At 36.0% G+C, this 144,179-nt stretch overlaps 7 protein-coding genes, 1 long non-coding RNA gene and 1 pseudogene across 15 annotated transcripts; 5 read left to right on the plus strand and 4 right to left on the minus strand.

Moving 5' to 3' along the window:
• Positions 1-11,816: 11,816 nt before the first annotated feature.
• On the minus strand, positions 11,817-19,136 carry LOC109105240 (annotated as a pseudogene).
• A 1,988-nt stretch (positions 19,137-21,124) lies between these two features.
• On the minus strand, positions 21,125-30,431 carry LOC109104640 (tyrosine-protein phosphatase non-receptor type 2-like). 4 transcript variants are annotated; one of them, XM_042772039.1, is made up of 9 exons: positions 30,413-30,431; positions 26,596-26,686; positions 26,111-26,211; positions 25,737-25,835; positions 24,788-24,925; positions 24,496-24,705; positions 24,169-24,330; positions 23,843-24,027; positions 21,125-21,876 (listed from the first exon to the last, which is right to left on the minus strand). In XM_042772039.1, exons 3-9 carry the CDS (start codon positions 26,144-26,146, stop codon positions 21,684-21,686), a joined length of 1,023 nt encoding a protein of 340 aa, XP_042627973.1. In that variant the 5' UTR covers positions 26,147-26,211; positions 26,596-26,686; positions 30,413-30,431; the 3' UTR covers positions 21,125-21,683. The 4 variants fall into 4 exon arrangements, with proteins under 4 accessions (XP_042627973.1, XP_042627974.1, XP_042627971.1 ...); XM_042772040.1 differs by lacking the exon at positions 30,413-30,431 and adding an exon at positions 29,030-29,048; XM_042772037.1 differs by lacking the exon at positions 30,413-30,431 and adding an exon at positions 28,824-28,973.
• On the plus strand, positions 29,726-30,917 carry LOC109105548 (sperm acrosome membrane-associated protein 4-like). The gene is made up of 3 exons (XM_019118832.2): positions 29,726-29,958; positions 30,256-30,366; positions 30,455-30,917. Exons 1-3 carry the CDS (start codon positions 29,748-29,750, stop codon positions 30,667-30,669), a joined length of 537 nt encoding a protein of 178 aa, XP_018974377.2. The 5' UTR covers positions 29,726-29,747; the 3' UTR covers positions 30,670-30,917.
• Positions 30,918-31,054: 137 nt separating this feature from the next.
• Positions 31,055-35,191, plus strand: LOC109104639 (nucleoporin SEH1-like). The gene is made up of 8 exons (XM_042772041.1): positions 31,055-31,315; positions 31,444-31,494; positions 32,262-32,408; positions 32,803-33,014; positions 33,376-33,474; positions 33,703-33,843; positions 34,097-34,251; positions 34,325-35,191. Exons 1-8 carry the CDS (start codon positions 31,205-31,207, stop codon positions 34,462-34,464), a joined length of 1,056 nt encoding a protein of 351 aa, XP_042627975.1. The 5' UTR covers positions 31,055-31,204; the 3' UTR covers positions 34,465-35,191.
• A 631-nt stretch (positions 35,192-35,822) lies between these two features.
• LOC109104634 (centrosomal protein of 192 kDa-like) lies at positions 35,823-63,901 on the plus strand. 2 transcript variants are annotated; one of them, XM_042772033.1, is made up of 48 exons: positions 35,824-36,033; positions 36,839-37,054; positions 39,765-39,875; positions 40,176-40,330; positions 40,494-40,555; positions 40,978-41,122; positions 41,231-41,343; positions 41,421-41,498; positions 41,680-41,829; positions 41,959-42,112; positions 42,219-42,427; positions 42,745-42,864; positions 42,937-43,333; positions 43,466-43,618; positions 44,268-44,332; positions 44,436-44,654; positions 45,186-45,327; positions 45,418-45,509; positions 45,601-46,717; positions 48,395-48,512; positions 48,637-48,796; positions 49,292-50,015; positions 50,099-50,247; positions 50,437-50,667; positions 50,861-50,986; positions 51,110-51,253; positions 51,342-51,405; positions 51,638-51,777; positions 51,925-52,017; positions 52,159-52,277; positions 52,505-52,690; positions 52,765-52,855; positions 52,957-53,136; positions 53,215-53,475; positions 53,562-53,683; positions 54,230-54,339; positions 54,425-54,587; positions 54,684-54,838; positions 54,993-55,116; positions 55,261-55,366; positions 55,691-55,898; positions 56,065-56,141; positions 56,225-56,320; positions 56,414-56,533; positions 56,775-56,884; positions 56,987-57,116; positions 62,659-62,717; positions 63,241-63,901. In XM_042772033.1, the coding sequence occupies exons 2-48, from the start codon at positions 36,885-36,887 to the stop codon at positions 63,371-63,373; spliced, it is 8,151 nt and encodes a 2,716-aa protein (XP_042627967.1). In that variant the 5' UTR covers positions 35,824-36,033; positions 36,839-36,884; the 3' UTR covers positions 63,374-63,901. The 2 variants fall into 2 exon arrangements, 1 of the variants encoding a protein (XP_042627967.1); XR_006161926.1 differs by lacking the exons at positions 54,684-54,838; positions 55,691-55,898; positions 56,065-56,141; ... (4 more) ...; positions 62,659-62,717; positions 63,241-63,901 and having other exon boundaries at positions 35,823-36,033; positions 41,680-41,841.
• LOC122147949 (prostate stem cell antigen-like) lies at positions 59,410-69,901 on the minus strand. Of its 2 annotated transcripts, none has more exons than XM_042772043.1 (3): positions 69,746-69,901; positions 69,141-69,257; positions 59,410-59,996 (listed from the first exon to the last, which is right to left on the minus strand). In XM_042772043.1, the coding sequence occupies exons 1-3, from the start codon at positions 69,792-69,794 to the stop codon at positions 59,779-59,781; spliced, it is 384 nt and encodes a 127-aa protein (XP_042627977.1). In that variant the 5' UTR covers positions 69,795-69,901; the 3' UTR covers positions 59,410-59,778. The 2 variants fall into 2 exon arrangements, with proteins under 2 accessions (XP_042627977.1, XP_042627976.1); XM_042772042.1 differs by lacking the exon at positions 59,410-59,996 and adding an exon at positions 63,978-64,687.
• A 3,340-nt stretch (positions 69,902-73,241) lies between these two features.
• LOC122147950 lies at positions 73,242-74,279 on the minus strand. The gene is made up of 3 exons (XR_006161927.1): positions 73,820-74,279; positions 73,378-73,412; positions 73,242-73,265 (listed from the first exon to the last, which is right to left on the minus strand). It is a non-coding gene; the product is annotated as an uncharacterized LOC122147950 (long non-coding RNA).
• A 2,570-nt stretch (positions 74,280-76,849) lies between these two features.
• LOC109104635 (magnesium transporter MRS2 homolog, mitochondrial-like) lies at positions 76,850-86,636 on the plus strand. 3 transcript variants are annotated; one of them, XM_042772035.1, is made up of 12 exons: positions 76,850-77,145; positions 77,232-77,479; positions 77,558-77,631; positions 77,744-77,780; positions 80,873-80,985; positions 81,184-81,357; positions 82,749-82,879; positions 84,391-84,507; positions 84,678-84,830; positions 85,751-85,868; positions 86,014-86,127; positions 86,206-86,636. In XM_042772035.1, exons 2-12 carry the CDS (start codon positions 77,311-77,313, stop codon positions 86,275-86,277), a joined length of 1,272 nt encoding a protein of 423 aa, XP_042627969.1. In that variant the 5' UTR covers positions 76,850-77,145; positions 77,232-77,310; the 3' UTR covers positions 86,278-86,636. The 3 variants fall into 3 exon arrangements, with proteins under 3 accessions (XP_042627969.1, XP_042627968.1, XP_042627970.1); XM_042772034.1 differs by having other exon boundaries at positions 76,851-77,145; positions 77,243-77,479; XM_042772036.1 differs by having other exon boundaries at positions 76,860-76,957; positions 77,243-77,479.
• A 1,261-nt stretch (positions 86,637-87,897) lies between these two features.
• Positions 87,898-112,070, plus strand: LOC109104631 (syndecan-2-A-like). Its single transcript, XM_019117906.2, has 5 exons — positions 87,898-88,224; positions 105,895-106,006; positions 108,652-108,812; positions 109,113-109,245; positions 110,223-112,070. The coding sequence occupies exons 1-5, from the start codon at positions 88,165-88,167 to the stop codon at positions 110,384-110,386; spliced, it is 630 nt and encodes a 209-aa protein (XP_018973451.1). The 5' UTR covers positions 87,898-88,164; the 3' UTR covers positions 110,387-112,070.
• The last annotated feature ends 32,109 nt before the right edge of the window (positions 112,071-144,179 follow it).

The raw sequence follows: 144,179 nt of genomic DNA on the forward strand, positions 1-144,179 counted from the left end.
TACAATAGACAACTTAAAACTCTATATAAAGCAATATCTATCAATCTGCACATGAGGTAGAAAAAAATAAAAATAAACCAATAAAAATACCGTATAAAAATAGGAATGTGCTACCAATTCACTCTGATGGGCTGAACCATGAGCAAATGTTGGAAAGGTTTCTAGTCCTTGTATTGAATACATCTGTGGTCAAAAACGTTATAAGTCATCCTCCATTGTCTCCTCAGGCGGGAAGTTTAAAGATCTGCAAGCAGTAGGAGTCACCGTTCCATCAAGACCTTCGAGATATTTTCAGAAGGGTGGCACTTCTGCCAAGCCCGCACTGAGGCGAGCTCCACAGCAGATTTCTACCCGACAATCAAAGCGGCATTACTTCATGAAAGTGTGGACTCAGAGGTAGACTGCTAGGGTTTAGGGTGTGATTTGGGACAGGGCCATACACTGCTTGAGAGTGTTTAGTGTTCCATAATGTACACATCGCCTCATTTTGGAAATGAATAACTTGTCGGGTCATACATAGACTATCTTGTCTCTTTACATTTAAATCTAGATTTATTCACACTGGCCCTTGTTACCTCCACATGAACACAGTTGCCTGAAAAAAGTTTGGGGGACGAAATTACGTTTTATTAAAATTAAGGGGGACACATCCCCCAAGTCCCCAACATATTCTACGCCCATGGAGAGCGGCTCCCTGAGGTGCGGAAATTATATGTTTATAATTATATGTTATATGTTAAATGTTTGTGGGAACTGGCGGGACTGTTTCAAAAGCCAAATGGGGCAGAATTTGCCTGCTTTTCACTGCTGTATTAATATTAAAACACAGTTTTCATAATGTTAAAAAACACACACACAAATGAACACTAAGATAAAAAAAGTAAATAAAAACAAAAAAACACAAAAAAACATTAAAACACTACAAAAAAAAAAAAAATATATATATATATATATATATATATATATATATATATATATATATATATATATATATATATATATATATATATATATATATATTATCATTTTACCTATTTCTAGATTTCAATAATATTTCAATAATACAACAACATTATTTTATGTGTGATCTTCAGGGACTTACAAGTTAAAAACAGATGGAACACTGGACAGCATCAACCAGTGAGCATCCAGTACCAGAACTTTAGATTTAATAATTGGTCTTCAGTATCACAAGTGTTGATTTATTATAATGACAATACCTCTAATCTCCACAAAATATAACAAATCAAGTGTCCCAGTAACCAGAGATGATATTTATCTTCCTTTAACATGCCTAAAACTGTTAAACCATAAACATGTTTTGAAAATTCTGCTACAACATCAAACTAACTGGAGAACAGTGAATCCTGCATTGTTTCCATCAAGCTCGGCTTAATTTTCTCTCAGCGTTTCTAAGTCAGTCAGTAATTGAGTGCATTGCAGTGCACAAATAAGCCCTTTCTTCATTTACAGACTCTGCTGCTTATTTCCCCTCTCCTCATCCTCAGCAGCATCTGAGGGTGATAAATTATTTACACAGGGTATGGATCTACAAGCACTCAATCCACTGCAGTCACTCAGCCATATTGCCCCAGGGAGAAGAGTGTTGCCATGCATTTTACGAAAGAGCAAGCAAGCTTGGCGATAATGCACCGGCCCGATAAAGGTCAGCAGCCCCCCTCTGGGTCTCCTGTGATATTTTCATTATTGAAGGGAAGAGGCTGCTGTACGCCAGCATTCACTGCACCGCGCTAAGAACGAGGGATGGAGAGAACCGTGAAAAGAGACAACTTTAGAAAAACAGATCATATGGAAAGTGACTCAGTATTATATATTATAGTAAAGCTTAAACTAAGAAAAAAAATAGCCAATTACAATGTCCAAACATTCCACCAAGCAACAAGATGAACTCCAAAAATACTATACTAAAACAGAAGCTCTCTGAGGTCATTTTCAGTAAATCGAATGCAGTAAATGAGAGTATTTCAAAAAGCAGTGTAAAAATTGTCAAGTAACCTTAAAAAAGTGTGCTTAATTGTATTAAATGTGCACATATAGTGTTCTTCAAATCTTTAAATATAATATATAATAATATAATATATAATATAATAATACAAATAAAATAAAAAAATATGATTTAAAATATTATTATTAATATTATATTAAAATGTAACATTAATATTAAATAAAAGGTGATATTTTAAATCATTCTTTTGTCATGCTTATTGAATAATTTATATGCCATTACAATTACACTGTAGCCACATTTAAATAAAAATAGTATTAATCATTTCAACTTCAATCGTTATGAAATTACAAATAAAGATTTAATTTTTTAAGATTTAAAGTGGGTCAAAAAATTAAGTTAATTGCATTTAATATAAATTTAAATTATAATAAACTTTTATTTAACTGCAATTGACTTGTAATTAAGTGTCCAAAATGTTACATTCAGTTTGCAATGAATATATGAAATATAAAAGTATTTAAAGTGTACTTTTTTACACAAGAGAATGGTTCACACCTAAAAATGAAAGTTTACTCATCCTCGTATAGTTTCAAACCAGTCTGTAATATTTTGCATATAACACAAAAGGAGAACTTTTGAAGAATCTTTCTGCAGCTCTTTTCCATACTATTTTCCCTAACAGACAAACTGATCAAGGAACTATTTAAAAAAAAAAAAATAATCTCTTTCAAATCATTTCAAGTGCTGATGGAATACACATATAAAATTACATTTTGTCATTTTTTAAAAACACTTTAAGTTAGTGTGTTTTTTCTACCTTTCTGTGGCCTGGCCCCTGTGCTGTCACTGCTAAATGATGGATGTTTAGATGTAATTTGCTTTCTTAAATTTCAAGAAACTGATTTTTTGCTTCTTAATATCAATGCTTACCTCACAAAACCTCAAAGGGGGGTTATGCTTCCTGAGAGGATCTCTCAAGTCTATTTTCGTGACACAAGGACCCTCTTACATTGCAAGGTGAGATGTGTTTACCAGAATGTGCACCAGTGTGCCAACAAACAGTCTGGACAGAATATCTCTGTTTCCCAGTGTTTTCTCTATTGTAAAACATAATATGGAGCAGTGCATTATTTATTTCATTATTTATTTACAATAATATTTTGCTTTAAATTAAATGACAGTAATATTAATCAGTCTACAGTATATACAAGTATTTTACTAAACAATAAACTATATAAAGCAAACAACAGAGCATTGTTTTATTTAGTGGAGTTTTCTTATGCAGGTCTGGTAGTTAGATCTGCTGGGAAGTGCAGTGCTGAAATGTGTGCGGAATGTCAGTCAACTCAAAATACAAACCAGCAGAGACCTCCGCCTTCATTGCTAATTCAACAGATAACATTCTTTTAATGGAATTTTTCACTCTTTCGAAATTACTTCCTTACCCAAGTGTGATCACCATCCCATAACTATTAAACATTAAATGGAATTATCACTCTGCAGCCACTAAATGACTAATGTTCAATTCGTCTGTAGCCGCATTACATAAATGCAGAAGTCTGATGTCAAATTAGATTAACTCCCCAGTTTTCTGCCATTTTTAAAGTACAATCACAAAGTTACACACACTCTGTGGATATGAAAATGCAGTGGGCTATTAGGACTTGACTTGCGCCTGAAGCGAACATGGCACTCTTGCTTCCCTCCTGAGATGTACACAATGGAACACAATGCAGGCGGAATTGAAGTTGTGCAAGGTCCTGTGAGAGGCATATCAATAGTGCTGCTAGTCAGAGAAGACAAGTGCAGAAAAGCCAGTTTAAGGTGCTCAACACAAAGCCAAATCAAACCATCCCTTGACTGGAAAACTAAAAATAATACCTCTCCATTATATCTGTATTTTCAAGTGTGAGAAGTCTTTATCATTATAAAATGATTTTAAAAAAACAAGCAATTTGTTTTAATAATAATAATAATAATAAAAACACAGAATTAATCCCAGATGTAATAGGCTAATCACATACTAGAAAAATTTCATTGTGGTCAAGAAAATACATGAGCAATGCAGAGTATTAATACAATTGGGTAGTATTTTTCTCCTATCAGACCAAATCAGTTATTCTAGTTTTCATTTCAGTGAGCAGCCAGTTATTAATGTGAAACAAAACATTGGTGTACCACTCAGTAGTCATAGTTCACTTTTTTGTGTCATTGTAATTTGGTATGTGGCCCATTATTTTGTTATGCACTTCTTAATTTGACAGTTGCTCTTAAGCTGAAGTCATGCATGCTTTGATTTGAGCTACTTAATTGGGATTGTTGCAATTTTCGCATAATGCAGTAAATGCTTACCAACACAACACTTAAAAACAAGCAATATTACTAGCTCTTCTTTTTTGGTGGGGGGGGCTCATTGTTGCGGGGAGAAATAGCTCAAACAGAGTGTGAGCAACTCCAAGGTCATGGGTTCGATTCCCAGGGAAATGCATGAACAAATAAAATGTATACCTCGAATGCAATGTAAGTTTCTTTGGATAAAAGCATCTGCCAAATGCAGGAATGTATTGAAGACTGAAGACTGGTTTCAGGAACTTTAAACACTGTAAAACCCAAAAAGTGACATTTACTTAACAAATCCATTTAAATAAATTCCATTCCAATCATTTAAATATGACTGAAAGTTCATTGCACATAACAGTAAACAAAGTTATGTGGACTTTCTTACATTTTACATTATATCTTTTCAATGTAATATTGATCTTTCAAATTCAAAGGGTTCATTAATTTAGTTACGTATCTGAATAGAGTTTAGAGTTATTTAATAGATTTTTTTTTTCCTGGAATCAAATTAAATAAGTTTATGGTACTCGTAAATGATGAATTTTAAAATTATTTAAGGCAAGTGGCCTTCTCAAATGAAATGTGGTAAATCATTGGGTTTAACAGGGAAAGTGATGTAAAATTACATCATTTATACTTTTATATGTTTATTAAGTCATGTGTTCTTTTTATATAGAGAGTATTTCTGCTCATTATAATTATAGAGTTATTAGTTTTATTAATAATATTAAATTAATTTATAATTTCATCAAAATGAACTCTCTGTCAGGTTTTAATACGCAGCTCTGGCAATGTTTTTGTCACTGAATTTTAAGCAGCTTAAATTAAAGCAATAAGGAAGCCCATGTCAAGCAAGCAGCACATTCTGTTCGGTGTGACCACCATCTCTGCTCGCTGAATTCTCATGATCGACAGGTCCAGATTGCCGTTCCCTGTCAGTCAACATGACGCACCTGTAAAATCTCTACGCCGCTGTCACTCAAAACAAGAGCTCTGGACGCGCTCACAAAAGATCGGGAGGCAGGATGAAGGACACAGCTACCAGACCTATCTGTTGTCATCCGCAGTCCTCTGACTTTGCCATTGAGGGAAAGAGAGCTCCCTGACCTTGTCCTCTGAGAGAAAATGGCATGAAGCAATCTTCCACAAAGCCCTCTCGAGAGATCCAGGTTGCCTCTATTAAATGGGGAAATAAAGCAAAGCCTGTGGCAATTTGAGTCTTCAAGCAAAGCATGATGGGTCAGCCATGTCGGTGTTTTTCACTGTAATTTTCTTTCCCTCGCCATGCTCGCCTTTCACAACAAGCTCATTAAAACCATGCATCAAATGACATTTTACCACACTTGCTCTTGCTCTAGTTGCGGATCATTAGTTAGCATCGTGCGGCTCTGAGGAAGCACACATCTTTGTGTGTGTGTGTGTGTGTGTGTGTGTGTGTGTGTGGTTTGATGAGCGTGTCACCCCCTCACCCCCAAAGATGTCTCATTAAGAGTTCAGTAGAAGCACCTCTCTGTCCCCCCAATCTGTCGTTTTCCCTCTCTTTTCGTCTGCTAATTAGCTGGTATTTTCACCTCTTCTATGCATCCACAGTTACATCTGAGAAGAAGACAGATATGATTTTTCTTTAACCCAAAGGCCAACTTAATCAGCTGAATTAATGACTTTATTATCCGTACTGCCCTGGGCAATGCAGCATGTTTCTCCTGTAACCCACGTTCTTTCTTTTTCTGTCACATCCTTTTTTTTTCTGCACACCCATACACATCACAGAATCTTTATGCATTTAAAACAAAAATGCACACAGATGAAAGATGGACATGAAAAATTATTTAAAAATCCAAGGGTGATGTGGAAGATAACTTGGTACAGAGACTTCTTTGACCTGCTTTGGTTGTAAAAATCATTCATCACTATTATATGTGACCCTGGAGCACAAAACCAGTCTTAAGTCGCTGGGGTATATTTGTAGCAATAGCCAAAAATACATTGTATGGGTCAAATTTTTCTTTTATACCAAAAATCATTAGAACATTAAGTAAATATCATGTTCCATGAAGATATTTTGTAAATTTCCTACTGTAAATATATCAAAACTTAATTTTTGATTAGCAATATGCTTTGCTAAAAACTTCATTTGGACAACTTTAAAGGTGATTTTCTCAATATTTAGATTTTTTGCACCCTCAGATTCCAGATTTTCAAATAGTTGTATCTCAGCCAAATATCGTCCAAACAAACCATACATCTATGGAAAGCTTATTTATTAACTTACTTATTAAATCTCAATTTCGAAAAATTGACCCTTATGGCTGGTTTTGTTGTCCAGGGTCACATATATTATTTCTGCACTATCAATTATATCCAATAAATTTTTAATCAGGATTGTTTGATGGACAGAAATGGCAAAATAATTTTTTTTTTTTTTTTTTTGCAACAATGCAAAAATATTTATAGTCACTTTTTTACTTCTTTAAAAAAGTCTTACTGATCCCAAACTGTAGTGTATATTGTATTTATACTTATTATATTTATTATATTATTATATTTATATCCTTTTTAAGCTATTTCTCACATTATGCATAATAAACATCTTTAACTGATGTAGTCTCTGAAAATACCACTTTTTTTTTCAAAGAATATTTGTGTACAGTCTATAATATTGCTGCAAATAATTAGCCTATGTAACTATAAAAAAACAAAAAAAAAACAAATCAAAACATGAATAATACTCTTGATGGCTAAATAACTGTAAATTTCCATTGTCTGGTATCGGAAAACATTAACCAGATAGAGGGCACTGGGTGGGGGGGGGGTTAATTGCTTCCACTGTTTTTGTGGAACAGGTGTTGACAGAAATTACATTGATTTGAGTGTTTAATATCTTTAAACATTGTTTTCACATGTTTGTTCTATAATTGCCTTTGTTCCATTAATGTGAAAAAAAGTGTTACAGGTATTTGTTTCATTACAAAAGTGGCAGATCTTTCTTGCATTAGATAATTGAAGCCATTTTACCTTTTATGCTTTTTCAATCTGAAGTATCTCATTTGCAATTTACAGTGTATGTACTTGGATAAATGCATGCTGTGTAATTACAACCTGGCACGATTTTTTACTCTGTTGTAAATATTCATGTTTCATCATGATATTTTTGAACATTGTTCAAATTTGTAAATGATCTGTGGATGAGCTCAAGTAATTAATAAAAGTATCAATATAACATTTGTAATATAGCATTAAAAAAAACCTCAAAACAAAACAGAGGGCATAATAATTAAAAAAAAAAATGCACTATTAATCACATAAAGAATCAAGCTAAGTCATAAGTAAATAGTGTTGTTATTTATTTTATTTAAGTCATTTTTTTCTCTTTAAATTAAGAAAACTTTAAATAGTAGGTGCCTGCCATATAACAATAAAAGTCTGCAGCAGTCTAGATTTGATACATTTGATCAATTAAGTCTGGAAGAAAAATTCCAAAACAAATCAAAATTCTATTCTGATCAACAGGCACTTTTGTCAGTGTTAGCAGAGTGTGTTTTGTCACTGGTCTGGAGAGAAGATGTTTTTGTCCCTACAGACCTATTAGAAAATTGCACCTGCAGTTCAAGACATTTCATATGCAGTGAAGACAATACTTGTTCGGCTGCATCAAACACTTCCTCTCCCAGACAGGAAATGTGATTAGAAGTGAAGGTGAGATTCAGTCAAAAAGAAAATATTCATTAACCCAAATCACCTTTTCCACAACTCCAACCCCCAATGCCATACACACTCCGTCTTGTCCTCGACATGTTCGGTAGCTGAACGCACAACTGTCAACAAGAGATGGCAGAGTCGGATATAATTGGACGTCACTGTTTCCACACAGTTCACAGGTTATTTGTAATGTGCAAGTGGAATAAACAGCAGACGGAAATGAAATGGGAGCAAACTGATTCCATACATTTTAAGACCCTAATGTGCTGGAATGCACTACTTCTTGTCAAGTACTTATACTGAACTTCACAGAGTCGCACTGTAACCTTATGAAATGTAGACTTGTGCAAGAAAACCTGGAAAACAGTATGATCTTATGTTGGCATGTAGGCTTTCAATTCAGCAATGCATGATACCTCCAGTGAAAAAAGTGACATCATGCAATCACTAATTTTAAAATGTTTAAAATATCTATTGTGTAATCTTTAAACCATCGTCTTTAGGTTTACAGTTGAAGGTCTAGTGTTGTTTGTATTTTGTCTCACTCTAGTGGACAAATATATATGTATTATATATAAATATACATGTGCGACATTGCAAGATTAAGGATTAAGCTCCTTTAAGCTTTAACTCATTGAAATGGATTTAAATATTTGAGAACTTATACATAAATAAGATCACACTGCAGTCTTCTTCAATCATGTAATAGAGCACGACAACATATCAATTTATTGGCGACTAGAAGTACGTAGGTGTATTTAATACATCTAAATGTCATTTTTTAAATAAGTTATTAATAATATAATATAAATTGTTATATTTAAAGTGCTAAACTTTAATATAGCTAAATCTGATAAAATACGCATCATCATTCCGAGTATGATATTCTAACAGTTCTATTTTATGTTCTATTTCATAAACAACACTTCAACAAGTAAGAAGTTAATATTTAACTTACATTTTGGATTCCCATTTAGTTTGTTTTATATTCCGACATTGAAAACAGTTCCAAACAAAGTCAAGCAGAATCCGTTGCATCATGGCCACAAACCACAATCATGAATCATTCGTGAATGAATCAGTTTTCCAACGAATCGACTGAGTGAATGATTCAATGACTCACTCAAAGTGATGTACCTGTCTCCACCTATTGGCGCAACCATGTAATATACAGAAAGAATGACTGAAAAATCTCAACCACTAATATGTTTGTTGTTGCAAACTGTATTTAGAATACTATTTTAACGTATTATCATAATCATAAACACTGTTTTTAAAGTAAACTATTGCAGTTTCCTGAAACTTGTTATCCTTCTAGTTATTTACCTAAAGAATCTGAAATCTTACACATTCACAGAAAATAGCCTAAGTCCACGCTGCAAAATAAGGTTGAAATTTTCTGTGGAACACAAAAAAGGTGGACAATATTCATATATGCAATGTGCTTCAAGCAGCTAACTTACTTAAAAATGCTTGTTCTGATTTCATGTCCACTTTGCACATTGTGCTCTTTTTATTTGCAAAACTGTATTTCATTTTCTTTGTACAGTGAACCTTAAATTTATCTTGATCAGCATGAATGAATTCTAATAAGTAGCACTATAATGACTCACAAGATCACATTTCAAGATTTAAACAAAAATAGCATCAGTAAAAGCATATTTGTTTCAGTGTAAAACAAATATTTGCATGAACTATAAGTGGAACTGGGTGGCAGCCATGGCAACTGGAACCTGTTAATTAGAAGCTTATGGAGGAGACAATGATGCAACCTTGAAGAGATAAATAATGAATTGATAATGTGCACTTGTGGTCTAGTGCGGGTTCTCTGAATACTTGGCCAGATTTGCTAATGACTCTTAATACCACAAAAGGAACATGATCACAAAGGTCATGTGAAAGAGATTGCAGGCTCATCGCTGCTTTATTTTCAGTAAATGTGCTGTAGAATGAGGACTGATCAGGATATATTTCCAGGACTTTCCAACAGGATCGTCTACAATTGTGCAATTATTTTTTTGTAAGAGTATGTTGCCATCTTCTGGCCAAAATAAAACATTGCTAATATTTGGTCAACTGCATAGGCATACTGTATTTGTTGTATTCACTAAGCTGCTGTTTGTTACTTGTTTTTTCCTATATAAAAAAAGCCTTGACAGTTTTATTTACTACTTTTCATTAAACTGCCTATTTACATTGTCAAGTGTCATTCAGAAATTTTTATATATATTTTTATATTCTATATATAAAATTTTGAGGTTAGTAAGATTTAAAAGTAAAAAGAAGAAATTAATAGTTTCATTCAGCAAGGATGCATTAAATTGATCAAAAGTGGCAGTAAATACATTTATTATGTTGCAAAGGATTTCTAGTTCAAATTAATTATACTGTTTTGAACTTTCTATCTATCAAAGAAACAAAAATGTATCACAAATTACAAAAAAATATTAAGCAGCAAAAGCTGTTTTCATTCAACATTGGCAATAATAGTAATTATTATTAATAATTGAGCAACAAATCAGTGAAAATGGCAACCTTTACTGTAACCCAGGTAGTGGTAAATTAAATGGCAAAAGCCAATAATGGCATCTTAAAAGTGATTTATTAAAAAAAAAAAAATTTCAAAATACACATTCTGTATTTTGAAAAAAAAAAAATATAAAAATATATATATATATTATATATATATATATATATTATATATATATATATATATATATATATATATATATATATATATATATCCATAAATACCATTTTAACAGTCTCCAAATGACACACACATACTGTACATGTAAAACAATTATAATGGTACTGCACATAAATGAGCAGCATAAATATAAATGGCATGTATGTAATTCCAAAACTCATAATAATACTCCAAACCCATTAGAGAGTTTAAGGAGTTAGAAAACTTGTGAATTCTGTAAACCTGAGGTGAATGGTCGTACTGCTTTCTGTCACAGAACTGATCTGTACTTGCAAGCAAACATAATCCAAACAGCACAAGCCGACTCTGGATAAGCAAACACACGAACCCTCACCGCTAGTCGCACATGATCCCCTCGGGGGCAAACAATCGCTTCACAGAATGATGACCTGAGTCATACATAAGTAAACAAGTCAGTAGATGCAGTGGCTGTTCTAGACTGAATTACAGCCTGGGCGAGACCCCCTTCGAGCGCACCCCTTCAATATTGAAATTGAATGGGAACTAAGTATTTTAAGTTTCAAATTGACAAAACGCATAATATAAGTAGTCCACGATATTCCAAATCTTCTAAAGTAATACAATACTTTTTTCTAGGAGGAATAGACTTAAATTTATGTTTAGTTCAACAAGAATTTATGTTGAAATTGACTACAAAAGTTGTATGGACTACAAAAATGGTGCATCGACACCATTTATCACCATTGCTGTTAACTGAATTATGCTGGTGTTTAAAACTTTGGAGTCAGTCAATTTGAGAAAGAAAAAAAAATAAATTCTGTTCAGCAAGGAAGCATTAAATTGATCAAGACAGTAAAAACTTACTTTACAAACTTTCTATACATCAACGATTCTTAAAAAAAAAAAAAAACAACAACAACAACAAAAAAACATCAGGGTGTTCATAAAAAATATTAAACAACACAACTGTTTTCAACACTGATAATAATAAAAAAAATGTTTCTTAAACACCAAATCAACATAGAATGATTTCTGAAGGATCTTGTGATACTGAAGCCTCGGTTAAAAATTTCAGCTTTGCCATCACAGGAATAACTTAAACTGTATTAAAATAGATGAGTTATTTTAAATTGTAACAATATTTTATTGTATTTTTGATCAAATAAATGCAGCCTTGGTGTGCATAAAAGACTTCTTTCAAACATAATAAAAAACTTGAAACTTTTGAACAATAGCTTAAGAAGACTTAGAATATATCACACTAGTTGTATGGACACTTTTCCGGTGCTTTTTTGTGATTGTGGACTGACACGTGAGTAAAGGATGGTTCATTTTGGGGTAAACGTTCCCTTTACATAAGTTGGTTTTAGGTGGGAGGTTGCTTGTGCATGTGTGTATTTTTTACCTTCCTATGCTCTGCTGGCCTCATTAGGCACTACAGAAGGGGAACAGAGAGGAGGAGTTGTGGGGAGAGAGGAGGAGGAGCCGGGTGCACATACAGATCTCACAGCCTCCTCGCTCATGGCCTTCCAGCAGGAGCCATCTGTGAAATCAAACACACACAGCTCCACAGCATCTGACTGCTGACAGTTCACCAGGAACATCTTGTGGTTGAAGACACAGCCGAGTGTCCGGTAAGGGTGGGTGGGTTTTGGTTGGGGAACTATGTGAGGAGCATCTGGGTCTATTGGACGGTGGAGGTATCTAGTACAGAAAATAAAACAGGAAGGCTGGTCTTAAAGAAATATATAAACATTATTAACAGAATAGAATCAGTGTGATGTCATATTTGTACAAAAAATACTCATATATATTTCTCTTTTTAAATAAACAAGAAAAAAATTAATTAAAAAAACAACCTCTAACTCATTATTTTATTTGTTTAAATCAGACTCACTTACAATTAAACTCACTGTCAGTGTGTCATGCTGAGCTGTTACTGAGCTTGCGACTGACTTTCTAAACGAACTGTGAATCACCTTCCGTTTACGTCAGATTCCAAAAGAACAAGGAACAGTTACTTGTAATTACAGATACAAATACACAACCAGTTTTGCTATTGGTAACAAAAAAAATAAAAAACTACTAAAAAACTCATTTTTGTTAAGTAAAATAACTCCAAAATAAAATATAAATATTGGATCAACAACAGAAATTAGAAACGTTGCCGTGTCACCTTAATGAAAGTAAATAAGCTGATATACTAAAATGACTAAAACTTAAATAAAAATAAAAGCCAGAGAGAAAAGTACATATTATACAAGCACAAGCACATTTACTAAAACTTAAACTAAAATAAAATGAAAACTGAAAATATAAAATTAAAAGCTCATTCTTAGTATGTAAATACTTATATCACACTGTTTACAACAGAGTTAGAATATATTCTAAAAACATTAAAATATTTCACAAAGACAAACTGGTTGGCATAGTGCAATCCAATTTTAATCTTTAATCAATTGTAAACTTTTTTTTGTGAGTAGAACTATAAAGTGGGTGATATTTCAGAATCATAATCAATACTGACTTCTTTTTTTTTTTAAAAAACAGACAGAAATATTTACAAAACCACTGATCAATTTTGTAATTTGTCAGCTAAAATGCCATGTGGTTTCTAAATGTATACTTTTATTGAAAACTCATGAAAAAAAAATCATTTTCTTTTAGTCTGGAATTTAGGAGTAGTTTAAAAGATAACTAAGAACAATTCAAATCTATGAATTTTTACCTGTGTGCAGTCAAACTTGATGGTGAGTGATGGAGCCATGACCCAGGTGTATAGAATGTTTTGGCTTTTGTGCCCACATACATAAGCATACATAAGCATCCAGTCCAAATCCCAACAGAAGACTAACACAGCAGTGGGGCATGATCCTCACAGTCACTCTGACAACAACAAAAAATAATATTTTAATACATGAAAATCAGATCTACTTGTTCATCGGTATTCATAAAAACAGCACATACTGTATGAATTCTAATATTTTACTCTAGTTTAAGGTTATTCAGGTTCAGTGCTTAGTGTTAAATCAGCATTTAACAGGATGTCTTACCTTGTTCCTGCACAGAAAACCCCATCATAGAGCACCACTGCTCCTGCCGGACTCCTCCCCCTACCACAGGTGCCCTCTGCTGAGCTAACAGGCAAACGAAACGCGCCGCCTGCCGCGGACTCTCAAGCAACCTACCGGCACGCAATACACGCACATATGAGCACACAGGCCGGTTCACACCAATTTTCATCCTGAAAACACACACACATTTTATAAGACATCTGAAGCAAATACTGTTCTGGACAAGCATAAATCACCAATATGTACATATAGTATCATTCACGAGTACATTGCTCAGGAACATCAGGTCACCTGTGCAAAGATCTTCACCAGTTTGGACTGGTGCGAGGGTCGAATTTCCAAGAACTCCTGCCACCACTGTTTGGCACATACTAAGAACAGCCTCTCCTTCTCTGCTGTTTTCAGCCTTTCCAGGGATTGCTTGAAAAAGTAAGATCATGAGTTTTTGTTTTAGGCAAACTGTTTCTAAAATTGCAGTGGTACTGAGGAGTTATGAGAATGAGGAAGCTTTGTTAAAGACATAGCATCCTCTTTTTGTAACAAATGATGTTTAGAGAACACAAACTCCTTGAAGGAATGTTCTGGGTTCAAAGTTAAGATAAAAACGGCTAACTGGAAAAGTGTATAGGTATGTTTAGTTCAGCTGCTCATTAGATTGGTTGGATTGAAAACAACGATCAACACATATACACAAAGAACATCAAATATAGTAAGCAGAATCTTAAATTCTCAAAATCTCAAAGTCAGGTTTGTTTAATTGTGTCACTCAAGCACGTTTGATCTTCTGCGAGAACCAATGAGGTTTGTTCTCATGCATTGTGCAAGTACATTTCAGCTTCCGTTTATCATATTTGATGCACTGTTTTTATATGCATTGATCAATGTTTAAATGTGAATAACAGCCTAAATTAAATCTGTTCATCATATAAAGTGATGCTGTCTCTTCAGAAGACCACTTGATGGATTACGTTTACAATGTCTTTATGTAGCCTACTTTTTAAAGCTTTGTTGAAGTTTTTGGTTAAATGGACTTTCACTGAGAACTCTCCGCCAGTCAAGAAAATAGGAGGAAATGAGTGTTGTGTCCCTAGTTGTGTCTGTTTTAATCAGCACCATATGCACTTGATCACAGATGGACAGTACAGTGGTAGCATCAGCCATCTTGCTAGCATCTCCTGTGCCATAATAAAAACACACGACAGGTTCTTGAAATGTAATGGAGTATATTATCGACTGCTAGAAAAAGCAGGGTTGTTTAAGACACCTGGGCCATCTCTGTGGACTTCCAGAAGAAAGCCCTCCTGTAGGTCAAGTTCACAAGCGCATGGGACTGGTTTGGAGTGGAAGCACTGGTTGTGGAAGTGGAGATGAAGGGTGAACGTAGAGCACGCCTGACCAGGTAAAGGTTCTGGCTCCTGTAAGTGTTCCAGGAAGGCCTTACCACCCAGAACTTGCAGGTAGAGGTACCTTCTTAATGGAAAGATGCTAGCTGGTGAAATGTTTTGGAAGGGTCAGCTCACTCAAAAAAGGAAATTTCATCCTTTACTTGGGACACAAAGGATGTAAGGCAGTAGGTTTTATCTTGCTCTTTTTACTATCATGAAAGTGACATCATTTACTCACCCTCATGTTGTTCTAAACCCATAAGACTAGTTAATCTACAAAAGAAGATATTTTTATTGAAATCTGATTTTTATTTAAATCTACCACTCCGTTGAAAGTCCAATCCACTAAATCTCTGACACTTCAAATAATCCACATCACATTAAATTTCATGTAAAATGTGTGATATCTAAGCCACAACTGTCATTTTCTAAATCTGCTGTCCTATAGGATGAACTTTTACTGCGTTACTGATGTAATTCCATGTAAGTCAATGGAAGCTCAAATGTGCTTGCGAGAGCCAGTGAGGTTTGTTATTTGATTTGCTTTATATATGTGCATCGATCATTGTTTATATGTGAATAATCTCTTCAGAAGACTTGTATCGAAACTCTGGATTCGTTTGGATTTCTTTTAAAATGTCTTCATTTGCCTTATGAGACTTTCAATGGAGGGACAATGTTTTGGTGAACTGCGCTTTCAGTGAAGGGACAGGAATCTCATTAAAAATGTCTTCATTTGTGTTTTAAAGATGAATAAAATTATTGGTTTAGCATGACACAAGGATGAAAACTTATGACCCTTCACTTACAATCACTTACCTGTCTTCAGCTGTGATGTTCTTGTTCACAGTATCAGGTTAAGTGTGAGAAACATCCTGATGGGTAACAAAGCAACTAGTCATTTAAAAAGATATAAAATATCTGTGCTTTGATAAGAAGATGCACTCATTTTACAATCCCAGTATATGTATAACATGCATTGCATACATCCCACAGTTGTGAAGTGGAGATCTTTCATCACATCATGCATGATTCCCCTCCGCTGGAGAGCATGTATGAAGTCCTCCTCAGAGAGGGAGCGCTGTCCATGGTGCCCCATCACCTCTTACTGTCTCCATATAAACATCACGAATTTTACCATGGATATCCATCTGAAAATGGGTTAGTTGTTAAATAACAACATTAAGACATTTTCAATATCAAGATGTAGGTTTATAATAGGTTTAGGTTTTATTAAAATTTTTGTTTTTCATTTTTCATAAGTCTCTTATGCTCACAAGGCTGCATTTATTTGCAGGAAAAAAGTCTGAAAAAAAGCACTGTTTTCGATTTTAATACATTTTAACATGCAATTTATGTAAACTATAAAAACTATGACGTTACTCCAATGTTCAGTGTCACATGATCCGACCTTCAGAAATCATTCTAATACGCTGAATAGATTAAGAACAAAATATAATTTAATGAATCAGTCAAAAAGATTTATGAAACAACCTCTAACTCATTATTTTATTTGTTTAAATCAGACTCACTTACAATTAAACTCACTGTCAGTGTGTCATGCTGAGCTGTTACTGAGCTTGCGACTGACTTTCTAAACGAACTGTGAATCACCTTCCGTTTACGTCAGATTCCAAAAGAACAAGGAACAGTTACTTGTAATTACAGATACAAATACACAACCAGTTTTGCTATTGGTAACAAAAAAAATAAAACTACTAAAACTCATTTTTGTTAAGTAAAATAACTCCAAAATAAAATATAAATATTGGATCAACAACAGAAATTAGAAACGTTGCCGTGTCACCTTAATGAAAGTAAATAAGCTGATATACTAAAATGACTAAAACTTAAATAAAAATAAAAGCCAGAGAGAAAAGTACATATTATACAAGCACATTTACTAAAACTTAAACTAAAATAAAAAAAAAAAATAAAAAATGAAAATATAAAATTAAAAGCTCATTCTTAGTATGTAAATACTTATATCACACTGTTTACAACAGAGTTAGAATATATTCTAAAAACATTAAAATATTTCACAAAGACAAACTGGTTGGCATAGTGCAATCCAATTTTAATCTTTAATCAATTGTAAACTTTTTTTTGTGAGTAGAACTATAAAGTGGGTGATATTTCAGAATCATAATCAATACTGACTTCTTTTTTTAAAAAAACAGACAGAAATATTTACAAAACCACTGATCAATTTTGTAATTTTTCAGCTAAAAAGCCATGTGGCTCGTAAATGTATACTTTTATTGAAAGAAAATGAAAAAGCGTAATTTTCTATTAGTCTAGAATTTAGGGGTAGTTTAAAAGATAACTAAGAACAATTCAAATCTATGAATTTTTACCTGTGTGCAGTCAAACTTGTGATGGAGCCATCTGTACCGCAGGTCATGAATGTTTTTGGCTTTTGTGCCCACACATACATAAGCATCTAGTCCAAATCCCAACAGCAGACTACACAGTAGTGTGGCAGGTTCCTCACAGTCACCCTGACAACAACAAAAAATAATATTTTAATACATGAAAATCAGATCTACTTGTTCATCAGTATTCATAAAAACAGCACATACTGTATGAATTCTAATATTTTACTCTAGTTTAAGGTTATTCAGGTTCAGTGCTTAGTGATAAATCAGCATTTAACAGGATGTCTTACCTTGTTCCTGCACAGAAACCCCATCATAGAGCACCACTGCTCCTGCCGGACTCCTCCCCCTACCACAGGTGCCCTCTGCTGAGCTAACAGGCTAACGAACGCGCCGCCTGCCGCGGACTCTCAAGCAACCTACCGGCACGCAATACACGCACATATGAGCACACAGGCCGGTTCACACCATTTTCATCCTGAAAACACACACACATTTTATAAGACATCTGAAGCAAATACTGTTCTGGACAAGCATAAATCACCAATATGTACATATAGTATCATTCACGAGTACATTGCTCGGGAACATCAGGTCACCTGTGCAAAGATCTTCACCAGTTTGGACTGGTGCGAGGGTCGAATTTCCAAGAACTCCTGCCACCACTGTTTGGCACATACTAAGAACAGCCTCTCCTTCTCTGCTGTTTTCAGCCTTTCCAGGGATTGCTTGAAAAAGTAAGATCATGAGTTTTTGTTTTAGGCAAACTGTTTCTAAAATTGCAGTGGTACTGAGGAGTTATGAGAATGAGGAAGCTTTGTTAAAGACAAAGCATCCTCTTTTTGTAACAAATGATGTTTAGAGAACAAAAACTCCTTGAAGGAATGTTCTGGGTTCAAAGTTAAGATAAAAACGGCTAACTGGAAAAGTGTATAGGTATGTTTAATGTTCACATCACATTAAATTTCATGTAAAATGTGTGATATCTAAGCCACAACTGTTATTTTCTAAATCTGCTGTCCTATAGGATGAACTTTTACTCATTGACTAATGGAACTTTTACTTCCATTAGTCAATGGAAGCTCAAATGTGCTTGCGAGAGCCAGTGAGGTTTGTTATTTGATTTGCTTTATATATGTGCATCGATCATTGTTTATATGTGAATAATCTCTTCAGAAGACTTGTATCGAAACTCTGGATTCGTTTGGATTTCTTTTAAAATGTCTTCATTTGCCTTATGAGACTTTCAATGGAGGGACAATGTTTTGGTGAACTGCGCTTTCAGTGAAGGGACAGGAATCTCATTAAAAAAAAATGTCTTCATTTGTGTTTTAAAGATGAATAAAATTATTGGTTTAGCATGACACAAGGATGAAAACTTATGACCCTTCACTTACAATCACTTACTTGTCTTCAGCTGTGATGTTCTTGTTCACAGTATCAGGTTAAGTGTGAGAAACATCCTGATGGGTAACAAAGCAACTAGTCATTTAAAAAGATATAAAATAATCTGTGCTTTGATAAGGAGATGCACTCATTTGCAATCCCAGTGTATGGTAAAAACATGCATTGCATACATCCCACAGTTGTGAAGTGGAGATCTTTCATCACATCATCCATGATTCCCCATGTATGAGCATGTATGAAGTCCTCAGAGAGGGAGCGCTGTCCATGGTGCCCATCACCTCTTACTGTCTCCATATAAACATCACAAATTTTACCATGGATATCCATCTGAAAATGGGTTAGTTGTTAAATAACAACATTAAGACATTTTCAATATCAAGATGTAGGTTTATAATAGGTTTAGGTTTTATTAAAATTTTTGTTTTTCATTTTTCATAAGTCTCTTATGCTCACAAGGCTGCATTTATTTGCAGGAAAAAAGTCTGAAAAAAAGCACTGTTTTCGATTTTAATACATTTTAACATGCAATTTATGTAAACTATAAAAACTATGACGTTACTCCAATGTTCAGTGTCACATGATCCGACCTTCAGAAATCATTCTAATACGCTGAATAGATTAAGAACAAAATATAATAATAAGCCTCCTGCAACTGACATTTTAAATCCTGGCGGAAAGGCAAGCAGGAGTCTGTGTACAGTTGCGGTTTTAAAATACACTAAAATCTGTAAAACAAAAACCTAACTACATTACGTTTAACGAACGATAGTGTTCATGAGCTTTGATACTTTACGAATTCGGAGATTCTTGAAAATATTAAACTCTAAGGTTTAAATCAGGCACGGTGTCTCCATACTTAGGAAATGACGTCATGGAATTTCAGCCCCTGGATCTTGTAGTTCTCTCGTTTATTATAAACATAAACTGTACTTTCTCTGTAATAACAATAATGATACCATTGTACTTATTTATACTGTGGTGTACGATACAGAGATTTATCCACGTGGTTGAGGAACTAATGTATGCGATTTATTTTCTACTCTTAAATCCAAACTGCTATTATAAAAAAGAATTTCCCGAAGTAACAAAGGCTTGCAAATATACATTCTCTTCAGTTTGGATTGACTTAAATGGACGCGACAAAACAAAAGCTTTACATTTAGAACGGTACAATAATAAATGTAAATGCAATCCAAACTTCTCTGAAAATTTTTGCATTCACAAGAATAAAGAATAAACTAACAAAAAACAAAAATATTACCCTTTGTATCATCGATCTACTGTAATGTACTTTTTAAAAAATGAGAACACGAACTAAGAAATGTAAACAATAGAAATTCTTGCTTTAAAAAAAGCTTTTCAAATTCATGTAACTGCATGAATGTTAAATTTATGTTTATTCTGTGTTCTTTATCTCTCATTCTTTGAACTGTTAAATAATACTTTTTGTTCTGTATTTGACTGTTATTACTGAACTAAATGCAATTTAAATATATATATATATTTTAAATATTTAATACAATTAAAAGAGATCTTTTCAGAGCTTTTGAACTATAGTGTATCAGGAGGATTGAGTTCAACAGCCTTTGTATATTAAATTATGCTCAAACCAGATGTCAATTAAATGTTGGGAAAAATTTCTCTTATCTTTGAAAAATGTTATTAGCTCTTAAAAGGTCATCCCTTAAGGAAGGCTTGGATCCAAAAATACATTTTCCCGTATTTGTGACAACAGCCTGCTGAGAGGAAAAAGGATTGTTCTTTCCCGGCTGGAATGAAATTACCACTCCACCATTAGCCACTTCTGGAAATATTGGATCAATTCCTGGAACCATGGGGAGGAAGAGACATCTAATTTGACTCCCATTGATTCTGCTAAGTAATTGGCATTAAACCCACAATGAAATCTTACAGTGTGAGGTAACGGGGACTGGAAACAAACTTTGATCCTTGGAGACAAAAATAAATTGTCAGTGTTTAGCGTCCATTGTCTAAAAATTAAACAACAGGCCTGACACTGCACTGATGTAGCCATCTGTAAACATGCAATCTATCACAATCTGCATTTATTTGCACTCATACATTAGTTTTACCCCACGTGCATCAATGAAATGAAAGATATCATTTTATGAATGCAAATCGGCTTTAGAAACCAGAAAACCATATGCACAGAAGATTCCTGAGACAAGGAATAATGCAAATAAACAACAATTTTTCTTCTTTAGTAAAGAGTTTACTATGTACATTTTTGAAAGTGGAAAACAGACCACTTATTACATTTGGCTGAATCTACAGTCAGTTTATTACTAGAAGATCCTGAGATGTGCATGTACGGAAACTCACTGGGCTTTGACCTACTGAAACAAATGAGTCACCCTATGAATATCCATGTGGAAAAACTTAGCAAACAGACACATTTAATAAACTGACTCAGTGGGACCGGTGGGGGTCTAATTAACACTGCTCCGCATATAAACTCAAACAAAACACTGTACAGTGAAAGTTGTTAGGCCTCGAGAATGGATTTACAATAGTTGTTACAATGTAACTACATGATTCGTTACATTGTAATAACCACATATGACACAAACATTCATTAAATCATGAAGAACATCTGGGTATGAATGCTTGTAAACACGATCATTCTACATTTTTTTGTCCTTTTTCTAGAAACATCCAAGCACCTACTTATGAGTACCATCATTTGGCTCCCTGTGCAAGATAAAAAACAGGAAGTGGAACCTGTGGGACAAAACAGCATTACTGGGACAGAAAGGCCCAGCACATGCACAGTCCCAGTGCTACAGCTGCACCAGCGCCGACATTCAGGAGAATTGGTTTCCAGAAAAGCCACTTCTCTTTCTTCTTCTCCGAATCGCTTAGTTTCAGCTTTATGTGCTGCACCCTCTGTGCTGTGCTGGCTATCCGCTCCTCACGGTTCCGCTTGCGTAGACTGGAAGTAATGACAACACATTTGTCTGATTACTTCAGATTTTTTAATAAGCAAAAAGAAAAAAAAAAAGTGGGCTATTTTTCTGGTTTTAGCATTAATGCATCAGTTAACGCGTGTCCTTTTTCTAGGTGGCGTATCGGTACGGGTCTTTCGGTTCAGTACGCATGTGTCTCAAACAAATACAGCATTGTTTTAACCACTGCACAAGTGTGGAACTTCATTTGAAACTTCCAGTTTTATATACTTTTACTTTTAGTAACAAAAAGTTTCATCTAGCCCATTTTATTCTGAAAATTCAAACAATAAATGCTGTTTTGACGCTCTTTGATGTGCCGCGACAGATTGTTGAATAAACACCTCAGTTCAAACGGCAGCGCGATCATCCCTTCCTCTTTTATTACTATTTTTAACACGAAATAAACATGAATGAACATATCATGTATCATGGCATCGCTTAATCAGTGTTTCACTTGCGGAAAGACTCATGTGGCATTTCATTTAATGTATGTTTAAATAAATCTGTTACAAAACAAGTTATTAAAGGCACTGTGTAAATTAATATATTACAACAACAAATTAGGGTCGCACGATTATGACAAAAATAATTGTTGATTATTCCCTTGAAATTGCGATTATTAATTACGATTATCACAATTTACAATGATTGATGTTTCTATTTTGTATTATATGTTTATATCGTTGTTTGATGCAACTGCATTCTGTATTTTTATATGAAAATAAACATGCAGAAAAAACTGTGATTTTCTATAGTATTAAGCCTCAAAAGTCAACTATACATCAGATTGGTTTCTTCTTTAAATTATAAAAAAGTAAAAATATGAATGGTATTATAATGTTAAACTAAAACTAAAATTAAAATAATAGGAAAAACCCTTAAGATAAAATGTAGAAAGAAAATGCATCTTAAGCACGCAGAATAACATAAGTGGACTTTGAACGATTAATTGCTGCTTTGAACGATTACATAATTGTGGCATCCATAATTGTAATCACGATTAGAAATTCGATTAATTGTATAGCCCTACAACAAGTAGAATTTTTTTTAATTTAGAAGTTGATATAAAAACTATATTACGTGTGATTTACATGTTCACATACATGTTTTTTTAAGTTGAGTGTTGATTATTATGTTTAAAAATAAATAATAGCCTAATTAAAGTTAAGTTTGGGGTCTGTTGTTAATTGTAACCTTATAGTAATGTAAAAGGGCTCCCTATAGTTTAGAGCATAAGCCAAGGTAGATTTTTATCCCTGAGAAAATTGTAATTATAATTGAATTTATTTAAAGAAAGAGCAATTTGTTCAGTAAACCACTGTTTAATAAAAAAAAAAAAAAAAGTTTTGTTTTCCCCCTGCTGTACCAAACCGTGACGTCAAAAACCAAGGTACGTACTGAACCAGCATGTTTGTGTACCGTTACGCCCCTACCTTTTTCTAAATATATTTTCAAAAAATTTGTTATAAAAAAATAATTATATTATGAAATATTAATGCAATTTAAAATAACAGTTTTTTAATATATATATATATATATATATATATATATATATATAAATACAATTCTAAAAAAAATACAAAATAATAATATTATATTGTATATGTATATATATATATATATATATATATATATATATATATATATATATATATAGAGGATTTTCAAATGGAAATCATTTTTTTTTCAACTGTCATTTTGATCAATTTAATGCATCCTAAATAAATAATAATGAATAAAGCATAGTATATATAAAAATAATTACATTTTACAGACACTAAACCTTTGAACCGTAATGGATGCATTACATACAGATCTTGATCAACTCAGTCCAGTACTGCTGTTACAATCATGGTTGACTGAACTAGATCTAGAACAAATGAATGACAGTTTTATGATCAGCTATCAGTTTACAATATGAAACAGGCATTTTTTTTTCTTTTCTCTTACCTTAATGTTTTTAACTCTGTATGCTCTTCCTGTGGTGAATGTATGCTGTCGTGTTCTCTTTCTAGATCATGTGGCTCAGAACAAGAGTCAGACTGTCCGTTGAGTTTCTCTGAACTCAAGATAGAGCTCTGAGAAGACGAAACCAAATAAGCTTCTGGTTCCTGCCATTCTGTAGGCTGCTTCTGCTGTCAGTGCAAAAGGCTTAGGGTTAGACACATACACAGTACCTGTCTTTTTTGTTTGTTTGCTTTTTTTAAATGCAACACTGATTATTACTATACTACTCAAAATCAAATGTATTGATGCAATCACACCATGCTTGGTACCTGTAGAGCCGAGTCTTCGAGGATGCTCTTTGCTCCCTCCATGACTGCCATATATGAAAATCGAAGCTGATCTGGGGTTTGGATAAGACCCATTCGATACTCTCTCATATCTAACAAAACCTTTTGTATGTCCACAGACGAAGGGTCTTTCCTCTTGTCCATCTACAAATACAAAACACTGAAATTTCAGTTCCACAGTACATTATATTGTACCTGATAATGGGAATCTTCTTTAAAATTAGTACGGTCTCACATAATGAATGTTATAAATGATGATGTGCTATAAAACCTTTAGAATCATTCAATATTTTGCAACTCCAGTCTTACCAATACAAGGCAGGTGTCAACCAATGAGAAAGTCCCAGATCTCCCTATTCCTGCACTGCAGTGGACCACTGCAGGTCCGTTCTCCGGCCCCAATGAGCCAGACTCTCGAACCTTGAAAAGGAAGTTGAGGAATGATGCCGGGGACTCTGGTACACCAAAATCAGGCCACGTTGTGTAATGAAAATGGTAGATCTCTCTGGTTTCTCCTGTCTATGAATACAGGACAAAATTCAAACAACATGTCTTGTTTAGAGAAGCATTTAATGATGTAATAATTTAATATTACATTCACCTTGCCATTTAGAAGTTCTAATAGTCTGATTGTGTAATTCGGTTTGGCATCCTCAGACACCAGCGTCACCGTAAACCCAGTGTCAATGAAATCCATGTCCCGCTCCTCCTTTGATGGCCAATACTTTGCACATTTCTCCTGTTCAGGTTGAACAAAAACAGCAAAAAGCATTTCAAAATGACTTATCACTGTTGTAATGTATTTTTTTTTCTTCTAAGCAAGCAAATCCATATTACTATTTATCAACATAATACACAATAATTGTGTGTGTGGGCAGATCTCAAGAAATAGTAATGCTTAAGAACTACCATTCAAAAGTTTGGGTTCAGAATTTATTATACAATTAAACATAGTAATATTGGAAAATATTATTAAATAAATAAAAAAATAAAAAAAAAACTTTTGTATTTAAATACATTTTAAAACTAATTTCTATTGATGGCATTGATGGTGTTCCTGTGGCTCAGTGGTAGAGCATTGCGTTAGCAGCACAAAAGGTTGTGGGTTCGATTCCCAGGGAACACATGTTAGGTAAAAAATGTAATACCCTTAATACAAAATAATCCACTAAATACAAAAACGTAAACTAAAAACATAAACAAAAATGTAAAGCTGAACTTTCAGCAAACATTACTCCACTCTTCAGAAATCATTCTAATATGCTGATTTGGTGCTCAAGAAATATTGCTTATTATCAGTGTTGGAAAGAGTTGTGCTGCTTAATATTTTAAAGGAAAAATAAAAATATTAAATTTTTTTCAGGATCCTTTGATGAATAGAAAGATTTATTTGAAATGTATTTTGTGTGTGTGTGTGTGTAAAGCAAAAGCCATTACTGTCAGTTTTGATCAACTTAATGCATCCTCGCTGAATATGACCACAAACGGTTTTTCTTTTAAATGAAAATGTCACATAAATGTAAAAACAAAGCAAGGCTAAGAACACTCACCGAGCCTTTCTCTATAACTCTGTTAAGCATAATAACTGCTTTGCAGCGTTGTTCCCAAATCATTTGCCAGAAGTGACCACAAGTGTTCCTCAGTGGGCCCTACAGAAAGAGAAAAGTATCTGCAATTACATTAGAGAATGCACAAACAAGCTGGTCAATGCAAAAGAAATGTAGGTCACATTCAATTACAATCTATGAGACATTCTTCTTTGTTAACAAGGATGTTAAAAAGGTTTCATGATGCTAAACACAAATTCAATAAAAACAGGGGAAACGTGTAAATCAAAGTGTTTTGTATATAAGAACCACAAGAGACATCAGTGCAAGTCAGCTAAATGCAAACAGTGGACTTACTTTTTCCATTACTGCCATACCTGTGTCAATATGTACCTTCTCTGGGCCTCCTCCATGGTAATTAGGCTCGCATTTATGTAGTCATTCTCTGAATTTTCTAATCTCACCCGACTGTGATCATCTTAACACAAAAATTCAGGTTATTCAGGGAGAGTTGAAACAAATATTTTGGCATCATGTGTTAAACTGAATCTGAAATCAAGATTAAGCTTACAGGAGAAAAAAAAAATCATGGTAATTCAACTCTGTGTGGCTGTCTTTCCTCCATGGAACATATTAGGTCCCTACATTTTTCTTTCATATAATAAAAGTGAATGGTGACTGAGCCGGTTATTCTAAGGCTATTACATCTTCTTTTTTGGTTCACAGACAAAACGTAATACAGATGTGGAACAACACAGTGCTGACTAAGTGATAATACAAATTTTGGTGAACTGTTCCTTTAAGGGCAAGGTTACAAAATGAGTGAAACATTGTTAAAATGGTTTACATGGAAGAAACTTACAGGGACTGACATCTCTATATCTATTCCTATTGCAATTTTCTGGGAACTTTGCCACTTTGTAGGCACACTCCTGAGACTGGTTACGGATTTCCTAGAAAGAGATTACAAAATAACAAACATCAGTGTGAAAACCGTAGACTGTATAAAAACAGGTGAAAACCCTTAGAGCAATCTGTGACCTGTAAGACCTGTATATAAACTTTGCTTTATATTTTTAAAATGGCAAAAGAAGGAGGAAGTGTTATTAAAATAGAAATAAAGAACATAAAATATATCCAGACAAATAAGGGGGGTTGTATATGTAGGACTGTTCTGGCTGAGTTATAAAGAACTGACAGCTTCGGTTCTTCACTTCTTGGGAAGTGCTCGTCAGTTCTCAGAAACCATATCAGTGCATGGCTGTGTGTCAAAACCTAGCGAGCTCCCTTACTTTGAATATCCTAGGTGCATGCCGGGGGGGTTAAATGCAGCTGAAATCAGATGGCATTTATGGTGATAACACTTAGAATGCATGTGGTGCCCCAAAAAAACCCTAACACGAAACTGTGCTGTCTTGAAATGCTATCTAGGTAGACAGCTCACAAGGTATTGAGACACAGTCCATGTGTTCACAGGAAGCTGCTCTAATGCACCGCACTGTGACCACTCATGCACTTCACATTGCTTGAATTAACTCAGTGTAAACCAGTCTATGGTGTAAACAAGTTATTTTAACGCATGACAATTCGCTGAATGGTTTTAGTCGTTCTGCTTGTTGACAAGAATTAAAAATACAAGCCGATTCAGTTTAAAAGCATTTCCACTGACGTTCAGCTTTACCGAGCTGAAATGATTCACAATGGAAGATTATTTCAGATGCAGGCAGTAAATTAATGTGGACCGTATTTCTCGGTATTACGCGCATGCGCTGTAGAGAAAAGTTGAATTACCCATTCGTTCTCACGGCCCGAGTACTTGCATAGGACTATTAGATACACATTACAAATCTATCAGGGTACAATGAAGCAGGTGTCCCAGGCGTTCACCCGAAGAACGGCTCATATTTAATCATTTTAGAAAAACAGTAGGACTTACATTATAAAGGTTTTGCCACTGTCCAGATGAATCGATGTTCTCAAACTCCTGATCCATTTTTATTTATTTTTTTCCCGAAGCGGTGTTATTCAAATGGGAATTGGTTAGATCAAATGTCGTCGGAGCTTAAATGAGGGGTCACTGTTCCATTGTTAAAAATTGTCATGATCCCGTGAAAACGGCAAGAGGAACGGTGCGGTGCGATGTTAACCCTCATCAAAGAGGATAAAATTACCAGCACTTTCAGCACCCCATCGGCTACTTCCGTGAATCAGTGGAGAGCGAGAAACAGCGCCCTCTGTCGACACGAGTCGACATGGCTTGCTTGATATCGCCAGGTAGTGGTGGAGATTCATTCAAGTGACTCGACTCTTTTGAATCATTTCACCAAAAAGGTTAATTCACTGACTCTTTGTTAAGGTTACAAAAAACAAAACAAACAAATATATATATATTTTAATTAATTAAATTACAAAAAATATAAATAATTGTGTCTGGCAGCTTGAAAATGTGTTTTACTGGGGTCTAAAAAAGTTTTAAAACATTTACTGATCTATAAGCATTTTTCAGATTTACTCTCAGTACACTATAGTTATATAAATTAAGTAAATACATTTATTTCAGTTCAAATGGATGGAAACGGATAGAAAGGGATTGGGCTTAAAATAATAATCCTTATCCTTTGGCTCCATCTAATGGGCAACGTTAATATCAAAGCTTGAACCCCTATTTATAGGATCATCCAATGGATCAAGATAATAATTAAGTTAAAGCGGTAAACATTTATGACACAACTACAGTACAGTTTAAATTTATGAAATATAAGTGTACTATAAGGTTAAAGGTTAGATATAATAGTTCAATATACAATATATGGCAGCTTTTTTCTATAGCATATTATTATTATTATTATGAATAGCCTAAAAATAAAAGTACGAGTATGAGTATAAAATAGTAGTAATATAATAACTATGAATACATTAGCATAATGTATGTAGGCTATACACACACACACACACACATACAGTCATACAGTCTCAGTTTACATAGCTTTTATCGTTAGCTATCAATAGTCTGACTTTGGTGGCTAATAATGTCATTCAACATAATGTTATAACGACCAAATAAAACCAAAAACAACTATTCAGACTTACAAAAGTGATTCCCAGAGAAATAACTGGGATTTGTAAAAACTCAAAATAGTCAGTGAATCAGGGATCTTTTCTGCAGACCACTTAATTAGAGTTACGGCCAGTTGCCCGGACCAATATGGCGGCGCCAGTGACGTACGGTCCAGCGGCCAATGAGACGCCTAAAGCTTGTTTTTATACAGTCTATGGCAGGGTTCCTCAAATCTTACCCTGGAGGGCCAATGCACTGCAGTGTTTAGCTCCAACCCTGATCAAACTCACCTACCTGTGATTTTCTAATGATCCTGAAGACACTGATTAGCATGTTCAGGTGTGTTTGATTAGGGTTACAGCTAAACTCTGCAGGAAAGTGGATCTCGTGGGCCAGATTTGAGGATCCCTGGTCTATGGTCTCTAAAGTCTTTCCTACTTTTAATATGGCCAATTTGATCGCTCAAAACACCAAAAGACCTACGACTGAAATTAGTAATTCGGAAGGAAATACATTCAGAAAGAAAGAAAGTAGCCTATACTTAAAACTTTAGAAGGCAGGAATAAGCGAGTCAGAGTGGAAGTGAACAAAAATCATTTGTTCGATTTAAAGATTCTTCTTAATTTAATTGGCCTGAATCGTTCACAAATGAAACGCTACTTCCAAGAAAATAACTGAGAAGATCTCCACGTCCTTTTGATTTATTGATCATTCTCTCTTTAAACTTGTCGTCTTTAGGTGTCATGAAGTAGCTAAATGGAACGTAGGCAATAGTTTACATTATACTGACAGCTTAAATTGTTTAATTAAAACCTCTACCTTGAATTACGATAGAAAGGATGTGTTTGAACGTGCACGTGATACGTTTAGGTTTTTATCTTGCGCTGCACGTGCTAAACAGCTGCTTCTTATAAATGGCTAATAAGATAATGTCTTTATCTTCCTCACACCTTACCATGCATTATGCAACACAATCCCTATTGTCACATAGGATTGTGCAGACTAGCTGTCCCTTTGGTAGTATTCGTTTAGTTTGTAAAGACCATCCAGGTCAAGGTGTTGCTTTCACATTTGTGATCTTATATCTACTTTTTAAAAAAATGCACTTAAACATGAGAGGAGCTGTTTTTATCGCGTCTGTGATGGTGATATCTTTGTTTTGTTTGGGTAAGTCAATAATTTGTCTGTCTGAATGAATTCTATATTGTAACAAATGTTTTTGTTTCAAACCACTGATGAATGGATTCTGTAAACCACTTATTTCCATACTACATCTTAAATCGGATCATTCCAATGTGATTAAATCCTGTGTATCTTCAGTAGGAGTGTTTAATAGCTTTAATGGCATTTGAAAGTACCGTTAACAACATAAATTGCGACCATGCACGAATGCAAAGCACAAATCTGTTTGTTCCATTATAACTAATTAGAAAATAATTCACTTTAATTTCCCTTTGCTTGCAGGACAAACACTTGAGTGCTTTCGGTGTGAACTCGGATTCTGGGATGTGTGTTACACTACCAAGACAAACTGCAGTGATGATGAACTGTGTTATGTGGGAATTGGTAAAGCAGGTAAATGTAATGCTAAAGTTCAGTTTTCAGGATATCTTTTACAAACCTTTCTCTCTTACTTTGGAATGTTTTCCGTTTGATTTTTCAGTTTCTGTCCTGGATATAAAGGTGATGGGGTGTCTTCCCATGGAGGCATGCAACAAGACAACAGTTGTAGAGTTCCTTGAAAAAAAGACCTTGTACACATTGAAGACCACCTGCTGTGAGGAAGACTTCTGCAACGCCAGCCCTTCAATTCAGTTGTCCCTTTCTCCTCTTTTGCTTGTCATACTTCTCATTACTGAGATGATGGGTGTGTTTTGATAATTTCCACATTCTAGTTGTCATAAGGGATTGAAAGCTTTGTTTCATGTTTACACCGTTCACATTATGTTACTGTTTTGATCTAAAACGGCTGCTTTCATGCCAGAGCACATTTGTGATGTTCTTTTCCAGCTAGTTGATTTGTTAATCCAAACGAGCAAAGCTTATAAATACAATGTGAAGTACGCTACCTATTATTTTCATAACACAAACATGTTTTATTATTAAATAAACCCAAATGTCAAATATTCGTAGTCTCCTGTTTTAGTATACGGTCATATACATGCAATAGAGGGCGCTGTTTGATTAATGCGAGGCGGCGTTACTGCGCATGCTCAGAGTTCCGCTGATCTATACGTCACCTCTAGATTATTTCACGTGATCTTTTATTATAAAGATCTGGCACACATGCTTTCCTAGTCCAACGTGATTGGACCGCTTTCAACCTCGCGTTTTAAAATAGAAGGGAAGTGCGAAAGTTCGTGTTTACTTCCCGCGTGCTATTACCAGGTGGAGTGAATATAAAAGAAAAAAAATGTTTGTCGCGCGCAGTATCGCAGCCGATCATAAAGATCTGATCCACGATGTTTCTTATGACTTTCACGGGCGGAGAATGGCGACGTGCTCCAGCGACCAAAGCATTAAGGTAAATGATTGCTTATCCCATGGCCTGAGAGTTTGTTTGCAATGCAACACATGTGGTTAACGAGCCTGCAGTGTAAATTTAAAAGTACATGAATATAATATAAAGTGTGCAATTTTTCCCCCCCTTAGGTGTGGGATAGGGGGGATAACGGAGAATGGACCTGCACAGCCAGCTGGAAAGTAGGTCTTGCCACAAACCAGTGGTTCTCAACTAGAAGTCCTGGGCTCACAAGAGGGCATCAGCAGACGTCCAAGGGGGCCGGAGGATAAAATATTTAAATCAATTATTAATTTATTGATGCATGTAATTTTAATTCGAATGAAAATACTAAAAACACACAAAATCAAGTTTGGAATTGCGTTTCTTCCCCAAACTCTATGTAAGGATGCTGGATGAAGTGTTTAAATGGAATGGAATCTGAATTGAAATGCTAACACACACAAAATCAAGACTGGATTCACTGTAGTTCATACTGAAGAGCTTTCAGTTCTTAACGTTTGGAATCACAAAACAAATTGTGCTTGATTTAATATCAACACTGTCAGTTTCTGTTAATAAACTGTTAACTTTGGCATAATTACAGCTATACTGAAAACATTTATAATATGGGAGGGTCCTTCGAAATATTGTGTGGGAGGACCATGAGGGGGCTTTTGGGTCAAAAAAGTTGGGAACCACTGCCGTAAGAGGCTAATCCTAAATCCTCATTAAACAGACATGTTCTATAACGAGCCCTAACGAGAGAAAAAATGAGGTGGGTGGAAAATTCAATGTAAAAGTATTGCAAGAGAAATTTTTCCTCCCATACCAACTTGTAGTTCTCATTTCGACAGTCTACCAGTTTGACTTGGACTATCATAAGTTGATGTAGACTCACGGTATTGGTCATTATTATGAATTGAATTGGGTTTTGGGCTGTAATTTGACAGAAACTTGTGCGTTATAGACTCACAGTGGCTCAGTTTGGAGAGTGACCTGGGCCCATCCAGAGTTTGGACAGGTGTTGGCGTCCTGCTCCTTTGATCGTACTGCGATAGTATGGGAGGAGATTGTTGGAGAGTCCAATGACAAACAACGAGGACAAAGCCACTGGGTAAGAGATACCTTCTAGTATGAGCATTTGCCTTAAATCACTTCCCCTAAATTGTTTCTCAGAATAAGTTGGATTTGAGTATGGTTCATGCATGGTTTTGGAAGGAGGCTTCCTAAATAAGGGCTGCTACATAGCATGCTACCCTACTAAGTGTACTCTTCTGTGTCTAGTGCAATAAATTAATTGGAAGTATTATCTGCCATGACATTTTTATAGTCTAATCTTTGACTCCATTTGCTTGTACTGCTATGAGTTTTGACATGCTTATGTTGTAATGCATATATTTGGCAGCATACTGTATTGCACAGAAAAGTTATTCTGTGCCAAACATAGCCTGTGTATAAGTTTGTTACACTACAGCAGTCAGCATTTGTCTCCTCTGTTCTCACATCAGATAAAGAGAACCACACTTGTGGACAGTCGGACATCTGTGACCGATGTGAAGTTTGCCCCAAAGCACATGGGCTTGATGCTGACCACATGCTCTGCAGACGGTGTGGTGCGAATCTACGAGGCCCCTGACGTGATGAACCTGAGCCAGTGGTCCCTGCAGCACGAGATCTCATCCAAACTCTCGTGCTCCTGCATCTCCTGGAACCCTTCCAGGTGACAATTCACAAATGATAGTTGTTGAACACATTTACATGTGAGTAGATGTGTACAATTTGTAACTTTATATATCCTACATCTGAAAGTCTCAGATAATTGAGATACAGTTTGACATAGACTTTTTGCAGAAGGGTGAAACCTTTATTCTCATTAGACCTGTGACTCCAGATAGCACAGATATTTTACATGCTTGTCACCACTGAACAGTGAGGTCAAACTTGATGGTAGTTAGAAAACATTTCCAAGTTTCTTTTGGCTTTCAAGACATCTCAGACCATTTTTGAGATTATATTGTCTTGGTAAACTGAATCAATGGATGCACCTGCTTGATTAATTATATATATTTTTGTCTTCACAGTTCTCGAGCTCATGCACCTATGATTGCAGTGGGTAGTGATGACAGCAATGTGACGTATGGCGGCAAGGTTCAGATATACGAGTATAACGAAGTTACAAGGTATGCCTTCAGTTCCCTTTATCCTTTTATAGGTTAGTTCACACACATATATACAGACATATATATATGCATGCAAGGACCATCGTCACACTGACCAAAGAAATGCCATCAGTTAGCACAAACCTTCCACACATCTTTTATACACATTTTGATTGTTTTAACCTTCACAAGTTTAATTGTTTTTTTTTTTTTTTTTTTTTTTTTTTTACATTATTTTCATGGTTGTAGGAAATATGCCAAAGCAGAGACACTGATGACCGTTACAGATGCTGTACATGATATTGCATTTGCTCCCAATCTGGGCCGGTCTTTCCATGTCCTTGCTATTGCCACCAAAGATGTGCGCATCTTCAAACTGGTTCCACTTCGGTGAGCAAAATGAAACCAAGTAATTGTTACAGTAGAATGGGATCAATATGTTGTGTGGTCATGCCATGTGTTTGTCTTTACTGTTTAACCTAGTACATCACTGCATCTATACTTTGAATTATAATCCGTTTATTATAATATTAAAAAATGTTAGGGTTTTTCCCCAAAGCTTACAATTCAGAGATGTTTGGTTAAATTCTAGTTGGATGCCAGTAGATTTACCTCATTTAGCATGCCTCTTTTTGACTGACAGAAAGGACAGCTCTTCTTCAGCGCCCACTAAATTTGAGGTGCAGGTGCTGGCCCAGTTTGACAGTCATAACTCTCAGGTGTGGCGTGTCAGTTGGAACATCACCAGTACACTTCTGGCTTCCTCTGGTGACGATGGTTGTGTGAGACTCTGGAAAGGTGAGTTTGAAATAACAAACAGCGAATATATGCTACTACTGGAGTGATGTTAATTTTTTGACTGTTTCACCAGCAAACTACATGGACAATTGGAAATGCACAGGTGTTCTAAAGGGAAATGGTAGTCCAGTATCTGGTCAGCCTGGTGCTCTGAGCGGCTTCCTGGGTTCTGCTACTGCACACAGTGCTCTAAATGGGGCCACTGGAAGATAGATGCTATATGACAGGACCACCTGGAGGAAACCTGGAGCTGAGCACTTCTATGATACTGGACTTCACACTGAGACCAACTGATTGTGCTTGCTGGATATGCAACAATACTGGCACTTAACATGGGTCCATTGTTAATATTATTTGAACTACCTTCAAGGAACGTTCTTTAAGTTGACTTTTCTTTCAGCTTATAGAATTGTTTTACTCTGAATACAGACAGTTAAACACACATGGCTCCCCCCCCATTTCAGAGTTTTGTAATGAGTTATATTTAATTGGAAGTCCTGATAACGAAAATACACCATATCTGTATAGGATCAAAAGTTTTATTTCGATTGTTTTGTTGATGTGATTTAAAAAAAAAAAAAAAATGCTGCCATTACAACGTTGCAAAATATTGGTCTCAGTGACTTCAATTTCTTGTTATTGTACGAGAATCAGAAAGATTATTGTTTAAGCAACTGGGATGTATGAAGTAATCATAAATATTTGAGCTTGGTTTATTTGAATCATTAGTAACAGTACAGTAATCATTGCTAGATTACTTTTGATAGATGATTTGATTTACATGTATGATCCAAAGTTTATGCGAAGAAAAGGGGGAAGTTGTATTAAATACCATAGTGTTAAACACTTCAACAGAATTGTTTTCATGTATTATTTACAAAATAGTGGATTGAATACAAAAATCTGACTGGGACTTAATAAAAGCTAAAAATGTATTTAATAGAGTTGCAGTCAGTCTAATAATGAATCTTGTTCATATTTTAAAGTAGTGACATTCAAACATTTTCTGTATAATTTATTTATTTTTGTTCAATAAGTAATATTTTCTACAACTCTTGTAATTGTGCATGAGTGTACACATCTTGTGCCGCACTCTGTATTTTTGTGTATGGTCTTTAAATCAGAATAATTATTTATAGTCTATATTTATAATACAGTCCAAACGTGCCGTTTGGTGAATTGCAATGAACGTGTTTAGTACGCAACTGTCGTGTAGGGCTCCACAGCTGCTCTGTGGATCACATTTCGCGATCTCGTAGTTTATAAGGAACGTCATTTGTGATTGCGAAAATATAATTATATAATCATTAAAGGTGGGGGGGGTTAAAATGTTTGAAATTAAGATCTATATGAAGTGCCTCATGCATTCCGAATTTTTCTGCTGTATTATAAATTACTAATTGTAAAGTATACATAAAGCAAAACTATTTAGAACCAGTTTATGAATTAAAAATGTTTTGAACAAACAGTCTCTTCATTCAAAACACACAGCAACATGATTGACACATGATCTCGCCACTCTTTGAAAGTAGTCAGAAAGGATTGTCCAATGAAATTCGCCGTTAGGTCGAAGCCCCGCCCATGCGAAGAGAAACCCAGAGGCGGGATTCTCGCGTAATGGCTTCGCTTCATCTTTACGCTCCGACAAACTGTTCTCTAAAAGCGGGGAGGCCGCTGTAACGGCAACGTTATTTTAGCATATGGATTATCGGTGCTGTATTTGAATGAAGTAGCTGAATGAACTACGTTTGTGAAGGCACAAGTGCCGTTTTCCCCCTTCTGGTAAGTTGTCTTCGAAACGGATTTCTCTCAGCTGTTGCAAATCTTGTTCAGAGTTGTTGTCACAGTTTAGTTTTCAGCCAACGACAGGCCAAAAAAGTAGGTCTAAGCCAGGAAAAGGGTAGTTTCTTGTTTAAATGATGTTTTAAGTGTTATTTTTTTGTCTTTGTTAAACTGTTTAAGTTACTGTTAAGTGGTTGAAGTGTTTGTATCCTGGCCTTGATTAAGTCTCCATTGCACGGCGTTTAGTTGAGTTTAAACAGTCCATTATCCTTATTTGTCCTTTATTTATTAAATCCATCCAAAAATATTCTTATCCTGCTTTCAGAAACACCACAGAGGTTAATGTGCAGTTAAAGTTGTTGGTTATTGAACTGATAAAGCTAGTCTACTAACTACAAACGACTGATGAAAGACGCAAATTCTGGAGAAAGAGACATTCAAGTTCACGAGGTTGATGTAAATTTAATTACTATTCGATTTAAAGTGTTAAAATGTACTTTGGCATTTTCTGGTAATGATAAAGCTAAATGCAACAGGGGCTAGCTGCCATATTAACGTACTTCAGCTCTACCTGTGTAACAATATGAGTTATTAAACATCCCGTTATGTCTGGTTTGACACTGTGCGAGAAAAATAACATCCTCCAGCTTTGTATTAAGTTGACTCAATGCAGTCGTTTCAGATTCATGGCAGTCTTGTCCCATGAACACCCAAGTACAGTATAATTTATCCCCAGTTTCCTACATGAGTTCATGATGTGGCCAGTTCACTGTGTGCTCTTCTGTTGTTGTTGTTTTTTTGGTAGGTCACTCCTCATGTGGTGAAGCCCTGTGTCAGTGAGTCTCACAGACATGGAGAACGTCCAAAACATTGAGGATGAGCCGTTTCCCAGCTTTCTTTCAAACGCCTCGCTGGGCAGTAGTGGCCGCACCACTCTCGGCAACGTGACACTGGGCTATACGCTCGGGATCCCCGTGGCCGCTTCTACCATGGCTAAAATTAGACCTCCAGTAGACAACAGGTGGGAGACTCCTGCATGTAATCTCATGAATATTGTGACCGTGTATCTGTCCGAGAATGTTGACTTCCTCGGTGTCCTGTTCGGTGAATGTTAGAAGGGGGTCATTCTCATTTGGTCCAAAAAATTCTAAAGTTCATTGCTTGCCAATTTTTATTTTCCTCCCTTTAGTGAAACACCAAAGTTTTCATTCTTATTTTACTTGGTTTAACCACAGCCACTATCTTTGTGTCATGGCCCCCGAACAAAGTTTCAGTATATAGACTTTTTACGAAAACCTCAATATCTCATCTCAGGATGGTCTGAGCTCCTTGGAACAAGAACTGATCTCTAATACACATTTACTGGAACATATTTACTATAAATTACTGTTATAATTCTAATAGTGATGCACCAAAATATTTTTTTTACAGAAACACTGGAACCGAAATGAAATTGTTCATAAAACAAAAATGTTCCTTTTTTAGAGTTTTTTTTTTCTTCTTTCTTGCTGACTAATGAGCTGTGAACATTGACTGGCTTTCCTGAGTTAAATGTAACATTTAAAAGCTGTTTTATTGACATCTTCAATTAAAATGCTAATTGAGAAATTACTTGAGGCATGAAACACTTAAGTAACTTTTTCTTTGATATTTGATAATATTCACTTAATGAGGGTGTGTGCAATTTTTTGTATTTTGCCTATGATTTATTATTATTATTATTATTATGTTTTTTTGTTTTGTTTTGAGTGTCACATATAATACGTAAGGCTTATATGGTTCATATTGGTTTAAATCGGAGAATGTGGAGCTCACACTCAAATGTAATTATAAAATTGACAAATTGAAAACTAATACTGTTTCATATTAAAAGTAAAAAAAAAAATGCCTCTCAAAGCTTTTGTAATTTCGAAAGGCATGCTGCAAATAATATTTAGTGAAGTTTTGTTCACACATCAACTGAAAACAGCCTAAAAGATCTCGGTTCATCAAAACAAAGATTGACCCTAATCTGACCCTAAAATTGTATCCTTGATCATTGCATTTGGACATAAGTTGTAACTTGTAAGTCTAAGGAACAAGAATGTGCAAAATCACAATGTAGGAAAATCAAAAATGGTCAAGCAACCTCCATTGCACCATTTGAGGCAGACCCAAAGTTGTTCTTTCAAAGAGGGAGAACATTTATTTGCTATGTGAGTTGTTGGTCAAAATACTCGTGCTTTGTTTTATTTTATTACACGGCTCTGTGGAATACTTGATTCTGATTGTTCAGTCACAACATTCCGAGGTTTGTTATCCCTTTATAACAACCGGTAAAAACCAATAACACAAGCTCATCTGGGTAACTGAAGTCAACGCATTACTCTTGCTAGGAACAGTTTTTTTCTTGGTGGAAGCTTTACATTTGTTTAGCTAATAAAATATTAAATCTCAATTCAAAATTGTGTAGTTATTTAATTATGTCATCCTGGTATCGCAGACTCGCGAGTCGGTCTCTCGTTTCATACAAACGCAGCTGCTGCCATTTTGCTACGATTGTTTTGTACTCTGTAATGGATTATAAGATAAAGTTCTAACAAACTGGTAAGATTTTAAAACAGTTTTGTCTTAAATCTTTTATTGCCATAATTATTTATGTGGTGAAGTGTTGTGTGATAAGTGGTTTGACTGCACTGTTTCCCTTGAAGGGGTCCTATTATGCTCTTTTACAAAGTCTTGATTTTGTTTTGGGGGTGTACTAGAACAGGCTCTGATACTAGGTTGTTCGAAAAACACATTATTTTTCACACATTTTACATTATTACAACACCTCGCTCCCCAGTCTGGCATGAACGGTATCAAATGAAGGCCCGCATTCTGGAATACGAGATGTGCTGTGATTGGTTAGCTGGGCCAGTGTGTGTTGTGATTGGCTCCACTCGGCGCCTGGTCTGGAAATGTCCTGCCTCTCACCATAGCTGCCTGCTGTCAGCTTCAGTGTTAATATTGCGTCAAAATCAAATCAATTTGAGCGCGATTTAAACTCGGATAATTGTAACCACTCTAAGCTCGTCTGTTTTGAGAACACTAGCATAACACTCGTTGCCTTCTCTAGTGCAGCTCAACCAGGTCTCGTCGCATTCGTCGATCTTTGTGATATCACAAAGCCCGGAAAATATTCGTTGTAGTCCAAACGAGTCGTTCGTTGTAGTTTTTGAAAAGTGATTTCTGTTAAATAAAATATCTCCTTTTGAATTGGACTGAGCTTGCAGATCTTTTTTGCTCAAACAGCAACATTACAGACTAACTAAAGCTGAAAAAGTGAAAAAGCATAATAGCACCCCTTTAAATGTCCATCTAGTTTGAACTTGCCGCTTGCTCGCAACTGCTGTGCTCACGGAAGATTTGCTTTCAAATATTTCAACTCAAATCAATATTTTGTGTCTTATTATTTACTTATGTGGTAAGTAGCCATGTTCTAAGCGGGATAATGTACATCCAGCCATTTGTTATCACAGATTATCCCCCGACAGGGTGATCAGGACCCCGACACGTAGCAGAAGGCTGGATGTACATTATCCCTTACTTATTGATTGATTGGTTGGTTAGAAATTTTGAGATTGAAATGGTTCGCAAGACTAGCTCATGTAAGTTCAGGGCACACATGCTTTACTTTTATTGCTGCTAACTTAATACATTTTGTGTCTTTATTTGACATTGTGTTATTGAATCCATTTTGTCTTTTCCAGAGTAACTGATGTCCAAGCATCATATTTAGAGGATGGACAGTTTTCACTCATGCATTCCCAGGGGTCAAGTGGAGGCAGGGAAAAATTTGTTCTTAGCCTCAAAGAGGATTTGTAAGTGTTCAGCTATTGTTTACTATTATTTCCATCTGTGCCAGTAAGTGAGTGACAAATCAGTGTGACCATCAGCTCTTTTCTGGTTTATTTTATTGAACATGTACTACCTAGTTATTGTGCTTGCACTTGTTTCCTCTAGTGCAAATAATCTGCGAGTAGTACTGTAAATTGACTGTGCCTACTTGAGAATTGACAGAACCGCTAGTTTCCTATTTTGTCAACAAACAACCTTATCATTGGGTCTTTCATTAGTGTTTTGTTTTTTCCTTTTTTTCTTTTCCCTGTGTGTTTGTGTAGAGACAATGTAGATGAATTCATTGCTGCGAATCGGTTCTCTAATCTGTTGGTGAATGTTAATTTGGATGAGACAGAATCTGCTTCTGTTTGCAAAACATCATCCGGAAGAATGGCTGCTCCTCTTCTATCAGGTTCTGTTTCTCTTCGGACTACTGGTTTGTAATCTGTTTTCTTTTTAGTTTTATTTAAGGTTGGTTGTCTTTACTTTTATGGTAAAACTGTGTCTTATTGATAGTGCATAATTTACAATTATTTACAAAATAGTGAATATGTATAAGCTGAAAGATATATTTTGAAATGTATATTTTCTTTCATTAGAGCTCTCATCTGGTCTTTTGTCATTCTCTCACATTGGAGACAAAGATACATTGGCAGCTCAGGTACCTTAATTTTTTGTACTCATTGACACTTGTTTTGTCCTGTTGAGTGGTTTGTCAATGCTATTTAACCCTGTAAAGCCTGATATAAAATAATAGTCAGAAACTTTTTTTAATGTAATATAAAGCAGGGGTGGACGATAAATATCGGCCGATAATTAATGCGCATCTCATCAGTAAAGCCGGTTCTCGTATATCCCGGATATTTATTGTGCACCCCTAATATAAAATATATAAATACTAGGCCTTTGACTTGCTAAAAAAGTTAAAACTATCAATGAGTTGACAGAAGGCATGTAGTACACTGTGTACAGGGTTTTCAGCAACGTTTTAATCATGTTTATAATTTAGAGGCCTTTAAAATTTACCTGTAAAATATCATATCGTAGGCATCTTGAGGTTAAGCTGTCTTCTGTTCTTCTTAGGCTACTGTGCTCCCAGTGATGGAGGAGGAAGAGGAGGGCTCTGCCAGTGAAGGGACAGACAGTGAAAGGTGCAGTGGCAGCATCGCCAGCTTCCTGGCCAATGAAAAACTGGTGTCTCTGGACAGCATGAACAGTGACATCACAGGTTAGTTAATTGATTTTTTATTATATTATATGTTCCGAAGAGCTCTTAAGCTCAAAAGAACCAAAATAAGCCAGACAGTATGATTTAAATGAACTTTTTGTCCTCTAGATGAGGACATTGATGTGAACCAGCTCTGTGATGAGGAACTAGAGCTGTATTTCAACAAGCTGATGCCACCTGCAATGCAGAGAGGGCGAGTAGAAGGACAAGAAATCCCTGTTGTGAGTTCTCTCTTGCTGTTTGTTTACCAAAGCTTACCCTATTTCCTTTTTAATAATATGATCTGTTCCTGTTGTAGGAGTTACCTTCCAGTTCATCTCAACCCCCCTCCACTGAACCAGAAAGGAACAGACACCATGATGATGACTATGACCAAGTATGACTTAATGATCCTGAAATCAGAATCGCTTGCAAGTTTTACATATGCATATTATTCCAAAGAAAAAAAGAATTCTAATCTTATGTGTGTGTGTGAGATAGAGATAGAGAGAGAGAGGTGTGTGTCTGTGTTCTGAAACCTTTCGGGTAATGTTTGCTCTTGCTGTGTCACACCACAGAGGGACTTTCACATGCCTGATGTGCGTCTGGCTGCCACAGGTATGGATTCTTGTCCTGCAAGTGATGAAGAGGACACAGAGGATGAACTAGAAGCATCACAGAACCAGGGCAGAGCAAGATTCCTCCTACCCAGCACCTCCAGACAACCGGTTAGTCTTACAGTAGGCTACTTTCTGCCCTTATTGTTGTCTGTGCTTTTTATTTTTGCCAGATTCAAACATCACAAATCATTATTTTGTAATGCGGTAATTAAATTTCAAATATTTGTACATGATCAGGTTGGTGAGAGTCATCGGCCCCATTTTCGACCAGGGTTGGAAGGAGGGAGCTCTGATGATGAGCTACAGTCAGGAGGGAGGAACCCTGACACCCGAACAGGCATTGAGCACCGCCGCTCTGCAGAGGGACAGGTCATCAACTCACCTATTACTGGTAAATGGTGTTTATTAAATAACATACATTTTTTATGTAATTAGGGTTTTTGGTTTAAAAATTTAGACTGACAGGAAGTCTTATCACTGTTTCTCTGTGCCATCAGGTGATGGAGGAGGGGGAGATGGGAGTAGTGGGAGTGATGAGGAGGGAAATGATGGAGGCGTATCTACCATTCCTTTGCCTCCCACCACAGTCCAGAGCACCTATGATGTGCTTCGTGGTCTTGGCATCATGGGTGGAAGTGGACAGATGGGAAATGATGATCAGCTTCAATCTTTGCTCAGCAGATCGGGCATGATCACACATGGCCAGGTAATGTTAGTGGCATTTGAGCAGTTAATAATGATCAGTGTGAAATTTTATCTTTTTAAAAAACAAGAACATGCCATTCAGTTTTGGGGAAGTTACTTTAAAATGGGAAGGTTAGAAAGAAAGCGCTTCAAAAAAAGTTGCATTACAAACTAACTAAAAAATAGATAACAGCATTCATATGATAATCCCTTAAAAAGCTTTAAGGATAATTCAAAAAGTGTACATGTATAATAGTTTATTTTTGCATATCCTAGCATAATTATACAAGGCACCACACAATTATGGATTGTATTTGAATTCTGTTTTAATCTTTTCAGATGGGTGATCGTGTTGGTCCAGTTGGCACAGGGGAGGCTGGTCATTCTTCTGTGGCATCTGGACCTGCCGGTCGATGCCCAGTTAATTGGAGCATGAGTCTGGATCGACAGGAGGCTCTTGTAAGTCTTTGTCCATATTTTTGCTGTAGCAAAAATTGTTGATGATATCCTTGACACTTTTCCACTTAACAGGATGCAATGGATAACACAGCAGAAGTTCACCTGGACTCTGTATACTTGAGGGCAGGTGCTGGTTCCAACCCACAGCACACTTCTTCCACAATCAGCCCCTTCCTTCAGGGCACCCAGAGCAGTTTCCACCTCTCTCAGGTACTTCAGGAATCACATAATAAAACAGATCAAGGGATCGATCGGGGCCATACTGTGGATCTCGGTGCCCTGGGCTTGCGTGGTGGCCCTTGTGGGGATTCTCCAGTTCTCAATGAGCAGCAGAGCACTAGCAGTAAAGATGATCAACCTGGAGAGTCCCTGGATGCTAGGTACCTTTCCCAGAGCTTTAATGAGAATCATGAAGAACATGATGTTTGGAATCACCAGCCAGACAATGTGGGGCTTGAGGGACAGCAAGGTAACAGTCTTTTTCTTCCATTTCTAATGTACTGATGTCAGTGGTTTTTCTGACATTTGTAGTATTACATGAAGTATTCAAAATAGTATTTGTATTTTATGATCTACAAATTAATGTTCAGTATGTCCCTAGGCACAAATGCCACTCATAGTGTGGTCTACCAGAATGAAGAGGGAAAGTGGGTCACTGAATTGGCCTATTACTCTTCCTTCGAGAAGGAAATGAAAGCCAATATGCCTGAGGAAGTTGCTATGCCGTTTCAGTCTGAAGATTTTCTTGCCGGAAGTAAGTGAAATGCAGTGATATTCTCATTCTTAATGAAAATCAGGGTTTTCGGGTTAACCATTCCTCAACTGACTCAACCTCGTGTTGACTTTCTTCTGCAAAAAAGGTGCATTTTTGAAGAATGTCACTTTTCAATTTAATGAAAGTGAATGCATACTAAATGCATTCCCCCTAGCTCAATCGGCAGAGCATGTCACAAGCAATACCAAGGTCATTGGTTGATCTCCAGGGAATGCATAAACTAATAAAATGGATTCCTTTAAATGTAAAAGAATTTCCCAAGAAATTGATTCCCAATTATAGATTTGTGTGAGGATTGGATACAAATTTATTCACAAAAAATCTTGAAATTTAGCTTTACTTGACCTTTTAATTAAAGAAATAGCAATGTCCAATTTGTTCTTTTGAGTCAAATCTTATTGATTCAATTCACAAATCCGAATGGTCTGAATGACACTTTGAAGCTTAAGCTCCAGTCCCCATACATTGTAATTGTCTGGCAAGTAGTAAGTTTCTCCTCTTGTGTTTGACTGGTGAAAGGCAGTCATGAGTGATTGTAGCAACATTAAGGTGAGTAAATTGACACATTGGATGAGTTAATACTTAATTCTGTCATTGCTTTCCATTGCATAATGTTGTCTTCCCTTAGGCCAGGCCATGGACAAGATAATTGAGGATCAGAAGGAGTTTGAAAAGGAGCACCAGTTTATGCAGGTACCAATGGTTCCCTGCAGGATTTTGAGTTCAACCAACCTAGATCTTAAATGTATTGTACACAAATGCTCCAAAAATGTGTTTTTCTTTTGCCTTCTGGTAGGAAGAGCAGATTCAAGCTGTAAATATGAGTGAAGTGCTGGGAGATACCTCATGGAAAATGCTGAGTAGTAGCAACATCCTCATGAGGGCCTCCCAGGTCTCCTCTGAACTCAAGCCTGGGAACCAAAGTTATCTACGTATTTCACTTGGGGAGTTTTTTCAGAGGCGCTCTGAAGCTCTGGGGTGCCTTGGGAGCAGTGAAGAGGACAATGTTAAAAGGGTGAGGACTCTATCTTTAAGCAAATATCTTTTAAGATAACTTCCTCACTGAAATGTAACCTCAAAGTTGACTCATTTGGAACACTCTCTGTGTGCCATACAAATGACTCTCACCATGTGAATCGCACAATTGCCAAACCCTCCTGTAGGTCAGATGGTATCACACTAGGAACCCAAAGATCCTGAGATAACATCCATGATATGCATGAACTCGATAATGTGTATCTTGAATGCAATGTAATTCAATACTGCTGTCAGATTTGACTATATGTTAACAACCTTCCCATCAGGAATGTGCCTGGAATGCCGTAGAGCAGAGGTGTACAATCTTGTTCCTGTATGGTCAATGTCCAGCAGAGTTTAGCTCAGTCCTGCCCAAACACACCTGCCTGGCTGTTTCTAGTAATTCTAGAGACATTGATAAGCTGTTTCAGATGTTTAATTAGTACTGTAGCTAAACTCTGATGGAAGGTGGGACTTTAGAACCAAGCTTAAAAGACAGTTATTCAACCATTTGATATGTGTTTTTCAGCCATCTTTTGGATACTTAATTACTTCTCCTGAGAAGAGGGAACCTTTTGCGTTACTTCGCCCCTCAGATTTGTTCTCCAGAGGAGGCTCCATCAACATTGAGACGGTTCCGCAAAGTGATGCTGATGAGACACTTAATCCAGGTGCATTCAACATACTTTGCTCATATTAGTTATCTATTTAATAATTATTTTTGCTTAAGTCCTTTGTGATGTCCTTTATGTGAACTACAGATGATCTAGACAAGACTCTTGAGCCCAACACCGCTGAAGCCACGCATGAGAATAATGTGCAACCACAAAGAACTGAGGGACAGGGTTACCAGGTATTGACAACCATTTAGCTTTGCACTGCTGCCATATAGTCTTTTAAAAATTAACCAAATTGTTGATACTTTATGTCTGATTTTGGATTAGATCTCTGCACAATATGAAAATAAGGAGAGTTCTGGCCATAGTTCAGAATCACCCAACTCCAGTAGCAACCTTATGCTCAGCATCAGTACAATAGCCTCTGCAATTGCTGATGCCTCCATCAGCTCAGATCCAGCCCAGCTTGCTGCCATGATCATGGAGCTGTCTAAACGGAGTCGCTCTAAAAGCCGCCAGCAAGTAGCAGAGGAGTCGATTATGAATCCTGATCCTGTAGCAGCCTCAAATCAGAATGGTCTGCTAGAGGACCTGCAGAAGACCACATCAGTGGGTGACCTTAGTACTCCCGAAATGGAGAAATATCTGAAGATGGCTGAGGTCTCAAGTAGCGACAGTGATGGATCCACCTCACAGTCCTGCTTGGACATCCTCACTTTGGCTGATAGTTTGGCCATTTCTAACAAGCAGACTCAACAGCAGTTGGTGCCTCTGGAATACAGAACCATCCATGAAGAGTGTTCAGTTGTGGAAGAGCAAGCAGTAGGCAAAAAATGCCAGGATCTGGCAGGTTATACATCTAAACAAACAGAGGGTACTTATGTTGTGTCACCAAATCCAAGGTCAGATGTCAAACGAAGTGCAATTCCTCGACCCAAGTCAAGCAGTTTACCAACTGCCACTGCCACTGCACATCCAGCCAAAAGATCTTTAGGTTCCGGACAGCCATCATCATCTTCCACATCCTTCAAATCAAAACCTGTTGATTTCAAATCTGGCATTGAGAAAAACAAGAATGACTATCGTGCCGCACCTTCTACCAATAAAACTGTCCCTGAATCTAAGATCAAAATAGGAACGGCTCGACCACAAGTGGCCAGCACTTCCACCACAGGTAACCGCTGTTCTCTGAAAGGTGACGGGTCCGTGTCATCTCATTTTGCCCCAAAGACCTCACCTGGCCTTCGAAGTGGTAGCCGCTCAGAAGTACCGTCGTTGAAGACCTCACCTCACAAACCCAGGACAACAGGAGGACGGACAGACAAACCCACCATTAACCAGGCACGATCACCCAGAAGCCCTAAAGCCACTCAGTCAGTTTTAAAGGAGAAAATTGCAGCTGTTGATCATCAGGATTCACTGCCAGCAACACAGGAGAAATTTGGTATGTTTTTTTTTTTAAACACATACAAATCCAGCAATATGACATTTAGCATGTTAAAATCAGCATGAAATATTTTCTAAATGCACGTTGTTTCTTATTGTGAATGTTTATCTTATAAAAAAAGATTTACCTTAGGGCTGCGTGATTGACAAAAACCATAATTCTCTATTATTCCCTTTAATGGGGTCATATGATGTTGCTAAAAAGAACATTATTTTATATATTTTGTGTAATGCAATTTGTTAATGTGGTTTAAGGTTCAAAAAACACATTATTTTCCACCTACTGTACATTATTGTTACTTCTCTATGCCCTGCCTTTCTGAAACGTGTTGTTTTTTACAAAGATCATCGTTCTGAAAAGCAAGGTGTGCATTGTGATTGGCCGAATGCCTCAAGCATATGATGGAAATGTTACGCCCCTTACCATACTGTGATGCCTTGTCCTGGCTGGCGCGATGAGACAAAACCAATGAAACCTATCACAAACGAGGCATTTGTTGCATCCAGTGGGGCCATAATTACTGATTATAATGATTTGTACTGTCTTTTTACGAATGTTGCATATCGCCTCATAAACAAAAAACCATGTCTGCATTTGTGATCAGAGAAACGACAAACCACAAGCGCTACTCTACACTGCTCAAAACTCTCATTTGAATCATGAGTGGCAAATTCTCTGAATATAAAAACATACTTACAGGCTGTGAGTAAGAAGTGCCAGACTGTCCTTGCAAAGTTGGAATTGCCCCGCTTTATAGAAACAGCCTTTGTGCCACAGCCGGCATTGTAGGCTACTCTCCCATGAAACAGTTCTCCATAAAATGCGCTGCACACACTCGAATATTGGGATTGAACTGTTCTGGAACAGTGTTGTAAATACAACTTAACCCCTGATTTTGTTATGTCCTCTTTTGAAAGGCCAAACAAAGTAGTTTCACTTTCACAACGAAACAAACAGTGTCTCCACAACAGGGCGGAGACGGCGGCAGCAACAATACTACAGCAAGAATAAAAGTTATGCCGCCTTTGCGTGAACATTTGGGTGGTGTTATACAGATCTTCCCAAACATTGACGTAGACATGTGGGGGAGTGTTTAATCGAGGTGTTTTAGGAGGGCGTGGACCAGTCTAACTTTTATAAAGAACATAACTTTGGGGTGAGACTTTAGTCTTTGCAACTTCAGGGGTTTTATCTATGCATGAACAGCTTGTAACGCTCCAAAGAGAAAGGAAAACTTGAAATTGCATCATATGACCCCTTTAAATAATAGTAATTGTGACTTACACATCATATAATCACAATTTACATTGAATGATGTTTATACCATTGTTTGAAGCAATCGCATGCCATATTTTAGATGGAAAAATTTGTATTGCTTTTCTATAGTATTAATCTTCAAATGTGAACTATACATTACATACAAGTATAAATATGCATGGTATTATAATGTTATACTAAATATAAAATTAAAACAATGGAAAAACCCTAAGATAACGTGTAAGGAAAAAAACACATAACTTGCTTTATTTGACAGTCCTAGTTTATTATGCTTATTTTTGTGTTTTCGTTTACTGCATCTGTTTGATCTCTTGTCTGTGCTTAAATATGCCTGAACATCATGCAAGTTTCTGAAAATTTGGGACATCAACTTTATTTACTACTTTTTTATTGAAGGCTCACCTGAGAGCAGTGCCCCTGGTATTGTGGAGGTCACCCATTGTAATTTCAGACCATCCACCTCTCCTCTTACCCACTCCAGTCCAAGCCAGACCTCCATTCCAAGTGGAAATGGGTAATAATTGATTATTATTGATCAACCGTATGTTATTGTGTAACGTGTTTTAAATATATTTGTGGTTCAGAGCATGGATAAATAATGGCCTGATTTGACTCTTAACCATGTGTTTTGTAAATAGGGAGACGTCTCCGTGCTCACCTGGTAGCGGGAAGGATCAGAGTAGTCCTGCTGGAGATTCTGGTTCCCCTCAGTCTCATTGTTCAAGCCCATCTCTCAGCAGACTGACTTATCTCTCCATTAATGAGAACACTTTCATGCCCACCCCTGATCACCATAAGGTGAGTGTTTAACCTGCTTTATAGTTTTATGTGAATTACAATATAAGCTAATTAAATATTTAGGAAGTGAAGGTGTTGCTGAAAAGCTTGATGTATCGTATTTGTTACATTTTCAAAAAATAAATAAATAAAAGCTATTCTTTTTTACTTTATAAAAATCACTAAACATTTTCACAGGAAAAATCCATGTGTACCACAACCTGGAGGAAGAGTTTTAAGTATAAAGTACAAAGCTGAAGTGATCTTTGTTTTTCTTTTTTCGTTTAGTTAGAATATGCAAAACTCAATATTTTAACTAATTGCAAAAGCTGAATCTTTTAAAGCCTACTGATTAATTGTTTAAATAATAATGTTGAATAAGCGTTCTGGTTAAAATTTTGTTTGTTTTGGCCCTATTGGAAGCCTATGTTGCTTGACCATTATTTGATATTGATACCAATGCTGCTGATGTACTTTATGGTTTAATTAACAGAAGAATCTTTTCTGCTTCTCCAGAAAAACACCTCGATGGCTCTAAGCACCACTATAATCAGAGCCAGTCCAACTCCTCCAGTGGAGCCGTTTGATAATGGAAATGTTCTGAGTTCTTCAAAGAGTCCAGAGCCTCTTTGCCACTCTGAAATTCCAGGCCTCAACAAAAAGACCTCTGAACTGGGCTCAGGCAGCCAAAGTGACTTCCATAAAGACTACAGAAATAGATACTCTAAGGGCCACCACCAATCTGAGCCTGGGCCGAGGTTGTACCCTCAAGGGGATTCTGGATACTCGAGCAAGCTGAACATTCAGCATTCATCTGGAACAGCCACAGAACAGGCACACCAAGTGTTGCCTCATGTCTTGGGGTCTGGGTCTAGTTTTGGCGCTGCGGATGACTTGACATATGGGCCAGTACCAAGCTACACCTCTCAGGGTGCCTTGCCAAATCTTCCCAACCACCTAACAGGGCGTTCCCTCTTCAGTTCCCAACTGGCACAGCAGTATCTGAGCTCAGAGGGGCCTCTACATGCTCCTCCTTATCAGATTGGAGGACCATCTGGTTTGTATGGCGTATCAGCTGCAAACCCATCTATGGGACATATGCATGTACCTGGGCATACAAGTCTTCAGTCTGGATACCTGAACTCCGGTCAACAGCATCCTCCTCAGTATCCAGTCAGCAAGACCTATGGACAGCCAAGTGTTAGGTCATGGGGTGTACGGGATCTTGCAGACCTTAGAAGTGAGTTGAAAATAATTCATATATTTTAAAGACATTGGTGTTACAATTTGTTAAAAGAAGAAAACAAAAATGTTTTTCTTCAGCTCCAGTGATGGTTCCAAATGAGCTGAAGTTTCCCAGTTCTTGCTGTGTGGGAATTGCTTCTCAGACGTCCCTCAACATCTTCAACCCCTCTGAGCGCTGGCAGCAAGTTTCAATCTCCATCACAAGCCTATCCATTGATGGAGAGAAGGTTCAGAAATCTGTCGGATGTAGTCTAGACCAGTGGTTCTCAACTATCTGGCTGAGGCACACTAGGCGGGAGGGAGGCTTTAAATATTATCTTTCAGTCAGAAAGAATGAGAACCACTGGTCTTATGGAGATGTCTTATTCATTCAGTCAACATCTGTATGCAGTATTATAATTGTCATTTTATCACAGGTGGAGTCTCTCCAGTTCCAGTGGCTGATAATAAAAAATAAGATCATAATTGGACCCAAATGTACAGAAGAACAGAAGGTTTTGTTTATAGCACCAAGGGCTGGACTGTATCAGTTTACTCTCAGTGTGTCATCCTGGCCTGCATCTGCAGAGTCGGAGACTGTGGCGCACGCAGAAGTCTTTGCAAAGAAAGTGGTGCTGATCGCTGTGGCTGAGAACCCTGCAATAGAGGTTAGCGTTTACCTTTGTCTTTGTTGCGAGTTTCAGAGCACTAAAATTGCAAGTCATTTTATTTTTTGTAGCCAGGATTAATAGTATGGCAGTTTGACCCTTGAAATTGGTTTCTCTTTTTTTTTTCCTGTAGGTGTAATCCATGTGAAACGTGCACAAATAACAAATGTTTTTTACACCTTTAAATAAATAGGTTGACGTTGGAAAGACAGGCTGTCTGGACTTTGGGGACCTGCCTGGGGGCAGTACCAAGGCCCTGCCGCTCAAAGTTGTCAACGGTAGTCATGCCACTGTGCCTGTTCGACTCGTTATCAGTGCGGTCAGTAAAATCTGTCAGCGTTTGGTTTTGAAAAATGTGTATGAGACATCGGACTGATTAAGCTCAGATCTCATTCAAAGGCATGTTGATTAAATTCAAGGACAAAGGTTTTGTCTCTTACAGAATGCATCAGCATGGCATTGTTTCGGCTTCTCTAAGAGCCCAGTTGCCATGACCACGGACGGTTACCTTCATACTGGCTCAAATCTGCCCTCGCTTTCAACTTCATCAGTCATAAACCATGTGCTGCATGCCAGTTATGCAGAGGTGAATATCTTTTTTTTTTTTTTAATTGCTTTCTGGTTTGATGGCATATTTGACTGTTTAAATACGTTTCTTATTTTTTTTTCTTCAGAATCAACAAAGCTTCTTGGTGTGGGTTCATTTCAGTCCACCTCAGAAATACATTTCAAGTTCAGGTATGCATGTAAACCTAAAAACTAGACACAAGTTGAGAAATGTTTATCAGTGTTATTTGATGATACTATTATAGTATCTGTGAGGTATTATCATAGTTTTAGAGATTTAGATTTTTAATACTTTTTTTTTTATTTTATTTTTTTATACATTTAGTTAACTGTAATGACCCGCCCTGTATAGAGTAAAATAGATCACAGACTGAACATGAGATGCTGTCTCTTTTTGATGCAGGTGAGTTGGGGCCAGCTGATGAATATAGTGCAAGGGTGGATATTGAGGTGGACAGTCCAGGCCCCAGTCATGTGATTCAGAGTGTAGCCCTGAGGGCGAGGTCTGGCACTCCCAGAGTGCATGCACCCAAAGACTTACAGGTAATGGATAAAGCAATGTCACTACATGCTACAAGACACACTTAGCTTTTTGAAGTTATGAAATGGCTTCAGTTTTATCTTTTAATTAACTTATTTGATTATTTATTTGCTTGTTGTCACTTATTTACTACATGGATATCTGTACAGACGGTGTGTTTTCAGGCTTCTTTGGGGCAGACAGCCAAACAGACACTTCCCTTAAAGAATGCAGGCAACATTGATGTTCTACTCAGACTCAAGGTACCTGATCATGAGCTTTACTTTTCAATTTCATACATTGACAAAATCCTATAAATACACTAGAATGTGCTTTGCATTAACACCGCAGTGTTAAAACTACATAGCTTAGACTTTGCTGTGGATTCACTCTGTGTTTTTCAGGGTACTGATGGGGACAGCTGCTTTACTGTGAAGCCAGAGGAACTGATTCTGAAAGCTGGAGAGGAGAAGGGCGTAGTGGTTTCCTTTACTGCCCAGGACACACAGAAATTCAGGGAGAGGCATGTTCACTCATATAGATTGATTTGATGTATTGTATATTTTATGTATTATGCCTTTTGTCTGCTTTTGAGTGTTTTATTTTTTTTTTTACCTCTTATATTAAATGCTATACAGTTCAGATTGTCTGAAATATAGTTGAACTATTTAGGGGCAAAGTGTATTTTTAAAATCTACTTGCTACTTCATATTGTTGTAGTTTGGAGTAATATTTATTTTCTTTTCTCAGCATGCTGACGATTCTGGTTCTACCCAGCGGACCTCAGTATGAGGTGATGCTGAAAGGAGAGATGGTTCAGGGAGTTTCTGGGAAAGTAGTATCCCCACCTGCTGTATTATCACAGGCTGAGGTCCCACCCATCCTCTCCAACAAACAGTTCATGGCATGGGGAGGGGTTACCCTGGGAAGAGCCGTGTAAGTATACGTAACAATAGAAACTGCCAATCAAAATAGTGAATTGGATGTAAATGATGCTTGTGTGTTCGTAGGCAACAGAAACTGGTTCTAAGGAACAATTCACCCACTACATCACAGCAACTCCGACTTCTCATCAGGGGTCAAGACCAAGACTGTTTCCAGGTAAGCTAACTCACTGAGAAATTTAGTTTTAGGTGTGGAGGTCTAGAAAATACGGAGCTCCTGGTTATTACTAAGTGCCTATTTCTATCTCAACCCTGCAGCTGCAGAGCTCATTTGGCCCGGATGAGCGACTGACACATAACAGGGAGCTGTCAATCAAACCCAAAGAGGATGTGACTGTTCATCTGCTCTTTGCTCCCACCCGTGTTGCATCCATGCTGGCTAAACTGGAGATCAAGCAGTCTGCTGCACGTGCCTCCCAGCCTGGGGTTAAATTCACTGTGAGTTTATTAATAATCTCTCATAAACAGTAACTGCATTACAAATAGGTGTGTTACATTTTATCTCGGTGTTCTCAGATCCCTCTGTCAGGCTATGGCGGCACGAGTAACGTGATCCTGGAGGAGTTGAGGAAGCGTTCTGATGGCTATGTGGCCACGCTAAGTGGAGTGCAGGCTGGCCGTGTCAGTAAGCTCTGTGTGTGCGTGAGAAATACGGGTTCACGTGCTGCCTTCGTAAAAGCGGTACCCTACAGCAGTCTTCAGAATCGAGCTGTCATGGACTCAGCCATTATGAGCTTGTCCCCATCACAGTTTGTCCTGAAAGAGCGAACACAGGAGGTGAGCCAAGTGCATGTTGTTTTTTTTTGTTTTTTTTTTTTTGTGTCTTTATTTGCTTGGAAGATTTATCAGTGCTGTTACTACAGGTGATCACAATAGCGATGAAGACTACACGCAGAGAGCAGGTTCTCTGTCAGTCTGGTGCAGCTCTCCTTGCCACTGTCTGCCTCTTCTGTGGGGACGAGGTCTCTCGACAACAGTTCAGAAAGTCAGTGGCAGTTCTCATTTGACTTGAATACTCAGCTTAGATGAGGAACATTTTAGAAACCTTTTAGTCTTTAAAAGGAATAATATTTCATACATTTCTCAACAAAAATCTGTTAAATCTATTTTATATAACATCTGACAAGTAGTTTATTTGGGAAAAAAAAACGATCTTTTAACTTGATGTTTGAATAAAAAATAAGCAGATGCCACATTTGAGCAATTTGTGTAATTTTGCAGTTAAATGTTTTTTTTTGTTTTGTTTTTTTGAAAACTAACCAAATAAAAAAAAAAAATGTATACTTAGTGCCCTCTATCTTTTCAACTGAACAAAGTAGGTTACCTCAGAATCAAAACAAAGTGTTAAACAAAAGGAAAGTTTTGAATGCAGCCATACATAGTTGCTAATATATGATTCACGCTTGCCAGCTGAGGATACAAGTTCCCTGATATCCTTATTAAATGTGAACTTGATCTGTTCAGTTTAATTTTCCGTATTCTGTGATGTGAAAACATGTTTTGTGATTTTGTTGTTTTTAATGTTTTCAAGGTTACTACAAATCAAACCAGAAGCAGGGAATAAAGTACTGTCTGAGAACAGCTTGTTAAAAAGTATCTACTTTGATGAAATGTTCCTTGGAGAGGAGCAGGTTCAGGAGGGTAAGATGACAAGGATTTGCTCAAAATGAATTCTTTTTTAATCAGTTAACTGACCCTGGTTGTGATTGTGGCTGTTTATTTTCAGCCTATGATCTGCCTCAAAGGCCAAATGAAGCTCAGATTTTCTTTGGCAACATGAGCAAAGTGATGCTGTCACTATTTGGCACTATGGAAATGTCAGACTCTGGAGAGAGTGACCATATGGAGTCCGTCAGACCTTCGCAACGGCACACTTGTGAATCAGACAGGTAAACATCCTCAACGAACGGCATACTGAACATGAATGAATGAATGCTTTCAGATTTCACTGTGCTGATGAAGTTAATGTGTAGTTCTCCACGCAGCGGCCGCTACATCAGTAATGTTTCCCTGGACGTGCTACCAGTCAAAGGCCCTCCATTAAGTCCATCAGAACCTGTGCTGAAACAACCAGAGCTGAAGCTAGAGAACACCTGGAGCATCAAGCCTGAACAGCTGGTTCTCACAGCACCCACTTTCAGTAAGAATCATTTGAGTTTAAGAATGTGATATTGAAAATGACCACAGATGGTGTAATAAATGTTGTTAATAATAATTGTTTGACTCAAAGAAAATGCACTTAGCAAGTGTATGCTTCCCTCTCCAAATGTTGTCTTCTGCTGAATTAATTGCAGACAGTTCGGCTGACACCAGGCATGTACAGATACTAAACCGCTCAAACAGAGAGCTGAGCTTTGAGCTGTCCTGGCCTGCTCACTGCCTTACCATCACCCCACAGCACGGAGTCATTGAACCTCAGTACGAGACTCGCATATAAACAAACACCAGGAAAATCAATTACTTGAAAAATGAGAACAAAGCTCTAAGTACATAGCTGATATAAATGTTTGCCATTTAAAAAATAAAATAGTCTATAGTCATTTTTTTGTTTTGTTTTTTTAGGAGCCACTTGCAAATCCTCATCAGTCCCAATCCTTCTTTAGCAACCAAATCCTCCATGCTGCCCTGGAGTGGACAGATCTATGTACAGTGTGATAATCAACAGAAGGTAGTCATTTCCTGCAGCATTTGTTATCCGACTTAAGAGGGAGTGTACAAGTTTTCAAGTGTTCTTTCAAGTTCAAGTTTTTATATCAACAGCATACTGTGTCATATTGTTGATTTTACCAAAGAAAATCATTTTGATTTTACAGTCATGCACTTGGAAGCCAAAGCATAAGGAGCATTACATTCCATAGAGTTTTAAAACAGAGTATTAAAAAAAACTAAGCTTAAGTAAATTCTGTACTGAATGCATATAGACAATAGGTGAAAATTAAACATCATGGTGCTGCTCTTTCTGTAACACCCATCCTTATGTCTCTCTCTTAAGTCCATTAAAGTTCAGATCCGGCAGGATCTGGCCATGGATGTCTCTGCCACTAGCTGTGCCATGGACCGCTCTTTATGCCCACTGCCCCCTCAGGCTGAGACCCCTACCCTACCAGGACAGAAACCTGAGGGCAGCAGCACCCAGCCTCAGGCAGAGATCAAGAACCGAACACTAGTCTTCCCTTCCACCGCCTCTGGAGAGTCATCAGGTGAGGATAGAACCTGTCATCTATTATAACTATCGCAATCACTTTCATTACTTTGATTTGTACAATAATAAAACTGTGATTGATTAGAGACAAAAACTTTCAATAAGATTCTGAAATCTTGGCCTATTAAAATATATGAAAGGAACACATTTTTATCTTTGTGCAGAATGTTTTCTGGAGGTGGAGAATCATGGAGAGGAGGTCCGATGGTACCTGTCTTCATTTGCTCCTCCATATGTGAAGGTGTGTGTGACGTTAGAATTTTTGAATGCTTTCATTCTGGAGTAATTCATTGATTTTGATGGTGCTGTTGTCTGTTGGATCAGGGTGTGGATAGCAGTGGAGACGTTTATCGTGCCACATACTCTGCCTTCAGATGTGAGAAGGTATCTGGGACTCTGGGGATTCAAGAGAGGATGAAGGTAGGAGTGTGGAAGTATCAAACTTCCATCATCTAGTCTCTGATCATTTTTATTTAAAATGATTTAACTGTTTTTGTTTGTTTTTGTTAAAAGGTTCCAATCACTTTCCTTCCACGTGATCAGGGAGATTATGCCCAGTTTTGGGATTTGGAATGCCACCCAGCAGCCAAACCTCAACACAAGAGCCGTGCTCGCTTCCAGTTGTGCGGCACTGTAAGTTTAATGAATGCATAGTTCTGCAGTTTATTTTTTTTGTGTGTGTGTGCGTTTTATAGTTAGACTAAACTAATGAAACTCCCAGTGAATTTGCCTGCTAAAGCATTGGCTATTAGCTAAAAGTGCCTTTTTAGTCATAAATTACTTAAAGCAAGGAAAAGGAAACTAATGCAGAAGGAGTAATGCTAATTGGGAATGGTAGTACTTGGCTGTTGAGTGTATTAATTCATGTGTGCAGGGCATAAGAGCAGGAGAAGCATGCAGTGTTAAAGAAAATTGCTCATTGGTGAAAACAGAAACCACTGTGAAGAACAGGAAGAGACTGGATTCTGCAGACTCAAAGACTGGGTAAGGGTTGTATTCATGTTAGAAATCTGAACCATTTGAGGAAGTTTTTTTTTTCTAAAACGTCATAGAGCATATTTTGCTGTTTCTCTCTAATTCATTCAGATCTTCAACTGAGACCCAAAAGAGAGGTGTGTATGCACCCCAAAGTCTGTACACATTTCCTGCTACACAAGTGGGTGCCACCAGCACACTAAAGGTTAACTTCAGAAATAACTCCTCCAACACACATGAGGTGAGAATGTAGGGCTGCACTAATCACAACACACTAAAAACAGATGACATTTGTAAAGTGGCTAACAACTAATCAGTGTCACTTTCCAGTTGTTTAAAATAGGTTTTTATGTGAAAAATAACAAATCAAAACAACACCCAAAAAAAAAATAAATATAATGTGCTGAAAATTTACTCTGAAATCATCCATGCAAAATGTAGATGAGTTTGTTTCTTGCATCGGAACAGATGTGGAGAAATTTAGCATGACATCACTTGCACACCAATAGATCCTCTGCAGTGAATGGGTGCCGTCAGAATGAGTCCAAACAGCTAATTCACTGTAATGTAGTGTTAAATTCATTATTTATAAGTATCTAACAAGTCCTCAATATTATTGATTTATCCTGTAAAAAGTCATTTAGTCTGATTCAGGAGAGAAATATGCGGATTTCAAGCAGTTGACACGTGAAAACAATCCAAAACTGATGTAAACACAGATTGTGAAAACATTTTGACTTGAGAGGACAACAGGGGATGGACTTTTTCCACTGGAGCTAGTTTTATTATTAAATAAGTACTGGTATTTTTAACGTTAACTGATGGACTGGAGTCGTGTGGATTATTGTGAAGTTTTTATCAGCTGTTTGAACTTCTCATTCTGACGGCACCCATTCACTGCAAAGGATCCATTAGTGAGCAAGTGATGTCATGCTAAATTTCTCCATCTAGTGAGTTCACAGAGCAACCATTTAAATTTAAATACATTGAAGTCTAACAAATTCAGTCACTAAATGGTCATTGCATGTTGATGGGTGGAGTGTTGTTGCTACTGCTCCTAAATGTCTGGCATGAAACATAATTTGAGGTTTTCTAATTGACTTGCAGCTAAAATTCATAAGTCCTAAAGAGCCTTTCCCCACATCAAGCATTCAAATTATTATCTAAGGTGAGTTACATTCTCTCTTGCTTACACTATCTGTAGTAGTAGAAAGTCTTAATGTTTGCACAAGCCAGTAAGTGTAGAGATTTTATTGAAGCATTGCATGTCACTTCCTGCTGCCGATGCCTGATGTGAAGGCTCTGATTCAGAGCTCAGCCACAGGTCAGCTTTTTGTGTGTGTGTTTTGTAGGCAGCACTATATGCGTTTTACTAAATGCATGTATTTGTGTACTAAATATGTGTGGTGTCACAGATCACTTTTAGTTAAAATTTTAATTTTAAACTTCCAAACTTCTTCCAATATTTTATTTATATTATATTAGTTGGCTACAGGTTGTGAAACCCATCTGTTTTAAAACATCATCGGTTTTTGCAGGTTCTTGTATTAATGTGAAATTCACTTTCTTTTTACCATTCACTTTTTTTTTTGCTCCTTAGCATTACAAGGTAGTTTACTTTATCTACATATTTTATTGCCTTTGATCTTTTTTTCTTTTCCCCATGTGCCTTCCTAGATCACAACACTACATCAACCTTCCTGTTCAGTTCGTGCCGGCCGCTGCAGGCCAGTTTTCCGGCACGCTGCTCGTACAGACACACACAAAGATGGAGCTAATAATGAAGAGTCATTGTAAAACATACTTGAAAATAACCTGCTCAACAGAGCCGCTCACCGCCAGCAGAGGACACTGCAAGATGGAGCTAATAATGAAGAGTCATTGTAAAACATACTTGAACTTTTTTTTCATCTAAATGCTTCGCAAGAGAATGTTTAACTTCATGTTTTCCACTACCCTTCTATATTTTTTATTTTTTATTTTTTTTTACAGCTATCATCGTATAGTTATGGCCTTTTGGATAAGTACTATACAATATGGATATTATATATCCAGAATCGCAACTTTGTCATCATTTTTGGTATTTTGCCACGGATTATCACCTTTGTATCACTGATGTAAAGTCTTTGAGTTTTCCTGTCGTTTTCTAGGATTTGTTTCCTTTACTGTAACTGTTAATATGAGATGTAGATTGTGATATAGAAGTGATATCACATAATGAAGCTGGATGAATATTTTAAAGATCTACATCATCATTAGTTGAAAATTGCACCTTTTTGTGTGTGTCCTGTGTATTTATTTTGAATCAATTCTTGATAAATAAAATTTCTTAATTTTATTTATTGGTAAGTTGTCTTTATTTTCCACTAATGTGTATCCTACCTTTACTATTTAATATATGTCCTTTTTTATTCCAAATGAAAATCATCTTGTTTTTTTATAATTTTATTAGGTAGTCAACATGTTTAAAACATACCTTTTTTTTTATAATCCATTAATATTTTGCTTTCAAGACATTAGATTTTAGAATTGTATCTGTTAGAACTATAATTTTTATTTTCATTAAAAGTAAAAGAGGAAAAAGGCTTTTAAACCCATATTAAATATGTCCATAGATGCACATGTCTAGGGCCTGAATTCATGTGCAACACGGTTATGTTATCATTTGATTATATTCATTCTCTAGTTTACACAGGCCATCATTTTGTGCAATTCTTCCTTTCTAAAGTTTTCATACAACTACTTTATATGATCGGATGTCTGGAAAACGTGATCCATTTAACAGACTCTGCATCCTTCTTTTCAACCAAATGACCAAACAGGTAATGAAGCAGGGAAAGTTAGCTCAGTAGGATTTTCAACGTGAAGATGCGTTTAGTCCATGATGGGATGTGTTTAACATTTCAGGTGTGCTGTCTCAAGAGGAGGGTGATGAGGAGCAGTGGCAGGACCAGCAGCCATCGGTGCAGTGTGACACTAGCAGCTCCGCTGTAGTTGCACAGGTAACTGTTACAGCACGTCACCTGCACACCATTTCCATTATTGTCCACAGAGGCGATGGCTGCAGCGCTTGTGCAGAGTTTTGAATTGGAGCACGTCTTGGAAATGGCAGTAAAACCTCCTAAAAAGACAAAATTTAAAGTTTATCAAGTTCTCCCTCTGCTATATTGAGTAGTTTTAGCTTTATGACTGATGCAGCAGCTTTTGGGAGCTGAATATCTGACCTTGTGATGTTTTAAAAAGGCTCACATATGCGAATATCAGTTGTCATTCTGTTTTATTAGGTAAACCCCTATACTGTGACATACTGTTGATTTTACCAAAGAAAATCATTTTGATTTTACAGTCATGAACTTGGAAGCCAAAGCACAAAGAGGATTACATTCCATAGAGTTTTAAAACAGAGTATTAAAAAAAACTAAGCTTAAGTAAATTCTGTACTGAATGCATATAGACAATAGGTGAAAATTAAACATCATGGTGCTGCTCTTTCTGTAACACCCATCCTTATGTCTCTCTCTAAAGTCCATTAAAGTTCAGATCCGGCAGGATCTGGCCATGGATGTCTCTGCCACTAGCTGTGCCATGGACCGCTCTTTATGCCCACTGCCCCCTCAGGCTGAGACCCCTACCGTACCAGGACAGAAACCTGAGGGCAGCAGCACCCAGCCTCAGGTAGAGATCAAGAACCGAACACTAGTCTTCCCTTCCACCGTCTCTGGAGAGTCATCAGGTGAGGATAGAACCTGTCATCTATTATAACTATCGCAATCACTTTCATTACTTTGATTTGTACAACAATAAAACTTTCAATAAGATTCTGAAATCTTAGCCTATTAAAATATATGAAAGGAACACATTTTTATCTTTGTGCAGAATGTTTTCTGGAGGTGGAGAATCATGGAGAGGAGGTCCGATGGTACCTGTCTTCATTTGCTCCTCCATATGTGAAGGTGTGTGTGACGTTAGAATTTTGAATGCTTTCATTCTGGAGTAATTCATTGATTTTGATGGTGCTGTTGCCTGTTGGATCAGGGCGTTGATAGCAGTGGAGATGTTTATCGTGCCACATACTCTGCCTTCAGATGTGAGAAGGTATCTGGGACTCTTGGGATTCAAGAGAGGATGAAGGTAGGAGTGTGGAAGTATCAAACTTCCATCATCTAGTCTCTGATCATTTTTATTTAAAATGATTTAACTGTTTTTGTTTGTATTTGTTTAAAGGTTCCAATCACTTTCCTTCCACGTGATCAGGGAGATTATGCCCAGTTTTGGGATTTGGAATGCCACCCAGCAGCCAAACCTCAACACAAGAGCCGTGCTCGCTTCCAGTTGTGCGGCACTGTAAGTCTAATGAATGCAGAGTTCTGCAGTTTATTTTGTGTGTGTGTGTGTGTTTTATAGTTAGACTAAACTAATGAAACTCCCAGTGAATTTGCCTGCTAAAGCATTGGCTATTAGCTAAAAGTGCCTTTTCAGTCATAAATTACTTAAAGCAAGGAAAAGGAAACTAATGCAGGAGGAGTAATGCTATTTGGGAATGGTAGTACTTGGCTGTTGAGTGTATTAATTCATGTGTGCAGGGCATAAGAGCAGGAGAAGCATGCAGTGTTAAAGAAAATTGCTCATTGGTGAAAACAGAAACCACTGTGAAGAACAGGAAGAGACCCTACACTTCATTCTCAAAAAATTAGCAAATTTTGAAAAACTTCAATAAATTCCAACCATTTGAGGAAGTTTTTTTTTTCTAAAACGTCATAGAGCACATTTTGCTGTTTCTCTCTAATTCATGCAGATCTTCAACTGAGACCCAAAAGAGAGGTGTGTATGCACCCCAAAGTCTGTACACATTTCCTGCTACACAAGTGGGTGCCACCAGCACACTAAAGGTTAACTTCAGAAATAACTCCTCCAACACACATGAGGTGAGAATGTAGGGCTGCACTAATCACAACACACTAAATTCAGATGACATTTGTAAAGTGCTTAGCAACTAATCAGTGTCACTTTCCAGTTGTTTAAAATAGGTTTTTATGTGAAAAACGCATATTAAAGCAATAGTTCACCCATAAATATAATGTGCTGAAAATTTACTCTGAAATCATCCATGCAAAATGTAGATGAGTTCGTTTCTTGCATCGGAACAGATGTGGAGAAATTTAGCATGACATCACTTGCACACCAATGGATCCTCTGCAGTGAATGGGTGCTGTCAGAATGAGTCCAAACAGCTAATTCACTGTAATGTAGTGTTAAATTCATCATTTATAAGTATCTAACAAGTCCTCAATATTATTGATTTATCCTGTAAAAAGTCATTAAGTCTGATTCAGGAGAGAAATATGCGGATTTCAAGCAGTTGACACGTGAAAACAATCCAAAACTGATGTAAACACAGATTGTGAAAACATTTTGATTTGAGAGGACAACAGGGGATGGACTTTTTCCACTGGAGCCAGTTTTATTATTAAATAAGTACTGGTATTTTTAACATTAACTGATGGACTGGAGTCTGGATTATTGTGAAGTTTTTATCAGCTGTTTGAACTTCTCATTCTGACGGCACCCATTCACTGCAGAGTATCCATTAGTGAGCAAGTGATGTAATGCTAAATTTCTCCATCTAGTGAGTTCACAGAGCAACCATTTAAATTTAAATACATTGAAGTCTAACAAATTCAGTCACTAAATGGTCATTGCATGTTGATGGGTGGAGTGTTGTTGCTACTGCTCCTAAATGTCTGGCATGAAACATAATTTGAGGTTTTCTAATTGACTTGCAGCTAAAATTCATAAGTCCTAAAGAGCCTTTCCACATCAAGCATTCAAATTATTCTCTAAGGTGAGTTACATTCTCTCTTGCTTACACTATCTGTAGTAGTAGAAAGTCTTAATGTTTGCACAAGCCTGTAAGTGTAGAGATTTTATTGAAGCATTCCATGTCACTTCCTGCTGCCGATGCCTGATGTGAAGGCTCTGATTCAGAGCTCAGCCACAGGTCAGCTTTTTGTGTGTGTTTTGTAGGCAGCAATATATGCATTTTACTAAATGCATGTATTTGTGTACTAAATATGTGTGGTGTCACAGATCACTTTTAGTTAAAATTTTAATTTTAAACTTCCAAACTTCTTCCAATATTTTATTTATATTATATTAGTTGGCTACAGGTTGTGAAACCCATCTGTTTTAAAACATCATCGGTTTTTGCAGGTTCTTTTATTAATGTGAAATTCACTTTCTTTTTACCATTCACTTTTTTTTTTTTTTTTTTTTTGCTCCTTAGCGTTACAAGGTAGTTTACTATATATCTACATATTTTATTGCCTTTGATTTTTTTTTTTTTTTTTTTCCATGTGCCTTCCTAGATCACAACACTACATCAACCTTCCTGTTCAGTTCGTGCCGGCCGCTGCAGGCCAGTTTTCCGGCACGCTGCTCGTACAGACGGACACAGACGCTAATCTGGCCGTAGAGCTGAGTGGAGAAGCCTTGCCATAAAGACCTGCTCAACAGAGCCGCTCACCGCCAGCAGAGGACACTGCAAGACGGAGCTAATAATGAAGAATCATTGTAAAACATACTTGAACTTTTTTTCATCTAAATGCTTCGCAAAAGAATGTTTAACTTCGTGGTTTCCACTACCCTTCGATATTATTATTATTATATTTTTTTATTATTATTATTTTTTTTTTTTTATTGTTGACAGCTATCATCGTATAGTTATGGCCTTTTGGATAAGTACTATACAATATGGATATTATATATCCAGAATAACAACTTTGTCATCATTTTTGGTATTTCGCCACAGATTATCACCTTTGTATCACTGATTTTCTAGGATTTGTTTCCTTTACTGTAACTGTTAATATGAGATGTAGATTGTGATATAGAAGTGATATCACATAATGAAGCTGAATGAATATTTTAAAGATCTACATCATCATTAGTTGAAAATTGCACCTTTTTGTGTGTGTCCTGTGTATTTATTTTGAATCAATTCTTGATAAATAAAATTTCTTAATTTTATTTATTGGTAAGTTGTCTTTGTTTTCCACTAATGTGTATCCTACCTTTACTATTTAATATATGTCCCTTTTTTTTGTTCCAAATGAAAATCATCTTGTTTTTTTTATAATTTTATTAGGTAGTCAACATGTTTAAAACATACCTTTGTTTTATAATCCATTAATATTTTGCTTTCAAGACATTAGATTTTAGAATTGTATCTGTTAGAACTATAATTTTTATTTTCATTAAAAATAAAAGAGGAAAAAGGCTTTAAAACCCATATTAAATATGTCCATAGATGCACATGTCTAGGGCCTGAATTCATGTGCAACACGGTTATGTTATCATTTGATTATATTCATTCTCTAGTTTACACAGGCCATCATTTTGTGCAATTCTTCCTTTCTAAAGTTTTCATACAACTACTTTATATGATCGGATGTCTGGAAAACGTGATCCATTTAACAGACTCTGCATCCTTCTTTTCAACCAAATGACCAAACAGGTAATGAAGCAGGGAAAGTTAGCTCAGTAGGATTTTCAATATGAAGATGCGTTTAGTCCATGATGGGATGTGTTTAACATTTCAGGTGTGCTGTCTGAAGAGGAGGGTGATGAGGAGCAGTGGCAGGACCAGCAGCCATCGGTGCAGTGTGACACTAGCAGCTCCGCTGTAGTTGCACAGGTAGCTGTTACAGCACGTCACCTGCACACCATTTCCATTATTGTCCACAGAGGCGATGGCTGCAGCGCTTGTGCAGAGTTTTGAATTGGAGCATGTCTTGGAAATGGCAGTAAAACCTCCTAAAAAGACAAAATTCAAAGTTTATCAAGTTCTCCCTCTGCTATATTGAGTAGTTTTAGTTTTATGACTGATGCAGCAGCTTTTGGGAGCTGAATATCTGACCTTGTGATGTTTTAAAAAGGCTCACATATGCGAATATCAGTTGTCATTCTGTTTTATTAGGTAAACCCCTTTATATTTTACTTTCAATGTAGCCGTTAGCATTGTAATCAAAAATATTAAGGCCTACTGAGTACACAAATGTATAAGGTCTCTAAATGATTAACATGATCAAAACTTTGCTGAAACACCTGTTATATGCAATCTTCTATGTTTTCTACAGTAATTGATAGCTGATCCTTTTCCATTGGGTAAAAAGTAGCTATTACAGCCTAAGCATTAAGCTTAATTTAAATATTCTGATGTGACTGTCATTTCAAAGGTTAAATAGACATAGCAGAATCATCATTTAGGAATAAGATTGCTTGTGTTTTTATCAAGATCGCAATCTTTTAAAGATAAATCGTGCATGCATATTAGCCTATAGTCATATACCAGAAGTAACCTGGGTTGGGACCCACACTTCCGTGCCCCATGCTAGGTGTATATGACTTTCTTTTTTCAGATGAATTCAGTCAGAGTCATATAGGGATGTAACGATTCACTCAACTCACGGTTCGATTCATGATTTGGTTTCTCGATATTTTTTTTAAAACAAAATGATATTTAAGACTTAATTATTAATTAAATGTGTCCTTTTATTATTGCTTGGACAAAATGCTGTACATTTCTTTGTGAAATTATAATACAACTATAATAATATACTAACATAGCACTTGCATATTATTGTTCTTTTGTTGGTTTTGATTGCTTCTATTTTCCTCATTTGTAAGTAGCTTTGGGTAAAAGCGTCTGCTAAATGACAACATTTAAATAGAATGTAAATCTAAATAACAAAACTAAACTGAAATTTTAAAAAAAGCCCCAAATCAAATAAGCAACACAAATAAAATAAATCTCTTCATATAAACAAAATAAGGCTTTGTTTTTGCTCTTTCCATTTAAAATGAGAGGCAACCACTGCATTTTAATCATAATCCAAACAAAGATGCTGCATACATGCAACATGAGCAGTTTTTAATTTAAATTTAAATTAATTAAAATTGTATAATTTAGACATTTTGAATCAAAAACAGAATGGTTTGACTTCAGTTTTGTGAAACTATACATAAAAATATCTGCATGAAACAGCAGACGAGCTGAATGAGACGCAGATTCACTCTCTGCCAGCAGGTGGCGCTTAAAGTGTTTCCTTGGTTTCTGATGTAAACGAAGCAGCGCTGCACTTATGAACTTTAATATGCATTATACAGAGGCAAGATAAAAAAAAAACATCTAAACTTTTCTAAAGACCGTAAGTTCCCCTCAGACATGCATTCATATAAACTCCTACACCTAAATGAATTGCAATTTGTTTAGCATCTCAACCGATTTATATTTGAATCGATTTTCAACCGGCTCACGGTTAATCGTTACATATAGAGTCATTTTAAAAATCACCATTATCAAGCAAAAAAAACATAATCCAACCAAAATGAAAACCAAATCCACAAGCAAAAAAAAGTTCATCAAATCAATAAACTTTCAGAACTAGTATTTCTCCATAACTTAATAAATATCTCCTTTCTTTATTAGTGAAGCAGTGTGTTTGTGTAAGAAAAATCTTCATGTTTAAAACTGTAATCTCTAGCTTCCTCTAACTGCCGTACGTGCGTTCATGAGAGAGTAGCATTCCAGCAGATAATGTAGGATGTAGGCGTAGCTTAAGCTCTGTTGAGAATGCTAGTCTTGCGAGAACCAAGTTTTGTTTACACCAAAGGAAAACCAGGCTCCTCTTGGCTTATACTGAAATCCTCTTGACATTTTTCTTTATAAATCCTCATTTTGTACTTGTAAATCATGACCGGCATGTTGTTTTGCTCTCTCCTTTGTGTTTCCATGTTTGTCACTTCTCATCGTAGCTTACGCTACATCCTACGTCATCCGCCGTAATGTCACTCTCTCGTGAATGTGTGTACGACAGTTAACTGAAGCGATTACAGTTTATAAAGTTTTAAATATGGGTATTTAAAAAATCTTGCCTGGCTTCACCTCAGAAGGCCTTGTGGAGTATTTTAATGATAGATGGATGCACTTTATTGGACTTCTATTGGACTACTGAATATCAACACCCATTCACTGCCATTATTAAGCTTGGAAGAGCCAGGACATTTCTTTCAGATGAACACCGATTGGATTTGTCTGAAACAAGAAAGTCATATACACCTAGGATGGCCTGAGGGTGAGAAAATCATGGGTTAAGTTTCATTTTTGGGTGAACTATCCCTTTAATTGTTTTGAATTTGTGTGAAAGAGAGTGGCTGAACTAGACTTATAAAACCGATCATTCCAGTCTAAATTGCACCCATGATGTTAAACACCTGTTCAACCAACCATGCAGAACTCTCATACCTGCCCTGCGTCTCAATGTGCCTACTTATACTACACCCTTAAAGTATGTACTCTTTTGGTGAAGAAAAAGGCAAGCTTTGGGACATACTATCATGTTACACAATTGCATCTTTAAAGGACCGCTCTATCGCACCTGTTACACGCACCCTGTCACTGTTAACTGGCCTGTCCGTCATCTTGTCACAGTTAACATCCTCCACATTTCCTTTAATTTAACTTCTACCGTACTGGAGAGATAAGAAGTAGCTTGTTGATCTGCCGAAGTCACGGGTCTTTCATGCTGAGAACTCTGCTCATATTTTCTGCATAATGATGCATTTAAAAGTTAACGACCAAAAGGATGTTTATAAAAGTTCACATTGCTGTTGCAGATGAAATATAACACAGATAACAATAAATATTTTTTACCAGGTTAAATGTTGATTTATTAGTAACTCAAACCCCTTTTTGTAAACCTCTCTACCTAACCGTTGATCACGCGCATCCGCCATATTTGTAGTTTTTCTAACACATTTTATTTGTGTTTGTAGTTCTAGACTCAAGAGTTCTAGTTCAATTTTAGCCATTAGAGTGTGCACAGATCCACACTTCAAAAAATCTCCCTGAAATACCATTCGGGGACTTCTGGCATACTCTTTTCAACATACTATGATCTATGTTTGGGAAACACTTATTCTAATCTCACATACTATTTAGGATGGATAGTATGAACATTGAGACGCAGGGATGATCATTATTTATGTTGCATAGCATCAGCTGTTTTAAATAAAACTCTAATGGTAAGATTCCACAAGAAATTAAGTTTTAATCACTGATAGATTTGATGTCTATATATTATTGAACAGTGGTTGTAATGTAAAAATGAAAATTCTGTCAATACTGATGACTCCGCTTAACTTTTATTAAAACATTAAAGGTATTGTTTACCCAAAAATTTGTTTCTTCCTTCTGTTGAACACAAAAGATATTTTGGAAAAGTTAGGAAACAAACAGTGGCCTGTAGCTATTGACTTTCATAGTATGAAAATGGTTTCATAACAAACCTTCCTTAGAATATCTTCTTTTGTGTTCAACAGAAGAAAGAAACTCATACCGGTTTGGAACAACATGAGGGTAGATGATGCCAGAATTTTTTTTATTTTTTTTTGGGTGAATTTTTTTTTATATATATATATATATATATATATTTTTTTTTTTTTTTTAAGGCATATTCCAGGTTCAATAAACATCAAGCATTTTGTGATTAGTAGTAAATGGTAAAATATTTATTAACATAAAAGCGATCAGCATTTCTGCTGTACTGCCAACATGATTTGTGCTTATGATAAACATTAAAGTCATGTTCTGATATGATCTGTATGTCTTTATATGTTGTTGGTTTCTGAAGATGTTGAATAGGCTATTATAGCAGAGACCGAAACTAAGGATTTTTATTAAAAATATTAATCTTAATGAAAACTTTCATTGTTGTGTTACATTTTCATATAGTAATAATAATAATAAACAAACAAAGAAATCAGTGGCTTTTTCCATTCAGACACAGATTTGTTATTTAAACACAAAGCCAAGTTTAAAATAATAATGTTCAAAATAATGCTCAAAATAAAATGTAATAGATAATTTTACAATAAACTGATATTTCCCCTCTAAAATGTTACTTCAATGAGGCATTTATAACAAAAATGTTTTTAAAATCATATTAAGGCACACACAAGACTACAAAACATGATTTGTGTGTATTATATACACTGGAGCCATGTTCTGGCTTTCTGATCAGTAGCTAATACTCCTCCAAAGAAAGACACACAGATGATCAGCTGATCTCTGATGTTCAGAATTACAACAGGTGTGGCTGTTTTTGTTCTGTTCATTCCCAGTTTATTGAACTGGCTTCCTCTTATGTATCCATGAAGTACCCCATATCAGTACTGAGCTGCTTCAATATCAAAGAGATCTGCTCACCTAGTGTGCCTACGGTGGTCATGCAGGTGTCCAGAGGAGCCTGACAGTCCTGTTCGCTTTTGTTACATTCCTGATTTGTTGTCGCAGAGCCACACACGTAACACTTCAGCGCATTTACTGCAAAAGAAAACAAAAAAGTCTGGTTCTTCAGGAAAGATGTGAATTGATGTTATTTATATTGTATGTAATAATATTTATGATGCAATCGAACAAGCAGATAATTCAAAATGATTGAAATTCACGACAGAGCACAATCTATTCTAAAATGTCACCATACTTGAAACTGTCAGTGCTGGAAAATACTGTTGTTTACACAACACACATTACAAGTTGGTTAAAAATTAACAGTCAGTTACAAAGTCATGGAAAGGTTAGAAAATAGCACATAGCCCAAATAAATATAGCACTGTTCAGAAGTTTGGGGTTTACAATCTTAACAATCACTGGGTTCTTACAATTCCATTTTGATCTAATGGACGCTATTCTAAGGGGTGGGGACTGTGAATGTGATTTATTTTGTTAAAAACAATAAAAACAAACTTTGAACAATCTTAACAATCCAAAATGTATAAACACAATCGAAGCAAGTGAATCAGAAGCCATACCTGAGTGTACAGTTAGAAGCAAAAAGAGCAGATTAGAAAGAGTCCCCATGTTGCTGAAGCACTGACTGCGTGTGTCAGAGAGAGCATTCACTGAAATGTTTCAGTCTGTTCAAAGATCCGCCCCGCAGACATTGCTTCACTGCCCCCGTGAAAAGACAAGTGAAAGAAGGCACACACCAGCACAGCTGGCATTCCCTCATACTTTTGGACTGGTGTCACAATGTGCATATCACATTCTAACATGACGACGATTAGATGTAAATTTTACAGACACAGAGCAGTTTGTATGTAGCTATGTCACACCCTTCTTGTGTGTTTTACAACTGAGACATACTGTAAGATACAAATTCAGACTAATCTTGACTGACCTGACTGAAATATTCAGTGTCACTTTTATTCATTTCAACAAAACAAACAAACAAACAAAGGGTCATAATTAGGGCTTGTATTACAAGGTAAAAAATGTTTACTCTGGCTTGAGTTTTGTTTATCTAATGAGATCATCCTTCCTCCCTCCTGAGTCCAGACTGACCGGTCTGACTGCTTCCTCTAATGGGTGAAACCACCACAGCAAATATATAATCACTACCTGTTTTGTCTTTAAGGGTTTTTTTTTTTGTTTGTTTGTTTGTTTTTCAGGTTTTGTTTAATGGCAACAAGGCGAAAAATCCAGAAGAAAAGAATTCTAGGTAACATTTTACAGTAAGTTTAATTAGTTAACAACTTTAGTTAACATGAGCCAAAAATGAGCAATATTTCTACAGCATTTATTAATCTAAAAGTTAATTTCAGCATTTAATAATGCATTATTAAAATCAAAAGTCGTGTTTGTTAACATTAGTTAATGCACTGGGAATTAACATCAACTAACAATAAACGACTGTATTTTCATTAACTAACATTAACAAAGATGAATAAATACTGAAATAAATGTACGGTTCATGCTAGTAAATACATGAACTATTGTAAAGTCTTACTGAATTCTGTTATCAAACTTTAATTAAAACATGTTTAAGAAGACAAATGAAACCTAGATATAGTCACACAGACATGTATTTGATATTTATTTCATTGAAAACTATACTTTCATAATAAAGACCAAATATTGCACATGACAAAATACTCTTAAAACATTCTGAATAAATACTGTACTGAAGCTTGCTATTTCAGCTTAAATTCATTTCCTGTTGTATCCGCAGGCATTCATATTAGAATCATCTGCGTAATGCAAAGCAGCTAACTCAAAATTTGTTTTTGAAATCGGCAGCAAGTTCATTTCTGTTCAAACCAACTAGTGGGTGTGTTTCTGGATGTTTGAAAACAGTGTCCATGCGGTAATCACAGGTATAGCCATTGCTGTCATTGTTTCAGAGCTTATAAAAGCACAGTTGGGTGTTGCTTTAGTTTCCTTCAGAGCTTACATCACTTTTTAATTGTTGGTAGGATCAGCCTGAGTAAATATTACACACAGATTTAGAGGCAGGCCCATTACAAGGGCACACAAAGAGAACTTTCAGCGACTGTTATGCCCTTCTTCAGTTTTTGTAGCAACGTTTCTCCTGTATTGCATGCATGGAGAGTGCAAGCTGTCAGACAATGCTGCGGATGCTTAGTCTTCATGTGGCTTTCCTTTGGTTTCTTCCTGTGTGACGCCCCGTAATCACATGACCTGGACTTGCTAGCTTTGTAAATCCTAAAGAGAGTGAAATGAATAGCAACTGATCCATTCCTCTGACTAATTATTGTACTCTCAATAAAGAATGGGAAACTACTTTGTAATTGTAGTTTATAAAGCTACTGATAATTTAAATTACTATATATATATATATATATATATATATATATATAAAACACCCTTTTCTATGTATATGTATGTGTGTATGTATATATGTATGTAACACCCTAAAATCAACTTATTTTTCCCATAAAATTATACATTTTCTCAGTTTAAACATTTGATATGTCATCTATGTTGTATTCTGAATAAAATATTGAAATTTGGAACTTCCACATCATTGCATTCTGTTTTCATTCACAATTTGTACAGTGTCCTAACTTTTTTTGGAATCGGGTTTGTTGTGTGAATGTATATATTTGTATGTATATATACATACATACATAAATACATACATACACATATATACTTTTTACACATTTATTTGTCCACTCCTTCATCCAATGCCACATGCACCAATTTTATGTTTTCCCTACCTGTGCTGACAGAGGTAGATGAGAAAGACCACATCATCTCTGAAGCAAGCCAACTGATGGGGTCCAGGAGTGGTTATTATTCCACTGAACACATCGCTAATGAATGTATTCAAGCCCTGAGAAGCAAAAGCAACCCAGCATAGTGACAACACTGCTAAAACATTTTTATACATCTACTGTATTTTGGAAAGGGTCAAAAGCTGTCATTTACTTTATGGACAATGAACTAATTGATCAGTTACCCTACTAAAAATGAGCATCAGTCCTAATGTTAAGATCCTTCTGAAGGAAATGCAGAGTAGGTACTACATACAGCTGAGAGCTGGTCTGATGACCTTTCACACAACTTTTAATAGCTTAGAGGCCTTTCATGCAGAATGCAGGTTTGTGGGTGAGAGAAAGAGAGGCGGAGGAGTGGAATAGAATAGAAAAAAATATGTAATGCAAAAAAAAGTTGCAATATGCAAGCTTATCAGACTTGTCAAGCTCATGTTTACATAGAAATACAATGGAATGCAAGTGCAGTGCAGTGGAATGTAAAAATGTGTTCTGTGTGAGAGGCCACTTAGTTTTAATGGTGTTCCTTCCTAATTAACACTTTTGATCAAAAGGAAAATTGATTTCTCATTAAACTGCGATGTACCTTATACATAAAGATGGACACTTGCAGATGAGCCACTGATTTTAACTGTAGAGAAAAGCAAAAGACACACTCCAGGAACACTCAGAATAAACAGTACAGGAAAAAGACAACTGTAGTTTACGACTGGTCTATAAACAAACCTTATAATTGATGAACAACTGAGGAACCATCAACAGAAATCCAAATGCATAAACACCTTGAAGTTTAAAAAGAATAGGAGCTATTGTTTTCCCTTCTTTTGTACACTAAGTAATAAAGTGTGTATTAAGAACTCTTTAATGACGTTGTCAAGCTCATGTTTTAATAGAAATACAATGGAATTGCAAGTGCAGTGCAGTGGAATGTAAAAATGTGTTCTGTGTGAGAGGCCACTTAGTTTTAATGGTGTTCCTGAACGTTTCAGTATTTTCATAAATTAACACTTTTGATCAAAAGGAAAATTGATTTCTCATTAAACTGCGATGTACCTTATACATAAAGATGGACACTTGCAGATGAGCCACTGATTTTAACTGTGGAGAAAAAGCAAAAGACACACTCCAGGAAACACTCAGAATAAACAGTACAGGAAAAAGACAACTGTTAGTTTACGACTGGTCTATAAACAAACCTTATAATTGATGAACAACTGAGGAACCATCGACAGAAATCCAAATGCATAAACACCTTGAAGTTTAAAAAGAATAGGAGCTATTGTTTTCCCTTCTTTTGTACACTAAGTAATAAAGTGTGTATTAAGAACTCTTTTAATAATTCTTTTTATTATTAAAGCTCTTACCACTAATAAGGCCATTGGTTATCCAAGAGTACCAACTATTGAGAGTAGACAACATAATGAAACATAAATAGATATATGTATACAGTGGCACTAAAAGTTTTTTTGTGAATTTTCTAAATGTTATCAATATGAATGGGAACTTATTTGCAGTTACATGGAAATATTGGGTTGCTTTTATTGCTGTTCAAGGGTGTTACACCAGATAGCAACAAAGATATTCACAGCTGGATTATTTTGTTTAATGAGTAAATATTTGCAATATATTTGAGTTATTAGTTTAGCTGGATTTGTATTTATATAGTTACAGGTAGATCCAGTCTCAGTGTAGGTCAAACTTACAGTAACTTCTTAATGGTTCACAAAGTTTCCAAACCCACAGTATTAAAAAAAATTTAAAATAAAAATAATAATATAATTATAGTTAATTAGCGGAATATGTTACCTTTTATTTTGGAGATATAAGTATGAGGATATGGCCCCACTGATGCACAAGAAAACAACTTAGAATGAGTAAGACGTGTAGCATATTCATCAAAAAGGCCATACTGTGCTTACTGAGTGTAAGTAATAAACACTTGCATAAAATTTGGGTGAAAGCGTTAAGACCTTTTTCACTTTCCTTAACTACAAATTCAATAATAGTATATTCAATTGAATTGGTTTTGACAGAAATAAATGACAGCAGTACAAAATGAGCACATTCAATCTATTGTTATACCTCAATTAAAGCTGAGATCCCAGTGGGAAGTAGAATCAGCCAGCTGGATTGTTCTTCTAGTAGATGGAGGAATATCACGATGCTGCTGAAACCTCTCCACGCAGAAACACAATTTTATTGCCACTTTTTCCCCATCTGTGACAAATTATTTGTGAATTAGCACCTGATCTTCTAGAAATGCCAGCCATACGATTATTTTCTCGTCAAAACTGTATGTCATTCTTGAAGGCAAAATTTCAAATGAGAGCTGTGAAACAAAATATTTCATTATATATAAACACACACACACATAATAAACAGATTAAGTACATTAAATACATTTTTATAAAGCATTTTTACACACTTATGTTTACTTTTCAAAAGTTTAAAATAGTGTCAGATTAAAAGTTTTACTTTACAATAAATTTTAAATCATTGTTTTATTAATAATATGTTTTCATTAAAAATTATGTTTGCCATGCGTGAAAGAATTACACTTTTTGGTGTGTTGACATACTAAAGCAAAGTACTTGTTTTTAATTAGTAGTAGTAGTCGCTACTCCTGGCATCAAATCTAGGTGCCTCAGTTCCCAGGATTGTCATAGCGATACACAGCAAGTTGCCATGGAGACAGCCTTGATCAGGTCCCAGGCAGAGTCAACAATCAGCAGGTGTCTATGGAAGTAGGCAAGAGCCTCTCACTGCAGTGCTCTTCCGGGGGAGTTGTTGTTCCAACATCGGCCTTGGCTGAGGCCAGTGCTGGTTGAGGGGAGCCGAAAGCAGATAAGATTGGGATTGTTTGGACTTGGGGCGAGTAGCTGCATTCCAATTTACACAACTACTCTCTTAATTTAATTGTGTGTCATTTAATATTAAAGGAAATATATTTAAAATATACTAAACTGCAACTTTATCATTAAGAATTTGTAATTGCAAATATATTTAAATACAAGATATATGAATAGAAATTACATAAGTATTTTTTAGTTTAAAAGAGAATAATACATATAAAGATGTACTTAAATGGGTCAGAAAATTAAAATAAAAAAGCAAAATTTTACTAATTGCATTTAATATAAATTTAAGCTATAATACATTTTCATTTAATTGCACATAACATGCATTTAAGTGTCCGGAAACTTGAACGTGTCTCACTTTTAAAAAATGCACTCTATAATGTTTGATGACTTAATTTAAACTTTTTTGTTGATTTTTCATTATTGTTAGTTATTTGTTGTGTTATGATATAAAGAGCTCATCATTTTACATTTGTTGATTGTCACCGTTCTTGAGGTTAGCGCATCAAGTTTTGAGGCCTAAAGTATGTTCGGCAATGTAGAATTATATATTACATTTCTCTGCTTTGAAAGAATAATTGTTATCCTCTTTACAAACATAGCATTGTTCACTTGACATATTAAAAGTGTCCTATAAGTCTATATAGTACATATGACTATCATATCAAGAAATTAATTTATTGAGTTAATAAAAGAAAATTTACTGAAATCTCTTCCTGAATATTCATGATATCTTCCAGAATATATTGGCTAAACGAAGCATTTCACATTTCGTGAACAAATAATTATATATTCAAATTGCCAAAACATATTAGTTTTACTTAGTACAATTTTTAAAACAATAGTTGGGTAGAGGTTGGTAGTAACGAGTTACATTTACTTGAGTACATTTTTTGGGTAACTAATACTTTTGGAGTATATTTAAAGATGGGTAGTTTTACTCTTACCTAAGTACATTTTTAGTGAAAAATCTGTACTTTTACTTCTGTGGGCCACGCTCCTCTCGTTTCTTTATCTTAATGCAATACAAGTTATAAATGGTTCAGTTTATTCCAAACGCGCCGTCTACTTTTCTCTTGGCAATAGACCACCAGTACCCCAAAAAACTCTTTAGTGTAAGACATCTTGAAATAAGACCCATTTCTGGGTTTAGAATAGCACGACGGGAACATCTTAACGCCACGCCAAGTTCGTTTCAGGGATAGGCAACTTCGGACCTGGGGGCCACTGTCCTGCAGAGTTTAGCTCCAACCCTAATTAAACACACCTGAACAAGGCAATCAGTGTTTTCGGGATTACTAGATAGATACAGGCAGGTGAGTTTTTATGAGGGCTGAAGCTAAACTCTGCAGGATAATGGCCCTCCAAATACAGAGCAAAAGCTTTTAGCGTTACCCCGAGCTGGCAAAGCACATCATCACCTGCCTCGTTCATTCATTTATTGTGCGCTCGCGGATGGGAAATGATGCAGTGTCTTTACTCCAGGCGCCGCCGTGAAAGCATCTGTGCTGCAGCGAGTTGATGTTTCAGAGAATGACAGGAGGCCTAAAACCTTCAGGGCACAAAGACTGGAGCGGAGATGTTAATTTACATCTCATTTCTCAAATATGAAAATGTATGATCAGATGTACAAGCAGTATCTCAGATTACGGGATCTGTGGGCACTGGTTTGAGTGGGATCAGGACGGAGAGCGCCACCCTGCGGCCGCAATGACATGAGCAGCATCGCTATGATCTCCAGTGGTAACGTCGTGGTAGCTTTTGTGGTGTCTGTATGTCCTTTTCTTTTTTCTTAATGTCAGTTATTTTTGTGTTATTTTATTTCCAAAACAATAAAATCTCCAGTGGTAATGGCAAAAATGACGCCTCCTTTTTTTTTTTTTTTTTGACAAATGACGCCTCGATTTTTGTTATTGCATTTATTTTCAAGTCAGGTTTGACCATAGACTGTATAAAAACAGGGATGACAAAGCGTGCCGCTTTAACCGCGTCATGCACCTCCATTGAGACAGCGTGTGCGTGCTGGATGCGTGCTTCACGTCATCAACAGTTTCCGAAAACACGCCGCTGAGCCGCTGTTGTTAAAGTAAGCAACACGCTAAACTATTAAACGATGGAATATGTTATTACAGCACTCATGTGTTCGTATCCCGAAGACATAGCGAGCTAAAAGTTAAACGGAGATACCTGCGTGTGAGTTAGTTAGCAGGACAGCTAAGACATCAAACCCGGACGTTTCATTCTTACTTTTATTATCAGGCTTTCGGAGCTGTGGTATGTTCTTTGCTATAACAATTATTACTAAATAGGAACATAGTAAAACCAAAGTAAGTATGTCAGATATTGACAACTAACGTTAGTGTTTCTGCAGGTTGAGCATATAGCCTCACCGAGGTGTCCTGGAGGTAAAATGGGCTTTTAACTCAAGAGGTTTAAAGTATGGAGCCATGTTTGAGGTTTGTCTGTCGAGAGAGTCTCAGGAAAGTGTCGATGAAATGCTGGACACGGAGAACTGTGAAGCGCTCGAGATCACCTTTCAGACGCCCTCTTACATCAACATGTGGACGAACACATCACAGCACAGAGCTGCTGAGAGCTCAGGGACACTGTAGGTGCTGCGTGTCTGTGTTAGTCTGTGGCTCTGCTGCTCAGACAATATGAATAACACATTCGTTTCTGTTGCCAGACCTGTCCTGTCGCCAAAGAGGCACAGATGCATCCCAAGCAGCCCTGTCTAGTGTTGCGCCAGTGTTTGTTGTGGTAAGACAAATACTATCATCTCTACAACTTTTTGTTTACAAAATACACACTGTTTTGCGATTAGAATAAAGCCACTGACTCAACTTTACTAAATCACCGTCTCATTTAACAGATGAAATTTGAGTCTGATGGGAGTGTGACCTCATTTGGTGAGTTGGATGCTTTTCACACCCTGCTGTATGTTCAACATTGAGGTGTGTCGTTAGTTCCTTTTAATTTTTTGACCCAAGCAATGTTAATTATTTATAAGTTATCTCAGAAAGACACGGTCTTACACACACAGAAGCAAGATTATGGAGTATGTTGTTAACTTTTATATTCTACATAGAAAATACTATATTCACTAATGAAGAATCGGAATCAGAAAGAGCTTTATTGCCTTGTATGTTTACACATACAAGGATTTTGTTTTTGTGACAGAAGCTTCCACAGCACAAACAGAATGACAGTGGCAAGACACATATAATATAAAAAGGATAAGTAAATAGGAAATAGCAATATACAAAAAAAGTGTTTAAAAATACTCACTATACAAAGTAGACAATATATGGTATTTCTGTGTACAGGTGTATTATGTACAAATCCAAGGAAATGTAAAAAGGCATGTATCTTAAATAAATGTATAAATAATTTATTGCAAACATATATTTGCCAAGATATCTATTCACTAAATGAAGAATCTGTTCTTATGCCTGCCGTTCTGGTGCTCAGTGATCAACAGTTCAGAGAGGAAGTGGGCTGGGTGTGAAGGGTCCATGCTCAGTGCTCTGTAGCGCCGACTACACGGCCACAGTTCAGAGAGGAAACGGGCTGGGTGTGAGGGGTCCAGAGTGATTTTGCCAGCTCTTTTACTCACTCTGGATGAGTGCAGTTCCTGGAGAATGGGGAGGGTTGTACCAGTGATTCACTCTGAAGTCCGGACTATCTGCTGCAATCTTCTAAGGTCTGATTTGGTAGCTGAGCTGAAGCAGACAGTTACAGAAGCTTGACAGAGGGGTCTTTAGAGGTGCAGTCGTTGGTGTGAAGGGAGAAGAGCAGTGGGGAGAGAACACAGTAATATTGTGAAATATTTTTAATAATAACTGCTTTCTATTTGAATATTATCCTATTTTAAAATGTTATTTATTCCTGTGCTTTCAAAGCTGGATTTTTTTTAGCATCATTATTCAGTGTCACATGATCCTTCAAAAATCATTCTAATAATCTGATTTGCTGCTCAAAAAAAAGGTAGGCATCTTCTTTGGCCTGATGGAGCTGTCTGAGTTTTGCAGTGAACCAAGGTTTGTCGTTGTTGTAAGTTAAATGAGTTCTGCACATATCTGAGGGATGCACATATCTTCACAAAAACTGATGTATGAAGTGACAGTCTCTGTGAGCTTATCCAGATCGGAGGCTGTGGCTCCAAACACACTCCAGTCAGTGCAGTTGAAGCAGGCATTTAAATCCTGCTCTGCTTCATTAGTCCATCTTTTAACAGTCCTTATTGCAGGTTTAGATGATTTCAGTTTCTGCTGATAGGTCAGTATAAGATGAACCAGAGCCCAAAAGCTGCCTGTGATATGCATCCTTTATTGTGGTGTAACAGTGGTCTAGTATATATCTCTGGTAGGACATGTAATGTGCTGTCTATATTTTGACAGTTTACTTGTGAGGTTTGCTTTATTAAATCAGAATGAGAATGAGGGGGGTCCTCCTGAAGTCCACAATCATCTCCACAGTTTTGAGCGTGTTGAGCTCCAGGTTGTTAAGACTGCACCAGACAGCCAGCTCTTTAACCTCCTGTCTGTAAGCAGACTCGTCACTGTCCTGAATGAGGCTGATAAGTGTGGTTTCGTCTGCAATGTTCAGGAGCTTGACAGAGGGGTCTTTAGATGTGCAGCCATTGGTATAGACGGAGAAGAGCAGTGGGGAGAGAACACAACCCTGAGGAGCTCCAGTGCTGATCGTACGGGTGCTGGATGTGAGTTTTCCCAGCCTCACTAGCTGCTGCCTGTCTGTCAGGAAGCTGCTGATCCATGGACAGACGGAGGTGGGCACGGAGGGCTGAGTTAGTTTGGGCAAGGAGGAGGTTTGGGATGATAGTGTTACAAGCCGAGCTGAAGTCCCCAGACAGGATCCTCACATAAGTCTCTGGTCTGTCTAGATGTTGCGGGATGTAATGCAGTCCCATGTTGACAGTATCATCCACAGATCTGTTTGCTCTGTAGGCAAACTGAAGAGGATCCAGTAAGGGTCCAGTGATGTCCTTCAGATAAGCCAAAACCAGTCTTTAAAAAGATTTCATGACCACAGACATTAGAGCCACAGGTCTGTAATCATTAAGTCCAGTAATTTTGGGTTTCTTTGGGATGGGGATGATGGTGGAGCATTTGAAGCATGAAGGGACTTTGCACAGCTCCAGTGATCTGTTGAAGATCTGTGTGAAGATGGGGGCCAGCTTGTCAGCACAGGATTTCAGACAGGCTGGAGTCACACCGTATGGACCTGGTGCCTTTCTTCTCTTGTTCTTTCTGAAGACCTGACACACATTATCTTCACTGATTTGGAGTGCAGTAATATATTGTATCCAATATATTACTGTCTCTGGTGGGACATGTAACATGCTGTCTGTATTTTGGCAGTTCACAGTAAAGATTTGCTTTATTAAAGTCCCCAAGAATGATTTAAACAGAGTCCGGGGGTTGATGTTCTGTGTCTGTGATCTGATCAGCAAGTTTTTGTAAAACTGAGCTCATGTGCGCTTGTGGAGGAATGTAAACGTTCAGCAAATGAATTAATGTTCAGCAAAATGTCCAAGTAATCATAAGATTGCAGAATGCATACTAACTTATACCTGAAATGTCACATAAAAAGTCCTTAATGCAAATTATTAAAAAAATTATATATTTTTTTTATTCTATAAAAAGAAATTATTATTACATTTCATTGAGAAATTCATTAATATGTAATCCCCCTTTACTTTGCCAAATATTATACATTTTGTATTTGCTATTGGGAAAAATTAAGGTAATTTGGGAAAAACAAAACTGTGAGTTTCAAATTGTTCAGTCTTCAAATACTGCATGTAAATTTTAATTTTGTATGTTAATCCTCTGTTTTAATCTGATTTGTTAATTTAGTTAACATTTAGGTAATTCTATAAACAAACAAAGAAAAAAATCCTAATTTTGCTTAAGAAAAAGCATTTTATGGCCAAAATTTGCTAGATTTTTTACTAAATTTTTTACTAAATATTTTTTAGAAAAGAAGAAGACTGAGTTGTATCAGGAGCTTGGTTTGCAGGCAAGAGATCTGAGATTCCAGCACTTAACAAGTATTACATCACGGAACAATGCCATTATTATACGCATGGAGGTATGGACACACGTTACTATACTGTAGGGTTCTAAAGATTGTTTCATAAACAGAGTTGAGCTTTACAGTATGTTGTACGTAATACCATCTAGAGCAAATATTCTAAAATTGAAAACTCATTTGCATTTGGAAATTGAATACATATTCATATTAAAAGTTTTGTCAGATGTGTTTATTTATTTGTTTGTTTATGTGAAGTCCCTCAAGGCAGTGGTTACACCACAGTGTTTACTGGTGCTGGATTTCCGTGGTCTCGGTCTGGAGAAATGGCTCGTGTTAGAACTTGGGCCACAGTTGGCTGGAGATGGAAATTTGGCTACTTACTCACTGCCCTTTGAGTTCAGAGCTCTGGAAGCCATTCTGCAACACAGGGTGAGCATTGCACAATTATAGAATACATAATGTTTGTTAATATATTACATGAATAATTATCAGTTAATTAACATATTCACTACTGTTACAAAGTGTCAGTTAACTGTTTTTTCCCCAAAGAAATGATCTCTTTTATTCAGCTATGATGTATTAAATTAATCAAAAGTGACAGTAAAGACACTGACATTGTTTCTTTGATGAATAAAAAGGTCAATATTAGCAACATTTTTTTTAAAAACCACAATCTTATGTTACATTAAAAAATGTCCTGGAATCCTGGAAAAATGTATCACGGTTTTCACAAAAATATTTTAGATTATTTTAGATTAAAGAATACCTGCCTTTACTTCAGGAAAGACATAAGTGGATCAAAGTCAAGCCAGATCTTCAGAAAGGAGATATAGTCTTGATTGTGTATAGTTCCTGGCCTCTAGGAAGAGTGATGGAAGTTTTAACTGATGCCAGTAAATCTGATAAATCGTCTCAAGGCATTGAGTCAGTGTCCAAACTATAGGCCACTTCTAAATGTACAGCTCTACGAAGGATTGTAAAAGTGAAGACAAAGACTGGTGTATTGGAGAGACCTATTACGAAACTGTGCTCGTTACTGGAAAATATTGAAATGCGATTGGATCACTTGAAAGCTTGCTCAGACTTATTGGACAAACTTAGATAAGTATGCTTTTTTATTGTTTCTAAAATTATAAATAGAACATTAACTCCTTACATATTTATGTAATGTAATTGTAATTCTATACACTTACAATTATAGGGGCCGGTGTGTAGAAGTCTTATATTTGTTTATTGTGTTTATTTAAGTATTCTATTTAACTTTTCTTAAAATATATTTCTTTATTTAAATTTATTTTTAATTTTTTAATTGAACATTTATTTGTGTTGATTAGAGATTGTACTTCTTCTGTAGGTAAATGGTACCAATTCACATGTGCACTATAAGATTAACAAAGGAGTGCAGACCAGTCAGATTGTGGGAGAGAACTGTTGGACTTTATTTTCAAGTTTTTTTTCCCCTGTATTGCATGTATTTTGTTTTAAATAAATGACAAGAGAAACGTTAACACTGGATGGAAGCAAGTGTTGATTGAGCCTGAGTAAGACAAAGCTCCCAACTGTCTCATGGACTTGTTTGCCAGAACAAAGTGACACTGAAGACTGGAGTAATGATCCTGAGAATTCAGCTTTGGGATCACATGAATAAATTACATTTTAAAATATATTAAAATAGAAGGATTGTGGAATTGTTATTTCATGCCAGTCTGATTTTTTTTAACATGTTTTTGTTCTTGGTTACTGCATCTACTTTTTTTCCCCCATATGTGCAGTCATGTGTTGTTGCATGTTTATATGGGTAAGCGTGTGTTCTGGCACAGGTGAATGTGCTGCAGATGCGGCTCCATGAAGTTCAGCCTCAGGTTCTGGATTGTTTGGAGTCGTTGGTCGACTCGAAGCTCCTCTCTGCCGACCGCAGCAAACTCCATATGCTCCTGCTTAATAGCAAGAGGTGAGTTTATTTAACTTCAGTAAGAAGCTGCACTAAAAGTCTTTCCCTAGCCATGTTGTTTTTAGAACATTATGTTCCCAAATGCAAGAGGCATTTAACTACACCGTTAAGATCCTAACTTTCTTATTAGCTAATCTTAATGATGGGTCGCTGTAACATAATTGGTATGGTAGGCTAATTGCTGTATGAAGCTAATCTAGAGGTATAAAACAATTGTTTTCTTGTGTTCTTCTTGTGTTAATTAGGGATGAGTCAGGATGGTCGACTTGGCCATCTAACAGCTGTTTTTTAGTATTGTCCCCTAGTGTGTGTTTCTATTTTTTCCCCTTATGTTTGTAGTTGTTATATATATATATATCTTTCTATGGTGGTGCTTTTAAGGAGAATAATTTAGAGGTGCTAGAACTTGAATTTAACAATAAATTTCAAGTACTGTGCAATTAAAAATTGCCTACTGTGAGCAATGTTCCCATTATAGTGCATAAGCAAGAAGTCTATCTTTGTTGTGAAGTCTGTCCGTGATAGTTTTGTGTAATTATTTACACAATTATAGAGCCTAGTTATAGAGCATGTTCTAGTCAACTAGTCAGTTTTGAAATATGTTGTTTTTGCCTTTACTAGTGTTAATAAATAGTGCCTGAAAATGAGCAATGATATTATCATACTAGAGGCTGCTACCAAAGGTTTTTCTCTGATGTACAGTACAGTATTGCATTATGCAGAAATACATTTTAAATTCTAATTAGGAAATAATTAATTACATTAGAATTAAGTTTTTTTTTTTATTATTATTAGAATGATTAATTTATTTATTTTGTAGGGGAATACATGTGCATAGAAAATAATAATTTAAAAAAGCAAAAAAAAAAAAAAAAAAAAAAAGAGACTTTATTCAGAATTTTTTTTTTGTTTGTTTGGTTGGTTTTTAAAAGCGGGCCATAATTTATGTCTGGAAAAAAAAGAAACTTGAAAAAAAATCACACTTGGGTGCACTATACAAACCAACTGAAACCTCTTTAAGTAATCATTAAATGCACAACTTTTTCCATTTGACTCAGGCCACATTCCAACTATTTTTGACTCTTTCAGTATGACTGTATCATTAAAAAAAAAAAAAAAAAAAAAATTTTTAAATGGCGATTATTACATAATATTAAAATAAGAAATTACTATTGTAATGATAAAACAAACAAAATGACATTATTTTCAAATGGTAAACCATCCAGCGGGCTTATAATCGCTTCTTACCACAAAATAATAATAATAAAAATAAAACTTTTGTCTTGGGATACCAAAACATGGAGGTTTTAATTCTTATAAAAAATTATGAAATTAAAAATCTTCAGGCAACCAATGTATTGTGCATCCCTTTATCTAACAGATCTAGATAAGTCATAAAATGAATCCACACCTCATTATTATTAGTCTACATATATTCTGGCTGGTAAGAAAATGATTTGCAGTCAGTGCAGAGCTTTAAAGTTGTATGATCTCTTTTAAACTCCCTGCAGCCTCTCAGAGCTGGAGACAGACATTAAAGTGTTTAAAGAAAGTCTGCTGAAGATTCTGGATGAGGATGAACTGATAGATGAACTCTGTCTCACCAAATGGAGCGACCCGCAAGTGTTGTAGGTGTCACCGCAGAATCCAATATCAGAGCCATTAAGTTTCAAAATGCAACACATTTATATGTACAGTACACAAATATTCTTGATGTCAATGAATATCTGATCATTGTTGTGTGGATCTGTTATCTTTGGATGTGGGTATGTCTGTGTTTATGTTCACGTGGAGCCAGCGAGGAGAGTAGTCTGGGTATAGATCACGCTGAAGAGATGGAGTTACTGCTGGAGAATTACTTCATGCAAGCAGAGGAGCTGGGAAACAAAGCCAGAGAGCTGAAAGACCTCATCGATGATTCTGAAAGCGTCATCTTCATTAACCTGGATAGGTACCGTACCGGCAGCAAACAATGCTTTTAACTGCACTAGGGCTGAGCATTTCCAAGCAGGCCTACCTCATGATACAGTATTATCAAGATACTGTACATGCGTCACAATTTTGCAACTGGATCATGATTGAAATTGTTGATTTTTTTTTTTTATTTAACTGATATTTAATTTATATGCAGATCATACGCCTAAAGGGAATAGTTAACGCAGAAATAATTGGGAAAAAATGTGTTAGTTAATTGAGAAGTTATGGGTGTTATTTTTCATTTCATCTATTATTTACAGTTTATTTTTTAAGGCAAGACATTTCAGGTAATACCATTGTTTTATTTCAAGTTCTGTCCAATCATGAGATTTTAGGCTATTTTGCTTGCAAAACATGTTGTCTTTTAAACTAGTGGAAAGAAAACATCCAAAATACACATTGATTTTATTATACTTTGTCTATTTTGTCTGTAGATTTCAGTTACAATTGATATTTTTAAAGGCCATACTTGTATAACATTTTATTCTTAAAAACATGGTGAAATTTGATTTCTTGTTGTTGACAGTATTTTCTGATTTATGGAATGATTAAAAAGAGGTATCCAAAGTCTTGTCTGTAAAAACCATTAACATAAAATGTGTCAGCAAAATGGAACAAGGATTATTTTTTTTCACGGTTGTTTTATCCCAGCGTTCTGATTTCTGTTATTGGTGCATACTTGCATTGGTGCATACTACAATGTAATATTTGCATATTTAAACATAGCATTTCAGAAAACTTGTAATACTACAAGTACAAACTTATCTTAATGCACTGTAAAAGAATTAACTGGGGAATGTAATGATATCAATTAATGAAAACTGATAGGAACAAAAGTATTAAGTAAAATTTTACCGTATTCACCAGTGATGTGTTGCCTTAAATTATCTTTAGCCACCGTAATGTCATGATGCGACTGAACCTCCAGCTCACCATGGGAACCTTCTCGCTCTCTTTATTTGGTCTGATGGGTGTGGCTTTTGGAATGAATTTGGAATCTTCCTTTGAAGAGGTTGGTAACATTTTACTACAGTTTACCGTTTTATTACTGTGTACCGTTTTACTTCAGTGTTATAGCCAGCATTGTGTATAGTGTTATCGGTCTGTTTGAGATGTTCTTTATTGACCCACATTGATGTGTTTGTGTGTGTGTGTAGGACCCGCGTGTATTTTGGTTAGTGACAGGGTTCATGTTCCTGGGCAGTGGACTCATCTGGAGAAGACTTCTCTCTTTTCTGGGCCGGCATTTAGAACCCAGCTCTCCCCCTCCTGTACGTAACACTCCTTCATGTTTACTATTTTTATCTTCAACGTTATAGTGATGATTGTAACCGTCTTTTTTTTCACAGATGCCCCCTGTATGGAAGAAAAACCAAATTGGCACCTTAAAAGCAACAGACATGAAACCTGGAATTAGATGATAGGGTGACTGCTGCTTTATAATATTTTTTTCCATCCTTCTCTATATCTCTGACTTATGCAATACTGTATTTTTCAGTATCGTGTACTGCACACCTCAGTCTAATTTAAAATGACATTTATCTATTCAGGTATATCATGAAGACAGCTTTTATTTTGCTATGTGATATTTGTCTTGAGGTTTTGGAATAATCTCTGTATTTGTTGTTGTGAATACCATTGACATAAATACATCAGATACCTTTTATTGACTTTAAAGTGTGTGACAAAATTATCTGCCACTAACTCAGTTTCCCTGGTTACCCTTAAAAAAAAAACACAAGTTTATTAATACATAACTTAATAAAACATTAAAAATAAATTTGTTGTGGGCTCTTTATTTTAGGCATCTAGAATAAAACAATCAATGTTTTTGAGTTCTAATGCACTTGTGTATACATTATTTAAACTTTGAGTTTTTATTAAAATGCTCTGAGCCTCTGTTTTCGTGAAGTGCTTTATTAATGAAGTGCATGATAATGCATTATGTAAAGTATGCTTGTACTTCGTTCATATCAGGACTGAACAGCAGGGGGAGACAAACCCCCACTACACAATTATTTTTATTCCCCAAAATATTCACACAGATAAGTTGTATATCCCAGAAGAAAACATTACGAACATTATCTTACTTAAGCATTCCAAAAATAATATACTCCTCAGAAAAAAAGGTGAAACGTGTTTTAACGTGTAGGGATTGCATTGGTATAGAAATGACGATGACTAATCAAACAACATTTTGAGTTAAAATAACAAAGGGATATGAGTGTTACTACTGTAAAAACATTACACATATAGGTTGACATTCAAACAAGAAGCAAGAAGATTTCAAAATCTTTGGCATTTTGTTTTTTTCCGTTGATGACTGGCTGATTGCCACATTTGTGGGTTATTATAGCAACAGTTGCAACAAACAAAATAAAACAATAGTAACTACGATAAACTGTACATTTTATTCGACACTTAGCACTGCTTGAAAGGGTTTGCAATTGTTATTTTGATTTACATACTCTATGTAAGATGGTTGGTGGTAGATAGTTTGTTAGTTAGGAGGTCAGGGCCCAGCAAATGTGAAGATTATTGCACTTTACTTACATTAATCTAAAAACTAATAATAATAATTATAAACTGGTATAATAATTTTAAACTTGCATTTATTATTATTTTTTTTTTATCAGATGTAGGCTACATAAGATGACAAGAGGTCCTTCGAGTGTCTCAGACAAAGGTGTTCTTGTAGTCAAAAAGGTTAAGCACCCTTCTAGACCAGCAACTAACTAGTTACCAGCTTGTCATACCAGTTTGAAGCTGTTTTTCCTGGACCAGAAAAAAAAAAATAGCAGGGACTATTGGAGCACGCTCTTCTGTCTCGAAGCCGAGGAAGCTTCACACATAGACCAAATTTTGACCGGAAATTCCGTCAAAATGATGCTCGCGTTGTTAGTTTACTAGGTTTTGAGACAAAACCTCTTACTGGTCCAAGTGTTCGTCAACTGTGACGCAATAATCCTCCCCCGTCTCTCTCTCTCTCTCTCTCTCTCTCTCTCTCTCTCTCTCTCTCTCTCTCTCTCTCTCTCTCTCTCTCTCTCTCTCTCTCATCCTCTGTCCGAGCAGAGCCGCGCTGCCTCACATGGACCCCAGACTTTAACATCGCATCAAGACTCTCAGCAGTTGTTCCCTTTTGGAAAGACTAAAGAGAAGTTTGATCAGGTGGAGCAAAACGCCAAATATTTCTTCAGGAGGACCTTGCGTATGTGTTTTAGTAAAAGAACGAAGAGAGCAGTTGGTTTGAGGAGCGCAGACGAGTGCCATCCTACGAGTTCTTTGCGAAAGACTTCTTAAGAGGAATAATGAGGAACATGTGGATATTCCTGACACTTTCAGCAGCTGTCTGCCTGTCCAGCGACAAGGTGAGTTTGAGCGGGGTTGATATTTGCGCAAATCTACTTTTGCTGATTGTCTGCATTCTTACATGAAAAACACCGCATAGTGTTGTTATGATGGACATATATGTTGTGTTATGCATATTGTCCTTATTTTAATCACTCTTAAAGTAAACATTTTGGTTCAGAAAGTTTGACAGCTTGGTCCCATCATGATCATTTCATACAGTGATATGAATGATATTAGATGCTCATCATTTTAAAGGCATGCCCAAACTTCTGGAAGAATTTTTTTTTTTAAGAGATCCCTGAGAAAGTTACAAATTACTTCTCAGAGGTCACTGGACCTTCCTCCTAAGACAAATTTTAGTCAACCTTTAGGAAGCCTGCTCTCCTCCTGAGAGAACTTGAAGGTTTCTCAGCCAGTTTTTTATGCTGTAAAAATTCAGATGAGTTGACTTTTTCCACTTCTGAAATAGAAAACCACTGTGCTGTCGCAAATCAAATTCAGATTAAGACGTGAGTAAACCGTTTCAGAGCTCGTTGAGGAGAACTATGGGAGTTTTTTGTTCTTATCCGCAGGACTCACTGTTCTGTGTGCGAATTAGACTGCAAAGCAACGCGGTACATTGATTGCCAATAGCAACACTGCTTTCAAAGTGCTGTCAAGCAGTTTGCAGGTTGCTTCAAGACGCAGATTTGTATGTTAATCACCTTTAGCTTTCAACTGTGATGAAGCCCATCACAAAGAAGCAATAACATCAAGCCACCACAGTGTAATTTAACAGGAAGACATTTAGAGGATGTTAAAAGCTTTGTGCTGGCACCTTGTTTATTGATTTGTTGTGCAAGTGAAGCAACTGCCCTCATGTTTTCAGTACATCCTGAAAAAAGGTCCTTCTCTCTAATTTTTAAGCCTTGGTGACGGTTTTACAAACTTTTTGCTTTGACTGTGAGTTCAAACAAGTTACACCATCTACAGTTTTATCAGTGCTATCATAAATATGCACAACCATATTTAAGTGTCAGCCGATCTGTTTCTAAAGGTGACATCTTTCTGTACTCTATCTAGAGTGCTATAGGAATATCAATGCTTTAATACAATATCATTTCAATGAAAAGATAAAATAAAAATATGTAAATTTTATTTTCTGATTCTTAGAGGTCATGAAATTAATATGAAAACTATAATAAGTGGCTCCTCGCTGGGTTTCATTTAATGTTTCATTTCTTTTCATTCAATTTTGAATGTATTTCAGTTTTCGATTCCTTAACAGTGCGCATTCTCATAATGGGAAGCATCAAGCCCTCAAAGTCACAAATTGCACCAATTACTATATTATAAAAATCAGCCACCTCTAGTGCAAACAGCACTGGTGTAATATTAAGTGACTAAGTGTTGATGACAGATTATGTGAGTGACCTTTCTTGTTATGCTGTTCCACAAAATAATGTCATCGTAACATGATGTATGACAGATGTATGACTGTGCTGATGCCTCATTCATGACTGTAAACAGACTCCCACTCAGAACACCTGTGTGCACTAGTAAAGCCAGTATCTGAACAATATTTGTGTGCTGACAGCGTATACAATCCTGGGCAGAGGAAGTCGCGAAACAGGGATGTTGTCAAACATTGTGTAAACCGTAAAAACAATAAAAACAAATGAATCCAAAGAAAACTTATCAGAACCTCAAATCCCATAAAATAAAATAGAAAACTGTATGTCTTATTAGGAGAAAGTTTTTGTGGGGTAGGAGAAGCAGACGGCTGTGAGTTTTGCATTGGATTGAGAGAAAAACTCTCTCTCTCGCTCTCTCGCTCTGTCGGTCTGACTGTTTATCTAGTTAGCTAACTATCTGTCTGTCTGATTGTTGGTTGGTCTGTCTGTCCAGTCTTGTTTAAACATTTTTAGTGGTGAATCCTGCAACAGGCTTACATTACAGTGAAAGGAATACATAGAGAAAAACATGAGAAAAACAGAGAGAAAGAGAGAGAGAGAGGGGGAACTTTGTGCAGAGATGGACTGAGTGGTGTGAAAGTGTGAATAACACGTAGCACTAAAACCCCACAATGCAAACTACTAAAGAACCCTTAATTAACCTAAAGAGGCCAGTTTAGAGTTTACACCAGCATTCTGGCCTCTTTGATTTAGGCTAATTTTAATTATAGTCAGTTTACTTCACTTTTAACTTTAATTATAGCGTATATGAATACATGAATATCTGCAATGAGGTTACCAGTACAAAAGCTGTAATTGATAATTGCACTTTTTGGAACATTATTCTGTCACAATGTCATGATATATTAATGTACAAGCCAAAAGAGCATTATAGGAAATGTGCCAACAGTCCCAAGTGCTGTTTATCCATACTGAAGACCAATTTAGCATCTGAAAAGAGCAGCGTGGCTGCCAGAGAAGTGTGGTATTCTCATCTGTTGTGGGTGTGCTTTCGGAAACACATCTGTATTTGCTGTGTACAGAAATGTGTTAGAGAAATGTAACACTGGGTAAATTTGATGTCTATGTCTGTCCACAGATTTATGTGGGTTCCACTCGCAGTTCTAAATCTGGAGCGTGGTCAGTCAGTGCGTGTGTGGTGGTGTTAGTTTGCAATTTATAAAGTATTTGTTCTTTAAGGCCATACGGTTTTAAGAATTACGCTTGTACCAACAACAATAAGGGGATGGAACATATGCCAGTCGGTCCGGACATGTCAGTTTGTCAGAGCTCATCTGATAAAAACAGGGAGGATATTGTCCTGAAGTGATTAATGGTTCCATAGGTGTTTCTCTCCATGGCATGCCAGTGAGTTGACATAGCAGAGCCTGCAGACAGATTAGGCCACTGTCTGCAGTACTTTGGAGGAATGCATTGACATGAGAGTCCCCAGCCCTGTGTAAATCCCATAGATGGATGTGCTTCTTTTGTCCAGAATGCAGAAACATCCATGCCAGATGTTTTATGCACAGATGCAGATGTTCCTGTGCTCTCTCCGTGGGAGTAGCTTGTGTCACGGACCACTAGCGGGAAAGCCGTACAGATGAAGTGTGAGAACAGCTGGGGTTATTGGTCATTTAGCTATTGCCTCATTCATCCCTCACTGTGTAATGGCAATTGTTGTGCTAAATTTTGCAGCTATAAAAATATTCTAATTTGGATTGTAATCAAAATCTTATAATTGCAATTAGCGCATATATATAATATATATATGTGTCATATGACATTATTAATTGTAGGTTATTAGATTTTTTTGATAAATGAATATATTTACTGAATATTAATTCATCTACTATTATGATTTTGGGGATTGGAGTATCTTGATAAATTAAGAGACATTATTGAAACCTAGATAACTGAGGTAGGTTTATGTCAATATATTACATTAATCCAAATTAAATCCATATGAATCATGACATAACTATTACTGTTGGATAGAGGTCTATCCTTAATAGATATTTTTCATCAATTGCTTGTTGTTAAAAATTATGGAGGAACAGTACCAGATTAACGCATGACAAGAGTGCATCAAAACTTATAGTTTAACAGGAGTTCTTATTGTCACAAAAAAAATCTTCTTTGCTGTCTTTTTCACCGTACCACATGTTTTAGGAATCAGCATGATGTTGTATCATTTGAAATTATATTTCCAAATTCATCCCAAAAACCATTTTGAAATCGGAACTGCTTTACCATGAAATCAGACTTTAAAGTGGATTTTAGCGTGCTCCTCCTAGTAGGGAGGTATCATATTTTATTACTGTTTTTAGAATCAAAACTTTAGAAAAAAAAAATTATATTTGGAGGGTCTGAGTCCTCAAGATTCATATACCCATAGAACCAGTAGATTTCTACTGAGAGCCAGGATCAGCAAAAAAAATTCATCAAAAAATTTAGTGGAGCTTGTTCAACCATGGCACTTCTGTGACTTAGTAACCTAAAACAAAATTCTGTATAGGAACCTCAGTTTTTTTTATTTTCAACTTCAAATTTGCCACACAAATTCTATAGGGCTTTAATTTTATAGGAATTTTGGATTCAACTTATTTACCATGAGAATATTTACGCTACCCTTAAAATTATTTAAAAATAGCAGCAGTACATTTTCTTTACAGTAAGTAGGAACTTTCTATAACTTTCAAATTATTTTTGTGTCCTTTGTGTGAATGTGTGTGTTTTTAAGCTTACTGATCAGGATCTGTGACTTGAAAGCAAAAAAGCAATCAATGTATAACAGCTGAAAGGATCAGTTACTCGAGATTCCATTTTAAGCTATATTTGGAAATCTCTCAGCACAAAAAAAAATCTGCCTCTCTTAGATTGCCAGCAACATCCTTAATGAGCATCACTGAGAAAAAAAAAATTTGGTAAAAAAAAAAAGTTGCGTGCATGGCACCCGCTTTCACTTTTTTGTTGTGTCCACGCTAAATGGCAAAGTTCAATAGAAAGGCTCAAGTTTCAGGTTTTTGATTTTTTTTAAGATGAAATTCCATATCAGAATGTAGCATTCGCACTAGCTTAAACAGCAAACTACCTTTGGGTTATTAAAGTATTTTCAAAAATGTACGGCGCGACCAAGGGATGCACCAAAGTACTTTTTACCTTTGATTAAAGATAAAAAACAAGGTTAATCACAATAAGATTTAACCTGCCTTATGAAAGCAAATAGATCGGTTTTGGCTTCATTGAGGTTTTTAGGCTTTCTTTTTGAGCATAATCTGGAGACATTTTCTGTCAAATCCACAAGAGAATCTGATCACACAGAATTTGCTTGAAAAAAATGTACAACCACAGAGTAAGTCTGAATACCACAGGACCATACTCGGTTCAGTGTGGATGCAACTGGATAACCCCAAGCAACCTTCAAAGATACCCCAGATAGTGAGGCTTTCATGTGGCTGATCAGAGTTTAAGTGACATAGTGCTGACTGATTTTAAATTTTACGTCCATCAGTCTCTCCATCCTCCATTCCTCAAAAGATGCTCATCAGTTGAATAGACTGTTGTGATATTAGCTTGATGTTTTGTAAATATTTTGAGGTGGGTTTTTTAGTGGTTATTTTCAAGTCCAGTTCATGCTCAGCACTTCCCCAAATCACCCAAAGAACCAGCAATTGTTTCTAACAGAAGTCATTTAATGGAGTTTACTGTTCAATTAAAGTAGAACTCTGGAAATCCAGTGACTTTGGAATTCACAGTCTGCAGATGCCTTGACTGGGCTAAATGTCTTAAAATAGCAAATGTTCATTGAAGTAAAGTAAATTTACATGCTAAGCTTTGGAACGGCTGCAGAAGTTAATGTCACTTGGCTAGGACATTGCAGGTCATGAAATCCACTAAAATGAGAATTCTTAGAAATCTAAATGAGAAGTACAATGAAGATCTTTCATAAGTTTTTACAACCATGAAGTTAATGTCTTTAATGTGGTACACGAGACCCTGATTTTCCACATTCTTCATATTCATACGTATATCTTCTAGACAGAATGTGTGTATTTTCCACATGTTCCTCCAGAGGCAGAAGACCTCCACATGCTGTCTAACAAGTCTTTTTACCCTCCTTTTTAATTGTAAAAAACCAGCAGTCTAGACACAATTCTAGGTGTGTAAAACTCATGCCATGTCGAGCTCATGCCACTTTCCATTAACAGAGTAAAGTTTGAGCTTCCATTACATTTTTAAAGCATTAGAGGCACACATTCAAGGATTATTATTGTGATAACTACTAGACACACTGCACCAGTTAAAAGTTTGGGGTTGGTAAGATTTGGGAAAGTTTTAATGCATTTCTTAAAAACAGTGATATTGTGAAATATTATTACAATTTAAAATAACTGTTTTCTGTTTAATATACTTAAAAATGTAATTTATTCCTGTGAGGGCAAAGCAGTCATTACTTCAGTCTTCAGTGTCACACGATTCTTCAAAAATCATTTTAGCAATCAGCAATCTCCCACATTTTGCATACAACATTGTTTTATGCATAATTTTCCACCATTGCATTGAAAAAAATTCAACAGTTGTAGTGTTGACTTCATCCATCAAGCTCAACCGTTCAACCCATTAACCAATTGTAATTCTAAGACAAAAAAGTAAGTGTCATCTAATTAGACCCATTCAGTCAGTTTGTGTTTGTTAATTAATTCTGATACTTATTTAATTCTCATTATTAAAAAAATAAAATAAAAATAAAAAAGTTTTTAAAATATTTGAAAATAAAACTACCCGTATATCATTTAGTTTGATCAGGAGGTTTCAGAGGTTAAGAACCTCCATTCCCTGACCATTTTTAAAAAAATAAAAACAAGACCTTATTTTAAATTTTTCCATCCTGTTTTGTGTACCCTCTATTTTTCCCTTTCCATCCTTTGCTTTCTTCCTCGTTCCATCTATCTTTCTCCTGCAAACCTTCTCTCCATCCCTTCATTTCTCTCGTTCTGTTTGCTTCTCTCCTTTACCCCCATCCACTCCCGACAGCACCTGTATTTGTGAAGGCATTTTAGGAATACCAGACATGCCTGCGGTCTGAATGGATGGTATTCATCCTGGTTCCCCTTTCCATCCAGCTTATTCTGGACAGCTATGGCAATCTGGTGAATGTTATTGTGTATGTGCAGTGAAGTGTGAGTGTTTTTAGTCTGTAAGTTTGAATCTCTGCAGCTGGCCAGGCGTTATATCATCTGTGCGTTGAAGGCTCAGCCGGTTGGGGTTAATGTCACGGCCACAGCTGTGTTCTCACACTGTCCAGTACACCTGATCATTACCGGAGCTCTGGAGGCCTGACACATGCACGCTCACCAAAAAACACCCAAGATCAGACATCAAAATTAGACAGCGAACCACAAGGTGAACAACAAATAAAACACACCATAAAACACATTATCATAATTCAAAAAGAACAAATTAAAAAGAACTGAAGACCTCTGCATACATGCAAATAGCAAAAAAGGCATGATGTTCAATGTGAAAAGGAATTTTCAGATAATATAATATCAATGAAATAAAGGGTCACTTTAAGAATACTTTTGAAAAGTGCACTTTGTAATAATGTCAAATTAAGAATTTTACTTTAAAATACTTTTTTTTTTTTTTTTTTTAATAATTATCGTTTTATCTTAATTTTTTAACCGGAGCTTACACTACGTCTACGTCTTCCGTCATCCGCTGGAACGCCACTTTCTCATGAATATATAATAAAAAACACAAATTTTAATAAATTCAAAATTTCCTTATAAAAAAAAACAAACCAATTCACTTCAAGAGGCCTTTATTAACCCCCTGGAGCCATGTGGGAGACTTTTTATGGTGGATGGATCCGCTTTATTGAACTTCTTTTGGACTATTGAAAAATAACACCCATTCACTGCCATTATAAATCTTGAGAGAGCAAGGACATTTTTAATATAACTCAGATTCTTTTTGTCTGAAAGAAGAAAGTTATACACACTTAGGACGGCTTGAGGGTGAGTAAATCATGGGGTAATCTCCATTTTTGGGTGAACTATCCCTTTAAGTATATTCTTTCAAAGTATATTATTGAGGATTCTTTTTTAAAAGTATGTTAAAGTGTACTTCTTTTCACAAGGTGTACTTTTTTTTTACAAGTCTTCCTTTCCTCAGTTTTCATTAATTAAAATTGAATAAAAAAATCTAAAAAAATAATAACATGACTTTTCTTTGTCTTTTCACTTTTCATTAGCCTTTCAGTCAGTTATCATTTATTTGCCACAGAGACACATTAAAACAAGTACATAAAAACATCCCTATCTCACTTTCAAGGTGTTTTTCTCCTTTAATTTGGTGTCTTTTATATGCGTGTTGTTAAAAGTTTTTTCTGACGCACACACAAACAAACCAGACAGAAAAACATCTGTAGCTTTCAAACAATCATCTTAGCCAACAAACATAACAAAACATCCTCCTTCTGTTTGCTCTTGTTTTTTCTTCTTCTCTTCTGTCATATTTTTTCTTCTTCTGTAAAATTGATTCGTATTCATTTCTAAACTCAATACAAAAGTGAATGCCTCAGATGTTTCTATTGAATGTCTTGTGCTTTAGTATCATCTTGCAGTTTGAATGTGACATTTAATGAAGAAATGGCTTGAAAAATGGAATACGCTGAAAGAAAAATCTGGCAGTTAGATGAATAACATTACCACCACTTTTAAGCGTATAAAAACCATGTATACATATTCTAATACTTTAACTAAAGACTTTACACATTTCTAAAAACGGCATTAGCATTCTTCTTTGCTTGTTTATGAGGTTAAAGGGATAGTTCACCCAAAAATGAAAATTATGTCATTAATGACTCACCCTCATGTCCGTTCCAAACCCGTGAGACCTCCGTTCATCTTCGGAACACAGTATAAGAATATTTTAAGATATTTTAGATTTAGTCCGAGAGCTTTCTGTCCCTCCATTGAGAACACATCGAAACATCGGAAAACTCTGCAAAACTGCGCATTTAAAAAGACTACAGGTGATCTGTGGGGCTTCATTACCCAGAGCAAAAACCAGTGCTAAGCCCCATTCAGAATTAAAAGTGTGAAATATTGCTTAACCCAAGGTTAAAAGTGGCCTGGGGGTAAAAAACGTTTTTAACCCAGGGTTAATCGCAGTGGGTAAAATCTTTAAAGGGGACATCGAATGCTTTCCATGTGTTGGTATGATTCTTTAGGGTCTTCATGAAATGACTGCAAACATAAGCTGCGCACAAAGTCGAGCGAGAAGAAAACTGGATAGCAATAACTGGCTGAGGGGTTCTGAGATTGCTAATACGAGACATGTACGTCAGTGGTCGTGGGCGGGGGCTTGATGCAATATGATGTCATATTGCTCAGCAAATCAAAACGGCTTGATTATTGAGACTGTGTTAGGTTTTTTGGGGATCTAGAGAAAAAGTAATGAATGGTTTTCTATCATTGTAGGGTTGTTTGTGTTCACACAGCTGCGAAGACGCCATATAAAAGTGAAGTTTTTGCATCCGATGTCCCCTTTAAGTAGATTTTCAGCTAAGATAGCTATTACAGCTGCAATATACAACATACATGTTAAAGGCACCGCCTCATTGGTAAATCTTGAGTACTGTACTAGATGTCTGTTGTCATTAAATTGAAGCGACACTGAAAACGTCACACTGTCCTTTAAGGCTGTGTGTACCACAAGGTAATTCGTCTGTACCTCTGATCAGAGAAGAACCAGAGCAGGATTGTTGGCTCTGTCTGTGTTTTCCACCAGGAAAGGATGGGTGCTTTAATGGCATCATATGTTCATAGTGTGTCAATCCTAACTAGAAAGCACACCATGTTTTTCCCTTGCAGCTGGGATCGGAGCAGCAGACTAAATGATATTTACCAGCCAGGGCCTCAGGGTGCATGGGAGAGGATTTCAAAAGGAAACCAGCATTCTGCTTCATATTCGAATTACCTTCAGGGGAACTCGAATGCAGTCCTGGAATGTGACAAGAAAAAAAAGGGGCCGTTCCGGAGTGCAATAGGCTTAACCCAAGGGTAAAAGTGGCATGTGTTGGTATGAAAACGTTTTTAACCCAGGGTTAATCGCAGTGGGTAAAATCTTTAAAGGGGACATCGAATGCTTTCCATGTGTTGGTATGATTCTTTAGGGTCTTCATGAAATGACTGCAACATAAGCTGCTCGAGCGAGAAGAAAACTGGATAGCATATAACTGGCTGAGGGCGGAGATATGCTAATACGGGACAGTACGTCAGTGGTCGTGGGCGGGGCTTGTGCAATATGATGTCATATTGCTCAGAAAATCAAAACGGCTTGATTATTGAGACTGTTTAGGTTTTTTGGGGATTAAAGAAAAAGTAATGAATGGATTTTTATCATTGTAGGGTTGTTGTGTTCACACACTGCTAAGACACCATGTAAAAGTGAATTTTGCATCCGATGTCCCCTTTAAGTATATTTTCAGCTAAGTAGCTATTACAGACTGCAATATGCAACATACAGGTTAAATGCAACCTCATGGGTAAATCTTGAAGTACTGTACTATATGTCTGTTCATTAAAGTGAAGCAGACAACTGAGACTACACTGTATTTAGCTTTGTGTCCACAGGTAATTCTCTCTGTACCTCTGATCAGAGAGAACCAGAGCAGATGTTGGCTCTGTCTGTGTTTTCCACCAGGAAAGATGGTGGCTTTATGGCATCATTGTGCAATAGGTGTCAGTCCTAACTAGGAAAGCACACCATGTTTTCCTGCAGCTGGAGCGGAGCAGCAGACTATGTGAAATTACACAGCCAGGCCTCAGGGGCATGGAGAGGAATTTCAAAGGAAACACAGCAGTCTGCTTCATATTGAGATTACATTAAGGGAACCGAATGCAGTCTGGAATGTGTAAAGGGGCCGTTCGGAGTGTAATAATCATATTAGTCTGGCAGTGTGAGCTTCAGATTCACCCAGCAGCTAAAAAAAAAACATGCTTTGTTTTGTGTATTCAGTGTCTTCAATTCAGTCTCTAAACTGGTAGTTTTTTCTCTTCTTTGCTGTATCTTCTTTGCTCATAAGCCTGTTAGACTCTATAGCCGGTGCTCTTTTATGTTAGACAGTATATGTGAATTCCTGACTCACTGATTCCATTTATTCTTATGATAAATAGGACCACCACAATGATATACCCTGCTTTTAAACAAACACATTTGTTGACTAACCTGGTGACTTCCTGAGGACTGGCCTTGTAACAAATGTACTTTGGATTAAAGTATCAATTAAATGTCAAAGATTATTGACTTGTGTGGTAAATAGTTAGCTAACTTCTAAGCATCTCATAGACCAGAAACATGCAAGAACACAAATGCAGACATGAATGCTTGATTAACGTATTGTAAGCAAATGGTCCTTTTGAACATACATTGAAAATCTGTTGTGTTGTTGTGTCACTGTCCTAGTAACTTAAATGGGTGATAGAATTTTTTTTTTTGGCCTAATTTTTTTTTTTTTTTTTTTATCAAAATATCATAACTCGATCTTTATGTGAAAATGACAGACTTGGTAGGACTTGCAAAAATGTAGTCCAATCGTTTAGTCTGCCTTAATCCTTCAGTTTTGAGTGCAACGTTGGAATATGTATCAGTAAAGTACTGGTGCTGCATTTTTGTTGGTGAATCGTATGTTTGAATTTCTCAATGGAGTGCTGTGGTTAATGACATGATGCTGTTTTTATTTTATTTTATTTTTATTTTTTTTTAATTATGAATCTGTCAGTTTATTCAAAAATATTTTAAAAATCCAGTTCATACATGTTTATTTCTGGATTAAAAAGAATTTTGACATTTTTATAAATGTCAGAGAGATAAAACTACAGAAATCATAGCGAAGACAAATGCCTCACTTAATGAAGTTCTTAAAAAGAAAACATTATTAAGCACTATGGCATAAACTTTTCTGATTATTTCTTGTAAAAAAAAAATATGTAGTGTAACCAACTGTGTAAACCCTGGTCAGACTCCGAAGTACAACCATTAGTTGAGTTTATTTAGTGTAGAAATCAAGAGACAGCAGGGGTGAATGAGGAAAGCAGGTAACGTGATACACAGGCAGGCCGAAGGTAAAGATAACACTCAGAATTGCAAAACATCTAGATAAATGGGTAAGAATGTGTACTGGAATGAGACTGAACAGATTATGGAGGCTAATAAGGTGAACTGAGAACAGTCATGGGAGAAGATGGCAGGAAGCAAAAAATTCTGGACATTATAGTACAGGGTGAGTTAATATTCAAGGTAAATAATAAAATAATGTTTAATATAAAAAATATACACACGCAGATACACACTCATATATATATATATATATATATAAAGATGTGTAGACTCAAGACCCTGATATACTCACTAGGGCTGTAGTACTCTAGTCCGGTCTCGAGACGTTTTTCTGTCGTCTCGGACTTGTCTCAGACTTGGTCATTGGACTCGCCAAATGTTCTGATCGGTCTTGAACGAGTCCAGCAATATGCTTTTTCCCCTTCAAAACAAAACCACATTTGCATGTCGCGACTGAAAACGTGTGGAAAACGCTAGGCGCGCCGCTTTCGTCTTTTTTCAAAACACTCTGTAGCCTGCGCTCTATGCTTGTACTCCCATGGCGTCTGCCATTGCTAAGCAACCATGACCTGCTCTCCATGAAGACGCAGAAGTTTCAGCAAAGAATAAATGGATTTCCAGCACTAAAAATCCCTTGCAGTAGCTCTGCTACTAAATTCATTTAAAAAATGGCTATCCTTGTACAGCTATGATCAGCTGTTTCTCCATCTTGGCTTAGCTTATTTTTTTTTCTTATGAGAAAGGATGAAGCTGATTCATTGTTTCTTGTCACATGACCAGCGGTGCTGAAAAGTTTAGATGTTTCTAATTTAATTGTCTACCTGTTAGATTGTGTTTTATTAATGTCTACACCTACCCCAGCCTTAAACTTACCCTTTACAATAATGAAATACTAATAATGTTGTACAGTGTGACAAAAATTATGCTGTATTTATGTGCGCATGCCCAATAGCGCCAAATGTATCCCATCTATCCCTTTGCTTGTGTGGGCTGTGCGAAATCATCAATCATTTTCATTTTTGACCACAGACATGATGTCAGCAAACAGCAGCATTATAAAGTAAATAAAATGTAAATAAAGTACATAAAAAATAATTTGATCCTACAGCTCCAAACTCGGTCCTAGAGGGCCGGTGTCCTTTAGAGTTTAGCTCCAACCCTAATTAAACACACTTGAACCAGCTAAAGGCCAGTTGGAGCTAAACTCTGCAGGGCATTGGCCCTCCAGGATCTAGTTTGGAGACCCCTGTTTTTACTTTGTACAGTTTTTACTTTGCACATGCTTTTTGATCATTACAAATAATAATGTAAAATGATTTTCTTAAAATAGGAGATATGCTGTCTCTCGCATCACATACATTATCAATAGTTAAGTATGTGGCTTTGAAGAGGATCCTTTTTTTTCTCTCATTTAAACTCAGTCTTGACTTGGACTTGAAACGTTTGGACTTGGACTTGACTTGGATTCAAACCTCTTTGGACTTGCATCTGTCTTGACTCGGTCTCGACTAGTCCTGGTCTTGGACTTGTCTCGACAAAGCTGGACTTGACTACAGCTCTAATACTCACTGCAAAGTTTTTTTGTGTTCTTAGGAATAAAAAAAGTTAACACAAATAAACACACACACACACATTTTGACAGAGAAAACAGAGGTTAAGAAAGCATCTGCTTATAGCCATATAGGATATGTATATGTTTGATATCAGCTCTGGAATTCGGCATTCCAGTCAAGTAAAGTCACGTCATGTTTAATTATATACTGTAGCACTGTATACAAAAGATTGCTTTAAAAGCAGCTTTACAGTATTAAGCATGAAAAAATGATGTCTGTGTTGCTTTCAATTAGAATTACAACTTCAGTTTCTATAAAGCAGCTCTCCAGCAAACTTTTCCTGGAAAGTTCGCTTTGGCAAGATGTTTCAAATTTCGTTCTAAATTATGTCACACCAGTTCCTCCTTCTTTTTGCTTGAGGTATAACGGGGTCTTTACATGTATTTAAAGTGCAAAGATAATTTGTTATTATTATACATACACTCAGTTACATATACAGCCACTTATACCGTTTTTTTTTACTTCACCGCAGATTTACAGTTTTACTATTAAGAGTAATATTAGCAATTTAGACAAACAGAAAGAGTCTGTCCATGGATATACCACCCATTCTACAAGAGGTTGTTGACTTGAGAGAAAATAGCTGCATTTACAATCACTAGCTCAGTTTACCATATTTGTGTATTTTGCACCGTGTCTCTTGAGGTAAGAGTGTGAGAAAGCCTGACTAGACTTAATTGATCCAGTTTTCACAGGGTGTGGAAACAGACAGAGCCACCTGGAGGACTGCCACTAGCATTTAGCTTCTATCACTGTCATTCTCCATCTGAAGGGCAAATGAAATCATATTAAAATCTATCTTTGAATTATTCACCTCAATTTCAGTCAGCAGTAATTGTTTTCCTTTTATGTACTTTAGACCTCTGCTTGCCAAATCCAGCATATGTGTCAGTACTTTCTCTCTGCTTTCAACTCTGCGACTTGGCAGTTGCGTACAGCTGGCAGTACACTGTGTGTAACATACGAGTTGGTTACGGTGTGCTGAGAGAGGGAGACAAGGTGTGCTTGGCTGCTTGGCAAGGCTGTTTGAGTGAGGAGAGTGAGTTGGTTGCGAGTTTCAGAGTTTCCTGTCCAGCTGTATCATTGGCACGGGCTGAAAGAGAGGGACTCAGACCCTCGCACAATACAGCACTTGTGTTGCAGTCCGGGGCTCAGGAATGCGGCTCTCGCCTTCATATGGCTGACAGGAGTTTGTTTTGGAATGAGAGATATTATCCAACACACTCTTACCTCGCTCGCTCACTCCTTCGCTTTTCCTCACTTACCTCTCTCTCATTCTTTCATGGCCGTCGTCCTCAAAGTAAAGAAAATACAGTGACTTCAGCCTGAAATCTGAGATCTGCCTGCTCCACCTGCAGTAGTTTCTTTCAGTTCGTGACTTTTTAGTCCCTTCATCCCGTTAGCAATTTTGACTGAAGCTCTTCCGAGCATTCCCATGCTATTAAACGCCAGGAATTTCTAGAGACCTTCCTAAATCACTTTAAACCAGTTTTCATGAAACACAAGGGTGTGAAAATCGCAGGGATCAGAATCATTCTCGCTGGAAGACAGATTAAGGAACAGAGACTCTCACTTTCATATGATAGAAAAACGAGAAAAAATATTTGCCGGAACTATTTTAGGATTTGATACTTGTGGTTGAGATTGACCTTTAAAAAATATAAATGTGCTATTGTTATGAGTCAAATGTTGCTCTGGCGATTATACCTTTGTTCCATCTATACATGTATTGTATTGCTAACACTTTAGTGTAGGGACCAATTCTCACTATTTACTACATATGCCTATTATTAACATATTGGCTGTTTATTATTACTTATTAAGCATATATTCTGCATGACCATATGCTACATCCCTAATCCTACCCAAGACCTAAACTTAACAACTACCTAAACTACAACTATTAATTGGTTAACTAATGGTTTTTTAATAGCGAGAATTGTACCTTAAAATAAAGTGACCTTTGTATTTAGATATTTGTGTGTTATTAGCTAAAATAGGCATGACTAGTGTTATTGCTTATAGTTAAAGTCCTAATATAACGGAAGTAACAACGTTCCATTTTGTTGTGTACATTCAATTGAAACAGATTTTTAAAAATAAAGGCTCCAAAAGTAATTCTAAAGTTTTTCACACAGGTGCCCTTTTTTATTGGTGTGAAGAACATTTTAATAATCTAAAGAACCTTTTTCCATTATGAAGAACTTGCAATGGAAAGGTTCCATGTATATTAAATGTTCTTCATGGAACAATAGAATCCAATAAAAAGTGAGTGTTTGGTGGGGACTCGGTTCTATAAACATATAGGTCAACCAATAAGAAACATTCCATTTAATGCCAACTTAAAGTTGAAACTTCACTGGTTCACATTCCATATGAACCTGAAAATGTGCTTAATGTGGTAACATCTGAATGAACTGGAATATGATTCATATAATTGATTCAACTGACAACATTAATGTACATCAACAGAAGTAGTTTTTAAAGGTCAGATCAGGTAAAAATAGCTCCTAAAGGGATAGTTCACCAAAAAAATCCAAATTCGGTCATCTTTTACTCACTCATCTCAAAACTGACTTTCTTTCTTCTGTGGAACTTAAAGGAAGATATTTTGAGAAATTACATCTTTTCTTGTCCATTCAATAAAAGTCAATGGGGTCCAATGTTGCTTGGTTCTCTGCGTTCTTTAAAATGTTTCTTTTGTGTTCCAAAGAAGAAAGAAAGTCATACAGGTTTTGAACAACATGAGGGTGAGTAAATGATGAGAGAGTTTTCATTTTGAGTGAATTATCTGGATCAGGTAGAAATAGCTCCTTACGGCCTGTCCTACACTTTTTATTGAGTAGGAAGACATCAAGGCACATTAAAATCCACTGTTAGTGCAACCTGTCTAAAATTTGTTTTTTCTTTCTTTCTTTCTTTTTTTTTTTAACTGGACAAAAGCATTGTAATCGTTAAATATTTGCAGATATGTCTAAAGCTCACATGAATTTGTTCTAGATCACTGAGATGACTTTATGTTACTTTTGAATTCTGTCCGAAACCAATTTGCTTAGAAACCTCCATAAAAAAACACTGGCTGTTTAGTCATTGGCTGTCTGGACAGCTGCCTTAGCTTTCACACACAGCCCTTACGTCACTCAAGTTCAGTTATTGTAAGCTGTCGAGGTTAAACAGGGTTTTTGTATCCCGTCTTCCTGTGTGTTCTCTGTCACGGTGAGTGATGATGCCTAATGAAAGCCTATGCTTTGTCAGGAGACTATGAAAAATGTGAAGAGTCAAACAGAGGCTGATGTATGTTTGAGATGTCCTAAACGGCACCCACGGCTGATCACAGGCTGATCACAGGCTCTGGCTCTTCTATGGCTTTATTTAGTCTTCCATTGGCTTTCAAGTCCCGTTTAATCTCCCCCTCAGTGCCTCTGAAAACAGCACCCTCTCCAGCCTCCTGTTATTGTAAGGCTTTGAATCCAACCTCTTCGTTCTTTCTGGGTTTTTATCCTGCATGAGTAACAGCTAGAAAATTGAACCTTATCACCCGAGTGCCATTATTTATCATCCGGGTGAATGGGAGGATTCGGATTACACACAAAGGTGCTTGGAGTATTATCCAATCTCTTTGTCGGATCCATTGGCGCTCTTGTAGACTTTAATCAAATACACACACATACAGACAATATCAGTGCTTCAATTCATTGTTTGCCCTCTACAATATAAGAAATACAATCTCTCATAGGTGCACAAAGCGTGGCTCGCTATTATTGTGACTGGTCTGGTGGTGGCGCATTGTGATTTGCTGAAGGTTTAATATGGATGGAAAAGATCAGAGAATGCTGAGCCCGAGCGAGCATGAATGGTGATGTCTGTGGGAGATGACAAGGTCACTGGAGGATGTGATACCAACACGGTGAAAAATAAAGGGTCATAGGTTTTGGAAATAGTGGTCCATCTGCCCTTCTCTTTTGACAACAATGATAGCCTTTTGCATTTGTTTGCCAGACCGTTGTCTGTCCGATTGCACCCCCTCAACCTTAAAGTATTACTTCAGAGTGATAAACCTTTTGTAACCTCCACAGTGTGTAGAGAAATGACAGATGCTGACTTTTAGATTGGTTTTTAGTGCTGTTTTAGTGGGTCAGAGAGCTTTCAGAGAGTTTTCTCCTGAGGAAGAGAATCAAACATTACTTTCCTTTGAGGTTGTTTCCAGGGAAACAGAAGTGGGTTTTTGTTGTTTATGTCTTCAGCATAAAGCAAAATCAGCCAAGATTTTCTTCTGTGTTGTTTAGAAATGGAAAAAAAAAAAGATTTTATTTGGTATGTTAATGGCGCTTAAGTGGTGTACCTTTTTTTTTCTTTTTTTGTAACTGTGAAGATTTCTTTGAGATCATTTCATATGTATAGGAATGACTAAACATTTTTCTTTCAAGCAAGTTCATTAGATTTTCAGATACTTTTGTGATTAAATTGGACGTTTTGACTTTGAATGTTCTGCTTGTGTTTACCTGTGCAGGTACTGGTCTCCGGTCAGTCCCTTGTCTCAGCTGATGACATCTATTTGGATGACCAGCAGTCTGGTGACTATCCTTTAGATGATGATGACTTCACTTCTGGTTCAGGATCTGGTAAGGACTGTTTGTATCACTCCCAATGATTCTAAAATGGCTCATTTTATTACTATCACTATTCTGAAGCATCTCCTATCTCAAGAGACCACGATTATGATATTATGATTATCATTCAGCAAACCCCTAACACTGAGGTGGAAATGGTCTCTACAAACAACTTAGTCTCAAATTGATTGGCAAAGTAGCCCAGATCATCAGACATACAAAAACCCTGAGCCATGCAGGCCTAAGACCTTGTGGTCCTCCTCAAAGTCCATACTTTGAAGACAAGATGGCACTAATGTAGGGTAGTAGTCTGCTTTGGACCCTTCTGAAACCTAAAATGACAAATGTGATATCATGAATAAATGACTCACTGGACCCTAGCATGCAACCAACAACACAAGTCCTCAAGTACACACTAAATGTGCCATTTGTAACACGGCTATTGAAACCCATGGAACGGCTATTTTGACTTGGTCCGGGGAGTAGCTATTTGTAGGCAATCCAATCAAAACCTTAGCAACCGCATAGAAATGTCCTGGCAACCACTCAAAACACCCTTTTATTGTGCCAGCGAGTAACACGTGGTTAAAAAATTTTAAAGTCTAGTCTAGTTAGAGTAGTAATGTTTATTCTATAATTATTAAAGACAAATGATGCTATTACGTGCTACTAAAGCTGCAATTTGGTGCATTTTCTCAGTAATCTTATTAGTGTAGCATTGAGTTATGGACTAGAAGTTATGGACTTCTTGTAGAGCACCTCATCACCTTACCACCTATTAAGTTATGAACTAGAAAATCATTAATTAAGTATTTATAAACAACCCACAGAGCCAGTGTTGTTGTGTCTAAAGGTTGTGTTGTTAATAGAAGGGCTGCTAGGTGGTTGCTAGACAATGCTGCCCACCCTGTGAGCAGACAGATGTTTCACCTGCAGTCAAACGCGGTCAGCCAAGACCACCATGGTCACTCAGCAGATGTCTGCTCCATACAGAAACTTTGCATTATTAATAAGTAATTTCTCTACCTCTTACTGCTGAACCACAGTGCCTTGTACCTGGCACAATTACAGTGCAAAATGGAGAGAACGGTTGAAATATTTATACATTTTATATATTTCATCTGTCTCTCTTGGAAACAATTTAAGCACAATTGTGCTGATCTTGCATTCCCATTGTGTGTGGTTATATTTATACAGAACTGAAATTCCAAGAAAGAGAGAAGTCTGGAACATTTAAACTAAAGCTCATGCCATTAAAGTCCCATCAGGCCATAACGTCATAGATGTGCAAAATCTCATATTTTCAAAATTGACTTACAAATGACTAGTTGCATAATGATCTCGAGAGAACCCTGTATGATCAGGCTGGTTTCAGGTTTACTAGACATGTTGCTAGAGGCCGTTCAAACAGAATGCATTTTTGCATTAAAAAAAGAGAGATACAGGGTTGTGAAAAAAAAAAAAAAACGCAATATCTTGAGATGCTTTTTTTAAAAGTACCGTTTTTTATGTGATTGCTGCAAAATATGCAAAGTGCGACCACAGGGGTCAAACATGTTTATCTGGTGCATGTAAAATCAGCACAGAGGAACACAAAAACACATTCTGTGTGAATGGGAATCAACATAAACTATCCTTGTGTTTAAAACATTCAGACAAAGCTAAAGATACCACAGAAGATATAGGCCTATGCACTATTTAAGCAACATCATACAAGTAAAAGTGCTGTCGAAAATAAGCACGGTTGTGCACAGTATTGCTAGTGACTTTTTGCTATGCCAATGAAATTAGTTTCAAATTAAGCCACATCAGAATTAACAATTGTGCATCCCAGAGCAATAGACAATAGTTCCCATTCTGAATCAAACAGTTAAGTGAACTATTCAGTGACTCTCTCATTAAGTGAGATGTTCATGAATGATGTTCCACTTCACTTTTAGACCCACACTCACACTTCTGCCATTCTGAAGTGCGTTCCACTTCATGAAGTGGACAAGGGAAGTTTATATGGACATTATATGGATATTTATATCAACCCCACGATTTTGACAAAAGGAGCAAGTCTACTTCACATGGACTGTACACTTCAGGCCACTCAGTATACCACAATGCAATTCGATTGTGGTGTCACTGCAGATTGCGTTTTATTTACTCCCACCCCAAACAACTCTATGATATATGAATTCTTTTTTAAATATTTAAAACAGCCCAAGCATATCCGTATACAGAATGCTGCATTAAACAAATTTGTGAAGGAAAAAATGTAAATAATTAATCAACTCCATAGTGGATTCCAGATGATCAAGGACTAAGGACGCTCCAATTCAGCCCATTGCAAGGGTTCCGCCAGTAGAGGCCACTCATGAAATGTAATCAATGACGTACATCTGAATCAACGAGATGCAGGGAATTTAGCGAGAGAACGGCATAAAAAGACGAAGTGGAACATAGCTCTAGTCAGCTAAGTAAATAATTCCAGTGACTCACTCATAAAGAGAATCACTTGTCGCCACCTACTGGCATTTAAGTGTAGCTCCCAGAAAGAGTAAATTAAAAATCCCCACAAAAAAACAAGAAACAAATTTAAGGAAATATAAGGAAAACTTTCTCTTGTTTGATTCTCATCTTTTTTTTTTATTTCTCACGCATCTATTTAGGTTCTAGTGACACAGATGATGATGAAGACACTTCCACGGTAATTGTGCGGTACACAGAATTCAAAGCAGGGTCTACTCAGGAGCCTGTCTACAGCAGCAGCCCCAGCTTGGAGTCCTCCATCAGCAGAGACACATTCACTGATTCAGACTTCGGAACAGAGGTGCGATTGCTCGTCCATTTCAGTCATACAGATTCTGACACTATCAAAGCTTTTGCTGACTCCCACTGGTCGGAGAACCTGCACAGGCTGCAAAACTGTGACAACTTGTGATAATTTTGATATTGCCCCTTTTTGACGCTTACACTGACCTGCTGTCTTCACTGTTATGTTGGATCCTTCAATCTTGTTATTGAATCTCTTCACTTTTTCCGACACTATCTACAAGCTGAACTGTTTTTTGTGTCAGCAGTTTGGATGTTAAGCTGTCTTTCTCTCTCTGCCTCTCTCGCTGTTTTTTAGATCTCTGACTATCAGACAGAAAAGCCCCAGGTCACAGTTGAAGCCACCAGCTCACCGAGTGCTGTACAAGATGCTGACCCGCTTCATGAGGTTCGCACAGAAAATCTCTTCCAGAGGACAGAAGTGCTGGCAGGTATGTTCAAAATGAACAACATGTAAGAGTGATTCTTCAATTAGGGGAACTTTTTAGTCGGGCTCATCCTCGGTCCAGACCTTATAAAATATCTAAAAAATCAAGAAAATTCTACTTTGTACATTTAAGTTTTAATATTAAATATTTTTATATATATATATATATATATATATATATATATATATATATATATATATATATATATATATATATATATATATATATATTTAGTATTTATGTGTAGAATTTTACCATTTAAAAAAAAAAAATAATAATAAAATCATGCCATGCATTTTACAGAATAATTGGGTTTTTCCAAAATAAGTTTAGTTTTGGTTATGATGGAAATGAGAAGTGATGAGTCCATATTTCTGCAAAAGCAGCAGAGTGCCAGTTTGAAGACTAGACATATAGTTAACTGAAAAATTTCACATAATTAAAATTTATAAATATTGACCAATTTGGTAAATAATTGGTTTCTTTTTATTTTTTTTTTTATGTACTGCTAGTTGTCTTGTTGTGTAAGAAAGTTCAAAGTTTATCCATGATTTATATATATATATTTATATATATATATATATATATATATATATATATATATATATATATATTCTTTTTTTTTTGTCAAACACATTGAAAAATTTCAGTAAAATAATCATAGGATTTTTAATGTCAAATAGAATAATCAATTAGAATAGTATAATATAGGATATAATAATAGATCAAATTGATTTTTCACCTCTGAGATAGTCAAAAGTACCCATGATTCTAGTATCATCCCAAACCATTCAGCCATTTTTAATAAATTCTGTAATCTGACAAACCATTGTTGCCTGTGTGTCACATTTGACTGATATTTTGATTCATTTAATGTGCATCTTTGAGTTTTTGTTGAAGCATTTGAATATGATGTGTACTTGAATATGGTTTTAGATATTATTTTAAACAATATAAATTTTTTCTTTTTCTTGGTGCAGCTGTTATAGCCGGCGGAGTGATTGGCTTCCTGTTTGCCATCTTCCTCATCCTCCTTCTGGTTTACCGTATGAGAAAGAAGGACGAGGGGAGCTACGACCTTGGAGAGCGCAAGCCTCCCAGCTCAGCCTATCAGAAGGCTCCGAGTAAAGAGTTCTATGCCTGAATGACCAATCATTGCCAACAGTAACATTGTTATGACAACCAACTCCTCTCCAAGAGTAAAGGTGGATCGGTAGCACATCAAGGGGGACGCATTTTTATGGGGGGACCTTTACTTATTTAAAAATGTAACAAAAAGTAATTTTGCTTCAGAAAGCTTGTACAGTATTTTCTTTTTTTTGGGGATCAAAAACGTCAAAGATTGTTTCTCTATGGTTTTTGAAAACAGTTGTTGTCTGTGTATGAAGGTAAATCATTGCTCACAGGTTTTAGTCATTGACTAGTTTGTAACAGTAGAGGTACGCTTTATTAAAGAACAAGACAATTCCGGGGTATACAGTAAATCCTGGATTACATCTGATACCTTTAATTTCCCACTGATTACATTTCAGTAACTTATCTCAGTGTGGACTTTATCAGTAACTTAATTTTATCTCATCATTTTTGTAATGGGTTTTTCTCCCTTGGACTGTGCCATTATGTTCTTCATTTAAAATGAATGTTTGGATTTCCATCTGGCTGATATCAAATCATTTAAAGATCACAATTTTTTTTTATTAGAATGTTTAAATGTATTTTATTATATCATGTTTCTAATGTAGTTGGTTCAGTGTTAAGTCCATGAAAGTTCAAATTCTACTTTGCCTGAAGCCAAGAACACATTGCGCTATACTTGTACTCCTTTATTCTCTCTCTTTTCATGTCAAACACTCATGCAGGTTACAGTCTCTTAGAAAAATCAGTTGTTCTTGACTGTACTTGGCTGAAAGTCTGCAGCATCACAATTCATAGCACTGTAGTAATTTACTTAAATTATTAAAATTACTTTTAACCATGATATAAGTTTGTACTGCACAAAACAGCTGATCAAGTTCAAGAACATTTTCTTTGTTGAAACTATTTGATTCCCACTTACCCAATGCTTGGAAGGGAAGAAAAAAAATGTTCATTAGAATTTAAGATTTTTTCACAAAAATTCAGTCTTCATTATGAACAAGTGTAAGAGTCAAAGAATGAATCTTCCATGACAGGTTAACATCATTTACCCAGTAAAAGTCATCAGTATTACTGATTTTACGCCCACACTGTTCTCAATCAGCACATTTTCAACGTTCACTGTTGACTGGAACCCTAATGAAGACCATTTTTCTTTATTTCATAATATTATCCCTCATGCGGAAGCAGCTTTTGCAAAGATTTCTCCCATTGTTCTGACTCAAGCATATTCTGCTGAATGTCTCAGACCTTCCAAAGACTCAAACAGTGTTGTTAACAGTGAAGGTGATCAATAACGTGATTCACATCTGCTCAGTTTTACTCTTCTTTTCATGTGCATTTCCATTGTTTCTTTAAAAGACCCGACCATTTAGAGTCAATGACGTCTCTGTATATGTTAATATACAATAATTTATAGAATATAATTATTTATATACTGCATATTATATATAATATGTTAGTTTAAAAAAAAAAATCTTTGAAAATGTATATTCACACATGTTTTAGAAACCCTTGAAGTGCCTACTGTTCTGAAACAGTTCTACAGGGATTTAAGGACATTTGTGCATCGGAATGATGTTAAAAGATGGAACTGGAGAAATGTGAGAGTGGTAATGTCACAAACAGAAACAGTATTGTATTTCATAAAAAGAAAAACACTACTGAATAAACATTTTCTTATGGTATTTTAATTACGTTTCTCGCGCATCGACCTGGATTCACCCTGTGCACTACTCTTTGGAGAAACGCTCAACTGTTCAATCGCTGTGTGTGTGTGTGTGTGTGTATGTGTGTGTGTATACATGATGAATCAATAATAAGCATGCCAAGTGGCTCTCTTTGGACCATCAAACACAAGCTGCGGTGGAAATATAACACCTCTGAAGAAGATTGCTTTGGGATTTGTCCCTAGATGTTAAAGCTCTGACAGGAAAATGTATTAAATGCACAAGTTGCCACAAAGAATGTTTCCAAAGGAATCTCACACTTAGTAGACACAACACCTGACCACAGTATAACTGTTCTAGAAAATAAATGCAGAAACATGAGAGGAGTTGCACTAGTCACTACTTGTCAAAATTAAGATGTATTTATTCTTAAATTGTTTTTGTTTTTGTTACAGTTGTAGTGTTGCCCAGTCATGAGGTCAAATATGTAGGCCCAGAAGACTAATTTGCCATGGGTTTCAAAGTTGTAACATCAAACCAAACCATTGGGTGGAATTTATTGTAAATCAATATATATGAAGTATCTGCAAATAATGTTTATAGCCTATATGCACACATTCACTCTAAATCCTATGTCTAATCTAAAGGCTTTTTTAATGCCATACACATTCAATAATAAATTACGTAAATTACTTAAATGATAGCGAAATTTTACAAAAAAAAAAAAAAAAATTAGTAGTTTATATTACTGTCATTCTCTTAGGCTATCTCTGTTGTAAAACAGTTGTCAAATAGGCTATTAGGCCTACATGTTTAGCAATAGAACAGAGAGTTTGATTTAATTTGGACATCTCAGCCATTTTGAGCTCTGTTACTAGATGTTATATAATAATAATAATAATAAAGTAAATCTTAGGGAAATTCCTGTGGGTTTTAAAAAAAATGTTTTCAATACGGTTAATAGACCTTTAGAGCTTGCTGTACATAAATTACATACAGTAATACCTAAACTGTGTTTTTAAAACGTAATTTATTAACCATTTGCTTCATAAGAACTACAAAGGTTCGTGGTACATTGTTATGAAAGGTGTTGAATGCTAACACGTTTTGGAGGATTGTCCCATGGCGCTTACTGTAGCCACAAGAGCACAGTGTTTTCAAGATATGTACTGTGTACTTTCATTGTGAAACATGCCGGTGAATTATTGATTAATTTTAATGCATAGCTATTTAAATTATGCATTTAAGAATTTTAATATATTTTCACTAAAACCAAGAATAAGCCATTATGTGGTTTAATTTCTTTTACAAAATAACAGTTTGTTGCATTTTTAGATTTCTTAAACCAGTTTTGTAAGAATTTATTATATTATTTATTAATACTGTATGTGCCAATCTAACATGTGCAAGTTATCGAATAAATGGCAGTGGCTTATGTTTGTGCTCAAATGTGTAAAATGCTTTAATATTAGAAACGACCAAGAAAAAACAACCTTGAAAAGTTGAAAACAGTTCCAGGGAATAATTTATGACCAGTTGAACCACATTTCTGCCATCTCAGAAATTTGCTTTATATATTTTTTAAAATTATTTTGTCATATTTAACTAATTAAATTCTACTGAATTGATTAATCTCAAATATTCTTTTAAAAAAATCGAAATATCTGAATAGCTTTTCAGATGACTGGCAATAAAAGCAGATGTCAAAACTCCATTAGTCAGTTGCTGCTGACTCTTCTCATCCTTTGCGGTCTTCTACAGTGTGACTCTAGGCCTCACAGTTATGACAGTAAATTACTTTCAGAAATATCCAAAGAGGTTTTTAAGTACTCTGACATCGCTCAACAGATCAGAAACCTAGCAGTATATGGAAAAGGCTCAGAACCATTCCTATGAGAGGCTGGCCGAGTTAACTGACACTATTGGAAACGGAGTCAGTGGCTCTAAGGACCTAGACCTGGCCATTAAATACATGTACAATGCCCTTACACGGGACGGACTGGAGAATGTGCATCTAGAGCTAGTGAAGATCCCTCACTGGGTGCGGGGCGAGGAGAATGCGGTGATGCTTCTACCAAGAAACCACACTTTAACCATCCTTGGGCTTGGTAGTAGTGTAGAAACTCCTCCAGGAGGTTAGTAGTCACTGTTCATCTAGTAATAACCTACTAAATACCTACACTTGCACAGTTCTGACCAGCTTATATTCTTCGGCAGGTATAGAGGCAGAGGTAATGGTGGTGGAGTCTTTTGAAGAGCTGAAAAAGAGAGCGAGTGACACTAAAGGGAAAATTGTTGTGTATAACCAGCCGTTTGTGAGCTATGGGGAGACTATCCTATTGGGTTTCAGGGGCCTCAAAGGCTGCCTCCCTCATCCGTTCAGTAACTCCATTCGCCATCAACAGGTCAGAACCATCACTCTGTTGACAATAATAATTAAAAGGACTGCCACTGTGAACTAAAGGCTACTGACTATTTAAATAGAAATTTGAATAGAAAATTGTGTCAAAGCAGGAAATTAAAATCAATTTAGAAGTACCCTTGAAGGATGACACTCCAGAGATTATGTGTTTATCAAATAAATAAATAAATAGAAAAAAAATTTTTTAAGCCTGTTATGCTCACCAATTAAGGTTCCAGTTATTTATCAAATATACGGTAAAACAGTAATATTGTGAATTATTAGTTTAAAATAAAACAGTTTTCTATTTTACTGGACTTTAAAATGTAAGTAATTCCTATTATTGCAAAGCTGAATTTTCAGCAGCAAATCATTCTAATTTGCTGATTTGGGGCTCAGAAAACTTTTCTTATTATTATCAATGTTGGAAACAGTTGTGCTGCTTCATATTTTTTTGGGGGAAAATGTACACCATCATTCAAAATTTTGGGGTAAATAAGATTAAAGTATAAAGTGTATAAGAAATAAATACTTTTATTCAGTAAGGATGCTTTACATTGATCCAAAGTGATTTATATTTCAAATAAATGCTATTCTTTTGAACTTTCTATTTATCAATGAATTCTGAAAAAGAAATGTATCATGGTTTCCAGTAAAACATTAAGCAGCAAAAACTCTTTTCAACACTGATAATAATAATAACCATTATTAAAAATGTAGCACCATTAATAATTGATAATATTTGCTGAAAATTCAGCATTGCCTTCATAGGATTAAATTACATACTTACTAATTGTTAAGAGTTCTGACCAGTATATTTGTTATATAATAAGCGTATTTCTGTGTTTTTAACCCACTCATGGTGTTGTTTTCAGCCCCCACACTAGCTGGCAGTGGTACCAGCCCGGAGTGGCTCAGATCCCCACCGCCTGCATCACTGTCGAGGATGCCCAGATGATGGCCAGGATGACCCGCAGGGGCCAGAGGATTGTGGTGCACCTTACTATGAGAGCCCAAACACTGCCAGATGTTGACTCACAAAGCACACCATGCTTTTAAAGACTTCCTTGCAATTATTACCAACGGCTTGCAACTGGCTGTTGACTTATGTGCTCTTGTAAATCCTTTACTGTACAGCTTGTTTTCCTTCAAGACTGATTTTCAGCCCATTTTACCTCCATAATAAAATGCTTTTCAGGGTAAAATGTGATATTCATTAAAAAAAAAAAAACAAAAAAAAAAAACATAGGACTTGAATTTATCTATTAGAAAGTTAGTGGCTTATTCCAGGCCAGAATTGAGCCAGATTTTGTAAAACAATGCCTAAATATCTTTTTGACAATTGGTTAACACTAGCTAATAGCCTGCATGGCCTAGATGATGTCAGCCAAAAACAGAAGTTGGAGCTAGTTATTTATTTTGTTGAAAGCTAATGAAGGCAACATGTATTTATTTATTTATTTATTAACTTATTTTGAAGTAACGTGCTCTAATGAATAATGTGCAGTAAGACCAAGGTGTATTTAGAAATTAAACAGGGTTCTGATTCATTTTGCATTTCTGCACACACACACACACACACACACACACACACACACAAAAGGGAAAAAAAGTGACATTGTTTAATAATAAATTTTGTCAGTTCTTGCATTCCCTAGGAATCAAACCCATGACCTTGGTGTTATTAACTTTATTCTCTACTTTTTGAGCTGTAGTAAAACACTGTGTCTCATTGAGAAATAATTGCAATAATTATTTGTATTTATATGCACAGATGAAATTCTTGCAACAAAATATTGGCTATTTTGCAACACGTGCACATGTATGAATTTGTTCTTAACCTAGTTTTAAGGTAAATCAATATGTGTGTGTGTTTTTTAATGAGCAAACCTTGAGGTTAGTAATCTGCATAAAACATGGCCAAACTACATACATATACGATCATCTTTCCTTTCGTCACTCTCAGCAAGCACTTTCAGCTCTCAACTGAGATCACACACGCAGCAAGAAGCACAAGCAATGCCATGTTTGCCATTCTCAAAACAAGTCTGAACACCATAAACACCTTTTATACAGACCTCTCATTAGCCAGTGTGTATCTGCATAGGAACCTCACACATTTTCACACGTATAAAATCTAACCTTAATGTTTAAAAGGCCACCCAAAAAGTATACATTTTATACTGTTTTTAGTTATTACTTCATTTTTACATTTGGATTAAAAAGTAGTGCATGAAAGAAGGATATTTTAGTGAAAATGTTGGTGTACATAGATCAGTGAATGAGACCCACTTCACCAAGCGATTTTGGTGAAAGGTTGCAGTTTATCAAATAGATGACTTATTAAATAAAGTGTTAAATAAAGTGTTAAAGTGCTATTCAAAAAGCAAGATGCTAGCAGTTTTTAAATGCTGTGTTATATGCAAAAGACAAGCAAGTGCATCAGTCAGACATGTCCGTCTAGTGCAACAGAAAAGTAAGTTAAATGGACAGTTAAATGCAAAAACGTACTGTGTAAACTACCCCTAAGAATTCTTCAAGGGTTGATTGACACAATGACCACACAGGGTCAGACTGAGATCAAATGTCTCAAAACCTAGTGAGCTACCACTGCTGCCCTCCTGACATAAAGGCTGTTCCAAAGATAGGAATAATTATGCTGCTTCCAAAGATACCATGTCTTGGCCGAAACACTTTTGGCGTAACACCCAGTTCAAAAAGAAAAAAACCAAGATGACTGACAAAGTAAAAGTAATGCCAATTAGACATGTATTTCATATTCAGTACTGAAAATTATCGGTAAAAATAGTTCAAGGATCTGCTGCATAATGAGTTGGTGGGAGGTTTCACCTCGGTTAGAATGCTGTCTAGGTAGACAATAGACCATGAAGCAGCTCTGTAGGTTCCTCTGCTAATTCCCAACAGCCATGATGAGCCATTTAGTGGTCATTCTTTCGTTTATTTACATTGCTGCTCTGCAGGACATCAGGGAAACAAAAACAGAGATCTGTTTCTTGCTTCTGCTTGTGTTTATGGAAAAGGAATCTGTTAGACAGGAGTCAGAGATATAAGGTATCTACAGCCTTAGCCCCAATTATAGTCAGTATAGAGGATTTGTCAGCTGCCCAGCTAACACTGTAGCCCCTTTGACTGATCATCATACATCTGTCCAGCATCCACTGCCAGCTTATTTCTAATTAGAGACTTGTTAGGAAAAGTTTTCTACTCCTATTAGTGTGCTGCCCTCTCTATCAGTTCTACAGCAATGTGTTATATTTTCAGCACTCTTCCCTGTTAATATCTTCTGTGGGAGGTGGTGAAAGATTCAGTGTGATTAAGTGTGAAGGGAAAAAGAACCATTCTGCAGTCTTAAATTTTAAGCATTCAGCTTGAGTGATCTGTTATCCCTCACACTCAGATGCACGACCACAACCACGTGAGAATGAGAGCGAGAGAGAGAGAAATAATGAAATTTGATGAACTGAAGCCTCAGACAGAAACTGATATTAAATTATTTTCTAGAAGTTCATTTATCAGGGGAATCTCCCAAAGCTGGTCAAGAACATGTCTGGGTGGTATTTCACCCCGAAATCTAATCAAAAAAAAAAAAAAGAAATAAGTTATGTTTTAGTTAAGGAAAATAAAGTCTGCGATAAATGCTTTTCATAGCAGTATAGAAATTATTATTCATGTTAATAAGGCATATTCATATGGTCACCAAGTCTGCATTTATTTGATTTGAAGACATATTAAAAAGAGCAATGCTGTGAAACATTAATTGTTGTCTATTTAAAAAAAATAGTTTTTCCCCTTTGACGGCAAAGCTCCATTACTCCACTCCTCAGCGTTACATGATCTTTAAGAAATCATTCTAATATGCTGATTTGATTCTCAAGAACCCTTTCTTATTATCACAGTTGAAAATGGTTGGGTTGCTTAATGTAGTGTGGAAACTGTGCTAAAATATGAGTTTTGCAGGATTCTTTTATGAACAGAATTTTAGAAAGAACAGCATTTGAAGTACAGATCATTTTAATGCTCTGGGGGGAAATTTGACATTTCTGTGAGATTCATTCAATGAAATGAGAACGTGATGTTCTGTACATTCTCATTCACATACTCAAGTCCTCAGAAAGCTGGTTTATTCCTCTTTCGTCCTCTGAACTCCTCCATGATCTCAGCAGGACGGAATGCTGTGGGATTGCTGACTAAACGGGATTCTAGTGCCTCATTTGGTTTTTCAATTATATAATAACTGACTAAGAGGAAACAGGTCTGTAACTTTGGAAAAGTGGTGAAGTGGGTCTTGTAAGCTTCCTCATACTTGGCCAAATTTAATGATTAAGTATGAAAGAAGATGAATTTAGGAAGCAGATTAAGTTCTTCATATTGAGCAAGTACCCTCCTTCTTTTCTGAATTCTCTTTTCCTTATAATTAAAAGTCAACTTTTTCTCCCTAGTGTTGCCAATAGTTACTTGAGGTTACTTGAGGATGAAATGGTCAGTGTCTGTCATTGTTTTCAACTCTGTTCTGAATTGGCATTTGTTTAGCATTGGTGTTCTAATAATCTGTCATTAGTGATAATGGTGTTGGTACTGAGACTTTCATTGTGGTCTATCAGGCCATGGGAGTGAATGGCAAGATTGACGTGCTGTCTTTTGACACACATACAGGTCATGTGCAATCGCTATGCATCATATAACCTTTCAGTTTGCCTTTTACTTGAGAATTTCCTCCTTTTGTTAAAAAAGGAAGCAGCATAATGCCAGTCCATTTATGCAGAATTGACATATAATGGCAGGAAATTCAGAGTAAGCATACTGCTGGTCATAAATTTGTTTATAAAAAAAAAACAAAATTGTTTATTCAAAACTGTTTATTGAGGAGAATGATGTTATATGACTTCATTATAGACAGTCAATGTACAAGTGTGTACAGTATAGATAGCTTTTTTTTGCAAAATTAAAAGTATAAAAAACTGTCTAAATGTGCAGTCTTTATTTAAAATACTTGAAGACTTTGAAAAATTAGTTTAAAGTCTACACAACTGTTCAAATGTTTGGACTCAGTAAGACCTTTTTTAATGTTTATTTATTTATTTATTTTGAAGTCTCTTATGCTGACCAAGGTGCATTTATTTGATCAAAAATACAGCCAAAACCAGTAATATTGTGAAATACTATTGCAATTTAAAATTACTGTTTTCTATTTTAATATATTATAAAATGTCATTTATTCCTTTATAGACAAAGCTGAATTTTCATCAGCCATTACTCTAATATATGCTGATAATATGCTGATTTGGTGCTCAAGAACCCTTTCTTTTTATTGTCAGTGTAGGAAAGAGTTTCATATTTTGTGAAAACTGTGATGCATTAGTTTTCAGGATTCTTTGATGGATAGAAAGATCAAAAGAACAGCATTTATTTGAATTTTTGGTAATATTATTGTCACAGTCACCAGTTCTGTCACCTACTCTGAATTACATTTCCCATCATCCTTCCTGCTGCTCACCTGCTCATTGACACCAACCATCAAGTCACTATCACCAGCTGTCTCTCATTTCACCTGCGCTGGTTAAAAGGAATCACCACACAGGCTGGATCCGAAAATTAAAAAAAAAAAAATGCTGCCTTCGGAGGACGCAGTCGAAGGTAGGAAGGTAGGAAGGTAGGAAGGTAGGAAGGTAGATCTGAATTCATTGTTAGCGTCAGTTCCAGTCTCCTGAGATGCTTTCATCTGGCCAATTTTTGAAGGCAGCATAGATGTATTCTTCGCTGCCTTTGATATCCCACAACCCTGTGCATTCCATTCTGTGACAGTTAAGCCAAAAAATAAAGATGGCATCTGAAATGTATGCTTTTGGTCAGCCACACACACAGATTGTCTAGTCTCGTCCAAGACCTTCCTGGTATTAGCCTTGGACTGTTACTCACCTGGAGTCTACTTACCTGTTGCTTGTTTGCACTCCAAGTCTCCTATCTCCAGCGTCCAGTTCCTTATCTCCAGTCATCAGCTCTGTGTCTCCATTTCCAAGTGTCGTGTACTCTTCCTACAAGAAAGGAAAGGAAAATGCATGTGTGTGTGTGGCTCCTCACCTGTCTGATCTTCCTGCTCCATCTACTATGCTTATGATCACCCATTGCCTTATTGATGCTGTTGTTAAAGCCTGTTTGGAACGTTATTCTTCTCCCTCTGTGTACCCCTGACAGTTATAATGTCACTTCAGATGAATTTAATTAATCCTTGCTGAATATAAGTATTTTTTATTTTGTTTGTAAAATCTTAATAGTTTAGCTGATTTACATAAAAGGAATTTAAAGTCAACATGAAATGCTATTTTATTTTCATAATGTTACATATTTTCAGATAAAGTGGGACATTTAATGAGGAAAAAAAGTGTTAACTGGGGCTTGGTTTTATCTATAGTGAATTGCTTGGAATACCATTAGAGGGTGGTAGGGTAAGGGTAATATATTTTAATATATATATATTTTTTCTTTAGTATGTCATGCACCAGTGAATCGTTCACAATAAGCCAGAGAATGTGTTCTGTGCAAGTAAATAGGGCCAATTTTCGTTTCATGATGACTTCGAATTATTTGCCTTTGAAGCACAATGACAAAAAAAGCTGTATGTCTCAGTTGTATGTTTGTCTGATATCAGGTAATGTTTTTTTTATTTTTTTTTATTTTTTACATCTTAATGAAAGCAAAACAGCGATTATTGTGTTTGCGCCTTCAGGCACTTCAGGCAGCTCTGATTGTGACTTGGGAGATTGGTCTCATATGTTAAACCTTCTGTTAAAAACGGGTGTTATTTTTGATTCTGCAGTCAAATTTGATGCACAGATAAATACTGTAATCAAATATATATATATATATATATATATATATATATATATATATATATATATATATATATATATATATATATATATATATATATATTCTCAAAATAAGATTGCTTTAAGGCTTTTTTTTTTTTTTTTTTTTTTTTTGCAACGTTCGAGAGAGTGATACACGTGACTATTGCAATTCTCCTTATATTGTAATAAGTCTAATATCAGTCCTGCAGCTGCAAGACTTCTGACTGGTGCCCGGAAATTTGATCATATCTCCCCTATTTTATATCCTTTGAATTGGTTGCTGGTCCATTAAAGAATCAATTTGAATATTTTACTTTTAAAATCTCTCACTGGATCAGCTCCTAACTATCTCTCTGACCTTTTGAATAAAAATATCTGTAAGATTTCTTTAGTCATCTGAGCAAAAACTGTTGTTGGTCCCGAGATCCAGATTAAAGCTGAGTGGTTTCTGTGCTTTGGGTAAAAACTGTGGAATAGACTCCCAGTTTCCCTAAAATAATTTCAGTTTAAATCTGAATTTGAATCTAAGTTAAAAACCTGTCTTTTTACTCGGGCTTATAAGGTTGAATCGCTTATTAGTGTTTTGATGTTTCCTTCCTTCATTGCATTTCAGTCTATTTATAGCTATATATTCTGTTTATGGTGGATGATAGTTTGTGTAGGTGGTATTGGCTTCCTGTCTGTCACTGAACTGGTGTGTTTTCATTCAGCCTGTTGAGTTTTGATTTCCACCATCTGCAGAAACTGAGACCTCTGATGACGTTGATTAGGGCCACAGAGTGTGTTTATATGTGTGTTTGACAGAAAGAGAGGGCTGAGAGCTACAAGTGACAGTTTTGTGTGTGTGTGGGTTGCTCTGATTGAAGGCAACCATAATGATAGTGTGACAGGTTGTGTGTCCACATGTCTGCCTAATGCCTGACTGCAGGGGAAACATTTTTACTTGGTATTAAAAAAAGCTCTCCCACACACATTGTGTTGCTGCCCACACTATGAGCAGCTTATACACACTGATTTCTCTTTTTTTTTTAATTGCTAAAAGAGAAACATCTGACAATATACACATCACATTGTGCCCTTAAGCAAGACACTTGGGGGAAAAGTGTATTGTAATTCATATTGGACAAGACATAACTGACAGCTAACCAGAATGAATGTGCTCCCTACTAAGTGCCTTCCCTAGTTATTGGTTAACATCATTTGGGACTCATGGAAGGCGTGTTTACTTAGTGTTCGTTTAAATAAAGAAAAACTCCAGTAACACTTTTGATTGGGGAACACATATTCACTATTAACTAAGAGTTTTCCCTCTATAAACTCCTAACTTGCTGCTTATTAATAGTAAGTAAGTTGTTAAGTTTAGGTGTGGGATCGGGTTAAATGGTCTGGAATATGGTCACGCAGAATAAGGCTTTAATATGTGCCTACTGAGTACTAATAAACAGCCAATATGCCAGTGATATGCATTCTAATAAGCTAGTTAATAGTGTGAACTGGTCCTTAAACTAAAGTGTTACCAAAACTCAGGTGTTTCAGCCTGTATAGAAGAGCACTTTTCAAAAAAATAAAGTACATTTTTTTAAAGTAAAAATGATCATGGTAGTGCAACTGTTTGTCAAAGTGTGCACGTTGCAACATTTGTCATATACAGCATGTATAAAAAAACAGGAAATTATATCATACACCCCTGCAGATTCTGATGGCTGTGTATAAAGGTGAGTAAGTCTCTTTAAATGTCAGATCATTTGACTCTTTATGACAAGACAAGTTTCAGGTTGTAAAATGTCATTTGGCGTAATGAATGATTAATTTAGTTAGTAAAAATGATTAACATGCAGACTCACTTGTTTTTATTTTTTAATAAAATTAAATTTTCCCTTTTTCTTAATATTTACACCACATGATATTTTTAAAAGGATTACATTTAAATTAAAAAAATTCTCAAAACCATATGAAACCAACATGAATACATATAGTTATTTTTAAAGAATATGGCACATAAAAAAGATCCCCTTTATCATTGGTTTGTTCAACAAACAAGAATTATACCTTAAATTTTGTGGCTGGTGTGTGTGTGTCTTTGTGTGTGCAAGTGATCAGACTTTTCACCTGCCAAAAAAAATCCCATTGACTTTGACATTAAAGGAGACATCAGTTTGAAGTAAGCAACTTACTTAGGTCAGTAAGCAACATTCTAACAAATAGCCTAACCACCACATAGCAATGCCCGGACAACCACCCACAACTCGGTAGCAGTTTAACATGCAAAAGCACTGCTCACAGTTTTTTCAAAACAATTTACAAGTCAAGTTACTCATACAATACAGCACTTTTACAAAAAATGTCTTTTTCTTTTGGTGTAAATTGTGGTAAATGGAATATTGGTGATTCTGTTTGCCTGTCTCTAAGCCACTGTTGCTGTCAGTGAATTGTATATTCTAAATGACAACACACTTGCAATGTCTTGCCAAAAACTGACAGTCACATAGTTATGAATCACTGTGCTTGTACCTCTATAGTTAGTAAGTCCAGTAACCATGTTGTTGTGTTGTTGTGTAGGATGTTTCCTGGGGTTACACAGTGTCACGGCCCATTCTGTTTTAATTAGCGTTGATTCATTACACAGCATTCCTTTGTGCTGTACTGCACTGCACTGTGTCACAATGTTGTTCTCTGCTGCGTTGTGCTGGACTGGGTGTAGCTGGTTCAGTCTGTAGTAATTACACATCCAGTGTCATCCTCCCCCACAGTGGCAAAGTTGGAACAGGCCTGAGAAAAGAGCTAGTTCATTAAATGTGTCCATGGCTTGGCTGCCTGAAGCAGGAGAACACATACTTTTACATCCTGATCCACCAAGAATGGGGGTCTTTGGTAAAATGAGATTATGAGATTGAAATGAGGTTCATTTTCAAATCAAACACAGGGAACATGGGAAATTTGAGTAAGGATTTGTGTAGTCTTCTTCATATATTAAAATTTTGGTTGAAAGGCCAACAAGCTGATCATTATTTTTATGATATTGTCATTAACTGGTAAACGGCCAACATTACAATTCTATACTGTTTTAGCTAAAATACAGAATAGTTATGATCTATTTATTACCAGTCAACCACTTTTTGAGCATAGACCTAAAAGTAAAAAAAAAAAAAGTTGCATAAGTTTGTTTATTATTAAAAAAGCACAAAACTACTTTTTAAAATTTGTGTCCCAAATTTGAGGTTGATATCTTAAAAAAAAAAAATAGCTTTCAGTAAGATTTTGTTTGGGCACAGTACCAAATGTTTCCACTAGATGAAATTAGTTTCCAAACCAATCATTTTTGAATGGGAGTACAAGTGTGACATTTTTTTCCAGGACCATTTAACCTTTTTCAAATCATGTCCGTTATTATTATTTTTAGTAGTATTAGTAGTAGTAGAAGTAGTATTATCAGTATTTGTAGTTTGTTTTGTTTTTCTTTTTTTTATATAGCAAGTGCCAAAGCCTTTACCAAGATTTGTACCATTTAAAAGAAATAAAAAATTCTAAAAAAAAGAAACACACTCTTTTGGTCAAAAATGACTGGACAACACCAGAGAGTTAATAGTACTATTAAATGATTAGTATTTTAAGATTCTTAAATGACTGTAAATGTCACAAAAGAGAAATGAACATACAAACTGAATTATCCAATTACTGATAAATTAAAACATTTATTATATCGCCTGGTAACATTGTGCACACACAACTGGAAAGCACTTTCTAGATTATGACGAGCTCAAATATTATTAACTTGCACAGACAGTTAAATAATCAGTATCTATTAAGCAGAGATTGTCAACCATTGATACAGAAAAGACTTTACACTAGTATATTATACTACAATCAATTTTGGTTACACTTTATTTTAAGGTGTCCTTGTTACAGTGTAATTATACATTTAAGTACTGAGTAAAATTCATTAACTACATGTACTATATGGTTAGTGTTATGATTAGGGTTTGGCTACTAGGGTTACTTGCATGTAATTATGCATAATTAATTGTTATTACAATAGTAAGTACATGTAATGTGTAAGGGCACCTTAAAAAAAGTGTTACCTCAATTTGAAAGACACATAGCCTTAAACATAATGTAAAAACAAAACAAAAACTGGGGTTTTGTTGTTCTACATCTTTTCCTGTCTAAATGGGTGGAGCTTGCACACTAAATAAGGTGCAGTGTGGACCTGACCTTATGCCATTAGCCAAAGGGTCTCTTTTCTCACATTACTACCTCATGAGAGACTGCCTACCTTATATGAGCGCTGTTGCTAAACTAAAAAATGAGGAGTAGAGCAGAATATATGAACTGTCATGAAGAGGCAGGTCTGATGGAGTTGACAGCCATGATGTCAAAAAAGCCTAATTGAATTCCCCACTTTGCGAATGTCAGTAGCATTCAGTCACATTCAGAATTAGAACATATTCAACCCCACCGGAGCGAAGGAGATGAGACCACCAGTGAAGACATCATAACAGACTGTGTTTGCTCTACTTTCAGTCTCCTATTAATCCCAGCAATGCTGATATGAGTCTCTTTTCTCGGTTTTTATTTTTTTCATTCTTTTGATTCCTTCCTCCCTCTGCTTTTGATCTCTTTGTAATACAACAGATGGTGTCTGTGGTTATGGGCTTTTATATTTCCCCAGAAATAACCTTGGGACCTACACCAACCACATCAACAACAACCACAATAAAAACCATAGTCTGAAAAAAGAAAAACATGGTTGTCTAAATAAATGTCTGAGCTCTGCTTCTAAAAGCAGGCCTGCCACGCTGAATTTCATAAAAAGCTTTGAAATGCAACTTTAAATGTGATTCTTTTAAAGTAAGGGCAAGGTTCATTATGAAACGTGAAAGCTGTTACTTAAATCAGTCCAATTAATTCCATTCTTAGTTTAAAAAAGGATCAGCGCTGCATTTCAAAACTGTTCCATTGGCATGGAGATTAGATGTAGTTAAAAGAATAAAAGTCAGTGCTTAAAGCGATAGTAGCAGAACCGTTTTAAAACTATGAATCACATTTATTATCTCCAATGAATGTTTAGCATCTGTTCATTATAGCCATCGCCAGCTTTTTTATGGAGATGAATTTTATATTAAAAGATAAATTACTCCATGACTTGTATGTGTGATTTAGTATTCTGTTAAAGCTGCTCAAGAAAAATTAACTGCCAAATAAATATAAATATGGAAGCAGTGAGGGATATAATTGCGTGTGGGAAGAATGTACGTTAGGAATTAAAAGTTTATATATAGGCCATTTATAAGAAGTGTGCTTTTGGTCAGATTGTCAGTGTGTTGAAATGTCGTTCACCAAATGGTAATTATGCAGGTTTGGAACGTCATGACAGATTATATATCATTAATATATATACAGTGGTGTGAAAAAGTGATTTCTTATTTTTTTGCATGTTTGTCACACTTTAATGTTTCAGATCATCAAACAAATTTAAATATTAGTAAAAGATAACACAAGTGAACACAACATGCAGATTTAAATGAAGGTTTTTATTATTAAGGGAAAACAACATCCAAAACTACATGGCCCTGTGTGAAGTAGTGTTTGCCCCCTGTTAAAACTGTGGTTTATCACACCTGAGTTCATTTTCTCTAGCCACACCCAGGCCTGATTACTGCCACACCTGTTCACAATCAAGAAATCTTTTAAATAGGACCTGCCTGACAAAGTGAAGTAGACCAAAAGATCCTCAAAAGCCACACACACACACACACACACACACACACACACACACACACACACACACACACACACACACACACACACACACACACACACACACACACACACACACACACACACACACACACACACACACACACACACACACACACACACACACACACACACACATTTTGGGTAAACTCTCCCTTTAATTGTAAATGAACCTCCTGTTCTGCAGAATCCTTGAATTGTTTCTGCAATACAGATATTCCATCAGAAAGGCAATTTTTTGTGTGTATTTTAACCCATTATTGACAAATAAATAATGCATTGTCATAAAAAAAACAATCAAATGTCCTAGATGCGGTATCATATTGTTTCCCAGAAACAGCAGAGAGTTGGCTATCAGCAACTATGAAAGCTGGCCTCAACTAATGCCTGCAATGCACAGTGGTTGGCATCTTGTGGGGTTTACCCTGTCATAACCATTCATTTCTCATGCTCCAGGGGCCAGGCTTCTGCCTTATAAATAATTCATTGAGCTGTGATAAAACCTTGTGGCACCCAGAATAGCTGCTTCATACCAGCAAGCAAAGGATGGGGAACTCGAATAACTCTCTGCATCTACTGTACACTGTGTTCATGGGCATCTTAACCTTTATTGTTTTCTGTTATTTAACAGCATGAGATCATAAATGCAGTTTTGGATACATAGCTCTGTAATGAATGACGGGAATTTTTTAAGCTGTATTCAAATTATCCAAAAAATGTAGGTGATATCCAGGACATAACAATAAGGATGCCAGTAATATTGTGAAATATCTTTAGGATAAGAAATAAAAAAATTCTATTTTAATGTATTTTAAAATAGAATTTATAAAAATTTTATCAGCCATTACGCCAGTCTTCGGTGTCACATGATCCTTCAGAATTCATTCTGATTTAATTCATAATTTAATTTAATTCAATTCAATAATAAATTAAGTAACAGTTCTTATTACCACAACTGAAAAACATGCTGCATTATATATATATATATATATATATATATATATATATATATATATATATATATATATATATATATATATATATATATATATATATATATATATTGGAAACCGTGAAATTTTTTTTCAGGATTCTCTGATGAACAGAATGTTCATGTATGCCATGTTATAACTGCTTTCCCATGCTTCTTTGCAACAGATTTAATATAAAATATATATTTAAAAAATGATAGAGCATATAAAATAGACTTTTATTTATTAATTCATGCATTTATGCAATCAATATTGGCAAATAAAAATGTAAATATAAAAATACCCAGATTGCTGAGTATTTGATATCGGTATTGCATTTTTTTCTGCCAAAACCAGATATATCTGGGTAATCAAAGTTTGGTCGGATTACTGTTTACAGATTCAGTTGAGTTAAAAGTTTGGTCATTTAGAAAAAAAGAATGAATAAATGTAATAGTGTGAAAAGTGTTTGTTTTTATGTTCCCACAAAGTTAACTGCATTTTAAACTGAAAATAGCCATTATGGAATGCACAGTAGAGTCAGTTAAGCATTTACTGACACAGAAAATGTGCTCCCAACATTTCCCATCTCTGTAATAGACCCAGTCCATTCAGGCAAAGGTCACCATGCCCAAACTATATTTCCACAAACCTCAAATCTGTACGTTTCTCTCCAATAATGGCTAGTTTCTCATTTCCAGAACATTCTTATATGTTGCAATAAGTAGAACAATTGCAGTTTCCTCCTCTTTATTTGGGTTTGGCTTGTTGTTTTTGTCACTCTGTCCATCATCCCACTCCCTTCTTTCCGTTTTGGGTCCATTAACTGATCTTTTATTCCCAGAATGAGGTTGAGATGTTTATATCCTCTGATAACACCAGAGTGGATTTAACCACCTCAGGGTCGGCTGTTTGTTGTTTCTGGCCTGTGATGTATGCGGGGGATTCCACAGGGGAAACCAGAGTTTATACTGCTCTACACACTCCATCAGTACATGGTGTTACCATTTACCTCAGTACATGGTACTCCATCAGTACAATGTTCATGACTTTTGGGGTTCAGAGAGGGCAACAGTGGCTTTTAAACTGGCCTCATATTTAATGGGAGGGGACAGTGTCATTACTGATTGGCTTACTACACCCTTGCACGGTTGAACGATTTATTATGAAGTTTGACAAAGGGTTTCCTTTTTAGAATGGGTAATGTGGTAATAATTATTCAAAAATATCAGTACATTTCAATGTTTAATTTTAAAGCTATGCTATGAAACGTTTGCCTCTCTGTGACTGAAACATTTTTTTTATTTTTTATTTAATGCCAGTTTGCCAGTTGTACTTTGGCAGATTAATCTGAATCTGTTTGAGGAATCCCCATAATTCATATTTGCCATTGTGGTTCGGATCTTTGTTGTGAGAATGGGTCATTTTGGTTAAGTTTAAAACTGTCCATGTTAAAAGCTAGCTAGCTGGCTAGTTCAAAACTTTCAAGATTCTTTAATGAATAGAACATTTAGAGGAACAGCATTTATTTAACATAGAAATATTTGGTAACACTAAATGTCTTGTATTGTACTTTTGAATGATGTGGGGTTTGATGCAAAACCACCCCGGCAAAAAAGTATTATATTTAAAATACCTTTATTTTATACTAAGAATAGTAAATCTATTAACATTTCTTAATATTAAGCCTAAAATGTAATTTAAAGTCATTATTGATGAGGATTATATGATCTTTGAATAATATCGGCCTTTAAATGCAAGATATTTAAAGTGTACCTAAAGTATACTGTACTTGCAATAGTTCCACTTTAGCACAATCAAATATACTTCAGTATATCTTTAGTTGGACTTCAGCACTACTTCTGCACAATTAAAGTGCATTAAATACAAAATTAGTTGTTCCAATTTAGCAGATTTTAAGTTTAGTATACTAACATTACAATCGCAGGGTATTTTTATTAAGTACATGTATTTGTAGTATACTTAGTATGAAATTAATGTATTTCAGATACATTTTAGTATATTTATTTTTCACTAGGGCAGTTTTAAAAAAACACTGATTTAGACCTCTTAAAATACAGATGCCAATGTTTTTGGGAAAGAAACTTTGCTCTAACCTTTGCCCTAGTTAGAGATAAGGCTTGTGCAAGCTGGGGGCCTTTATTCTGCGAACAAACAGAACCTATAGCCCTGGTATTTCTTCAAGTCTGAATTCACAGAGCAATGACACTCTGGTCACAGCCAGAGACATGCCTGAAAATACTGATCATTCTTGCTGATGGATGGAAACGGGAACCCTCAGTATAGAGCTTTGGAGTGTATTACTCATCACTGCTAATGAGGGTGCCGCTGACAGCCAGTGAGTCAAATGTTCTTTAGATGCGTCCTGTGTTATCTGTGAAATAAGAGGAATAGCGACACTTTTCAAATGGCAGATATTTGTCAATGGCTACTTTAAAAGGTATGATTACATTTATGAATGGCTACAATAAAAAGGAGATAATAATTTTAGGTAGCCTATTGTTTTGAAGGTGAAAAAATACTTTCATTTCTCTCAAGTTCTCAGAAGCATTACTGAAGTGGAAATTCCAAAAATGAAACAAAAAACTGTTGTTTATTTTATTTTATTTGTGTGTGTGTGTTTTAAGTTATTATTTCTTTAGCTAACACGATTATTTTAAGCAAAAAAGATGTAAAATGCTGTTGCCAAATTCATATTGGGTGAGTCAGAACGAGAATTCTTTCGACTGTTTTTCCATCAGTAACTTTTTTTTTTTTTTTTTTTTTTTTTTATGTGCTCCTACCTAATTTTTATGGTTCCTAATTTTGTTTTGGGAGACTTCTACAATAGGTTACCATGCATGCAAGGTTAAAAAAAGGCTTTAATTTCTCAAAATATGTATTTAATATCACCTCATATTCTAATTATGAAACGATTCTTCGAAGCAAATCTAAGATTTCTGTTTTAAAACGCCATTTTAGAATGAAAACAATCCTCGTCTACACTGGCGTTTCTGCTGCGTTTCAGGAACGATCTCCGTTTACACTACACAACCTAAAACGCATGTCAAGTGACCATTCATGTAGGTACAGCCATAGATATGAATAGATAGATTCCCTATTATTTATATCGCAGATGCGTCTACATGCTTGGAGCAATCGAATGTGGAATCTACCTATACATTTATGGGTACAACAATGCACATAATGTTATTGTCTACACGGTCATCAAGGATACGCAGAGCAAATGTGGGCACAAAAAAAAGATTGGGGATGTACTGCTGTGATACAGTGGAAAAAAAATATTTTAACCACTAAATCTTTGCAGCCTAATCTTTCGGAAGTGAAAATGAAACAAATTTACTTTTACAGTGTAGGACACAGTGTCTTCTCGACATGATGTTAACCGCATTAACAAGCTACAGTGTTTGACGGTGGGTCAACTTGTTCTCGGCCAGCCAATGAAGAACATAGACTAGCATTATGCAAATGTGTTACCTGTGACGTGTAGCCATCACGGAAATGAGATTCAAATTACTGATGACTCGTTTAGACTGTTCAGAGTCTATTCTTTCTTTTGGGAGACAATAACTCTATTTATCGTGCACTTTCGGCTTTCCCTCTATGCAGATCGTTTACATTCACATTTAGCTACATTACACACTGCATGAAAGGCAATATTCGAAACTGCATAATAGGGGCACTTTAAAGAAATTCATGCTTTTATTAGGATGCATTAAATAGATAAAAAATGACAGTAAAGAAATTTCTAATGTTACAAATATATATATTTTAAATACATTTTGAACTTTCTATTCATCATGCTGAAGAATGCTGAAAAAATGTATCATGGTTATTAGGATATAAGGATATTAGAAGGGATCACTTGACATTGAAGATTTGAGTAATGTCAGCTTTTTCATCACATGAATAAATTACATTTTAAAATATATTAAAACCCGAAACATTTTAAAAACAAACAAACAAATCACAATATTATTTTTTAATTTTTTTTTTTTTTTTTTTTTATGCTGTCACATACTGTCAATTGTGCTTGATTTACTGAAAACATATATAGCGAGAGATGGAGAAAATGTCCAACTGAGCATTTACAGGTAAATTTTAACCTATTTAGAGATGAGTTTAGTTACAGTGGGTATAGAAAATGATTTCTGTTTTGTTTTATCCAGCTGTATTTACTCAGTGCAACTTATAACATCCAAGTGATGTATAGTAAAAATATAACACCAACATATCAGAAAAAAAAAAAAAAAACCTGGAATCACTGAGTTGTGTCATTATTTTGCTAAATCCAACCTTTTGCTTTAAATATAGCCTTTAGTCTGTTGGGATATGTCTGTCTCTACTAACTTTGCACATCTAGACTTTGCATTATTTGCCCACTCTTCTTTTCAGAACTGCTCAAGTTAAATTTGATGGTGGACAGCAGTCTTCAAGACATTCCACAGATTTTCAGTGGGGTTTAAGTCTGGGCTCTGACTGGGCCGTGCAAGGACATTCACCTTTTTCTCCTTCAACCACTGTGTGCACAGTTTTGCTGTTTGCTTTGGGTCATTGTCATGTTGGAAGGTAAACCTTCTTCCCCCTGACATTTTTCTGGCAAAGGGCAGCAGATTTTCCTCAAGAATTTGAGGGCAGTTTGCCCCATCCATTTTTCCTTCTGTCCTGACAAGTGCTCCAGTCCCTGCTGCAGAGAAACACCCTCAAAACAGGATATCACCCCCTCCATGCTTTACTGTAGGAATGCTGTTATTTGGATGGTGAGCTGTATTGAATGGACCATCAGACGTATCATTTAGTGTTGAGGCAAAATAATTCAATTTTAGTCTCATCTGCCTCAGTCTGATCTTCAAGGTGTGTTTGGGCAAACCTCAGTCATGACTGTGTGTGGCCTTTCTTGAGGAGAGGCTTTTTTCTTGCAACCCTCCCATACAAGCCACATTAGTGAAGAATTTGTGATATTGTTGTCACATGGACACAATGACCAATCTTTGACATAAATTTCTGCAACTGCTTCAGAGTTGCTGTAGACCTCCATTTACTCACTTGAACTTTATCCCGGAGATCTTTTGACAGTGCCTTGCCACCCAGAGTTGATTGTTTGTTTCAGTTGCACTACCAAGGACTGGAATGCTCCAGAAAAGCTCTTTTCATGCTGAGCTCGTCAGAATGATCACAGCTGATCACAGTTGAAAGACAAAAGGATTTGTTTGCCACTGAGAAGGTGATTAGCTACAGTACACCTGATTGGGCTTACAAGTCTTTTTTAGGAGGGTGTGATCCTTTTTCCTGGTTTTTTTTTTCTTTTTTTTTTTCTTCTCACATGCTGGTGTTATATCTTTCTCTTGGATGTCTTCATTTCAACAAAATGTGATTATTTTGAAGTGGGGTGATTCTTTTCTACACACACTGTATATCATGATGATAATGATGATGCATCATCTATTATATTAGGGGACCTAAATGGAAACATTTGCTAATTTAGTTTTTATTGCACAACATTAAAAATCATGAGTGGCCCATCTTGTCCCATTACTGGGTTAAAATGACCCTTTACCTCAGGCAAAAATCTCCCTTGCATAAACCAATATTAACTGTCACTAGTTTTGGCAGAATATATGAAATATATATCTTGCTGTACTTTATAATGCTCTGTTTTTTGTTTTTGTTTTTTTACATTAAAATGGTGTCATTAATGTGAAATGCTGAATCATAATTTCTATTTGAATTAATTCAGTAACAAAACAAGGGCATCAAGTGAGCTGCCATTGATGTTCTCTCAAAAAAAAAAAAAAAAAAAAAAAAAAAAAAAAAAAGACATGACATTTCTGGAGTTTCTATAAACAAGAAACCTATATAATTTTATTTTGTTTCTGCAAAATTCATCCAGCCTTGAGATGTGGAAATGTTTAAGGCTGGTGGTCTGGCACTTATTTCTAATATTTCTAAAAATGTTCATTTTATGCTTTGCTAAAACTGGTTAAAATCACTTACAATACCAACAGCATTTTAATATAATGCACATGACCATGACTGCTAGAATCATCATTGGCTCAGTTTTCTGAGGCAATGAAAGGAAATGAGACCAGTTTGCAGATGACCTCATATCCTGCCATACAAAATAATAGTTTTTCTGGGTTTTAGGGGTTTGGACTACAAAAACAAAAACCTTCCAAGTGTCCAATTTAGTAGGAACGTGAAAAAATGGCAAGCGTGATTTCACCAAGTACAACATGTTCTTGGATCAACATCCTTGTTGATCCTGGAACAGCATCCGATTCAACCAATAAGAATTGAGATATACTTTTCAGGAAATATCTGTTTTAGGCTTACAATCAGGGTTAGGTGCTTCTATACCCTTGTTAATCAGCTATCATTTCCCACTGATTTGAGGAATAAATTATGGGTATGGTTAGGTTTATGGATAGGGATTGAGTTAAGTCTGTGTTTTTGGACAATAAAGTTGATCCAGGATCATCAAAAGATGTTGATCCAGGAACATGTCTTACTTGGCAAAATCACGGCGGCCGTGAAAAAAAATACATAATAACTACAATCTTCAGTAAATTTCAAGTTAAAAATTAGTGACAATGTCCAATCTGTACTTTCAGGAAGCGCTCTATGTTCTCTTTTGTAGTGTTTGTAGTCATTTGGTACAACGCAGACATGAAAACTTTCCAGTTCTGTAACTGAATGGAACTGAACTGTTTGATGTCAGTGTTTTTGGGGGGAATTCAAGAGTTAATTTGACAGTTTTAGTGTGTGGTGTCTGCCTCATTATGCATATCTGTGTATTTGATCAGTCTGTTCTCATTTCTTCAATTCACAGAGTGGCTGGATGACCTGAAAAAGTCAATATTTTTGGCAGACTTAATTTTTGGGCTGAGCAGAAAAAATGAAATGCAATAAGTGCTGGATTTAAACTGTCAATGGCTCATCTAGTCAGATCAGTAGAGGATTGTTCAACATTTTGTTGAATGAATTGTGTGTATGTGCTTGAATTCATGCAGTGGAATTTGTGGGATGTTGTGTTTTGTTTTCTGGTAGTGGAATTAGCTGATATTTATTCCAGAGCAGTTAATACCATGCAAATGCTAATTACATTTTTAATTTAGAAGTTAATAAACTGACAAATAAATCTGTCTAGTAATTTTTAATTCACTAATTTCAAACTTCAAGGGGTCTTATATTAATATGATTTTAATCACTTTCGATAAATAGTCTTTAGTTACAAAAAAAGTAACTAAACATATCAAATCAAACTCATCATACAATCCGTACTGAGCTTTATTTATTTTTTAAATATGTTTAATATTTGACATTTTAGGCTTTTTAATAATAATAATAATAACAATAATACAGGACTTGTATTGTAACTTATTAAAAATGTAGTGTTTCTGTGTGAACAGCATATCTGACAGATTGATACATTTGATTGCAAAATGGATTGATGTGGCCACTAACAAGCTAATATATATATATTTGATTTATATATATATATATATATATAAATCAAAATATTTTTCTTTTAAAGACACTTTGGTGATGTCTATTCAGTGCTTTAATCTGCATAAATTGAAATAATTCATTAATTTAATTCAGACCTCTTTTGAGGTGTAGGGGACCTGCATGCATTTTTGGTAGACGATTCATGCCTAGAGTTTGGGCCGGCTGACTTCAGGTAATTCTGAGGCCCTGGCCTGGCTATGTGCCCAAGATCCCCGGAGGAGGCAGACCCAGCCTTAGCTTTGCTCTTTCCCGTCTAAACCTTGAGATGCTACGTAGACTGAACAGATAGCTTCAGGACCTTAGACCAGCTCTTTGTCTATTACGAAGGCCTGCAGAAGGGGAAGGCTGTCTATGAGCACCGGATTGTGGATGCCATCACCCTGGCTTATCAGACACAGGGTGTGCCCTGCCTGCTCAGGTTGCAAGCTCACTCTACTAGAAGTGTTGCATCCTAATGGGCGCTGGCTCGTGCTGCCTCGCTGACAGATATTTGAAGAGCTGTGGGCTGGGCGACACCCAACACGTTCGCTAGATTCTATAGCCTTCGTGTGGAGCCGGTATCCTCATGTGTTCTCATGTGTTCCTGGTTTAGTGTCGGCTTGCTAAAATCGAAACCGGAAACAGAATGATATTGGGAGTGTGTCCAAATGAGATGTCCAGTTATTGGTAAACATAATTTATGTATGTGTCTGTATGATGGTAGGCTGGTCAGAATATACACATTTTTGTTTCTAGAAAGCATATTTATTGTGGTGGACCAAAAAAGTCTTTTTTTTTTTCTTTTTCTTTTTTTTTCTTTTGCTGCAATCATTCAGTTTTTACCATATGTTGAAGGTTTTGGTGTGTTTTACAGCCACATTCCTAGGTATTCGGAAAGAAGACCCTATTTTATAAGACCCCTATTAACCTTTATAGTAACATGTTTCAGAAGAACAGATGGAACTGCATGCTTTTTTCAGTCTCTCTCTCTCTCTTTCTCTCTCTCTCTCTCTCTCTCTCTCTCTCTCTCTCTCTCTCTCTCTCTCTTTCATATAAAATACTGTATATAAAATATAAAATACTAAATGAAAATTCATATCTCATCCTCATGTTGTTTTCACTGTATGACTTTCTTCTGTAGAACATGAAAGACATTTTGAGTGTCAGTGTTTTTCTTTTTTTTTTTTTGAACGGCATGAGTGTAAAGTAAATGGTGATAGAATTTTTTTAGTTTTTAGTGAACAATCTCTTCAACAAATAAGATATATGATATTAAGATTTCACTGAAAATATCAAGCTGAGACTATATTTTATTTGATTAGCATGTGTTATCATTTTCATTTACACTTCTTGATTGTTCAGCTAGTTTTGTCCCCTTCCTGGTCCAGATTTACTGCAGGATATTGAATATGTGTTTCAGTATGACTCCCTTTGGATTGTGGGCTCATTAGTCTCAAGTCATCCTCTCCCTGTGCACTCTCTTAATTTCACTTACTATTCATATTTCAGTGCCTCGTAATTAATAGCCTCATCCTGTCAGAGCTCATTAACGGTGACATGATAGTGTTTAATTATGAGGTCAGTCAGCCCTTACATTCCACCCTGTCACATAGTAATTAGGAAGTTAAGTTTAATCTAGAGACAGATCTCTCTTTGTCTCAGTGCTCACTACTAAATCCCCCCCTTTTTTGTCTATTCCAGTCTTTTTTCTTTTTCGTTTTCTTTTTCTCAAGTGTTTGGCTGGCCAGCATGGTTACACTGTCAGTATTATTACACTAGTTATTCTGAAATATATTCAAAACCAAAACTGCAATTAGAAAAATATTTGCATTTTCTTTTATACACAAAACATTTTTAGGTTAATCCATCAGTTCCATATTTGAGGACCACATCAAATTTGTCTGGTCCTCCTGCCAAACCAGTAATGTATGCAGTGCTGGTCTAACATCAGTCTCTGAAGAAATCTGGTTTACTTTTTGTTTGTTTAAACTTTGTACTTGAAAGCAGTAGAAAATAGCTTCTGCTTGTGAGCTGGCTTTGAAGATGATTACAGAAATGATCAGAAGTTACACCAGAAGTTTTATGTTGATTTTGTGCATTGACAAAGCTTTTAGATGTTCTTGATGCTGAGTAATATATTGCAAATTGTCATTTTTCTTGCAGGAATTCCAGTTAATAATTCACTTGATTAAAACATCTTTATTTACCAATTATCTACTCAAAATGTTATTTGATCTGTATTATTCATTATTATTTATCCTCATGTTATTATTTATTCTATTCAAAAGAAATCTTATTAAAAGTCTCAAAAGGCTGCATTTATTTGATCAAAAATACATTAAGAACAGTAATATTATGAACTATTATTATAATTTCAAATAACTGTATCCTATTTGAATAGATTTTAAAATATAATTTATTCCTGTGATGCTAAAGCTGAATTTTCAGAAGCCCTTGCTCCATCCTTCAGTGTCACTTGATTCTTCGGAAATCATTCTAATATGCTGATTTGGTGCTGAAGAAACATTTCTTTTTATTATCAAGGTAGAAAGTAAGTTGTGCAGCTTAATATATATAGTGAAAAGAACAGCATTTATTTGAAATAAAAAAAAAATGTAACAGTATAAGTCTTTTACTGTCATTTACTGTTTGCAAACATTTGAATGGTAGTGTATTTTTGAGTTTTACAGGCCATTTTGACAAACGTGAATGAAATGTTTTTTTTTTTTAAGATTACATTTTGAAGATTATTGTTGAATAATAACTTGAACGTCTCTTTTTTTCTCACTCAAAGACCTTAGCAGACTTGAGAAATAGTGCAAAAGTAATTTTGTCTACTTTAATTGTGCTCTTTGTCCTTTTTGAAGCTTGATAGCTGCCAATAGCAGCTTTTTTTGTATATACTGTAAAATAATATGTCTTCAAAATAAAAAACGAATTTGAAATGGCACAAGGATGACAAAATAACCACCCGATTTGTCTCCTGTTTAATAATTCACCGGCGCTAAAGAACAGTTTGTAGATGTTTCCATCTGTAACGTCATTAATTTATGACTTTTACTGTGATATTATTTTTTATATTTGTAGCTTTGGTTGATTTGTTATTTTGTTTGTACATGTTGTAGCACTTTGAGTATTAAGATAGGTGCATTACAAATAAAATGAATTATTATTATTATTATTATCCGTGTTTAATGATGAAAGCACAAAGTCTCACAGTAGATTTTGTTAAACACAAAAAACGGTCACTACAGATACAGAATGTTTTTGTAATTTTTGCTGTTGGCACATTAGCTGTTGCTTTAGAGCTCACCCTTGTAACTCACAGATGGTTGGCGTAGATTACCATTAGCCTTTTTTTCATGATGCTGTTGGGACTGTTAACCTGTCATGAGACTGACAACAACATGACATGATTTAGACAAAATCTGTCCCAGTATTCAAAAATAAATTTGGAGGGAGTGTGCCTGTAGCTGATTGGTGGATGTCCAGACAGCATTTGTATATTTGCCAATGGGATGCTGTAGGCCAATAGCTGACAAATCAACTGAAAAATCTTCACTTAACTGAGGTGAGTCTCAAAAACAGACTTCGTTTGAGCTTTATTCCCCAAATGTTCATGATTTTTAAAAGCATTCAGGATGTTTATTGCCATAAAATTTGATCAGCCCATGGAGGTTATTGTATGAATGGCAGATGGACAGTATAAATCAAAATTGGAGAGCATTATTTGTAAGCTATATTCCTAAAGTTTATGCAGCTCTGTTGAAAGTGAATGTAAAGTGGTAAAAGATGCTCTCAGTGGAGTAGAAAGATATTTTTAGCTAGTGTTAGAACTATGGGAGATGAGAGGAGGATGTTAAGAGTTTAAATCTAATTAAGAGCATCAGTTTAAAGGCTTTCACTGCGGCCTGGGTTTGACAAGATCCATTTAGATTGACAGTCAACATCTGGAAAAGGTTGTCTTTTTTCCCTATACAGTGTGTTATGTAAACCCTTTTTATACATGAATAAACAATTGTGAAAAGAAAAAAAAAAGAAACAATGCAGAGAAAATATGTTATTACTATTCATTTGTATGCTTTTTGCCTCGTTCTCTTTTAGGTGGTGTTGCTCAGTGGTCACCTGGACAGCTGGGACGTGAGCCAACATGCAATCAATAATTCCTGGGAAGCACTTTCTTTCATCAGAAACACATTCTATAACCATAAAATAAGGTAACACCTTTAACAATGGTACATTTTGAAAACATCTCTCTATCCATCTCATGACTAATAATTAAATAAAACACACATTCATTTAAATAAGCAATTCACAAAAGAAAAATTACAATTCCATTCTATATCAAACCAACCCAATAACATAACCATACCAAATTAAATTAATTTGTTAATATTAATTTTTCTTAATTTTTTCTGAAGAAAAGCAAACACAAATAGAGATTGAAGCCAAAATATTAAATGTCACAGATGAATATTTACAGAGTCATCCACTATTTTGTAGAGGGGTCCAAATGTAAATTTTCACTTGAGATTTGAGCCAAATTACAGGGGAGAAAATGACTTTATAAAGATGGCAGCCTCATTATATCATTGGATTGGTAGGTATATTAGTAAAATCTGTTGACTTTAGCAATTCTTGTTGCATTATGTGCCAGCGGTTTTTTAAAGCGCCCCTATTATAGATTATGAAAGGTTCACATTTTGGTTTTGGGAGTCCCCAACAACATGTTGACATGCATGTAAGGTCAAAAAACACTTGTCATTGTCTTATAATATGCATTTATTTTTAAATTTATTTTAAATCCCTCCTGTGCATGAAGCTAATCTGCGGTGATTTGTCCAATGACCCAGTTTGTTGTGATTGGTCTACTGCATGCAGCATAGTCTGTTGTGATTGGTCTACTGCATGCAGCGTATTCTGTTGTGATTGGTCTACTGCGTGCAGCGCATGTCGGAAAAAGAATGCCCATCACCATTACTGGATTTCGGCTTATCAAGTGTTGAAGACTTTAAACAGTGTATGAACAGACAACATGGCTTCAATTTTACCTTATCAATTCGAGCCCGAGTCTGACGAGGAAGTGTCCAGAGTGGCTGATGAACCAAAAAGTCAATCGCAAACACAACCTTTCTCAATGGCACGTGCCAGTATTGTTTATGGCACTTTGACATAGATGCGTGACAGTTGAATTAACTGACAAATTTGTTTAGTTGCACTTGTGGGAACTGTATCAAAGTCCTGCGTGCTGTGAATCCTGCTTTGTACGCATTTAGGATGCTGAAGCAGTCATCAGTAAAATGACGGGGATACAACAAGTTTGGGGCTATATTGCTGTAAAAATTAACTTCATAACCATTGATTCTTCACAGTCTCGTCCTTTGGCAGTAAAAAGAATACAAATTTACCCTCACAGTGCAGAGCACAGCGTCTTCTCGACATGTTGCTATCCACAGGAATCCACAACAGTGTTAGAGGGAGGGTGGGTTCAAGTTCCCTCGGGGTCTGCCAAAATAGGGGCACTTTAACTTTTAAGAGTTTGCATGATTGTGTCTCAACATGATTTTAGATTCTGATTCACAACAGACGTTTCTTTTGGTATCTTCATTTTTAAGGTTATATGATAGGTTCTCAGAGATATGGGGAACTCAATCTGTCTCCATGTGCAAATTGTTGAATTTTACCCATTTTCAATGGTCAAAAACCAACTGTGGGTCACTGTGGGTACAGCTGGCTTTCTTCTTTATTCATGTATTTGATGTCTTTTGATGTCTTTCACCAGAACCTCTAGTTGTGTTGACATTATTTAATTACTGTTTTTAAATAATTGTAAAAAGATTAGTGTTTGGAAAATATTTACAGTACAAACTGAATGAATATGTTTTTTTTAGGGGGCATGTGCAGTAACTTAGAGAATATTCTGCTATAATGGAGATTATTAAAATTCCTGCTGAGTGTCAATATGCAATGTGGTGTGAGTCTCTTGACCCCTCTCCTCTCTGTTGTTGCTTTATTGCAGAGGCAATACTGAGGGTTGTGCTCATTTGTATTTAACAACTTTCTCTTGACAAACATATACACACAAACCCCGTCAAAATCATTAAGGAGATGGATGCACATATAGACACCTCTCCCGTCTGAATCATCAAGAAAGTCCAACACAATTAAGCCCAAAATATCTTTCACAGATTCCACTCTGCTGGAAGTACAGACAAGTTATCAAGTGCCCAGCATGCAACTGTCTGGATGGCCAGGATCATCTAGCATTGCCTTCCCAGATATGTCAGCATGACGTCTCTAATGTGTCAACCTGGCCTTACATATACACTTTTATTTAAAAATAAATGTAATCTTCTCTTGCCCTTATCTGCTAAAGATCAGATTGATGAAAGTGACTAACCTTGATCTTAGCCAGTGAGGCAATATTACAGTGTCTGTATTATGAAAATGTATTCTGAAATATTATGTGGCTAGCTCATACTGTCGACTGCTTGGGTCCCCAGGGCTATGTCCCATAAGAACACTGAGGACGGTGCTGTGGTCCGCAGAGGAGCGAGGTGGGATGGGAGCTGCTCAGTACTTCCAACACCACAAAGTACACTTCCTTATCATACTAATACTATTATGTTCTGTTGGATGATTTAGAACAAGTGTGTCGAACATGTGACCTGTTGGAAGATATGAAGAAAAAAAAAAGTTAATGTAATTATGTTAATTAAGTTAACTTATATATATTGGAATGCTTATTCATAATGTTCTATTTTCAGCTGCAGCAGGACTGATAAACTCAAACTTTAATTTGTTGTGTTGCAAGTAGTTCACAACTTACAGCTGAAATACCACTAATTTAATTACATGTGAAGAAAATTAATAAGTAATAAATGAATTAATCTTTTCCATGGTTCCACTGAATAATTGTTTGAAATTAAAAGTATTGTTAAATGCATTGCATTAGTATTCCTTTGATTTATTTCATTGAAATCAGTTTTACAATTATTTTTCTTTTTATGTCTAAGTTTGTTAATGGTCACTTTCAGATGGATTGTTAGTTAGTTAGTTATTTGTCCAGCCAAGAGAAGTAAGTGGTTTTCCTTTTTGTCAGTGTTGTTGCTTGGAAAATATACATTTATTTTTGTTGTCACATTGTCATTTCTGAATTAAATTCACCTTGATATATTTAAGTAAAAATGTCAGGGTGATACAACTGTTCTGAAATCATAATGTAGAAACAAACCTCATTAATGGAATTAAATTATTAAAACTTTATTAAGTAGTTAATAATAATAATATAAAAACTTGATATCATAGAGAGGACCCCTACAGATCTTCATGATGATGTGTCAAGGTTTTATAAGTATTTCAAAATACCAAATAATTTGACCTTTTCTATGACACGTTGAGGTTAGTTCAGGCTATGCCAGGCTAGGCCATGTGTATGTAACTACCCTTTTGTCCTTAAGAGCATTTTTAAAATCTTCCTTCAAAGAATTGGATGCAATTTTTCTTTTATCCTGAAAGCACACAGTACCCTCACAATTAGTTCTGTTTAGAATTATTTAATGGCTGGTTTTGCTGTCTTGGGTTATGGCATCTGACAAAAAGGTTTTACTAGGTTTGTGTGGTTTCTGTTTTAATGGTGAGGGTACTAGATCCTAATTTTAGCGGGAGGAGCAAATTGGCTGAAATTTCCCACACAAACTCATATGCTGGGGTACCCATCCATCTATCTTTTATTTCTGTTAATATTGTTTTACTTGGACTCTTCTGGTTTTGGACTGAACAGTGCAATAAACCATATTTGTCAGGTCTGTATGCTGTAAAGTGATACTTTATGGTATGAAATAATTTAGCCAGCAGTTGGACTTGAACCTCCATTGTATTTGCACTGCCATGAAATTTCATTTTTACTTGAAGAGGTTGGCTTCTGATCACAGGGTGGTGGTTTTAGGCCAAGCAGGATTCAAATGCTGCGTTTTGTCCACTGACCAAACTTTTTATTGCATTACATTCAATAGAACTATATATGACTGGCAATTCACATTTGAGAATGAAACCAACCATCATTTAACAAAAAAAAAAAAATGAAAAAAAAAAAAGTGACAGGATACAAGAAATTATAGGTTACTAATGTTACCCCCATTGCCTGAAGGAGGGACGAATGGGTTAGTAGTGACGAATGGGATCTTGCCTGAGAGCCCCAATCATCTTCGAGTGGTAGAAAAACAAGCCAGTGCATATTGGTGAGTGAGATTTGCATCGCAAACCACTCCCCGCACAGCGGGTGTATAAGGAACATGTAATCGTACACAACGCTCAGTGGTGGTCACAGGGAATGTGATGACAGGAGTTAACGTCTCTGTTCCCTCATTCAGAGAACTGGGGTTACATTAGTAAGCTAGATGTTCCCTATCCCTATCATTCAATGTTAACGTTGGTGACTGACAAATGTGATCCCTGAGAAAAACGCCACAATCACTGCACCTTCCAGCACCCTGTGAAAGCTGCCTGATCCCCACACACCTGTTGGCTTACAGGGTTTACAAGGAGAATGTCGATCACTGCTGTTCTCTTAACCTGTCAGTAAGACTATTGGATAACACTGGGAAAATGCACATTTTCTAGACAG

The sequence above is a fragment of the Cyprinus carpio genome, chromosome A16 (genome assembly GCF_018340385.1).
Source record: "Cyprinus carpio isolate SPL01 chromosome A16, ASM1834038v1, whole genome shotgun sequence".
Lineage (NCBI taxonomy): Eukaryota > Metazoa > Chordata > Actinopteri > Cypriniformes > Cyprinidae > Cyprinus > Cyprinus carpio.

Coding starts and splice junctions, on each gene's coding strand:
- LOC109104640 (XM_019117911.2), bottom strand. CDS start 27,726: ATGGATCAGGAGTTTGAGAACATCGATTCATCTGGACAGTGGCAAAAC. Junction 26,687..27,669: donor AGTGGCAAAACCTTTATAAT/GTAAGTCCTACT, acceptor ATCTCTTTCTAG/GAAATCCGTAACCAGTCTCA. Junction 25,836..26,110: donor GAAGGTACATATTGACACAG/GTATGGCAGTAA, acceptor CTCTTTCTGTAG/GGCCCACTGAGGAACACTTG.
- LOC109105548 (XM_019118832.2), top strand. CDS start 29,748: ATGCATTATGCAACACAATCCCTATTGTCACATAGGATTGTGCAGACT. Junction 29,959..30,255: donor GATATCTTTGTTTTGTTTGG/GTAAGTCAATAA, acceptor CTTTGCTTGCAG/GACAAACACTTGAGTGCTTT. Junction 30,367..30,454: donor TGTGGGAATTGGTAAAGCAG/GTAAATGTAATG, acceptor TTGATTTTTCAG/TTTCTGTCCTGGATATAAAG.
- LOC109104639 (XM_042772041.1), top strand. CDS start 31,205: ATGTTTGTCGCGCGCAGTATCGCAGCCGATCATAAAGATCTGATCCAC. Junction 31,495..32,261: donor CCTGCACAGCCAGCTGGAAA/GTAGGTCTTGCC, acceptor TGTGCGTTATAG/ACTCACAGTGGCTCAGTTTG. Junction 33,475..33,702: donor GAGTATAACGAAGTTACAAG/GTATGCCTTCAG, acceptor TCATGGTTGTAG/GAAATATGCCAAAGCAGAGA.
- LOC109104634 (XM_042772033.1), top strand. CDS start 36,885: ATGGAGAACGTCCAAAACATTGAGGATGAGCCGTTTCCCAGCTTTCTT. Junction 43,619..44,267: donor TGAAGATTTTCTTGCCGGAA/GTAAGTGAAATG, acceptor GTCTTCCCTTAG/GCCAGGCCATGGACAAGATA. Junction 56,534..56,774: donor GCTTCCAGTTGTGCGGCACT/GTAAGTTTAATG, acceptor TCATGTGTGCAG/GGCATAAGAGCAGGAGAAGC.
- LOC122147949 (XM_042772043.1), bottom strand. CDS start 69,794: ATGGGGACTCTTTCTAATCTGCTCTTTTTGCTTCTAACTGTACACTCA. Junction 69,258..69,745: donor GCTTCTAACTGTACACTCAG/GTATGGCTTCTG, acceptor TTTCTTTTGCAG/TAAATGCGCTGAAGTGTTAC. Junction 59,997..69,140: donor GACCACCGTAGGCACACTAG/GTGAGCAGATCT, acceptor TTGTCTTTTTAG/GAGGTTTTACTGCCATTTCC.
- LOC109104635 (XM_042772035.1), top strand. CDS start 77,311: ATGGAGCCATGTTTGAGGTTTGTCTGTCGAGAGAGTCTCAGGAAAGTG. Junction 77,781..80,872: donor TGGGAGTGTGACCTCATTTG/GTGAGTTGGATG, acceptor AATATTTTTTAG/AAAAGAAGAAGACTGAGTTG. Junction 82,880..84,390: donor CTCCTGCTTAATAGCAAGAG/GTGAGTTTATTT, acceptor AACTCCCTGCAG/CCTCTCAGAGCTGGAGACAG.
- LOC109104631 (XM_019117906.2), top strand. CDS start 88,165: ATGAGGAACATGTGGATATTCCTGACACTTTCAGCAGCTGTCTGCCTG. Junction 108,813..109,112: donor ATTCAGACTTCGGAACAGAG/GTGCGATTGCTC, acceptor GCTGTTTTTTAG/ATCTCTGACTATCAGACAGA. Junction 109,246..110,222: donor GAGGACAGAAGTGCTGGCAG/GTATGTTCAAAA, acceptor TTCTTGGTGCAG/CTGTTATAGCCGGCGGAGTG.